General features: G+C 39.4%; 1 protein-coding gene and 1 long non-coding RNA gene across 7 annotated transcripts; both read right to left on the bottom strand.

The window, feature by feature from the left end:
- Positions 1-4,951: 4,951 nt before the first annotated feature.
- LOC127979212 (cytosolic 5'-nucleotidase 3) lies at positions 4,952-80,532 on the bottom strand. 5 transcript variants are annotated; one of them, XM_052584533.1, is made up of 10 exons: positions 80,365-80,506; positions 69,744-69,837; positions 68,054-68,140; positions 37,212-37,281; positions 34,724-34,770; positions 34,230-34,315; positions 11,218-11,307; positions 10,977-11,139; positions 5,241-5,441; positions 4,952-5,164 (listed from the first exon to the last, which is right to left on the bottom strand). In XM_052584533.1, exons 3-10 carry the CDS (start codon positions 68,081-68,083, stop codon positions 5,057-5,059), a joined length of 795 nt encoding a protein of 264 aa, XP_052440493.1. In that variant the 5' UTR covers positions 68,084-68,140; positions 69,744-69,837; positions 80,365-80,506; the 3' UTR covers positions 4,952-5,056. The 5 variants fall into 5 exon arrangements, with proteins under 5 accessions (XP_052440493.1, XP_052440492.1, XP_052440491.1 ...); XM_052584532.1 differs by lacking the exon at positions 80,365-80,506 and adding an exon at positions 72,236-72,251; XM_052584531.1 differs by lacking the exon at positions 69,744-69,837 and having other exon boundaries at positions 80,365-80,532.
- On the bottom strand, positions 52,488-58,785 carry LOC127979242 (uncharacterized). Of its 2 annotated transcripts, none has more exons than XR_008158758.1 (5): positions 57,032-58,785; positions 56,426-56,616; positions 56,114-56,221; positions 55,803-56,010; positions 52,488-53,551 (listed from the first exon to the last, which is right to left on the bottom strand). It is a non-coding gene; the product is annotated as an uncharacterized LOC127979242 (long non-coding RNA). The 2 variants fall into 2 exon arrangements; XR_008158757.1 differs by having other exon boundaries at positions 52,488-53,263.
- Positions 80,533-120,824: the final 40,292 nt, after the last annotated feature.

The raw sequence follows: 120,824 nt of genomic DNA, 5'->3' as shown, positions 1-120,824 counted from the left end.
TCCTGTGCTTATTTATTTTTCATTGGCTCAAGAAAAAAAATATAGATGTGAATTATTACCCTAATTAAAAAAAAAAAAGATTATTGGATGAATGAAACACTTTGCATCTTTGTTTTATTCGCACCAACATACACCGTAAACCCGAACAGTGAAATTAATCAAGTGAAATTAGCTAATTGCACTCAAATAATAATGAAAGTTCATTAGACTTAATTTAAGTTCTGTAAACTAAAAACTTGTTGTTGTAGTAAGGTGAACTTGAAATGATTGCATTTTCTAGTTCCCAGCATGCTTTGCATCAGAAAACAAGGAAAATAAGTGTAGAAATTAAGTGTTATTTTGTTTTTACACAAGATTAACACAGAAGGACATAAATTAGTACTTAAATGTTGTGTTATGTTAGAATTTACAAAGGTTTCTGTTATGTTGGTTTTGTAGTCTTAATGTTGTGGTGAAGAGTAGAGCCTGTGGTTAGGTTGAGGATGGACAACAAAAGTCTAAATTTGAGTGTATATTCCACATGATTTGAGTTGAAAAAATTTTGAGTTCATTACTCTCTAATTATAAATTGAGAAATATCAATATTTATAAGATTTATTTAAGGCAACTAAAGGTAATTTTTAATTTTATGTAAACTTAAACTATTTAAAAACATCACTTAAAGGGGGGGTGAAATGCTATTTCATGCATACTGAGTTTTTTACACTGTTAAAGAGTTGGATTCCCATGCTAAACATGGACAAAGTTTCAAAAATTAAGTTGTACGTTTGACGTTTGTACGTTTCCGATATGTCACAAGTTTCGGAAAGTTTTTTTTGAGTATGGGTCTGTGTGACGTTAGATGGAGCGGAATTTCCTTATATGGGTCTTAAGGGCACTTCTCCCGGAAGAGCGCGCGCTCCCGTATAGCAGACCAGAGACATTCACTGACCAGAGCGTGAGACCGAAATGTCACAAAAGAAGTGTGTTTTTGGTTGCCAGGGCAAGACAACCCTGCACTGATTACCAAAAAAAAAAAAACAGCATTAAGGGACCAGTGGATGGAGTTTATTTTTACAGAGCATCAGCGGAGTTGTGCAAGTGTTTTTGTTTGTTCCCTGCATTTCGAAGATGCTTGTTTTACAAACAAGGCCCAGTTTGACGCGGATTTGCACATCGTTTATTTCTTAATGATAATGCAGTCCCAACGAAAAAGGGTCACGATCGGCGTGTAAGCACATCAAGTAAACAACATGTGATGTTGTCATCAAACTGCACTTTACACATGTACACCTTAAAAAAAAAAAAAAAGACGACATAAAGTGGAACTTAGTCATTTTCCAAAACCGCTAAGCAAATATATACAGTTTCAGTACATACCACATAGAGACGTCCTGCTGTAGTCGTTGCTGCTCTTGTTAAATTTCAGCCTCTGGAATTACAGTTTTCTTCAGTCGCTTACAAGCATTTGTCCAAGCAGTTGACACATTTTCAAAACTCTAAACACAATTGGCACAGCATCTGTCTATTGTGGCCATACCATTCACACATTTCATGTCGTTTTCACACAATATGGAGTCATTGAACACATTTCCACAATGCTTACATTTTCTGAACAGACAAGCTATACCTCCCAACAAAATTATGGTTCGTTTTTGTAGTATTTACAAATGTTAACACACAACATCCCACAATAGCAAAAACAATGTTCCAAACCTTAGATACAGTATAAAAACCTCTGCTTCTGCAATGATATCAGTTCAAAAACAATATGTCTTAGCTGATTTATGTTGTGTAAATTGGGCCAACCACAGCTGATTCCAATCTGGCTTAGACTCAATGGCAGGGGTTATTTTTTTCTATTACATTGACACTTATACAATAAAAGGAGGACTGATATTTTTGGAAACAGAAACAGAAAGAAACAAACACTGTTATGTATGGACGAGGAAGAGTAAGAGCAAGGGGCCCAGGGAGAAGAGCAGGCCCAGTGAGATATGCAGTGAGAGGAGCAGTGAGAGGAGCAGGAGCAGTGAGAGGAGCAGGAGCAGTGAGAGGAGAAGGAGCAGTGAGATGAGCAGTGAGAGGAGCAGTGAGAGGAGCAGGAGCAGTGAGAGGTATCTGGGCTTTTTGCTGTTGTTGTTTTTTGTTCAGAATGCTCTTATGTGTTTCATTGATATTTTGTTCACTGTAAGCAATACTGTCGAACCTGTTCTGTTCTGTCATACCGTGTTTTTACTGTACCTCCTGCAGTAAACAGTAAAGGAAAAAAATAGCTTTTTACTGGAATGCTTTTGAATGTGAACAATACTGTACATTTAGACATACAGTTCCTAACCAAGAAATTTAGTGTAAAACAGGGAATTGCATGTTTTGCATGCAAATACCTGTAAAACTGTGACTGAAACGTCTATGCAGTTTTAGTAGTGTCAACAATAGCCAGTATTTTGAAACCTGGTGTACTTTGATTGACTGCATGTACCTTGTGAAGTGAAAACAAGTGTTATTCTTTGACAGAACAATTTAATTTTGAGTCAGATTTCCAGTGTTTTGGTAAAGTCGGTGTGTGCAGAGAAAGATGTGTTCTATTTTGAAATGAAGATTTAGTATATATTTAACAAAATGTGTTTTTGAGAAGAAAATTATCCATTTGGCCAATTGTGTTTTGTAGGTGTGAGTCTGTGTTAAGAGTTTAGAAAAAGTATCTGAAGTATGGTTAAGCGCTTATTAGCGATTGAAAAAAACTGTAATATACGCTGAATCTGACTGTAAGCCATGGTTTGTTTGGGATGATGGTTTTTCCCTCACGGTAATGTCACAGCTTCCAAACGCTTTCAACGCAAAAGCCTACTGGCGCTCGTGATTCTTTAGCTCCGCCCACACGTCACGCCTCCAGCCGGTCGTGTTTTTCCGGGAAAAATCGGTTCAGACTATCTTTCTCTTATAAATATAATAAAACTAAAGACTTTTTGGAGTTACGAAGGATGCAGTACTAATCTATAGGTACTCAAGATTAACAGGATATTGAGTGAAAACGAGCATTTCACCCCCCCTTTAAATGTTTTTGTGTAATCTGTTACAAAATATTTTTTGAGTTCTGTGAACTTATTAGGGTTTACAGTGTACGTCTGTATTAAAAGATAGGCTATGATGGTTACGGTTAGGGCTGTCACTTTTGTGAAAAAATCATTTTCAATTTTTAAGACATAAGTGTTCATTGAATCGATTGTAAAATCGATTTTCTATGTCTAAAAAAAAGACATTTCCTTTTTCAATGTCAAATAATGGACGAACGTAAAGAGAGCGCTGGAAACGCGCAAGTCAGCAATATTTCTTATTTATTGGCATGAAGTTTCGTGCAAGATAACAAACAGCAAAAGGAGTGCAACATTCTTGAAAAAATATATATGCAGAGAGGGGACGGCTTCCATAACAAAAGAAAAGCATCACTGCAGGCTTCAACCCGGCTGCATTTATGATTTAGGCAATTAAAAAATCTCCAAGATGATTTTAAATAATGATTCAATCTATTTCAAACAACTGTTCAAAAAACGAAACTTTAAATTGACTTGTGAACAAGCCATGTCTGTTTTTTTATTGAATGTAACCGACCCTTAAGGAAATGCGCAAAAATAATGTATTGGACAGGAAAACAAGTCGATCAACATTTTCGGGGTCCAGAGCAGAACGTTTTTAATTCACTATATGTCCAGCTGTGGAGAAGACGCGCTCCGACTGCACTGATGTCCCAGGGACACTCTTACAGCTGCGCAAGGTGGGGGTATTACTGCCAATTTTCCATCACAAAAGCCGGTCGCTGTCAGCTTGCAATGGTCCTTATCATAACTCAGAATCTCTTGGAACTAGATGCGTGAATGAGGCGAATTCGCATCTACCGCACCGCGAGATCTCCAGGCCCACGTAAACGCGTCTTTACATTGTCTTAACATTGAAATAATTCGCGCCAGACGCTCTATTTGCATTTGGTGTGAACACAGAGAGGTGGCTTTCGACGTCACTGGGTCTTATAGGCGCGTAAAATTGCTGGTATTTTCTGTCTTGCTTTCGCAACGCATACTGCACTTTCGGAATTCTTTATTTTCTTTTTATGCTTATTTGTGAGTTTTGTTACATCTATTTTTTTTATTGTTTAATTATTTTAAAATTAATAGTGTACACATTTGGTTAAAATGTATTCCCTGTTTTCATTTTCGAAACTTTTTTTGGTTGGTCCGATGGATTGTGCAATCGATTTTCGAACTAAAAGTGTTACTAGTTACAGTTATTGTTTTCAATAGCCAAAAGCCAGTTTGGCCTATTAAATACCAAATAAACATCTTGTTTATGCATACTTTCCTTCTTTCTTGTTTGTTCCTTAAAAATAAAAATTGGAAATCGGTGTCGTCCAGTTTGCTTGTAAAAAAAAAATCGATATCGGACATGAAAAATCATGATTGTGCATCCCTAATTACATTTTTCCTAAAGCAACTGATTTAGCTCACTTCATGCTCTTTCTCTGAAACCTGTAACATGCATTTACTGGAACTAGCTCTATATTAACTCTATAGCAAACTCTATACAAATAAGTTGGCTTTGAACAATGAGTTTAACATCTGGTCTAAGAAAACTTTTTTAATACATAATTTTGGACAAATATAATTTATAATTTGTACTTAAAACTGCAGTTTGTAACTTTTTTTGTGTGTTTAAAATTGACAAAATGTATATAATAAGAGAGTACACCATGAATCCATTTTCCAAACCATGTTTTTGGCTTGTCCTGGAACACTATGGTATGTCTAAAATAAGTTTTTATATTCAGTTTATTTAGACTGGTACGGGTAGGTACCGCTGCATGATACGCCATAAACAAAAACAAACAGAAGCAGCTCCGGTTATAATGTTCCTCCACAAGACACACAAAGTTCTGTTTATTAACCGCTAGAGCGACAAAAGTTACTGCAGCCTTAACTTTCTGGTTCTATTCTTTTATTTTCACATTTTTCTCATTATGTCATTAAATGATTTTAGGGTAGAGGCAGACGAGTTCCTTATCTTGGAGACCCTAGGTCTAAGTTCATTGTCCTGTAATGTATCGTAAGATGGCATTAGGAACATCCATGGTTTCATCTTTCTCCAAAACGATATCATAGGAGTTTAAGTATGACTCTCTCCTCTCATCCACCTAGGGTAAAAACAAACATTCATTAGTGCTTCTTTCCCTTTTTCCATGTGCTATCCTGCTTTTACTATGGGTTTACCTTATCATTGAGGTATCCAATCTTCAGGATGTTTTCTAAGTTCATGACTCCATCAGCCATGTTGAGATCCCCAAGAGAGTCTCCGAGCAGAAGGACATTACAGCGGCTCTGCAGTTCCTTGAAGTGTTCAGTATTGAGCAGAGCTCCTTCCCGTTTGTTGTAGATATGAATAAGCTCTCCTTTAAATGCCCGCAAAACACCCTGTTACAAGCACAAAATAAAGCTCAAGTATACCGACAGAACAGTGTACTTGCATATGTATTACATTTACATTTATCCAAATAGACTTACAAATGAGGATAACTGAATTAAATTCAATCAAAACCAACAAAAGAGCAATATGCAAGGGCTATGACAAGTATCAGTTAGCTTAAAGTAATACACATTTACATATAACATAATATATAAAAAATAAAGATAAAACAGAAAGAATAGAAAAAGAATACATCACATAACTCTGAAGTAATGAATTTAGGTAAAGGGGTGCAGAGCCAGTGGTGATTTTGTAGGCAAACATCAATGCCCTTAATTTTATGCGAGCAGCTATTGGTAGCCAGTGCAGTGCAGCCAGTTCTTAAAGGGTTACTCCACCCCAAAATGAAAATTGTGTCATTAATCGCCACTGTTGGGAACGTTACTTTAAAAAAGTAATTAGTTATAGTTACTCACTACTTGTTCCAAAAAGTAACTGAGTTAGTAACTGAATTACTCTACAATAAAAGTAACTCGTTACCAGGGAAAGTAACTATTTGCGTTACTTAAAAAAAATAATAATAATTGCTATATGTCAAAGAATTTGTATTTGTTTTTTTGCCGTTTTCACAAGTCAGTTGAAATGAGTAGAACAAACAGGTGTTCGTACATAACTTTCTATATTTATTGCATGTCAACAGACAGCAAGAGTTTTATCCTTCACTTCAAGTATTATCTTTGTAAGAAAAGTGTTTTTGGCCAGTAGCTTTATATATATATGCGTGTGTCACACATTACATGTAGGCTACACATTACACGTTCTTGCCTTTGACCACAATGAATTTGAAGTAGTGCTTATATCTCCACCTTGAAAATGACAACTTTTCATCGGATTGCTCCTGACTCGCTATCCCTGCTGCTGCTGCGAATCTCTGGTTAGCTGTTGCGTGCATGTGTGTGTGTGTGTGTGTTTGGCGCCGCTGGCGCGTGTTCCGGCATGTGTGTAAAAACACTGGCTCTGATTGCGACCATGGAACACATGCCTTAGCCAATCATAATAGTTTATCTCGTTATCAATTAACCCACCTCCTCACTCGCTGTGTGAGCCAGGGGTGCGTTCGGATTACATAGCTTATTAAATCAATGCATGATAACGCACCACATTTAACGTCCATTAATGTTAACGCCGTTGTAACGATGGGAAAAGTAATTAGTTAGATTACCCCGTTACTGAAAAAATAACGTTGTTACCTAACGCCGTTCTTTTAAACGGCGTTATTCCAAACAGTGTTAATCACTTACCCCCATGTAGTTCCAAACCCATGAAAGTTCAGTTCGTCTTTGGAACACAATTTAAGATATTTTGGATGAAAACCTGGAGGCTTGAGACTGTCCCATAGACTGCCAAAAAAATAACAGTGTCAAGGTCCACAAAAGGTATGAAAAGTTGTCTTCAGAATACTCCAACGCCACAACAATGCAGACGCAGCACGGTGATATGAAGTGATGCAGAGGAGACCGTTAACAAAGGAATTATTGAATAAAGTTGTTATTTTTGTATTCTTTGCTTACAAAAAGTGTTCCTGTTGCTTCATATAACCCAGATTGCACGTCTGATGGCAGATTGAGTATTTGGACCACAACTTTTCATACCTTTTATGACAGGCCACTAGTCAACGGTGACTAGCCCTGACTCTGGAGGGTCATCGGTGAATAGCCCTGACTCTGGAAGTTCAATGGTGACTAACCCTGACTCTGGAAGTTCAATGGTGACTAACCCTGACTCTGGAAAGTCCACGGGAACCTGACTCGACTCTGGAGGGCCCACGGGAACCTGACTCGACTCTGGAAAGTCAACGGGAACCGGACTCGACTCTGGAAAGTCAACGGGGACCTGACTCAATTCTGGAGGGTCAACAGGAGCCTGACTCGACTCTGGAGGGTCAACTGTGGCTGTCATTCTGTGCAGAGGCGCTGGACAAGCAGCCGTCTTGTGCCATGACTCTGGACCGGCGGCCATCTTGGGCAGTGGCGCCAAGATTCACCACCCAAGGACGACTTTCTGGAAAACAGCCAGGGAAGCCAGGACAATATATCACAGCCACCGGAAACACCAGAGACACAGCCCATCTCACCAGACACATTATCCCTCTCTCCAGCATCTCCACTTCTGTGCTTCTCACAGAAAATGCAGGAATTGGTATATGCTGGGACTAAACTCTCCCACTCTTTTGCTGCAAGCCCCCAGGTATCAACAAAAAAAAACGGCGGGCCCCCCAACCACCAAAGCCTGTGGGCCCTGCTCCTGTGAGATCTCACCGACCGCTGCCACAACGCCAGGGCCCAAACCCTCTATCTGCTGAAGGTGAACCAAAAACAACTGATAGCAGCTCTCAATGATGTGTCGGGTCCCCGCTATAATAGCAGCAACATTCACAAATGCCTACTGAACAAGCGGTAACCCAGTGTGCCTGTAGCTTTCTCTATTTCAGTTTTATCACGTGAAAGAAAGTCTAAGGCCTTCTCAAGCCGAAGGGCAAACTCATCTAATCTGCGGCCTATTATGCATCAAACTAAGATTGATGTAAAGACACAAAGCACTGCCATCAAGTTAGCACTTTTAAACATTCGCTCACTAAAAAATTAATCATTTCTAATCAATGACTTTATAACCACAAACAATCTGGATTTTATGTTTCTAAATGAAACATGGCTAGAAGACAGCTGCAGTCCTCAATGAAGCAGCGCCTCCTTACTTTAATTTCATGAGTGTCTGCAGGACTGTTAGGAGAGGTGGGGGTGTAGCTGCTCTATTTAAAGATGTCTATCAATGCAAGCAAGTGTCATTTGGTCAGTACTTGTCTTTTGAATATTTAGGGATTGTGCTGAAAGGTGCTCCACGCATTCTGTTTATTATTATTTACAGGCCTCCAAAATACTCTGCAGCCTTTGTTGAAGAGGTCACTGAAATGCTATCAGTGATTTTCTCAGAGTTTGACTGTTTTGTTATTGCAGGGGATTTCAATATTCATGTAGATAATGCAGAAAACAAAACTTCAAAAGAAATGATAACGGTTCTAAACACTTTTGACCTGATTCAGCATGTGCATGGACCCAGACACAAAGGTGGACACACTCTGGATCTAATCATCAGTAGGGGTCTAAACATTTCATCCATTGTTATTAAGGACATAGCACTACCCGATCACTTCTGTATTTTCCTTGATATATTGATCTCTGCTACCAGTGAGTCTAGATCTGTCTCTGTCAGAAGGAGATGCATTAACGAGAACACAAGTGTACTATTTATGGAGGCTATATCTTTAACACCAAGCATTTCTGCAGACTCTGTTGATATTCTCCTTGATTCCTTTAACCCAAAAGTTAAGAATGATCAAACATCATTAAATGTTTTAAATTCATTTTAAATAAGTTTTTTTTAAATCATTTAGTTTATGTCTTAGATTTATCTAATAAAACCTAATTCATATTGAAAAGAGAACTATCCTGTGTTTTGTGCTTACAAGTTAATGTCTTAAACTGCTGATCTTGTTACTGTGCTAATTGATAGTGTTTTCACTATACTTTTGGATATTAATATCCAGCGCAGATTTGATGTTAAACGTCTCGTTCACTGAATCGCAGGCGCGTCTCCGTGACCAGCCGTGAAACAGTGATTCTGTTCAAATTCCCTTTAAAATCTTAAATGATTCCTTTTGAGCTAAATTGACCTGTTTCCCTTACACTTCATTCCCTGATACAATGCGGTACCTACTCGCATCTCAGCTTGTCTAACAGACATTTCTTGCTGGATTCTTTGCTTTATTCAACATCAAGCAGATCAGGCCCTTTCTTTCAGAACATGTTGCACAACTCCTTGTTCAAGCTCTTGTTCTGTCCAGGCTGGTCTATTGCAATGCCCTCTTGGCAGGTCTTCCAGCCAATACTATCAAACCTTTACAATTAATCCAGAACACGGCAGCAAGATTAATTTTCAATGAACAGAAAATAATACACATCTCACCTCTTTTTATCAATTTGCACTGGCTACCAATAGCTGCTCGCATAAAATTCAAGGCATTGATGTTTGCCTACAAAACTACCACTGGCTCTGCACCCATTTACCTAAATGTGTTACTTCAGACTTATGTGCCTCTAGAAGCTTGTGTTCTGCAAGTGAACGTCGCTTGATTGTGCCATCCCAAAGAAGCACAAAGTCACTTTTACAGACTTTAAAAATTAAATGTCCCCTCCTGGTGGAATGACCTCCCCAACACCTAACACTAGCTTGCGCTATTCTTATTCTTTTCTCTCTGTTTTCTTTTTATTATGTTATTTAAAAGCCCTTGCTTCGTGTACTGTGTTTAAGCTAAGTGGGACTCATAGCCGGATGCTTTTGTCCATATTAGGAGTTTCCTGATATCAGCACGAGAGTGCGCTCCGGCTTCTAGTATGAATGAAACACACTGCATAAGAGTTTAGCGCTCTGTGATGTTCATCTCGCTGTATTCTGGGTCCGATTCAAATATCAGGTCATTGCGCAGACTATCCCGTCTCTTTGAGTTTGAATCTATATTTATTCACACCAGCTCTTGAAAACCAAGTGATGTCTTGCCGCACGCGTTGCTGTTTCTGTGTGGAGTCAAAAGGGTCTAATTCTGTGCCACTGCATAACTAAACGTGTTAAAAAATAATGAGAAATGTATATATATATATATATATATATATATATATATATATATATATATATATATATATATATATATCCCCGAGTCCTGATCGGGAGGTAACTTCCGATTCCGATCAAGTCTGAAACAACGCGATCGGGCCCGATTTCCGCAAAATAAAATGCATTCATCCATCATATAAAAAAGTCCTCATGGCTCCAGGGAGTAATTATAGACCTTCTGAGGTGAACCGATGCAAGAATAATATCAATATTGAAAACTTTATGAACCGTAATCTCTAGCTTCTGGTAACTGTCGTAACTTGTGTTCACAAGAGAGTTCACGCTGATGCACAGTGGAAAGAGCAGAACAAAACACCGGTCACGAATTAGAAGTACAAAACAAGGATTTGAGGATTTCGATAAGCCAAGAGGAAACTGGTTTTCCTTTGCTGTAGGCAAAACTTTGTTTTCGTGAGACTAGTATATTCTTACTTATCGTCCTTCGTTATCTGCTGGAATGAAACTCTCTCGAAAATGCTTGTACAACAGTTAGCGGAAGCTATATTATGTTTTATAAAGTTTTAAATATGCTCTGTGCATGTAACAAGTTATTGATGTTTTAGTATTTTTTTTTTACAAACATCAAACCCATTAATTAAGCTTTCATTGGTTCATTGTAAAACTATATTTTTTTAACTATTTGTGGTCTCACAAATTATTAGGTCTGCGCAACATATAAATGACTATTCAATATTAGTAATTAAACAGCCAAAATAGAAATTAAAAGGGAACAAGAAATGTATTGAAAAGCAATTGATCCATATTAATTAATTAATTTTGACAAACACATGAAGGATGTTTGTAAAGAAACTTACAGACTCGTCAAAGTCCATGTAATTGGAGAAGACCTTAACATTAGGGTGGAACACACCAGCTTGTCTGATCACTTCCTCTAACACATCCCCGACTCCAGCAGAAAAGATCAGCAGCGGAACGGACAACTGTTGGAGATGATCAAAGAACTGCTGGTATCCTTCCCTGAAAAACACATGATCCATGATTATTTGTGATATTATAACCCACTACAACACAAATTAGCTTTGTTAATCATCCTACCTCAGCATGGCTTCAGACTCTCTCACAGCTAGAGCCAAGTCATCCTTAATGATCTTCTGCTGCACAAGAAGCTCATGAGCTTTAGTCCACCTACACACACACACATACACACACGTTTGTGTTCATCCCATAGGTGTAATGGTTTTTATACTGTACAAACTGTATATTCTATGCCCTACACCAACCCTACACCTAACCCTAACCCTCACAGGAAACTTTGTGCATTTTTACTTTCTCAAAAAAAAAAAAAAAACTAATTCTGTATGATTTATAAGTGTTTTGAAAAATGGGGACATGGGTTATGTCCTCATAAGTCACCCACTCCTTATAATACCTGTGTCATACCCATGTCATTATACAGAGTTGAGTCCTGATATGTCACAAACACACACACACACACACACACACACACACACACACACACACACACACAACTCAGTACAATGAATGAATGACAACTTGCAATTAGTGTTTAAACAAACAGGCAAAATATACGGATGAAACTATAGTTTTACTGAAAAAGTAGAAAAAAAAAACAAAAAAAAAAACAATAAAACTAAAGGCTAATGTTTCTGGTCAAAATGTAAAGGATATTTTGACCTTATGGGCCTTTCTTGGCTATTTTGGATGACTACACACCTAACCTGTTTTGGCTTTGGGCTTTTTTTTTTTCATCAGCAGAATATCACAAAATTAAAAATAACTTTTTGGACTGTGACTTTATACTAATTTTCAGTTTAATTGTACGAGTGCAGTCGTTTTTCCCAATACAAATGTAAAAATATATTGCAGTAATAAGAAACATGTTGGCCTTATTATTTTTCATTTCATTATTGATGTCAGCGTTACTGACATGACAATCCCAATCAAAACCATAAATATACATTTTCACAGAATGTATTCATTACCAATATATTGAACCATCTCTTTGTTTTTCTTAATCCCAAACAGAGTCCAGACATCAGAAAAGTATCTGTCTATGACCGTGTTTTATAGGCTATTTAGATTTGGGAAATACACATGCATTATGGACTCGAGTTTTTGAGAGACAACATAATTTTGTAGACTTTCTGTCGGCATAGGAAAAAGGGTTTACAATGCATAAACCAGAAGCAACAATATCTTCAGAATGGAGAATGGTTGACCATTCTCAAAACATAAAATATCAATTTTATTTAAATTTTCATTTTTGTGTTTCAGAGGAAAAAAATAAATATTAAAGCATCTCTCTAGGCCCGTCGCGATAACAAACTTGCTTGACGATAAATTTCCAAGAAATGATCGCAATAAATTATAATATTGTCGTTCTAAGACCAGTTTCACTATATAATGTTTGAACATATAATGATAATGGCATAATAACACAGCTACACCTTTTCCAAGATCAATTAACTTTTATTTTATCTTATGGAAGATTCCGAGCAAGAAATACCAACATGTTGACTTTGTGTGGCTTAAAATTAATTAATTTTTGATGTTTGTCTGTTATGTGTATATGCCAGTTAGGGATGCTAATATTGACCGTTTAACCGTTAGCCATTCACATATCGCTTTATGTTTTGCTCAAGTTCGTTATTTCATAAGCAGTGTGTGTGTGTGTTTGTGTGTGTGTGTGTGAACTCACTGGGTGCGTTGACACATGCAACTACATGCCTACAGACATATTTAGCTGAGCAAGCCAAATGAAGCGAGCGAAAAGTAGGCCCAGTTCGACAGAAAGGGCGATGAAGTTACTTGCTTAATATTCTACGTGGTATAAAAATAAAGCAAACGATTAATTGATTTATCGACAGGCCTACATCTCTCCATTACGGACCATTCTGAAAGCAGGATTTATGCATATGTGTATAAAATGCTTTAAAAACTTTAAAAGAGATGTCTAGAGGGTATTTAATTGGTCTTCTCACAAAATAAGTTACTAGTAGTCATTCATTTGGTAACACACCTGTGAGTCAAAGCTTATGGCTATTTTGATGCATTTGTTTGATAACTTGTGCTTAATAGCTTGTTAACCTGTGCTCTTAGCAGTCAAAAGCTGCAAATGCACTTTGCAGATGTGGCGACAAAGTGGATTTGGTACCCATCCCTAACTATGACTGGACCTAACCAACACCAGCCAGCAATATTTGCAGCACTGGCTTCACAAACAGCGCAGCCAACGACAGTGTGTCCAAGGCTAAGACAACAACAAAGCTAAGACTGAACAAAATTATAAACACAACACTTTTGTTTTTGCCCTCATTTTTCATAAGCTGAACTCAAAGATCTAAGACTTTTTCCATTACACAAAAGGCCTATCTTTCTCAAATATTGTTCACAAATCTGTCTAAATCTGTATAAGTGAGCACTTCTTTTCCGAGATAATCCATCCACCTCATTGTGTGCATATCAATAATAACAAGATTATTACACAGGTGTGCCTTAGGCTGGCAACAGTTAAAGGCCACTCTAAAATGTACAGTTTTACTGCATTGGAGGGCCTATAGGGTCCGAAAACCAGTCAGTATCTGGTGTGCCTCATGTAGTGCAACACATCTCCTTCACATTGAGTTGATCAATGTATCCAATCAGCTCAAATGGGGAATATGATTAATCATAACTAGTTATAATTATAAATATTTAGATCCGCTCTAAGTATTTACTTGACATATCTGTGTCAACTGTCGGTCAATTCTAAGAACATTCATTTCCTGTTTTCTTACTGTACAATATTACTCAGAGCATGTTGCAAAAATATGCATGATTAGGGACTCCAGTTATGAGCAAACAATGAACAACTTCAAGTGTGATACAAGTAAGACTTTATTAACTACATAAACACTTAAACTAGTCTAACATATACATGCATACACACACACATACAGTGGGCATAGGAAAAAGGGTTAAAGCTTAAGCAATAAAGAGTAGGGAAATAAAAACATGAAGCTATTGTACAGTTTGATATTCAGAAGCTCTACAGCCTGAAGGAAACATCAGTTGCTTAGCTCAAACACACCTTTGTAAAAGGTGCAAATCATACTTAATGAATCAATTAATAAAACAAAGTTTGATACTTGCACGTTTCGCCTGTTTGAAAGAGAGTCCTGGTGCATGTTAGGGCTCCAGTAGGTTGGCTGAATTTAGGTAATGAGAAAGAACCATTCTAATGTTGCGTTCACACCAGACATGAATACAGACCTGCCAACATGTACGCATTTTTCGTACTCTGCACGCATTTTGACCCATAAGTACGCTTGTACGATTCGCTGCTCTCTAGGTACGCATTTTGTTGCGTCTCGCATTTCGCCGATTTCAGTTTCTATGCAATCTATGACGCTGATTCTGCCGCTGATCCACAGAGTGTAAGTGGAGTGAAAAGCTTTCTGCCAATCAGAGCGCTGAATGTTAACCCACCGCCCACCTGCCCCTCCTATCCACAAGCTTAGTTGGCAGTTAGAAAAGTGGTGGAATGGCTTGAAATCTAGAAGGCTTTAGACAGGCCAGGTGCTGATTAACGTAAGATAAAAGTAACAGTTAGGCTATGTTTAGCCTAAATGAAATTATGGACATTAAAAGTGACCTTGACATGACATCATAACACGCAGTCCAGCTGTGACGAGCTCAGTTCAGTTCACGCGTTCATGTAGGCTAACATGTAAGGGTGGCCCTGCCAATAACGCACCTAAAAGCTGCCACAAAGAACCAGCAAAAGTAATGATTATGAATATTTCATATTTTATGAATATAAATATTAATAAACAAGTGTTTTCTGTATCAATGTCGTGTCAACTGCAAAGATAAAGTTGACGATGCTGTCTCGGGATCTTCGCAGTAGTGAACGCGCCAGAGAAATGCACATTTCATACGGATTAACGTTACATAAGCAGAGAGCAGTCGGTTTTCTTTCGTTTTGAAGTGTTCTGTTCAACCTTCTTAAGTCGGTTAACACGTATACGCGGAGTCATTTTCTCCTGATAACACCGAAAAGAACTTAAATAACGCTTTCAGTTTTGATCGTACAGATAAGAGCAAAATCGAATCTGTAAAGGGTCTACTTTTATTTGTATACAGATATAATAACAACAAAACTTTGTGCACATAAAATAAAGATAACAAACAAGGTGTGCTGTCTGCAGCCTTTGTCTGCTGTGATATTCATTTACAAACGCGTCATTAAAATGAACTGTAACTCCGTGAATACTCAACGAAGAGACATGAAAGATATATCTATAGAAAGATTGACATGTCTACTTTTAAACTAAACAAGCCGCTGAAAACAAATATTCTGTGATAAAGTAATCCATATGAAAACAACGCGATGTCTTGTCCGTTTTTCACATCTCCCTTCATTATCTTCTAATTCGACCACGCCCCCGCGCTGAACGCTCTATTCAGATTCTAATGTTAAATAAAGTTTTTATTTTTATTTTACTGTTTGCTTCGCGATGAGAGGAACAAGATATAAGTCACCCCAATATACTTGTACTAGTTTTCATATAACGTATAAACATTTTACTAGTTAGACTTTTTTCAAACTATAATGTTTCAATAATAATATGCAATACTATACCATTCAAAAGCTTGATGTAAATAATATAAACGTAACAAATAAATGTAACTGTAACAAATGTAACAAACAATGCTGTTCTTTCAATTAATTCCCCCGAAAAAACCTGAAAAAAAAAAAATATTCTCAGCTCTTTTCAACATTAATAATAATCTATTAATATGAGCACAGAGGTGTTTAGTTCTCTGGTGACAAGAAAAGTCATGATTGCCTCTAAAGGCAGCATTTGTTACAAAGAGACTTTCACTGATGCACTACTTAAGCCAAATCTGCAACCTTTAACAAGTTAAACAATGAAAAAGTTTAAACACTTTGCATGGAAAATTATACAAAAAAATGTTGTTTGTTTTTAGGAAACTGATTTTGATATTGATAACTGCTGGTTTTGCACATTTATTTAATGTTTTGATTTATTTATTTAGAAAGAATGTCCTCAGTTTACTTTTATTTCTGACAAGATTTTCAGGTAGAAGAAGTTTCGATGGGCTATGCCTCCAGTACAAAATGTTCGGAGTGATTGCAGAAATTGTCTAACATTTATGATCTACTTGTATATGTTATGGAGTAACTAATAAATCTTAATTGGTGAAAGGATATTATGTGTATAATATGTATTATAGTGTTAGGTATCTCATAGGTTTCTCACAGATGTGTGTGCAACGGTGGAGCATACATTGGCGGTGGGCTGTAAGGTTCGCGTGTGTGTGTGTGTGTGTGGGGGGGGTGTAGTACTCATAAAATTTCTTCAAGGTTGGCAGGTATGTGAATAGTGTCTGGCGCGAGTGATTTCAAGGTTAAGTCAATGCAAAGACACGAATAGACAACCTGCGGCGTGATTCACGTGAATTGAGCGTTTCGAACGGTTTGACGCGCAAGTTGAAAAATATGAACTTTGGCGAAATTCTGCACCGCATTAAACAAATCAGGAGCTTGCTCTAGTAGTGACGTGATTACGGCATAAGGAGCGAAGGGAAAATCTGAAACAACAATGGAGGACAAACTTATCATCGATGTGCATACCCAGAGCTGTATGATACCCTAACCCTATACTTTTACAGAAACAGATATAAAATTATCCGAATAAAAACAGTGGTTGAAAATTCTGCGTGCGCTCAACTGACAAAAGCCACTCCATGACGCGAAATTGCGTCTGTTGTGAAGATAAATTTCCATGTGAATGAAGCGTATGAACTCAAAATGTTCAAGCGTCCAACTACACGCATCTGGTGTGAACACAGCATAAGTCAGAGGATCTTGATGAATGGAAAGTCAAGGCTGAAGGCCTGGCACGAACTTAGAGTGTCCTTAGAAGCGTTCTAGCTCACATCCTTATTTCTTTCCATCCTTATCAACCGGATCTAACAAAACCGTGGACTGGCTGAGCGATGTGTTGGGGCCCACTGGGCACACCTGTACCAGCTCAAACTATCCACACAAACACAGAAGACTTAGCAGAAGAAGAAGAACAAGAAATTGTGTGTGTAACCGTGCGTGACCCTTTTTAAGTCTGAGGCGGTTCACAGGATGGGCTTGTCCAATGAGAAAGGCTGAAATTCCAAGTGGTAGGTTGGAAATATTGGGGAGTTTTACAACCCTTTGTCTGAGAGCATGGCAGTTTGCAAATGTAACTGGATCAGAAGTTAATATAAAAACTAGTAAAGTCTCTTAGAACAGTAATATGTTGCATAGGCATTAACATATATGCACTCTCGTTTAGATCAACAGATGACTATTTCATAGAGAACAAACATGGTATAAGTGAAGTGATATTAACTAGTGATCCATCATAAGCATGTATAAAACAGTCAAATTCAACAGGCAATATACAAGAACAGTACTAATATACACAATGACCTGAAGGATATGTGACCCGTCACGGAAACCAGTGACACAAGTCGGCAGCACAACTTTCGAGCAAAATGAGAAAGAAGCGTTTTTTTTTCAAAATTGTTGATTTTCGTTTTTTTGCAGAATCTGTTAGTTGATATCACAAAGAAGCCTCTCCCTGTTTGAGATAGCAGTATTGGTATATGTGGCGAGTGGGGCGGGGCCGAGAGGCGTGGGAACGAGGAGTGAGGCCAGGTGTAGTGATTGGAGATGAGCTACACCTGCGCCCCACCGCCAGTATCGAGTCCCACGTAGGAGATGGAAGGATATAAAACTGGAGCGACTATAGTGAAGGACGAGAGAGGACCAGGCCTGGGACATTATTTCATGGTTTGGCTTTTATTTGTGTGCGTCAGTCGCCGTGAGGGGCTGACGCGCTGTTTTGTGTTTATTTTTGAATATTAAAATTATGTTTTGATTGTGCGGCGGTTCCCGCCTCCTTCTTCCCGATGAATATGGAGATTTGTATATCGTTACAGTGGTGCCGAAACCCGGGAGAAGGAGGGACGCACTGCTGAAGATCCCTCGCCGCTGTGGTGAATCCGCGGTGCCCTCGAGCAGGCGAGGTATGTGCCGCCATGGACGCTCGAGGCGGTGGGCTGGAGCGAGTTGCCGGGGACGGGCGAGCTCGCTGCCGACCACCCACGATATGGAGGGGTGGCTGCCGTCCGTGAGGGAGCGGAGGAGCCGGCGCCATTCGCCAGGGGGCCGGAGCCTGCTGCCTCCGTGACGGAATCCGGAGGGGCAGGGAACGGGGGACTCGTGCCGCTGCCCAAAATCGGAGGAGCCGTCGCCGTCCACCGGGCGGCGGAGTAGTGTCGTGCCGTCCGCCGAGGGCCGTCCAATGCCATCGCCGGGCACCGCGGAGGAGATCACCCAGCTGGTGGAGGGCCGAGCAGCAGTGCGTCTGGGAACCGGATTTTTTTTTTTTTCCTCTCTCCCCTCTCTCGTCCCTGTCGCTCCTCCTTCCATCTCCTTTTCTCTCGCCTCGTCTGTCCTACCCCCAGGTTCCCGCAGGTCCCCGTGAGCGGTCCCCCCCGGAGGGAAGGGGGGGTTTGGAGTAGAGCGCAGTCTCGAGGGTACCCCCCCGGCCTGCGAGGGGCGATGGGGGTATGTGGCGAGTGGGGCGGGGCCGAGAGGCGTGGGAACGAGGAGTGAGGCCAGGTGTAGTGATTGGAGATGAGCTACACCTGCGCCCCACCGCCAGTATCGAGTCCCACGTAGGAGATGGAAGGATATAAAACTGGAGTGACTATAGTGAAGGACGAGAGAGGACCAGGCCTGGGACATTATTTTATGGTTTGGCTTTTATTTGTGCGCGTCAGTCGCCGTGAGGGGATGACGCGCTGTTTTGTGTTTATTTTTGAATATTAAAATTATGTTTTGATTGTGCGCCGGTTCCCGCCTCCTTCTTCCCGATGAATATGGAGATTTGTATATCGTTACAGTATATTTAAAAGCTTACATTTTGAGGTTGAAATCAGGTTGTTTGTCAGAGATTCCAGCACGCAGTAGGGGCGTTTCATTGTCTGTCTGTATTTCCATACTGGATAAGCCGACCTCCGAGGGAAGCGTGGCTTAGTATGCAGCGCTCTGGCCGGCTGTAGCTGATATCAAAATTCAATGAAGATGTACGCCGCAAATATGAACGCAGACGAGCTCAACCGTGGCCATTACACCGAAAATGTTTTGAAGTACCTGAAGACAAGCCGGATGCTTATAAACAAATGCTCACTGATTCTGAAGACGATCTGAGCAACGATGAAAGCGGCATAATAAGACTGGAATATCCCTAATCTACAACTGAGCGAAGATGATGACGAGGAAGAATGTATTGGACTGGTGTCAGACGAGTTGGACCATAAGATATCAGAGGCTATATCGATAGTAACATTTGATGGGGATAAAGACAGAGAAATGGGGAAAATCCGTGACTTTGACTGTAAATGCTACACGAGGAGAAAGGTAGCCAGAAGCTTTCTCCAGACATTATGTACAACATACGGCTGGATTCTTCAGCTGCGGAAAAAGAGTGGCAGGACATGCAAATTATTGGACATTTAGAGGCAAACAGACGCACAGTGCAAACTTTGAAGATGGTTACTTATTTCATTGAAGGCAACGAGATCTGCAATAATACTTTGGGGTGATTTTCCATAAACATCAAAGTTTGTCATTTTGTGTTCATTCTAAGAACACATACACATTATCTCATGTTTAGTCCATGTTTAGACCTTACATTAGTTAAGGTCTAAACTAATGTAATGTGAAGATCGCAGTGTTGCGCGTGCAGCTGTGTCTCTACCGTCTGTGAGTGATTCACAGATGCACTGTGAAATGACTGGTTACATCAGCCTAAACTCTTTTCAATAAAATCCATGCAAAAGTTAAGATCATTTTAGAATACAATATAGGATGTACCGAATATTCTTCAGTTTTATGCAAAACAGAAATATGACGAATAGAATATCAGACCTCTGTCATATGTACACGATGTAACCTTGCTCTCACTCGAAATGTGTCCCCACATTAAGTCCTTGAATTTTAGTTTATCATAGTTGATCATAACTAGAGATGAAATGGCATGAAAATTTCATTTCATGATTATAGTGAACAAAATGATCACGGTTATCACAGAATCCTGTTCAGAAAGTCCTAATGCTACACAATGAAATCAATTCACCAAGTTTTATGTAGAAAACCAGCAAATAACAAATAAAATTAGCATCAAAATGTACTTTTTGTTTACGTAAACATTAAAATAATAACATGTAAAATGATGGCCAGATTTTAAAGGAGTGTCTTGCAACGTTATTTACAATGCACAAGTTCAAATAGAGTTTTGACAAAAAAGGTTTTATAAAAAGATAAAACTCACATATTTCAGCCTTTCTGTCATTTTTGAACAAGCTTACACACAATAAGCTTGAACATTACACATCGTGTTTTGTAGCTGAAAACCTTTAACAATGCGTGCAAACAAAAAAAAGTACAGATTAAAAGCAAAAAAAAAAAAAATTAACAAAGAAAAAACGTAAAGCAGCCTGCAGCAATTAGGCTATTGTAGAGAATGTAGCTTACACTTAACATTGAAACTGTCAGCAAATCTTTTTTGCTTTTTTTTATTGTTGTACATGTTCTTGTTAAGAAACACGGGCATGTAAACATGATCGGGGGAAAGTCGGCTCCATAGTCTGTTAACAATACAGACGCACAGACGTTGGCGGGACTCACAAATAATGGTGTGCTAAGCGAATACGTTTTGTGAAGCGCTTCGTGTTTTCTTTTCACCACTGAATGGGATCCTCATCTGGTGGAATACATGGCTCCAGCAAGAACTGTTCCCACTCGTCTCGGCTGGACTCTCTGTAATCATCGCTGAAGAACTGGCTCAGCCTTCTCCGACAAGTGGGCATTGCATCCTCTTCATCGTTGGTGGCAGCGGCTGCATCGGCACCACTCGCATCAAGGAAAATGCTCTGATAATGTTCAGAAAAGTTATTTTTTTCTTACTTTTCTCATATTTTCATCGAGAAACCAAAGATGTTTGTGCCGAGGGTCTAGGGCAGACGCGAGAAGAGGAGTTTTCACTGCATTCTCCAAGTTAGCGGTGTTTCATTGCTTGAGAGATGCCGCAACAATGTTCTTGAATGCGGTCACTTTCTGTGAATATCCATGGCATATTTGAAGTACTGTAGAAGACCGCAGTTCTTATTCATTCATTAATTATTTGTGCTTGCATACATCTTCAAATATGCCGTGGAGAATCACAGAAAGTGACCGAATTAGGTTTTATTGTGGGCTTTTTTTCTTTTTTTTTTATAGCAAGCAAAAATATGTTGAAATTCAAATATAATTTTTATTTATCGAATAATTAGAGCAGAACGAATATATACGAATGTTCGACTATCCGATTTGTGTTATTGATTTGTGTGTGCGTCTCTGCACAAAAATTGTTCTGTATATGTTAATTAAATTCTGTTTGACTGTTGCTATTTTTTGCTAATAAAAGTTGTTAATATTGCTGTGCATGTAATTTTGTTATTGTTTCAGTATAAGTGTCTCAGCCTTACGTCATAATTTTTTTATTATTCACGGTAATACCGTATACAGAGGTAAAATAGGGAGGAGGTTTGATGGTATCAAAATTTGGATACCGCCCAAGCCTATAGTGAGGTATATTATTCACAAGTGGAAAACATTAAAAAAGATACCAATCCTCCCAGAAGTGGACATTCCAGTGAATTCACCCCAAGATCAGACCGTGTAACACTCAGAAACGTGACAGTCAACTCAAGAACATCACCGCAGGCTCCACAGGCCTTAACATGTTAAATGCTAAAGTTCATGACAGTAAAACATGGGACAAGTATGGCATGTTTGGAAAGCTTGCCAGAAGAAAGCTTCAAAAAATCATGGCAGCATTATTAGGTTTGCAAAGTTTTTGCTCCAATTAGTTTGTACACAAGGTGTCAACACTGGCCTGGGCCGTTGTTTCACAGATGAAAAAGAAAAGAAAAACACTCACTGAAAAGCGCTCATGTGAGGGGATTATGAGGTATCTGCAACTCTAATTTAAAGGAGTAAAATGACTGTGCTACCTGTCATATCTGCTAGCGAGAAATAGCATAAAGACTGGACAAAGTTGATTGTGAAATGGCCACTTCAGCAGACAAAAACGCACTCAATTATGTGAAAATGTGCGGTTATTGTGAGTAACCTCGTAAACACGGTCTTAAATGAGTCCTTAATGATGGGAAAATGTTGGGAGAAAAACGAATGTGTGAGTCAGATCTTCCCATAGGTGTAATTTGTGGGTGGGACATGTCCCCACCACTTTTTCTCAGGGTCGATATTGTCGCTACCACTTTTTGAAAGTAATTGAAAAATTTCTAGCGGAAGGTATGTATTAAAGGGAAAACAAGATCAACAAATCATTCTTCAAAGCTGCCATTTCTGTTGCAAAAATGACATGAATATTGATAGTTTGCATGCTACTGTAATGTAAAAGACAGCTTGTTAAACCTGAGAAGATGAATATGTTGGTATTATTGTGAAAAAAACAACAACAACTTGCAAGCACTTTGAGTGGCAGGTTTACTTTTTTTTTTAAGCTTATCTTTGCTGTTTACCTCACATTATGCTATGGAGGCCCTCTTTAATGTATTTTTTATTTAAATCCTCAGTGTTTGCTATATAGCCTAATACAGCATGTAGTGTAGGCCTAATAATTTGCTATCGTTGACATGATTGCACAGATACTATTTAAAGTGAGCTGAGTATAAATGATGAACTGCCTTTAACTGTCATTTTGCATTATTGACACACTGTTTTCCTAATGAATGTTGTTCAGTTGCTTTAACACAATGTATTTTGTTTAAATCGCTATATAAATAAAGGTGACTTGACTTGGCTAAATTTTCACTGTGTGGTTTAAAGGCGCAATACGTAATTTTTCTGCTTTAAAAATAGCAGAAATCACTATATCTATGTTTATATATTTTTTAGTTGTGTACTTACATTATCCCGACAGTTTCCACGAACTTTCAAATCCGGAGAAAATTATAGTTTAATTAGAAGACACGGCACATTTCTTTATTTCCGTTTTGTCACCCGTCTATGGCGTCATATAAACTTTGACCCCTCTAGTTTATCTAACTTCCTGTGGAACCGCCAAATACAAAGGTGAACAGAAGCAAAGACGAGACAAAGAAGAAAAAGTAGTAGCTAGCCTTGATCGAGACGAAGATATTTATATTGTTTATATTCGTATTTAAACCTCAATCAATAACTTAGTTATGGATCATGTTTATGCTTTGCCTGCACGTTCTGTGAAGTGCAAACGTATGGGTGAAATAAATGACCCGAGAAGGTTTTGGGACAAGATAGAAAAACAAGACACGGGTAAATATTGGAGTTGCATTTCCAAGATAGAGTTTCGTGACAAGCTGAAACTATAGAGAGATGCCGAACTCGCTTGCATTCTGATAAACAGGTAACGTTATGCATCCATTCAGCTAACTCTATCTATCCGTATATTTTGTGAAACGATGATGTCTTCTGTAAAACGCAGACGGACTAGCTCTCATGTATAGTATAATATAAATCTACATTTGTTCTATATCTAGCTGGATAAAGTATACAGTTCACTATCTTGTTCGTTATCATAGTATAAACGTAATTATAATTATTAACGAAAGGCGACCGTGTTTTTTTAACATATATTACTACTAGCTAGATGGAATATTAATTTAAAAAGGGGTCTGTCACGGCTGTATACTTGTCATTTTTGCCGTGTCTGGGTGTGTTTTGCTCCTCTTACAGGTGTGCTGCGGAGCTGAGGCAATCAGGTGTATTGGGTGCACCGGTGCAAAGGTGTACCTGTCATTAAAAGCTTCCTGTTTGGCGTCCTCAGCGAGTGTTCCATTCTGTCACCTTGATCCCTGGCCAGGACCGAGATGTTGATCGGCGTTGCGGCGTATTGTGTGAACTTGAGAGATAGTCTTTACTATGAAGAATGTGAGAATAAAAGATATTGTAACTGCCGTAAACGTGTTATCCTCCTTCATTGTTGCTCCCTAATAAGGGCGTAACAATTGGGGGCTAGTCCGACTTAAATTTGTGTTTGGATTCGTGCGAACGAATTTAGAAAGAAAATGTGTTTTTGAAGGAGGGTAAAAGGTAGGATATTGGAATTGAATATATTTGTATATTATCCGCCGATTTTTGAACTAAAAAGTTGGAACGCTCCATTAATTAGTTAGGCTCTATAACATGAGATGTTGGGTGTAGGCTATTTAAAGAACAAACCTTCCAGGTAGGTTTAGTGCGTGTCTTTGTGCACGTAGTTTTTTTTATTTTAGTTTGTTATTTTTGGTTGGCTCGGGGCTTAGAGCAGTTGTCTCGGGGGCACAGCCGAGGTTTGGAGGGTGACTTGGTAATTGGTCGTCTTTCCAAACTTGCGGGATTTAGTGCATAAGTACCCGGTCTTGGGCCAACTGAAAATTAGGGTTTATTTAGTTTAAATGGATGGTTTAGTTTCTTTAAAGGGGGGGTGAAATGCTCGTTTTCACTCAATATCCTGTTAATCTTGAGTACCTATAGAGTAGTACTGCATCCTTCATAACTTCAAAAAGTCTTTATTTTTATTATATTTATAAGAGAAAGATAGTCTGTACCGATTTTTCCCGGAAAAACACGAGCGCCTAGAGGCGTGACGTGTGGGCGGAGCTAAAGAATCACGAGCGCCAGTAGGCTTTTGAGTTGAGAGCGTGTGGAAGCTGTGACACATATCCATGTCGTCTTTTTTTTTTTTTTTTTTTTTTAAGCTGTACATGTGGAAATTTACTTGATGTGCTTACGCGCTGATAGCTAAGTTAACAACACAGAGATATTTGAAGCAGTTTTACTGACCGCATGTGGTTCCAACACACGATCGTGACCCTTTTTAGTTGGGACTGCATTATCCTTAAGAAATAAACGATGTGCAATCCGAAATGCAGGGAACAAACAAAAACACTTGCACAACTCCGTTGATGCTCTGTAAAAATAAACTCCATCCACTGGTCCCTTAATGCTGTTTCTCTTTTGGTAATCTGTGCAGGGTTGTCTTGCCCTGGCAACCAAAAACACACTTCTTTTGTGACTTTTCGCAACGCACTCGCTCTGATCAGGCTGTGCTCAGCCTCTCAGTGCTCTGCTATACGGGAGCGCGCGCTCCTCCGGCAGAAGTGCCTCAGGACCCATATAAGGAAATTCCGCTCCATCTAACGTCACACAGAGCCATACTCGAAAAAAACTTTCCGCAACTTGTGACAAACCGGAAGAGGTTTTTTTTGGAACAAAAATACTCCTTCAAACGTACAACTGAATTTTTGAAACTTTGTCCATGTTTAGCATGGGAATCCAACTCTTTAACAGTGTAAAAAACTCAGTATGCATGAAATAGCATTTCACCCCCCCCCCCCCCTTTAAAAAAACTTTGATTGCCATTAACAAAAAAAAAAAAATATATATATATATATAATATTTTATATATAATATAACGTGCAAAGAAATATGGATAAGACCAAGGAAGGACTTTTAGACGGAAAGTTTCAGTATAAAACTCTGCCGGATTACTCTTCAGTCTGCCACAAGAAACATTACTCTTCATTTAGTCTGCCACAAGAAACAGCAACATTAAAATCATGAACTCAAATGTCATTGTTTAAAAAAAACAAAAAAACAATGACTGTAACAGTGCGTAAATCAGACCTTTCTGTAACGCTAACGTTAATAAGCTTAAACGAAAATAACGAAATAATTGTGTAGCGGAGTATTTTTTGTACACAGTGCCGCGAACTGTCAATCACCCCTGTACGCGTGCATCACTGTCCTCCTCAGCTGCAGCAACTTGTGCTCTCTCTCTTCATCAAGCTTTAAAACAAAAAGGGGACAAAAAGATCATATTGTCTTTGTGCATAGGCTTTAGATTAATTAGATAAATGAATATCTAAATTTGTGCCTTGCCGTCTACGGTATTTTTTTAGAACTTAGAAAAAAGATGCTGCAGCCAATGAACAGCCAGCGGGGGCTGCAGGACGACTCAACCTCCGCAGACAGTTTTTAATGTTTATCAGACAATAAATACTCAAGATTTTGCTTTAGTATAACTCACAACGAGTTTCACACACCTTCTCCGGCCACGTTGAGTTGTTGACACTTAACAGTGGGAAAAGCGACACATGCGCTATTCACTTGTATAACTTAAGGGTGAATGGGTAATGTAGTTTCTGCTCTGGGTGGGATGAATTAGGAAGCTTGCATTTTGAAGGGCGCTCTGAAAATCGGCAGTGCAGGTAAAAGATTAAAACCTCTATTAAAACAGATGTCCAAATGAGCGTACCGGTACGCTACAAACACGTTCTGGGCGCATGGAGAGGTGGCTGTACGCTCAAGAGCTATATTTGGAAGTGGCGGTACTGAGTACCTGTGCGTACTGGCCCACTTAAAGCTATTTTATCGAACAGAATGTGTTACTGAGAAAGTGGTCCCCGCATGCTGTGGATGGTATGGGAGATTCTGTCATTCAGGTCGTGATACCAGTAAAGTTTCGTTCGTTAGTGTTAAAGATGGCTCATGATCAGCTCGCCGGTCATGCCGGTGTTCAGAAGACCGAATTCTTCATTACTTCTACTGGCCTCGTATTAAAAAAGACGTTGCAAGTTTTTTTAAGACCTGCCATACGTGCCAGCTTACCGGCAAACTGAACCAGTCATTAAAACCAGCTCCTCTGCGTCCAATTCCAGCTGTATGTCAACCATCTGAACATCTCATTATTGATTGCGTCAGTCCTCTTCCTCGTTTGAAGGCTGGAAGTGAGTACCTGTTGACAGTGATGTGTCAAGTTACGCGTTATCCAGCTGCATACCCATTGCGCTCGATTAATACAAAATCTATTGTGAAAGCGCTTACTCAGTTTGTGTCTATTTTTGGGTTACCGAAAATCATCCAATCGGACCAAGGAAGTAACTTTACTTCGAAATTGTTTGCGGAGGTGCTTTTCGAGCTGGGTATTAAACATAATTTGTCAACAGCGTATCACGCCCAAAGTCAAGGGGCACTCAAACGTTTTCATTCTACATTAAAATCATTACTGAGAGCTTACTGTCTGGAAATGCAGCGGGACTGGGAAAAGGGTCTTCCGTGGGTGATGTTAGCAGCCAGGGAGGTTATGCATCAGAGCATTGGGTTTAGCCCAAACGAGCTGGTCTTTGCGCACAAAGTCCGGGGATTGTTAGCTGTCTTACGTGATCAATGGGTTGATCCAGAACCACCGAAAAAATGTTCAGAGTACGTGCTGGGCTTTCGACGTCGGCTTTCATTAGCTGGGGAGTTAGCAGGGAAATGTTTAAATAAAACTCAAGGGAAAATGAAAAAGTTGTTTGACCATTACACTGAACATAGGAAGTTTAGTGTTGGAGATCAGGTCATCGCGCTTCTGCCTGTAGTAGATTCCCCGTTTCAAGCCAAATATACTGGGCCGTATGAGATAATACATTGCGGGGCTATGGATAATTACTTTTAAGATTCAGGTAGATGCCAGTAAAAAGGGAGCAGGGGCAGTGTTAATTCAAGAGGATGATGCAGGTATTGAGCGGCCGGTTTGTTTTTTCTCTTGAAAGTTCAATAGTCATCAAATGAACTACTCCACAATTGAAAAGGAGGCACTTGCGTTAATTTTAGCACTCCAACATTTCAAAGTGTTGGTGGGAACAGTTCAGTGGTAATAGTTTATAGTGACCATAACCCGCTTACATTTTTACATTCTCTTAAAAATCAAAATCAACGGCTGATGCGTTGGTGCTTGTTTCTTCAGCCCTTTCATTTGGATGTTAGGCATTTGAAGGGCTCAGAAAATATAGTGGCCGATGCACTGTCTAGGGCACCAGTGTAAAACTCATTGTAAGCTGTGCCTTGAAGAGTTAACAGGTTTTTTTTTTTTTATTTATTCTATCTACGTGGGGGAATGTTGTTGATATTGTGAGTATAGGCCTACTAAAGTGTGTTGGTGCGGTTACGAATGCTTACTGTTGGCGGAAACTTAATAGTTTCCTTTTCTTAAGGGGGGGGGGGGGGGTGTCACGGCTGTATACTTGTCATTTTTGCCGTGTCTGGGTGTGTTTTGCTCCTCTTACAGGTGTGCTGCGGAGCTGAGGCAATCAGGTGTATTGGGTGCACCGGTGCACAGGTGTGCCTGTCATTAAAAGCTTCCTGTTTGGCGTCCTCAGCGAGCGTTCCATTCTGTCACCTTGATCCCTGGCCAGGACCGAGATGTTGATCGCCATTGCGGCGTATTGTGTGAACTTGAGAGATAGTCTTTACTATGAAGAATGTGAGAATAAAAGATATTGTAACCGCCATAAATGTGTTATCCTCCTTCATTGTTGCTCCCTAATAAGGGCGTAACAGGTCTCATAATCATATATCTCTCCGTTCGAAAAGACATGATTGTCAAAATATTGTCTTATGATTGTCTTACGATTACTCGATGGGAACGATTACTCGATGGCGCCGCACAGGGCTGCTTCAGTGCTTGGCTCTCCAGTGTTGGTGCTGTTTTTGTTCTTTTTACCTGTTTTTTTGTTTAACAAACACAATCAGCTTCACCAGGGATGAACTGCTGAACATTCGGCAGAACACACCACAAGATCTTTTACCGGATTTAAATTATTCAGACGTTTTACTGAACGTTGTTATCGGAGGAGCGGCGGCGCTGATCAAACGCTTCAGGACGCGCAGACGGGGGAAGCGAGCGGGAGCGCTCGTCAGACTCAGGAAGAGCGGATTTCGAACGCCGTTGCCTAGCATCCATCTCACAAATCTCCGCTCTCTACCCAACAAAACAGACGAACTCCTTCTGCTCTCTCGGACAAATAAGGATTTCTCTCTCTCTGCTCCTCTGTGTTTCATGGAAACCTGGCTGAATGACACCATACCGGACAGCACGCTCCATCTGCCGGGCTTTCAGCTGTTCAGAGCGGATCGCGAATCAGAATCAACGGGGAAATCGCGCGGCGGCGGGACTTGCTTTTACATCAATGAACGGCGGTGTACAGATGTAACCGTGTTAAATGTGCCATCTGTAATGTTTGGCAAAAAAAATCAAGTCATACTCCACATTCCATAACAGATGGGGGCAGTATGCCTCAATAAAGTGAATTGGTCTACTCTAGAGTAACAAACGAGAAACGGCATAGTCTCTATGCTCCGCCCCTACTTTCACAACAACACTACAGCCATAGCTGGAGCCTAACTGTGCGTTCACACCGCCGGCGTCTAGAGCGTCAAAAATCGCTCTTGCCGCTCTGCTCACGACGCTGCAGAAAGATTTGTGAGCAGTCAGACGCTCTAACGTAGATCGAATGCTTATTTTGTATTTAAAGCGGCCACAAAGCATACAAGCTTGTTGATCTCTTGCAGACTAACCACAAGGAGTTATAACCTCATTAAATATTGTTGTGGACGAAATATTAGGATCCTTTACTTAAAATGAACAATCTCAGACACCTTGGTCCACGTATCACTTTTAATTAATTTTTTTATGTCCCTGTAGGCAAACAGGGACACATCACAGATTAATACAAACGCTAAACAGCAATTATCAACCTGTCCTTTATTCTGCTTGAGAACTAATGTTCCAACTCTCAAGCATTCACCGTGAGACACACGCAGTTGACTCTTTTCACACGCTTTCACGCCACACATCAATTTGTTCACGCACAGAAAAAACACAAAGCAAAGAGGACACGGAGACCAACAGACTAGACAGAGCAGGTTAGTTATGATACATAGGGCTGTGCAAAAAATCGAATGCGATTTTCATGCACCTCTCATCAGTAAAGACGCTCCTGTAATTAGAAGTATATCTCCAGCATTTGCATTCAGATCAGGGTTGCCAGGTTTTCACAACAAATCCTGCCCAGTTGCTTCTTAAAACTAGTCCAAAACTAGCCCAATCGCGTTTCCGGGAGGTTCCCCGATAAAAATTGCTTCCCGGGGTTAAAATATAAATTTTTGGGAAGGGTTTCCCTGGTAAAATTAGCATTTTAGGGGCTAAATATCACGTTATTGGTATTGGGATTGCTTCAAACCGCGGACATGAAAAACAACCGCAGACTTGGCAACACTGGTTCAGGTGGAGCGGCAGTAACTGCACAGAGCCTGAGTCTACCGACAACTAACACAAAATCGCTTTCAAAATCGACAAAGAATCGCCTGCGATTTTAACATCGATGTTGTGTAGATTGTCAGTGAATTACGGCTCTGTGTAGTAAATGCCAACCAGTGTTGCCAAGTCTGTGGTGGTTGTTTTTCATGTCCGCTGGTCACAGCGACCCCAATACAAATAAGGTGATATTAGCCCCTAAAATGCGAATTATACCAAGGCAACCCTGCAAAAAAAAACTATATTTTAACCCCGGGAAGCAATGTTTTATCGGGGAACCTTCTGGAAGCGAGATTGGGCTAGTTTTGAGAAGCAACTGGGCAGAATTTGTTGTGAAAACCTGGCAATCCTGATCTGAACACACGTACTGGAGATATACTCCTAATTACAGGAGCGTCTTTACTGATGAGATGTACATGAGTAAAGACATGCACAGCCCTATATAATAAAATGGGTAACGTTAAGTTATAGCTAGCTAATTATCAAACGCAGCTACGGTTAGCCATCGCTAACATTAGCACGTTTATCGAACAGCCTTCGATACATTTCTATGTTATAACTTCCCGAAAACAAATACACAAACATATAAAACAAACTTCTAGCGAAATACTAACAGCATCTAACTTGCAAATTCGGAGTCAAACCTCATTTCTTTCAGGTCCATCAGTTGTTTCCAGCGATTAAAAGCAGTGCCGATGTTTACTCTGGTATTCTTATCGGATTTGATTTGTGATTCTGAGCGCGGTTGTTTCCCTGTAGCGGGTGTTGGTCTTTTTCCAAGGGCTTCAGCTATCCTTCCTCTCTCTTCTCTGAACTGAAAGTAGTGGGCTGTACTTTCCACACGATTGACATCAGGTCCAGGTACGCCCTGCGAGTTATTCGTGTATTCGTTGCAGGTTGGCTGGTGGTTATGTTGTCCGCATACCGCCTCCCACGGCCGAAACTGGTATTACAACACCTGCCGGGCCGGGGCTAGTAATGCTAATGCTAATTAAGGTTGATATCTCTGCAGCACTATAACTTGACATTTTTTTAATGACATCATCGCCTTTATTTCTTCTCATTCTTTTGATGCGTGTAGGTCATGTAATGGATATTTTTACCTCAATTTCTGCATATGGCACCTTTAAAGAAGATGTGTTGTCCTGATCTAGAAATGCAGTTTGTCAACTGCAAGCCATTCTATTCGCCGCAGGAGTTTCACTCGTTCATTCTGGTTAGTGTTTACATCCATCCGCAAGCGCACGTGAGCTCAGCTTTACAGAAACTCGCTGATCAGATCACAGAGACAGAACAACAACACCCGGGGGACTTTAAAGGGGGGGTGAAATGCACGTTTTCACTCAATATCCTGTTAATCTTGAGTTCCTATAGAGTAGTACTGCATCCTTCATAACTCCAAAAAGTCTTTAGTTTAATTATATTCATAAGAAAAAGATAGTCTGTACCGATTTTTCCCGGAAAAACACGACCGGCTGGAGGCGTGACGTGTGGGCGGAGCTAAAGAATCACGAGCACCAGTAGGCTTTTGCGTTGAGAGCATTTGGAAGCTGTGACATTACCTTGAGGAAAAAACCATCATCCAAAACAAACCATGGCTAACAGTCAGATTTGGCCGTTTATTTATGATCCAGAATCAGATCCCGAGGCTGAAACCGAACGAGAGCAGCAGCAGCAACGACTCGCTCCGAGCGGGGCTCGAACCCGGGTCTCCGGCATGGAAGGCGGACGCACTAACAAGGGGCAGAGATATTTTAAGCAGTTTTACTCACCGCCTGCGGTTCCAACACACGATCGTGACCCTTTTTCGTTGGGATTGCATCATCCTTAAGAAATAAACGATACGCAAATCCGTCGTCAAACTGGGCCCTATTTGTAAAACAAGCATCTTCGAAATGCAGGGAACAAACACTTGCGCAACTCCATTGATGCTCTGTAAAAATAAACTCCATCCACTGGTCCCTTAATGCAGTTTTTTCTTTGGTAATCTGTGCAGGGTTGTCTTGCCCTGGCAACCAAAAACACACTTCTTTTGTGACATTTCGCGACGCCTTCGCTCTGATCAGTGATTGTCTGTGCTCAGCCTCTCAGTGCTCTGCTATACGGGAGCGCGCGCTCTTTCGGCAGACCTGCCCTTAGGACCCATATAACGAAATTCCGCTCCATCTAACGTCACACAGAGCCATACTCGAAAAAAACTTTCCGAAACTTGTGACAAACCGGAAGGAGTATTTTTGGAACAGAAATACTCCTTCAAACGTACAACTTAATTTTTTAAACTTTGTCCATGTTTAGCATGGGAATCCAACTCTTTAACAGTGTAAAAAACTCAGTATGCATGAAATAGCATTTCACCCCCCCTTTAACAAAGCCAATCTCTCCCGTGAACTGCCAAAATACAGACAGCATGTTACATGTCCCACCAGAGACAGTAATATACTGGATCACTGTTACACCACAATAAAGGATGCATATCACTCTGTTCCACGAGCAGCTTTGGGAAGTTCTGATCACTGTCTGGTTCATCTTATACCATCCTAAAAGCAAAAACTTAAATCTGCTAAACCTGTAGTAAGGACTGTGAAGAGATGGACCAGCGAAACAGAGCAGGATTTACAATCTTGTTTTGACCTCACTGATTGGAGAGTTTTTGAAGCTGCTACCACCGATCTGGACGAACTCACAGAGAGCGTAACATCCTATATTAGTTTCTGTGAGGATATATGCATTCCTACCAGGACTTATTTAACATTCAACAATGATAAGCCATGGTTTACAGTAAAACTCAGACATCTTCGTCAGGCCAAAGAGGATGCCTACAGAAATGGGGACAGGGTCTTGTACAATCAGGCCAGGAACACAATGAACAAAGAGATCAGTGTGGCTAAAAAGACCAGTTTACTTCCAACGACTCAACTTCAGTGTGGAGAGGTCTAAGAGCCATCACGAACTACAAGACACCATCCCCTTGCACTGAGGCTAATCAACGACTTGCTAACGACCTGAATGAGTTTTATTACAGATTTGAAACCCCCATCTTTTCACAGATCTTCAACAGATCCCTGGAGTTGTGTGAAGTACCTTCCCTGCTTCAAACGCTCCACCATCATCCCCATCCCAAAGAAACCCAAGATAGCAGAACTTAACGACTACAGACCTGTGGCTCTAACGTCTGTCGTCATGAATTCGTTTGAAAAACTGGTTCTGGCTTATCTGAAGGACATCACTGGACCCTTACTGGACCCCCTGCAGTTTGCTTACCGAGCAAACAGGTCCGTGGATAATGCAATCAACATGGGATTGCACTTCATCCTGCAACATCTGGACAAAACAGGGACTTATGTGAGGATCCTATTTGTGGACTTTAGTTCGGCATTCAACACCATCATCCCAACAGCCCTTCAGACCAAACTGACCCAGCTCTCTGTTCCTAGCTCTATCTGTCAGTGGATCACCAGCTTTCTGACAGATAGGCAACAGTTAGTGACCCCTGGTGGCCAAAAATCCCATACTGTACGTTTAAATCATGTTGTTTTTGGTTCTCTCTAGTGTTTTTATAGGTAACTAGCATTATTTATTTTTTTATGGCTAACATGATACACTACAGTAAGTGGTCTGTATCTTCCAACATCCCTTCTGATGTTTATTCATGTTGATTTCAGCTCTGATCATCAACTATTTAAAAAAATTGGTCAATGGTGCAAATAACTCCTTTTATCAGCTTATATCGATTATTAGCATATATTGTGGTGCATTCCTACATACACTTTGAACCCATATAACAAATAATGGTCAGACTTGGACCCTGATAGGAATCACATTCTATTTGTAATTGAGAGATAAGCTGTGCAATGAGAAGATGTTTCTCACCATTCAACCATGAGAGGTAACTTCTCTTCTACTGAGCGTGTGGAATCGATCTCTATAGGGTAGTAAGTGTCCAGGAGATTCTTCAGCTGCAGAAAAACAATCCTCAAACATTTCAAGACTGTCCTAGTCATTAAAAAGAAATCTATACAGTTCTAAGGTACGTTTGGTCCATAAAATCTGCACACAGAATAAATGATCAAAACCAGCATTTAAGACGATTAGGGACTGCATGAAACTTCTGCTTCAGAAAAGAAATGAACAGAAATAAAACAGAAGTATGATCTGAAGTTTTCACAAAAACCCTGGAACTGATGAATAAACAGGGATATTTTGGTACAGGTAAATAACACACACATTGTTCATTTACTTAAGGTGGTTGTAAATCTGTGAACACCAAACACATAACAGTGTGACCTTAATAGTTACAGAAACTACAGAGTCAAAACTAAATTTATGTTTAAAATATTCATTAGGGACAACATTTGCCTTCTCACCTTGGCTTTGCAGTCTTCACTGATCAGTTTGCTATGTTCCAGAATATCTGAAAGCATACAATTTAGTACTCATTTTAATAAAACAAGAACTCCACACAAGATAAACTCTTTCATTCATTAATTTCCTGCTTTCAAGTGCTAAAACTTATAGCTTTCAGTGTTCAACAGCACTCTTTTCAGGTTAGATTTACACATTTATGTTGAAAGCTTGTTAAACAACCTTAATCTGGCATTCAGTGCTTAATTTTAGTCATAAGGACCTGCAAAAGTACACATTTCAAAATCAGCTAAACAAAAACATCTGACCAAAGACACCTGTCTGAATGTCTATTAGGCCTGTGCGAAAAATCGATTGAATGAGTTAATAAAACATATTTTTTAAATCGCCTGTAACAAAAAAAGTTAATCGAGTTTTTGTGTAATGGTGCATTTTTGGCTCCCCGGAGCTTCCGTAGCGCTAGTTTCACATGGCAGTATGGCAAGCGACAACAACAACATCATAGCACGCACGAAACAGCAAGCGACAACATGGCTACCAGTGAGAGTGGGAAGTTTGTTCCCAAGTAGTGTTGTCACGATACCAAAATTATTGTTTCAATACCGATACCTAGTCAAGAATTGCGATTTCGATACTTTTTCGATACTTTTCCTGAAAAGGGAAAATACACTCTCAAATATCATTGCTGTGCTTTATTTTAAAACCGGGACAAAATTCTAATCATATAACACACTAATAAATGAACATATGAACAACAGATATTTTAAACATTTGAACAAAATATGAAATATCAAAATATTAAAAATAAATTAGAACAATGACATTCAAGGTAAAGAAAGAATAAATTTAGCAGCATTATCTCAGTTATTAGAAACATAAGAGTAATACATTTATCTTGATTCTGAACTTTGAATAAAAATATAAACAGCGATTATATTAAACAATGTTTCTGAACTCAGAAGATTAAATGTCAAAAGATTAAAAAAAAAAAACAATTTAAGCAATGGCATTCAAGTAAAAAAAAAAGCAAATACAATTTAGCAGCAGTATCTCAGATATTGTAACTTATTCTGTCAGTTGTGCAACCTTTTCTTTCAGATGCGAAAACTCAGCCAGTGAGCTTTAATGAGCATCATCTTTAGTGAGCATCATCTTTTCTACCAGTCGTGGACCGGCGGCCACAGTATCACTTGTGCTCGCACATACAGCCTAGTGATGTCCCTAGTGGGTCCCGCTTTTATGAAATAATTTGGCCCTTCCAAGCCTGCAAATAAAGTAACATTTCTTTACCCACCCCGACCCGCGTGTCGGGGACATCACGGAAAATACGTTGCTACTTAGACCTTTGTATTGTAACCTTATCAAAGGACCTAATAAAATATGAAAATATATATTCCAAATATTTAATATAGGCTATATGAAATTGCACTAGTGATGGTTCGTCCGTGAGCTAATCTTTTAGGTGAACGATTCGTTCTCGTTCAGGTAATCCACTGACTCATGTTTCTCGTTCACTGAAGTTCCTCCTGCCACAGCAGCGCGCGAGCAGAGAAGCGCGAGTGCGGCGCTATTAGCAGCGCAAGCGCAGTTCGTGAACAGCTCTGTGAACTGTTTCATCCTGTCAAAGAGTTACTCAAGATGTGACAGAGCATGTGATTTGTTGAATGTAGTGAACGAGATCAATAGATCTTCTCATTCGTGAATGAGTACTTTTGAAGTATCGGTGCACCGTGCAACAATATTCCCAAGAAAGGGACTCTTTATGTTGTTAATTAAAATTCTATGCAAAGTGCAATTAAAGACAGAGTATTTTTTTCGGTTTTTGGTTTGAAAAATGTAATTCTGCTATTCTGAGTAAGATGCAGTGCATGTTCATGGCATGTATGTCTGTACGTTGTTGCATTGTTTGGGCTAGATACAATGAAAAATGTCACTGTCTAGTTTTCCTCAGATTTGAATGTATTGTTAATCCTTTAGAAAATGGTGCTACTCTCAAGGTGAATGTTTGTCTCCTTTTAGTCTAGACTACAAAGTGTGACTTAAAACACAGCTGGGACTTTGATTCCAAGAGGGTGTTCATTTATTTATTATTCATCCCAGAAATGGAGATTACATTTGTCTTGCTTTTAATTAAATAAAAGCAAAATTTGCTTTAAGTTGTCTGCCGTTTGTACTTATTGCTTTCCTTAAGTAAGGGGGAAAATCGAAAAAAAAAATCGAAAATCGAATTAAAAAATAAATAATTTCTGAGATTTTATTTTTAAGCCATATCGTCCCAGCCCTAATGGATGTAAAGATGAATGAATGAATTTAAAGATGCAGCATTATACAGATGGTGTAATAAGCTAGACAGCTAAACACCCAGCATGCTGTCAAAAAACATAAAAACAAAACAAAACAAAAACACTTAACCTCACTAACTGGCTAATTGATTGATGGACAACTAGCTCAGCAAAACTAGAGGCGAATATTAGTGATTGTTGTACTTACTATAGGATGTAGGACAGCGTTTGCCATTGAAGGAGAACCTTGTGAGAGTCATATCAAAATCTGAGATTACCTACAACATAAACAACAAACATCCATCAAATACCCAAGTCATTATACGAGAACATCCAAGTCTTGTATTCAAAAAAGTGTTGATACAATCCAACAATATACATTTAGCATTCACAACATTTCCAACAAGTCTGCTATGTTCTGCAATTTAGAAAATCTAACTCCAACACTAATGCTTAAGTCTCTGAAAGTGGTTTGTGTTAGTGAGATTTATGTTGCACGTGGTTTAGTGAGCAGTTTAGTGCTGGTGATGTCTTCCACTGGTTGTGCTAGGTAAAAGCACAATGGGAAGGGAGCCAGAACAGCAAGAAGTCTGCAGGAGGAGACCAAGCACAATGGGATACTGATCTCCTGATGACTACATATCTGACTATGTGAGACTTTTAGTTTAAAGGGGTCATGAACTGAGAAACTAAAAATTCCCTTGATCTTTTGACATAAGAAGTTACTGTGCTCTTTAACAGAGCAATCCAATGTAGGCCCAAAACGAAAAGTGAACATCAGGGATTGAAAACGAAAAAAAAATAATCTCTAGATTTTGGCCAAATGTAAGCTACTTAAAAAAAAAAAAAACATATCAACACTTTAAAGACAAAGTATTTTTAAGATATTTAAAAATGTTTGCTGCATTTAAAAAAAAAAAAAAAAAAAAAAACATTATAAGATTGCGTTTTGAGAGTAAAGAAAAAAAATTGTGGCTCACATCGCATTTTATTAGCCCTATTACTTCCAAAATGATAAAGGCAAAAATGCCTGTAGTCTAAAGCAAAATGTTTAAAAACATTATAAAAAGTTATTAGTTTAGGCTATAAAAACGTCAATCCAAAAAAAAAAAATATATATAATTTAAGCTGAAGCTGATGCCTCTCTCTTTCGGCACAAATCCAGATGTTTCCATGTTACCGATGTATCTGGATGCTAAAATGTTATTTAATATAAAGAATATAGAATAATAGAAAATGTATAATAAGTAACACTGTTTATGCGTCCGAAAGTTGGACTCCAAATTTCCTTCTAATAATTATTTTGAGGGTAATATGAAAACTGTTCAGCTTCCAGGAAATTTGAGAAGCTCCGCTAGGCTATTTAAGTTCCCCTCACTCCACAACAAAATATTTTCAATTAACGGTATTTAGAAAAGAACAAGAATTAAAAATATAAGAAGCTATAGCAATATTAACGTCAAACTAAAACAAATTAATTTAGGCTAAAACTAAACTGAAACCTCTCATTCAACCTCAAGTCTCTCATTCGACACAAAATCAAAGTTTCCGTATTCGCGATGTATTTGAATGACAAATGATTATACAAAATAGCCTGTTTATTATAGCCTAATGTTTGTAAACATTTAGTGTCTGCATTAGCCTGTCTTTTTCAGAATGAAATAATTATTTTTCTCTAAAAAACGTAGGCAATACAAGTTTCTCCCTCTCTCTCTCTATATATATATGTATATATGCAGCAAACCTTTTTAAACATTTTTTTTATATATATTTTATTTAAAGCTTTTCACATTTTTACAGAACAACCCCCCACCCCATGCCAGCGAATAAGTAAAAAAAAAAAACAATAATGATAAATACCTATATATACATATGTATAAGTGCATATATACACAGAAACATACAATATCCGTACATACTACAAATACACATTATAAATATCTGCATACACATACATTAAAGTCAAATACTTAATAAAATGCCAATACCATTGATTACCCAATTATAGAAAAAAGTGAGTTATTGCACCCTGCAAGACGCTATATGATCTACAGTACCACACCCATTAGAGCTCAAGTCCAAAATGTTAAATTCAATCATCCCCTTCCAGAAATTCCATAAAGGACTTCCAGATCTGTAAGAATTTGTTCGGTTTATCAGCAATTTCATATCTGATCTTTTCCATATGTAGCACTCTGTTAAACTCTGCCAGCCACATCTCAAATTTAGGTCCAGACTCTTTATTCCACATCAACAAAATTGCCTTCTTCGCTATTGTCATCCCATATTGTATCGACTGGATTTGATTAAGACTAAAGGTCTCTAAAGAAGGGGCCCAGCCTAATATTGCAACAAGAGGATCATGAGGAAAATCCTTCTTAAGTACCTTTGAATAAAAACAGAAGACCTCAGACCAGAATTTACATATTTTTGGGCAGAACCAGAATAAGTGAGCCAGTGTGCCCTCATTGGACTTACATTTAATACACAAAGGTGAGACAGAGGGATATATAGAATGTAACTTTGTACGAGAATAGTGCAATCTATGCACAGCTTTGTAGTTGAAAATTAGAACTGATGGAGCAAGACTTAATACCCCGGAGGGCATCAGTCTTCTGAAATATCTATACCCAAATCTTTTTCCCAGGACATCTTTAAATGTTTTGTAGGAGGAACTCTGGAGTCATTTAAGCATTCAACAAAATTAGAAACAAGACCTTTCATGTTAAGTTCAGAGGTCATACAATAGTAAAGATGTTCAGGGGGTTTATAGGTTTCAAAATGAGGTATATTACTTTTAACATAGTTTCGTACTTGTAAATACCTGAAAAAATGAGAAGGGGGTAGTCCAAACTTTTGTCTAAGCTGGTCAAAAGAAGCAAATACATTGTTAATGTATAAACCACCTATGGATACAATTCCGTTTTCTCTCCATGATAAAAAAGTTTTGTCTATCTGCGAAGGAGGTAATGCATGGTTATAGGCTATTGGGGTAAGAGAACACGTTTGAGGAAGTTTGAAGACCTTTCTAATCTTATACCAAATCTTAAGAGAGTTTACTACAATGGGGTTACATTTTTTAAATGTTCTGATAGGTATATTTTCTGCAAACAGTAAAGCTGGAAGGGAGGAATCCTGAATATCCCGCTCAATAACGAGCCATGCAGGAATAGTGGAATTCAATGTCTCGGGATATGCACTACGCCAAAATTGGGACATTCTGAAACAAATAGAGAAACCTGGGTAAGGTAACCATTTTGATTGCGTTGACACGACCAATCATTGTTAAAGGAAGTACTCGCCAGGTCTCCACATCACTCTTCAAATTGTCTATCATAACCTTGTGATTTGTTTCATATAAACTTTTGAAGTGCCTAGGGACAGTGATAACAAGATATTTTAATTTGCTTACAGATCTAAAGGGAAGATTATTAGCATAAACTGGATCCATAGTATCATATAATGGCATAAACTCACTTTTCTGCCAGTTAACAGTGTATCCAGAAAGGGTACCAAACTTCCTGATCAGGTCAAACAAGAAAGGTAGAGATCTCTCTGGCTCAGAAAGAAAAAGAAGTACATCGTCCGCATATAATGAAATCTGATGTTTTATACCCCCCATCGTGACAGGGGATATATGCAGATGATTTCTTATACTTATTGCTAAAGGTTCCATCGCGATAGCAAAAAGTAAAGGGCTCAGTGGGCAGCCCTGACGGGTACCACGATGAAGGGGGAAAGGGCATGATCTGTTGTTGTTTGTGAGAACAGAGGCAGAAGGGCAAAGGTACAGCATCTCCACCCACAAAGAAAAATTTTGTCCCAGTCCAAATTCCTCAATGGTGCTTATTAAGTAGGACCATTCCACGCTGTCAAATGCTTTATAAGCATCCAGGGCTAGAATGGCTTTTTTATCATGTTTTCCTTTACTTTTATACACAATGTTCATGAGTCTACGTACATTATGAAAAGAAAATCTCCCGGGGATAAAGCCTGTTTGGTCTTCATGTATTATTGAACTTATACATTTACTTAACCGATTTGCCAGGATTTTAGTGAATATTTTAAGATCATTACAGAGAAGGGAAATGGGTCTATAAGAGGAAGGGTCTGTACTATCTTTATCCTTCTTTAAGATCAATGCAATGTTTGCTGAGTAAAGTGTTTCTGGTAATTTTTTGTTTTCAATGGAATTTTTAAACATCCTCAACATCAAGGGGCCAATTTGATTAGAAAAAGCTTTATAAAATTCTATACAGAAACCATCTGGGCCAGCTGCTTTACCATTGGGAAAACTTCTAATTGCTGTAGAGACTTCTTCCAATGTAATGTCTGAATTTAAGTTTTCTTTAGCATCCTCACTTAATTTAGGTAGTCCGAGGGAGCGAAGGAAATTTGTAATATCCAGTGAGTCAACACTACTTTGAGAGGAATACAATTCCTGATAGAATTCCCGGAATACATTATTTATTTCTGTTGGTTTACTGGTCAAGTTCCCGGATTTTAACTTGATGGTTTTTATGGCTCTGCTAGCTTGAATGCCCCGAAGTTGACGAGCTAACAAGCGATTGGGTTTGTCACTTAATTCAAATTGTTTCTGTTTTATCTTTAATAAAAGGGACCTAATTTGCTCAGATAAGAGTGTATTATATTCATATTTGAGCTTCATAATACTCGCCAAAGTTAAATTGGATGCTGTGAGTTTGAACTGATCCTCTAGCACTGGGAGTTCTTTCTCTATTTCTGAAAGCCTTTTGCCCTTCTGCCTTTTCCGCTCTGCTTGAAAAGCTATAACCTGACCTCTAATGACAGCCTTAAGAGCTTCCCATAATGTTGAATCAGACACATCCCCCTTATCATTCAGCGTAAGAAATTCAGCAATATGGGTAGCAAAAGTTTCTTTAAAATTATCCTCATTTAACAGAGTGGGATTTAAACGGCAAGAATAGGGGGAGGTTTCCATTCCAAAGTCTACTGCAATAGAAACCGGAGAGTGATCAGATATTAGAATATTATGATATTTAGAGGATAAGATCTTGGGGGTTAATTTGAAATCAGTTAAAAAAATAATCAATCCTTGTATACGAGTTATGGACATTGGAGAAAAAAGAATAGTCTTTGTCTGTAGGGTGATGAAGTCTCCAAATATCAAATATATTCAGAGAATGAATGAGATTATTAAGAACAGTAGCTGAGTTAGAAGGTTTGGGAGGGCTGGGGGAGTGCCTATCCATAAAAGGGTCCAGGATGCAATTAAAGTCCCCTCCAATAATAAGATGAGTGGAGTCAACGTCAGGTATAATATTAAAAAGAGATTGGAAAAAATGTGGGTCATCGAAATTAGGAGCGTACAAGTTCACAAATGTAACATGTTTCTCTAAAATAGTGCCAGTCACAATAAGATAACGACCATTGATATCCTGTTTAGTGGACAAATGGTTAAAAGGAATATTCTTGCGTATTAATATAGACACTCCACGGGCCTTCGAGGAGAAAGTAGAGTGGTACATCTGGCCTATCCATCTACATCTAAGTCTGTGAGCACAGGAATGCTTAATATGAGTCTCTTGTAGAAACAATATATCTGCGTGCAAACAATTCAAATGCGCGAAGACTTTAGATCTTTTAACAGTGTCATTTAAACCACGCACATTCCAGCTCAGAATATTCAAATGCTTCTTAAGGGAGGTCATCGAAATGCAGCGTGCAATAAAAAATAGGGTAAAATAAATGACAATTAAGTATATGCATAGGTATTGTTAGATGTACAAAACAGGAAAGAAATAAAATAAACATTTCCAAAACAAAAATAAACTGGCATACTTTTAACCCAATAAACTCACTTCTCGAACCCCAGAGAAAATCTAAATACCCCATTTAAATGTGGGACAGCTGAACGGAACACAAAGAGAAGGGGAAAAAGGTAAAGCAAGCAAGAAAGAAAACGAGATCGAAATCAACCATCAACCTAACTGTTCTTCAAAACAATACACAGCTCCGTCTCCACTCGTAATGGTCAGGGAAAAACTTCGCGTATAGATAAATGAATGAATATTCTGTATGCACATAAGCAAACACAAAAGCATACACATATGTTCAATCTTCAAACTTTACTGATCTGATTATTTTTAAGTCCTTAGTGACAAAATATAAGGATGGCTCGACAGATCCATCAAGGAATATCTAAATATATAAAAAGTCACGTTCAACGAGTCCAAGATTTCGCAGGCCACCAACAGCTTGGAATAGTGTCTTACCATGATGTGCATTACCACAGTATACTTCACGTTCCATCACTACGAGAGACTGTCAATGTATGATTCGGCCTCCTGCGGTGACGAAAATATTTTCTTCGTCTTCTCATGAGTGAAGATGAGTCGGGCAGGGTACAGCAGACCATATTTTATTCCTTTAGCTCTCAGTTTCTCCCGTGCTCCGTCAAACTGCTTCCGTTGGGAGGACACCTCTGCTGGAAAGTCCGGAAAGATGCTGATACGACCCCCGTCAAAAGAAAGCGGGCTTTGGTTACGGGCAAGCCGCAGTATTTAAGTCTTAACAGCATCATGATGAATTCTGGCAACCATAATTCGCGGCTTGTTGCTCACGACAGGGCCAATGCGGTGAGCTCGGTCAACATTTAAACCACGTGGAAAGTTAGCCTCGCCCAGTAGCGAAGGTAACAGGCCAGATACAAACTGTGTGGGGTTGCCCTTCTCGACGTTCTCGGGGAGACCTGCAATCTTGATATTTTGTCTGCGGGATCTGGCCTCTAAATCCGTTAGATTTAGATTTTAGATTTCAGAGATGTATTCTCCTGTGATAAATTGGAACAAAGCTGCTCCAAATGAGAGATGCGGCGCTCATAATCAGTACTAGCCTCCTCCAGGTCAACAATACGGGATGTGTTGGCTGCTAGTGCTCACTTCACTCCTGACAGGGAAGCCTCCAAGTCATTAAATCTGGTGTTCATAGAACAGTCCAACTTTCTAATGGCCGAAAGAATAGCCCTAGGTGAGGGCTCGTCTTCGCCCTCCAAAGGTTGAGAAACATCGGTGTCTGTGGTCACATTAATGGAGTTAATTTGACCGCAAGTGTTCGCATCGGCTAACTTCGGACTAGCTGGATTCCGCCGTGTCTGCCGCCGAGGACGGAGCCTTTTTGACAGTCTTTTTAGATTTGTTCATCATCTGCGTGTTGATTATGCTAAACTATCAAATTTAGGAGGAATAACAAAGTTTTAGATTATTTATTTCTTCAAGTGAGACGGAGCTGAGTGAAATTGCGTCCTACTCCATGTGCTGCTCTCTAGCGCCCCCCCTTTTTAAAAATTTTAAAGTATTTAAGAAGTGCCAGCTAAGTATGCTGGCACTTCAACATTCTTGCTTATAAAATTTAAAAGGCCATCTTAAACTCAAGTTCTTAAAATTACAAAAACGACAGGTATTTTAAGTTTCTGCGCTGCTCCCCCTCCATTTCCACCTGGTCTGTCTGTACATATTGCAATATATCCTAGTTCTGTAAAATGAAGACATGGTTTTGAAAGATTATTTGTTTTTAATTAACTTTGGTTGAATGTATTTGGAATCAACTGTAGGCAAATTTACTTTCTACTTATTTTATGTATTAGAGAAATCTAGTACATTGGCGAGCCACTCAAACTACTGCTCAGTAAAATACAGCAAAATCAAACAATTTGGCGAGCCAGCCAGGAGAGACTGACAAGAAGAGAACTCACCAATTGCAACAAGAAGTGAACAAAAGAGTTTTGGAGATTCTACAATTTTTGTGTTGAAGATCAACAGACCGCTTCTGTGGACATAAGTTATTTGAATCAACTTGATCCTGTCTCAAAGATTCTAATTTGGTGAGTGAAACTATCAGCTCTCTAAAAGAACTTAAAGAACACTTTTTTTCATAAGTAAGCAGATCATTTGATGTATGTAGTGTAACCATAATAACCAGTGTAGCACTGTTTAAGAAATGTTTGGCTTAGGCCTTTCTCTTGAGTCTGTAGGAACCTTTTAAATTATTTAGTAAATTCTCCTGAGACTGTAGGAGCTAAAGAAAAAGTGTTTATAGCTTGGTCCAGTCCTCGAGTCTATAATAATCATTCAAGAAAGAGGTTTAGTCCGTTCTCATGAGACTGTAGGAGCCATAGATGTGTAATTATAGGCTTAATCCTGTTCTCGAGTCTGTAGGAATTGTTTAAGAAACAATTAAGTCCGTTCATCAAGAGACTGTAGAAGCAGAGGTTTGGTCATTTCTCTTTATGTGTGTAGGAATTGTTTAAGAAACAATTTAGTCCAGTAATCAAGAGACTGTAGGAACAAGGGCTTTGTACTTTCTCCTTGTATCTGTAGGAATTGTTTAAGAAACAGTTTAGTCCAGTAATCAAGAGATTGTAGAAGCATAAGCTTGGTCCTTTCTCTTTATTCCTGTAGGAATTGTTTAGGAAACAATTTAGTCCGTTCATAAAGAGATTGTAGAAGCAGAGGCTGGGTCCGTTTGCTTTTTGTTTGTAGGAATTGTCCATTTCTCCAGAGACTGTAGGAGTCATAGATAGAATTGGGACTGATGTTGCTGCAAGAATTGGGAATTCTTGACTGGGTGCTAATTCAGTAGCCACTAATGTAGACTGAAATTAATTTTCAAACCGAGTTATAAGATGATGGCATAAAACCATGAAACTATAAGTTTGTTTGCCTTCCATTAAAATACAGAAAAAAATATAATGTAAATTGTCTAAGGGACAAATTTAAAAAAGTAATTCAGCCTTCTGAGCTAGAACTCAATTCAGACATTAAACAAGGAAAATTAGCCTGATTGTAAATGTTTTGTTTTAAATGGAAGATTGAAAACTAAGCTGAGCTTTTAAACTAATGATTTGTCTATGTAACTGAAAATGGTCAGTCTAACAGACTGCTGTGAATTTAAATCTGAATAAGTACCTTTAACAGTTTTAACATCTTTTGTTTTTTTTCACACATCTTAGGGCACTTTTCCTGTATTCGCCATGGCTGAGTCTGCACAAAACAATGGCAATAGTCATGCATTGAGGCCAACAACAGAAAGACATGGGACTGAACCTCCAAATGTTACCATTGATCAGATGTTGGAGAATCTGAATGCATATCTGGACAAAAGGCTGGGACTGAGGAAGTGCCATGATGACATCTGCCAGAAGTAGAGCATCAAGTACTCAGAGAGTGGACTATGGGCTTTGCCGGACATTAAAAGGGCTTATGGAAAGATGCAGCGCTTAAGGACAAACACCAACAGAGATGGCTTGTCTGTAATGTTGCTCAAACAAATTCGACAGCATCAACAGAGATGTGAAACTGACAAATTACAACATGAGAAAAAAGCAGAGAAAGCAAAGGTTCGAGCACTGGCTGAACAATTGCAGACTGTAAAGAAGGACGGTTACATCAGAATGACAAGTTGTTAACTCTGCTCTCCAAACGACTGGAATCAAAAGCTTCAAGCAGCTCTGATAACAGTGATGCAGATATTAACACACATAATGAAATTACAAAGGACAAACTGAAGGTTAGACTTGCTCCTGTAATTATTAAGAACAGAAGAATTGAAGTTGAAACTGAAAATGAAGAGGAATATGAGGAAAATGGTGAACGACAAACTCGCACAGTAAAAAAGGTAATAAAGAAATATGTTCCATACAGAACATACCAGCCAGCTACTCCAGAGCAAGTTGACAAATGGTCAAAAGAATTGGCAGATGTGTACAAGCAACCACGGAAAGTATGGCAATTTCTTCAACGCTTGCAGAAAATCTACAATTTACATCCACTGGACAGTGTGATGATAGTTAATGTGAACTTAAGAGACAATGACCAACAACAACTTACAGAAAGTGTTGAAAGAAGGACCGGTGAATCTCAAGAAAACATTGAAGCTGGATGGGAAGGGGTTCAAACCTTCTTATTTGAACTGAAACCTGCAGAGGTTAATTGGGCTAAAATTACCTCTTGTGTGCAGAAGACAGGAGAAAGTGTTGCAGAGTTTGAAGAACGTTTCAGACAAACTTGGATGGAACATGCTGGTTTGAACAACAACATTGAAGAACTCTGTGAAGACACTAGCATGCCTCTTAAAACCACATTTGTGAATGGACTGAAACCTGAGGTTTCTAAAACTCTTAAAATCAGGTATGATGACTGGGACAGCACTGGAACAACATTTATGCAGATTGTAGAATGGTCAGCAAAGATTGAAAGAACACAGGAAGTCGATCTCAGAGTTTTACAATCCAAAACCTTGTCATACAACTACAGGACAATGGGATTCGAAAAAAGTGAATATCAGAGACACTCAAGAGAGAAAACTCAGGAAAGATTTAGACATTGCAACAAGGAAGGACACTGGATTTGTGATTGTAAGCTGAGTTTGAGACATCAAAGTGATGATGACAACCTGTTGAAGAGGTTTCAGCAGTTGACAGCCAAACATAAACATACTCTGCTAAATGCTGTGGAGCTGCAGGGAAACTGAAGAACCTCTCTCTGTAGCACCAGCTAGTGACATCTTATCCAAAAGCTGACTGACTCCATGAAACCTCAACAACTGAAGCCAAAGAGGATGTCCTAGTAGACAGTGCTGCTAAACAAGCCGTAAAGGAGAGAGGTGAACATGCAGCGGCATTAAGACAACTTCATCAAGACTTACAAACTGTTGTACATCTGATCGTGGGTGTATCTCTCTATTAATTTTATTGGATCTTAGTAGTGCGTTTGACACAATTGACCACAGCATTCTTTTGCATAGACTTGAACACTTTGTTGGCATCAGTGGAAGTGCATTAGCATGGTTTAAATCGTACTTATTTGACCGCCATCAGTTCGTAGCAGTGAATGAAGATGTATCATATCGATCACAAGTGCAGTATGGAATACCTCAAGGCTCAGTACTAGGGTCGCTACTCTTCACGCTTTATATGTTACCCTTGGGAGAAATCATCAGGAAACATGGTGTTAGCTTTCACTGTTATGCTGATGATACTCAGCTCTATATTTCGGCCCGGTGAAACACACCAATTTGAAAAACTAATGGAATGCATAGCCGATATAAAAAATTGTATGACGAGTAATTTCTTACTGCTAAATTCAGAAAAAACAGAGGTGTTAATTATAGGACCTAAAAACTCTGCTTGTAATAACCTAGAACACTGTCTAAGACTTGATGGTTGCTCTGTCAATTCTTCGTCATCAGTTAGGAACCTAGGTGAGCTATTTGATTGCAATCTTTCCTTAGAAAGCCACGTTTCTAGCATTTGTAAAACTGCATTTTTCCATCTCAAAAATATATCTAAATTACGGCCTATGCTCTCAATGTCAAATGCAGAAATGTTAATCCATGCATTTATGACCTCAAGGTTAGATTATTGTAATGCTTTATTGGGTGGTTTTTCTGCACGCTTAGTAAACAAACTACAGCCAGTCCAAAATGCAGCAGCAAGAGTACTTACTAGAACCAGGAAGTATGACCATATTAGCCCGGTCCTGTCATCGCTGCACTGGCTCCCTATCAAACATCGTATAGATTTTAAAATATTGCTTCTTACTTATAAAGCCTTGAATGGTTTAGCATCTCAGTATTTGAATGAGCTGCTTTTACATTATACTTCTCTACGTCCGCTACGTTCTCAAAACTCAGGCAATTTGATAATACCTAGAATATCAAAATCAACTGCGGGCGGCAGATCCTTTTCCTATTTGGCGCCTAAACTCTGGAATAACCTACCTAACATTGTTCGGGAGGCAGACACACTCTTGCAGTTTAAATCTAGATTAAAGACCCATCTCTTTAACCTGGCTTACACATAACATACTAATATGCTTTTAATATTCAAATCCGTTAAAGGATTTTTAGGCTGCATTAATTAGTAAACCAGAACCGGAAACACTTCACATAACACCCTATGTACTTGCTACATCATTAGAAGAATGGCATCTACGCTAATATTTGTGTGTTTCTCTCTTGTTCCGAGGTCACCGTGGCCACCAGATCCAATCTGTGTCCAGATCAGAGGGTCACTGCAGTCGCCCGGATCCAGTACGTATCCAGACATGATGGTGGATCAGCACCTAGAAAGGACCTCTACTGCCCTGAAAGACAGCGGAGACCAGGACAACTAGAGCCCCAGATACAGATCTCCTGTAAAGACCTTGTCTCGGAGGACCACCAGGACAAGACCACAGGAAGCAGATGATTCTTCTGCACAATCTGACTTTGCTGCAGCCTGGAATTGAACTACTGGTTCCGTCTGGTCACAGGAGAACCGGCCCCCCAACTGAGCCTGGTTTCTCCCAAGGTTTTTTTCTCCATTCTGTCACCAATGGAGTTTTGGTTCCTTGCCGCTGTCACCTCTGGCTTGCTTAGTTGGGGTCACTTCATCTACAGCGATATCATTGACTTGATTGCAAATAAATGCACAGACACTATTTAAACTGAACACATATGACATAACTGAATTCAATGATGAACAGCCTTTAACTATCATTTTGCATTATTGAGACACTGTTTTCCAAATGAATGTTGTTCAGTGCTTTGACGCAATGTATTTTGTTTAAAGCACTATATAAATAAAGGTGATTGATTGATTGATTGTACATGGTAAACAGATTAAAATTGAATTGGCCAGGAAACAATCATCATTGTTAATGGAAGATGTAAAAAAACATGACGACAACCAATGCCTTAAGGAAAACCACGAGGAAAATGGACTATGCCCTTTTGAACATGTCACAGGCCGGCCCATGTCCACTGAAAATCTAACATCTGACAGCCTTGTCCAAACTGATGGAAGACTCAGTCTGGCAGTACACAATGCCAAGAATCAAGTTTTGGCACCTCCAAAAGGGAGCCATGTTATAGCGCCCAACAAATGGGTAAAGATTAAAAAAACTGATGTGTCGCAACAAGAATACAGATGGCAAAGACCAATAGAGGATCTTTTAGTAACTGACACAGCAGTTAAGAGCACAGGGAAACAATGAGTGGATTGATGTGAATTTGCCTAGAGATGAGGGATAGATGGCAGTAGTGTTTTTCAGAGTCCAGATATGGTGGGACTAGGGTTTTTAGGCTCTAGCTTGTCGTCTGAGGATGAAGACATGAACATTTTACCACTGATAAACACTGTAGTGTCCTGCCAACATTAAATAGGGACAGTTTTATTGGTAATTAGGCATATTTTGTTTAAACTATTTCTTTGGAAAGATTTGTTTCCCTTTTCTATGTGTGATTGTAGGTGTCCCAGCGTTTCAGAGGATGAGCAAAGACATCCAACGCTTGGACCAAACTGCACTGGCAACCTAGATAAACATGCCTTAACATCCACGGAACACAAAAACATCCGTCACTTCCACAAGATCGCAACATTAAAATAAAAAAGAACTTAGGCATTCAATATAATGCAAACCTCCCCATGAACTCTTATTCTGTCATCTTAAGTAAGTGAGCCTGTATGCAGCATTCTGTATTCATGATTACTGAAAAGTATTGCAAGAAGGAACCTGTATACAGCATGTGTACATGACGGTAACACTTTACAATAAGGTTCCATTAGTTAACATTAGTTAATGCATTAGTTAACATGAACTAACCATGAATGACACCTCTGTTCAGCATTAGTTAATATTTGTTAACGTTAACTCACACATGTACTAATGCATCAATTCACATTAACAGCACGGTTAGTTAACATTAGTTAATGCATTAGTTAACATGAACTAACCATGAATGACTTCTCTGTTCAGCATTAGTTAATATTTGTTAACGTTAACTCACACATGTACTAATGCATCAATTCACATTAACAGCACGGTTAGTTAACATTAGTTAATGCATTAGTTAACATGAACTAACCATGAATGACTTCTCTGTTCAGCATTAATTAATATTTGTTAACGTTAACTCACACATGTACTAATGCATCAATTCACATTAACAGCAAGGTTAGTTAACATTAGTTAATGCATTAGTTAACATGAACTAACCATAAATGACACCTCTGTTCCGCATTAGTTAATATTTGTTAACGTTAACTCACACATGTACTAATGCATCAATTCACATTAACAGCACGGTTAGTTAACATTAGTTAATGCATTAGTTAACATGAACTAACCATGAATGACACCTCTGTTCAGCATTAGTTAATATTTGTTAACGTTAACTCACACATGTAGCCTACTAATGCATTAATTCACATAAATAAGGCATTGATTTGTTGGTAAACATAATTCTACAGCGGAAAAATGTTGTTCATGTTTATACGCACTTTACTATCATTACTTGCATTCAAATAAGCATTTATTAATGGCTTGAGTGAACCTTATTGAAAAGTGTTCACTATTTCAACATTAACTGATGTGTTACTAACATTTGTAGACTCTTTATTGACATGACTTACCATTAATAAAGCATTTATTGATGGAATTTATGAACCTTATTGTAAAGTGTTCACTATTTCAACATTAACTGATGTGTTACTAACATTTGTAGACTCTTTATTGACATGACTTACCATTAATAAAGCATTTATTGATGGAATTTATGAACCTTATTGTAAAGTGTTCACTATTTCAACATTAACTGATGTGTTACTTACATTTGTAGACTCTTTATTGACATGACTTACCATTAATAAAGCATTTACTGATGGAATTTATGAACCTTATTGTAAAGTGTACACTATTTCAACATTAACTGATGTGTTACTAACATTTGTAGACTCTTTATTGACATGACTTACCATTAATAAAGCATTTATTGATGGAATTTATGAACCTTATTGTAAAGTGTTCACTATTTCAACATTAACTGATGTGTTACTAACATTTGTAGACTCTTTATTGACATGACTTACCATTAATAAAGCATTTATTGATGGAATTTATTAACCTTATTGTAAAGTGTTCACTATTTGAACATTAACTGATGTGTTACTAACATTTGTAGACTCTTTATTGACATGACTTACCATTAATAAAGCATTTACTGATGGAATTTATGAACCTTATTGTAAAGTGTACACTATTTCAACATTAACTGATGTGTTACTAACATTTGTAGACTCTTTATTGACATGACTTACCATAAATAAAGCATTTATTGATGGAATTTATGAACCTTATTGTAAAGTGTTCACTATTTCAACATTAACTGATGTGTTACTAACATTTTTAGACTCTTTATTGACATGACTTACCATAAATAAAGCATTTATTGATGGAATTTATGAACCTTATTGTAAAGTGTTCACTATTTCAACATTAACTTATGGATTACTAATATTTGTAGACTCATTATAAACATGACTTACCATTATTAAAGCATGTATTAATTGGAATTTATGAACCTTATTGTAACATGATGTACTAACATTTGTAGATTTGATACAAAGCAGTGATTATTGATTTTACTGGACCTTAAATGAGTGAAAGTCACACATCACTTGCATTTTCAAAACCTTTACTACATTACATAACAATGGTATCAATTAACAATGTATACATATTACAAATTAATAAAAAGACAATTGGAAATTCATTTGTACAACTGTAGTGTGTGAAGCAAGAAAAATCATCTGCAGCAGAATTACAAAATGTACAAAATAAGAAATATAGAAATATATATACTGTTTGTATCAATGAATGGGACTATGGAAGAGGTGTTTCAAAAGAGTAAAAATATGGATGATCTGGGAGTGAGCCAGCATGGTCAAGTTAGGCTGGAGAAATAATGGGCTTCGGGAGTTATCAGTTTTGTGTTTTAAAGGTGATATTTTCGATGAATATCCTTCAACAGTCTTCCAAGAGGACCATTTTTGTGCCGATTTCCAAGCCAGTAAGTCCACTCTATCAGTTTTAGATGTTGTTTTAGTAGGTCCTCTGTCCTATTTCCTCTAAGACGCCATATTTTTCCTTTGTAAGTTAACCATGCTCTTTCCAGATTTTGTGTATGGCTGCCTGTTATTGGATCTACAAAACACTGATTATGCTTCACAGGAAAATGGTTATAGCCAAGATCGGTTAGTACCCCTCTGTAAGCACGCCATTCATCACTAAGTATGGAACTTCCAGGATGCACATGTCGTACAATATGTGGGATAAGATGGTTCCGGGACCTTCGATGAACGAGTTTCAGAATAGGCTTGCTATTTCTTGGTGCAACCCCCAGCATCCCAAAGACCCACTTTCTTCTACGCCAAGTCTTTGCGAACCTTCCACGTCCATACTGAAATACAAGTATACAACTATACAATATTTAAAAATACAAAGCTTCCAAATGTATAGAATGCCTCATTTCCACTGAGCCGTACGGCACAGTACAGTTCAGTACGGTACTCACTTTTTGTAGTTTCGATTGTCAGAAGATGTGAATGATACCCTAATTCTGAACCGAACCATACCGTACCACTTTTTTGAGACCCTTTCATTAGGGTACCTAGCACAGTAGTCCGGTACTAAAGGGTGGAGTTAGCAGAACGTTGATTTGTTGACAGATAATCAACACTTGCACCTGCTATAAGAGGAATGATAACACAACAGGAGCCATTTTTAATACAGTTGAAACACAATACCATTTCTTCTTGTGACAAGCAGAAGGACAGCCGAGAAGCAAGAACAAGATCTGCTATACTGTATGCACTCCATTGTTATTTTCTGTGTTGTTTTCTACTTTACAAGAATTATATTGTTCGTTTCTTTCAGGCATACACCGCGCCAATCAAGTAAGGGTTGGCCCACTGTTGGCAGTGGAAATGCAAGCCGGATCAGGGTTTACCATGACGAATCGTACTGTACTATACTGTACCGCTCGGTGGAAACAAGACATACATCATTCAAAACAATGCAATCCTTCTATACATTCTAACACTCATCGGCCTAACAATCAATCTAACACTCTTTGAACTTAACACTTAAAACTCTTGGTAACACTTTACTTGAAGGGGTGTGCATAAGACTGACATGACACCATCATAATCATGACATAACACATGTCATGAATATGAAGGAGGTTTTATGTAGCCTGACTACGTCAGACTTCCTACTTCCGCTCAATTTCATTTCGCTTCTGTACTCAGTCTGATACAGCGTCAGAGCTTTCTGTTTGCCACCGGTCTGAAAACAGCCGGGCCAATCAACGAGCAGAGGGCAGGCTGAGAGCCGTGACGTAGATGCTAAGCGCCGAGTTTTAAATTGTAGGTTAGAGAAATCGAAAACCGAAACGACCGCGGAAATGGGAAACGAGACACGGGATGCAATTCGCTCTGTTATGGAGAACATTCAACTCTTTTTCAAACTGTAGCCAGAACAAGAAGAGTGTTTAACAACAGGTTTACAGTGGAGGTTCAATCATAGAATTGAGTTCGATGCATGATGTCTGTGCTTCGATGCGGCTGTACAGGCGCATAACATACGTCATAACTAAACGTATCTGATTGGCTTACGGGTAACCAATGATTTTAAACTTCAGACAAGCCCCCCCTAGCGAGAGAGAAAACACTTCTCTATTATGCCATTCCAGACTCTGTCTACGAAGCAAAGTGAAGTAGCAGAGTCTGGTATTTCCAGGCTTGGTTTTATGCATGTTTATGACAAATGTCATTAAGTGTCATTCGCTCAATTATGACATTTTTAATGCAAACATTACATTGTTTGAGATGTCTTTGTTATGACAACTTGACTTTACTAAGACAACACAACCTGTCATAAATGTGTCATAAACATGACATAGCAGATTCATTATCAAAGACTTAGCTTTATGGGTTAACATTTCATTAAACTGTCATGTGGTTGGTTTTGACATTGGCTGTCATGAAGCCATTATAACATTTTAATGACAAATTAAATTTGTACCACTGTAGTTGAGGTCAAGAAAAACATTCATGACACAGTTATAATGGCCTCATGACAGCCAATGTCAAAACCAATCACATGACAGTTTAATGTAATGTTAACCCATAAAGCTAGTGGTTTCTTAAAGGGATAGTTCGCCCAAAAATGAAAATTCTGTTCTCATTTACTCACCCTCTAGTTGTTTCAAACCTGTATGAGTTTCTTTTTTCTGCTGAACACAAAAGAAGATATTTTGAAAAATGTCGGTAACCAAACAGTTGATGGACCCCAGTGACTTCCATAGTATTTTTTTTTCCTACTATGGAAGTCAATGGGGTCCATCAACTGTTTGGTTACCGACATTTTTCAAAATATCTTCTTTTGTGTTCAGCAGAAAAAAAAAAAAAATCATACAGGTTTGAAACAACTTGAGGGTGAGTAAATGATGACAGAATTTTCATTTTTTGGCAAACTATTCCTTTAAGTTTGATAGTTAATCTGCTATGTCATGTTTATGACATATTTATGACAATTTATGTTGTCTTGGTAATGTCAAGTTGTAATGACAAAGACACTGACAGGTTATGATGTATTTGTTTATGTCAAGTTGTCATAACAAAGACATCTCAAACAATGTCATATTTGCATTAGAAATGTCATAATTGAGCGAATGACACTTAATGACAGTTGTCATAAACATGCATAAGACCTCCTTCACATTTATGACATCTGTCATGTCATGATTATGATGGTGTCATGTCAGTCTTATGCACACCCCTTCAAGTAAAGTGTTACCAAACTGGGTATTTTTTGTTTAGCCAAATTGCAAATGTTGCCAAATGTACAAAGTACATAATGTAAAACACAATTTCATTAACATAACTAAGGTTATTAATCTAAAATAAAGATACATTTTATGGGAATATTTAAATTACCTTTCGCTTGTGACGGAAGTTGCTCTCATCAATCATAACAAACTCCCTGGGTTGTCCTATCATTTGGCCCTTCCTTCTGGCATACAACTTCATGGATTCTTTACAAATAGCTCGAACTTTTTTGGCCATGCTGCTGAGTGTACGTGAGCTTCCAGCAATGCCATCTTCAATCATGTCGATTTGTCTCAACTGAAGGCCTTGAGCAAACCTTTGTTAAAAAAAAAATTTAGTGAAAAACTTTAGTGTTCATATTTCTGTTCAACTACTTTCAAAATTAGACTAAAACTTCAATTAAAATGTTTTAAACATACCGATATATGAACTTCATCCATGAGAATAAATTACACTTTGACTTGGCAAAAAGTGATCCATACCTCACTGACTTGAACCTTCCCTTATGTCTGTTTCGTGTACAGGACCTTTAAACATGTTATAAAAGATTCTAGTGAGTAAGACTCTGCGTCATATTTGTTTAAATAAATTTGTTCCTAAAACCATAGCTGACATTTAAAATTGTCCAGCTATGTCTGGACAATAACATTATGAATTATTAAAAAGATAATTTAATCAAGCAAGCTCTGGTCAAACAATTATTTTAAATTAATAATAATAATAATACTTACCAAACATAGTTGTCTGCTTTGTTGGGTTTATGAGTCAGCTTCATTTTATGTTGGCATAAATTGCACTTCATTTTAGCTTTAAGCAATTTTTTTTTTCTGGAGCCATTTAATCAACTTCAATTTCTTCCTCTTTGTTTGACGTCCTTCAATCATTGACAGCAATTTTCGATTTAATGATGGAGCCATGTCACCTTATAAATACATAAACAATCATTTAAAAGAGTATATTTAAAATAATAATAATAATAATTAATACCTTAATATTTAGTATTCATGCAACAGATGGTTTAGACATAGGCCTGCTCAACACACAAAACAAATGCATTGACTGAAAACAATGTAAATATTATCTGATTAACTATGGTAAGGTTTTATGCATTTTTGCATTTCATGAATAAAGATGAATATACAGTATATTATAATTCTAATATATAGAATTATTTATTTAATAAAATAGTTAAAGAATAAATATACCAGAAAAACAATTATAGTGTTGTGCTATATAGGCTTTCATGTTAGAGCTGAAGAAAGAAACATACATTTATGTAACATTTATCATTTACAATTCTTAGATTTACATAATTAAAAGCTGTAATCAAATCTTACATGATGTGTCACTGGATTGTACGTGATGTTCGCCGTTGCATCTGTTAATTTGCGAGGGAGTTGAGCGGGCTTTTCGGCTTTTCATCAGGAAGTAGCGTTCCTTCCGGAAGTACAAATCCCGAGAGATTTTTAGCAATACAATTTTAAATCAAAACAAGACAAACGTATTATTCACTTTCAAATTGTTAAATGCTGTTATTTTATCGAAGCCATCAGTCATTGTTATTTCAGCTTCGTTAAAAAGAAGCTTAATTTCTGCAGTTCATTTAAAGAAAAACTACCATACCCACAATCCTTCAGCACTTTGCGGCAAAAAAAAATATTTAAATAAATAGAGCGGCCAGCGGTTATCCAGCGGATACTGATAAACAGGTGTCGAATGCCAAAGCAAGTTTGATGATGGAAAGTGGACTGACGGATGACAATTTAAACCATCAGACCAGAGGGAGACAGAAGAAAAAACTGTCTCGGGATGAACGCACAGAAAAATCCGGTAAATGATGCACGTTTATCAACTAGCTAACTTTAGATAGCTACTATTTAAGTTTTACAAATGAAACCATCAAGAAAACGGTTGATCCAGGCTTGAATAGTAGAAATAACTGAGAAAACTAAACGATTTTTACTTACTAAGTAAACCATTAGAGTCCCTCCAACCCCCTCTCCCTCCCTCTGTGTGTGTAACGTTAACATAATCAGGATGATTTTGTTGTTAAATAGCCTATTATTATTATTTATTATTCATTATTTTTTTCTTTATAGATAAACCCACTGAAGCAGTGCCCACTGTGTCTATAGCTTTGGCTAAAGCCAAGGCAGAGACTGACACATGGAAGGTGAAATGTCAGTATCTGCAGGAGAAAATAGAAGATTTAACAAAAGATCGAGATTTCCTTAGACAACAGCTGTCAGAAGGTAAAGTTTTTGTGAAAGTTTTGTGTTGTTTTAGTATTAAAATCTCTCTTTAAATACATAAAATGTGGTAAATCTGGTAAACCCACGTATTAAACTGAACTAAGGTAGATGTAACAGGCAGTGGTGATGTTGATATGGACTTTTTTTTGTCATTTGGAGTGAAGTTAACATGTAACCTATAGTCACAAATGCAGGCATACAGAATATGACTTTTAACTGTTTTTTTTTTTCTTCCCCGATTAAAGCCATCAAAATGGACAACAACATTCCTGACAGAATTAAAGATAAGCCTGCAGACATCCCCAAAATAATGAAAATCGATTCAGAAAGTGACTCCACTGATTCTGACTCTTCTGAGTCTTCTGACTCAGAGTCATCTAGCTCAGACTCTTCGAGGGAGAAGAAGAAAAGAAAGAAGAAGGGAAAGAAAGCAAAGAAAAGAGTGAAAAAACAGAAAAAAAACAAGCAAATGAGAAAATTCTGTCAAAGGGGTAGGTTGTGCAAATTGAAATAATAGTTTTTTTTAATATACCAGGAATGGAAAACTTGTGTTTTGTAATCTGTGTTGTGTAGTTTACCATTAAACACATGAATGGAATGGGTTCTTAAAATGTGATTACTAGAAACATAACAATTGCCGAAATATTTTTTTTTTTTTTTTTTTTACTGTCTTAGTTACTGATCCATGGCAGGTGGTAAAGCGGTACAAATCAGTCCTGGAGTTTTTCAAAAGAGGGAGCAACATGGCAGAAGCTTTCCGGAAGTATGGTGTTGACCGGAACACAATCGTGCAGAGTGCAGCTATTGCTGAACTGGCGATTGCAGCACCAGAGAAATATGCAGAAATCCATGAAAAACAGGAAAAGGGAGAGAAATTATCAAACATAACCCAGAAATGTCAAGACGCAATCATGGCCGATGAGAACATTGCAAACATAATACAAACAATGAAAACGGATGGGAAGTTGCTTCCAATAAGAAAATAGTAAATTTTCATGTTATAAAAAAATCGCTAAAAAAAAATAATATTACAATAATATATTTTGCCTTGTATATGCCTGAATTGATAGGGCAGCACATTTTGTTTTGTCCTTAAAAATTTTGTTTTGTATGTTTTGTTCTGGCAAAGATTGCCAATGTTGACCAGTTCTGATAATGTAATAAAGAGGTCTTTTCTCAACATCCTGAAAATGTTAATAATGAATGGCTTTCACACATTTAAGGTCCGATAAATTAAATATTGACTGTTTACGTACCTACAAATATTACTAACACATCAGTTAATGCTGAAATAGTGTACACGATAAGGTTTATAAATACCATCAATAAATGCTTTATTAATGGTAAGTCATGTAAATAAAGAGTCTACAAATGTTAGTAACACATCAGTTAATGTTCAAATAGTGAACACTTTACAATAAGGTTAATAAATTCCATCAATAAATGCTTTATTAATGGTAAGTCGTGTCAATAAAGAGTCTACAAATGTTAGTAACACATCAGTTAATGTTGAAATAGTGAACACTTTACAATAAGGTTCATAAATTCCATCAATAAATGCTTTATTAATGGTAAGTCATGTCAATAAAGAGTCTACAAATGTTAGTAACCCATCCGTTAATGTTCAAATAGTGAACACTTTACAATAAGGTTCATAAATTCCATCAATAAATGCTTTATTAATGGTAAGTCATGTCAATAAAGAGTCTACAAATGTTAGTAACACATCAGTTAATGTTGAAATAGTGAACACTTTACAATAAGGTTCATAAATTCCATCAATAAATGCTTTATTAATGGTAAGTCATGTCAATAAAGAGTCTACAAATGTTAGTAACACATCAGTTAATGTTGAAATAGTGAACACTTTACAATAAGGTTCATAAATTCCATCAATAAATGCTTTATTAATGGTAAGTCATGTCAATAAAGAGTCTACAAATGTTAGTAACACATCAGTTAATGTTGAAATAGTGAACACTTTACAATAAGGTTCATAAATTCCATCAATAAATGCTTTATTAATGGTAAGTCATGTCAATAAAGAGTCTACAAATGTTAGTAACACATCAGTTAAGGTTCAAATAGTGAACACTTTTCAATAAGGTTCACTCAAGCCATTAATAAATGCTTATTTGAATGCAAGTAATGATAGTAAAGTGCGTATAAACATGAACAACATTTTTCCGCTGTAGAATTATGTTTACCAACAAATCAATGCCTTATTTATGTGAATTGATGCATTAGTAGGCTACATGTGTGAGTTAACGTTAACAAATATGAATTAATGCGGAACAGAGGTGTCATTCATGGTTAGTTCATGTTAACTAATGCATTAACTAATGTTAACTAACCGTGCTGTTAATGTGAATTGATGCATTAGAACATGTGTGAGTTAACGTTAACAAATATTAACTAATTCTGAACAGAGGTGTCGTTCATGGTTAGTTCATGTTAACTAATGCATTAACTAATGTTAACTAACCGTGCTGTTAATGTGAATTGATGCATTAGTACATGTGTGAGTTAACGTTAACAAATATTAACTAATGCTGAACAGAGGTGTCATTCATGGTTAGTTCATGTTAACTAATGCATTAACTAATGTTAACTAACCGTGCTGTTAATGTGAATTGATGCATTAGTACATGTGTGAGTTAACGTTAACAAATATTAATTAATGCTGAACAGAGGTGTCATTCATGGTTAGTTCATGTTAACTAATGCATTAACTAATGTTAACTAACCGTGCTGTTAATGTGAATTGATGCATTAGTACATGTGTGAGTTAACGTTAACAAATATTAATTAATGCTGAACAGAGGTGTCATTCATGGTTAGTTCATGTTAACTAATGCATTAACTAATGTTAACTAATGGAACCTTATTGTAAAGTGTTACCAATTAACTTTGGTTGAATGTATTTGGAATCAACTGTAGGCAACTCTACTTTGTTCACAATAGTGTGAAACAACTGGCCCATTTAATCAGCCTCTTAGGTCAACATCAGGTCAATGAATGGGCTCTCCATGGGAGAGATCCTTTCAAGTCATCAAAAGATTACACTATTATTGTCTCTCAATAGGGTGTTATTGTATTGTTTGTAGCACATTTGTTAACAGGTATAAAGGTCTGTTCTCACAGACAGTACTTTGGGTTAAGACTGTTTGAAGGATTACATATGGAGCCAAGAGAGTATCAATAAAGATAAATGCACACACTACATTCACATATGCACACATAGGATTCATACATGTACACACATAATTCATAAATGAATCATGTGTGTGCATTTATGAATCCTGTGTGTGCATATGTAAATGTAGTGTCTGCATTTATCTTTATTGAGATTCTTTTGGCTCCATATTACATGCTAACATCACTGCTGAAGAACTGCTACACTGCTACCTTTAATAAATTCTTCTCCCCACAAGAACTTTGGTCAAGCATACTTATTTTATGTATTAGAGAAATCTAGTACATTGGCGAGCCACCCAAACTACTGCTCAGTCAAATACAGCAAAATCTAACAGTTTCAAACCAAGACTCCTGTCCTGAACACATATATCTGGGCATCTTTCTTGTTTTAATATAAAGTTCTTAAACTCTTGTCTGTTTGCAATCAAACTTCTAGCATTCCACTGCAATATTTGTAAGATCATTATGAACCACCACATATTGTCTGGGTGTTTCCTGTCTGTACTTTCAGTTTTTCATTCATCATCTCCACAACGATTCCCTCTATTTCCAAAATACTTTTCTGCTGCTCTCACTATGATTTTAATTCTCTCTGTCTAACTTTCCATTTGTGCTGAGCTATTCAACTATAAATGTTACAAAAGACACCTCATCAATCTCCAGTAAATCCTACTCAGTCTCTTCTAAGCCTTTGTTCATTCTCTGAGGTTCAACTTTCTAATTTTCTTTTGTTTTTGTTTCCAGTACCACTTTCTTCAGGGCCTCAGCATATGTTTAACCCATCTTCCACTCTCATGTTTTGTACTTTCAAGATTTTTTGTCTCGCTTGACAACCTCTGTACCCTGCGCTGTGCTCTCCCCCACAGTTACAACATTTTTCCAAGATGGCGGCGCGTCCACACGCAGCGGCTTCTCTCTGTCCCGACAGAACGGTGTTTTCGTGTTTTTTGTCTTGTGAGTCGCAGTGTTTTTGCACGTTGTCGTCGCGTCTACCTGTCTGTAAGCGCAAATACAGACAGGTTAAACTCCGCGCAAGCGGAACAGCTGCGGGATCTCGATCTGCTACGGAGGCCTTCACCATCATCGACCCCCACTACTGCATCTCGCCCGCAGCGGAGGCACCACAAGCGGCGTGAGAGGAAGCAGAAGAAGGGGAAGCGCGGAGGTATCCGGGCTAGGCTAACGGCTAACCCACACAAGCCATCTGTCCCCACCATCGTACTGGCTAACGTACGCTCGTTGGACAATAAATTGGACTACATTCGTTTACTACGCTCAACTCAGAGGACTGTAAGAGACTGTTGTGTTTTTGTGTTCATGGAAACATGGCTCAGCAAAAGCGTTCCAGATGGCGCTATTCAGCTCGACCAGCTGACATGCTATCGAGCGGACAGAGCTCTCGTCGCGGGAGGAAAAACCGTGGCGGCGGGCTTTGTGTTTACATCAATGACGCGTGGTGCCGCGATACTGTTGTGATCAACAAACACTGCTCAACCCTGGTGGAGTTTATGATTATTAAGTGCCGGCCGTTCTATCTGTCGAGGGAATATACTGCTATACTGCTCATTTCAGTGTACATTCCCCCATTCAACATCACCAGCAACAGGAACGACGCACTTAATGAACTGTACCAACACATCAGTGAGCAGCAGACAGCACACCCGGATGCTTTTCTCATCATAGCTGGGGATTTCAACCATGCTGACCTTAAGAGTGTGTTTCCAAAAATACACCAGCACATCAACTTTCCAACACGAGGTAATAACATTTTGGACTTTGTTTACACCACACAGAGAGGAGCTTACAAAGCCCTCCCCCTCCCCCACCTCGGAGCCTCAGATCACATCACTGTTATGCTAATGCCTGCATACAGACCACTCATTAAAGTCGCCAAACCAGTTTACAAACAGATTAAAGTGTGGCCAGAAGGATCATCAGAGATTCTTCAGGACTGCTTCAACACAACTGACTGGGACATGTTTAAACAGGCTGCCACATGCAATAACACCACTGACCTCCAGGAGTACTCAGAGACTGTTACTGCCTACATCAATAAGTGTATTGATGATGTAACGATCACAAAAACTATCACTGTCCGGGCCAATCAGAAGCCATGGATGACGGGGGAGGTCTACAGACTCCTGAAGACACGGAATGCTGCCTTCAGAGCTGGAGATGAGGTGGGCCTGAGAACAGCTAGGGCCAACCTGTCCTGTGGCATCAGAGAGGCTAAGAGACAGCACTCCAGGAGGATAGCTCACCAATTCAGCAACAGCAGAGACACTTGGCGCCTGTGGCAGGGGATACAGACCATTACGGACTACAAGCCCCCACCACGGACCTGTGACAACAACATCTCTCTGCTGAACGAGCTGAACACCTTCTTCGCTCGCTTTGAGCAACAAAACAGCACCACTGCACAGAAGACTCCACCTCCTCCCGGCGACCAGGTGATGACTCTGACCCCAGACAGTGTGAGGAGATCCTTCAGCAGGATCAATGCCTGCAAAGCTCCGGGTCCTGACAACATCCCTGGGCGTGTACTGAAAGACTGTGCAGCAGAACTCACTGATGTCTTCACAGACATTTTTAACATCTCACTGAGTCAGGCTGTTGTTCCCACATGCTTTAAAACTACCACTATCATCCCAGTCCCGAAGAAGCCATCTCCATCCTGCTTCAATGACTACCGTCCTGTTGCACTTACCCCCATCCTCATGAAGTGCTTTGAACGGCTAGTCATGCACCACATCAAGTCTGCCCTCCCCCCCTCCCTGGACCCCTTCCAGTTTGCATATCGGTCCAACCGGTTGACCGATGATGCCATCTCCACTGCCGTCCACTCAGCACTCACCCATCTGGAAAAAAAGGACTCTTATGTCAGAAAGCTGTTCATAGACTTCAGTTCAGCATTCAACACAATCATCCCTCAACAGCTCATCTACAAGCTGAGTCAGCTGGGGCTCAACACTTCGCTGTGCAACTGGCCTGTTGGACTTTCTGACTGGAAGACCTCAGGCAGTACCGGTCGGCAGTAACACATCCAGCACCATCACGCTGAACACTGGGGCCCCCCAAGGATGTGTGCTGAGCCCCCTCCTCTTCACTCTGCTGACCCATGACTGCACACCGTCACACAGCTCCAACCTCTTCATTAAGTTTGCAGATGACACGACGGTGGTGGGTCTCATTAGCAACAAAGATGAGACAAACTACAGGAGTGAGGTGAGCCGCCTGGCTGGGTGGTGCAGTGACAACAATCTCTCTCTGAATGTGGAGAAGACGAAGGAGATTGTTGTAGACTTCAGAAGAGCACACACTCAGCACGTTCCTCTGACCATCAACGGTGCGACTGTGGAGAGAGTGAGCAGCACCAAGTTCCTGGGTGTGCACATCACAGAGGACCTCTCCTGGACTGAAAACACCGCAGCACTGGCCAAGAAATTACAACAGCGTCTCTACTTCCTCCGCAAACTGAGGAGAGCCAGAGCCCCACCCCCCATCATGTACACATTCTACAGAGGCACCATCGAGAGCATCCTGACGAGCTGCATCACTGTGTGGTACGGCGCCTGCAACGCGTCCTGCCGAAAGACTCTACAACGCATAGTGAGAGCAGCTGAGAAGATCATTGGTGTCTCTCTACCCTCCCTCCAGGACATTTATGGAACACGTCTCACCCGCAAAGCCCTCTGCATCACAGGTGATCCCACCCACCCATCACAGCTTCTTCAGTCTGCTGCCATCAGGGAGGAGACTGCGGAGTCTCCAGGCCAGGACCAGCAGACTGAAGGACAGCTTCATCCACCAGGCTGTCAGGAAGCTGAACTCCCTCCCGAACCTGCCCCCCTCCCCTCTTCTTCCCCAGGCACCACTGAACTATGAACCCCCCCCCCCACTAATTATATGATGACATGCACGAATCACTTGTGCAGCATTGGTCTGCTCACTCACCGCTCACTACGTCATTCGGCATGGAACTACCTCATCAGTCAGTTAAATAACTGCTCTTGGTCACTTGTCACTTGTCAGTTTAATCAGACTTAAGATATTTTTAATAAGTGATTTTTTTGCACTAAAAAATCTTTTAACTGCACTGTTGTTCACTTCATTGATTTGCACTATATCTGTCATTTACCTTGCACTGCTTTATTTAACTTTATTTTTAACTTTTATTTTTATTATATGTCTTTTTTTATAATTCCCTTATTGTATAATTGTATCTACATTTTATATTTGATCTAGTTATTGTTTTAGGCTTTAATGTTAATGTTATCTGTATGCACCGGGGTCTGAGAGTAACGCAATTTCGATTCTCTGTATGTATGTACTGTACATGTGGAAATTGACAATAAAGCAGACTTGAACTTGAAAAAAATTTGGGATTTACTCCTTGTTCACATTTACTGTAATCATGCTCTCCTCCACATCTGGCACATCTTTGCTTCCCTCTATATACTGCCGCAACATGACCAAATCTTTGACACTTAAAACATCTTAACGGGTGAGGTACCCCTTGAGGAACCATATGGGTCATGTATCCTAAATATACCCTTTCAGGTAATTTATCATCATCAAAATGCAGCATCACAGATAAACTATCCTTCCTTTTTTTGTCTTTGTCATACTGAAGTCTTCTTACTTCCTTCACTTCTGCTCCAGAGATATTCTTTTTGATTCTTTAAGTTGTCATGTTAATCGGGATTCCTGTTATTTCCCAGTAACATCTTCATTCCTAATGCCTTTTTTAAGGGGTTCGAACACGCAGTGCTAAAACCTTCTTGTAATTGTTAAGATTATTATTATTATTATTATTATTATTATTCTGCCGTAGAACTGAACGTGCAGCCCAAACCATAAGACCTAGAGAGCTGAAATTTGGCCAGATCATAGAGCTTCATTTGGGGAGAATGTATCAAAGTCTCAGCCCAATAGGCTCAACTCGTAAACCGTTTGTCATAGACTCAAAAACGTTACATCGTAGGCAATTTACAACCCACGAGACAAAGAGACGGTATGACTAATTCACACACACAATCACTCATATTATACTGTGCTAATTTATCTTTATATGATCTTTATTTATCTCTTACACCTAGCAATAATCTGTAAGAAATGTTACGAACATACTGTAGATAAAATAACTGCTGATAGTGAGCTATGATGTCAGATCGCTCTTTCCATAGGAAAAAATATCCCACCTTTAATAGTCAATCATATTTTCAGTACAAACCTTGTCAGTGAGCTATGAGCAGTGGCGAAGCCAGAGGGGTGTTCAGGGTGGAACTGGACACCCCTGAAATCTGATAGGCCATCCCTATAATTACTATGCTACCATTTCATTTTCTTTGTTTAATCAAGATTTTTTATTTGTTTATAAAAGTTACGAAATCAAGGGTGTGATGCGTCTGGTCTAGTGTTCCGCATTGCACTTCATCGCGTCTATTTCCAGCCTCTCGTGTATGGGTTCACAGGCGACACAGGTTCATTTTCACAAAAACATCGCAGAGCTGCGAGGACAAAGACAATGAGCTGACAGACACGAAACAGCAAGAAATGAAGTCTCAGCATTCAAAATCTTAATTCAGATTTTATTAAGAATTTCAAACGATATATAGTTTTGGAGCTTTTTAGCAGCGTAACCAGAATCATGCGTGCTCCTGCTTTGCCCCAAGTTCAAGCAAAGCAGGAGTGCATTTTTATTAGCATGAAATAAACACTGAAGGAACATCTGATCCATGCTGAAAGATATACTACAACTTACTGAATGTATAGTGTATCATGTAATCACTCAACGAGTGTTTCAACGGCGCAAAGACAGCAGCTAGAAGATATTAACAGCAGTAAATCCACTCACTAGTGTCCATAAACTAGTTAGAAAAATGGTGATGTCATCCACTGGTTGTGCTAGGTAAAAGCAAAATGGGAAGGGAGCCAGAACAGCAAGAAGTCTGTAGGAGGACACCAAGCACAATGGGATACATCTCCTGATGATTACATATCTGACTATGTGAGACTTTTAGTTTAAAGGGGTCATGAACTGAGAAACTAAAAATGTCATTGATCTTTTGACATATAAGGGGTTACTGTGCTCTTTAACAGAGCAATCCAATTGTAGGGCCGAAACAACTAGTCAACATTATCAACAAGATCAACAATAAAGAATTTCAACTATTGTTTTTTATACTTTAACTGAGATACTGTTTGCCTGTAAGCAATATAGTGTTCATAGTTTTTCCTTCAAGTACACTTTTATTCAACAAAGCATGGAAATGAATGTAGAAAGATTATATAAAAGAGTAAAGCCTTCCTGGCTTGCCTTCAAATTATATACTCATGTGTGATCACTGTTGTGTAAACTGTGTTTATGTATGCTTTTACATATTTTTGCAAAAGGAAGGAAAATGAAAATGAAACTTCCTTTAAATTAAAAGAACAGCTATGACTTAATATATTTATTGGAGAACCATTTCCAAAGTTATCTTTGCAGAGAAACACATTAAGACAACAGTCATTAATTTACTCCAATTTAAGGCTATAGTCTTCTACTAAAAATGATGCAATCTAATCCTGTTTACATGAAACTAGCAGCTCCAGAGCAGGTTTAAGCTTACGAACAGGAACTCCAGGAGGAGCCTCGAAGAATTAACCAATCTAAGGTCATGCTAAATCACCAACAATCAAATCCAGAGAGACAGAGAACGGGTCCCAGCCGTGATACTCACAGTTTGATATACACCACTGTATAATGAGTGTTGTAGGTCTGTGTTTTGCTGGTTGTTGTCTTCCCACTCTTTAACTCTCCCAATTTACTGCTACTTTACAAACTCATTTCTTGAGGATTTATTCAGATCTGAGGTGAAAGACAAGTGCTAAAACAGACTTGACATATTTAGGAGAAATAATTACCTGAAGTGTGTTAGGTCCAGCATTTCTCATGGATGTTAATATCTGCTCCACCCTCTCGCGGTCCCTCAAGTTTGATAACTCAGGAATCTGAGAGAAAATAAATAAATAAATAAATAAAAACAAAAATCACAGCCATCTATGAATGTTTTGCTCCAAGTAAGTTTTTTTGGAAGTACACAGTACAGAGTCAAGCCATTTTAATGAAAAGACATTTGCAGGTTTCGTTTTCTAAAATGGATTTTAGGTAAATATAATTTTGTTATCAGTGTTATATAATATCCTGTTGCTATTGCAGTATGAGAAGTTTTCCAAGAGGGTCTGGCTGCAGACTTGCACTTGCATTCTCAGACTTGCACTTCCGCTAGTGACATCACTTGCAGTCTTTATTTTTTTATTTTATTGAATAATTGTTTTACTTTTTGTTTGAATTTCCCAACATTTTATAACAGTAGCCAGGTGGCGAAGACGAGAAAAAATAAACTAAATTACAATGTCACTTGCACTCTCTGCTACCTGTGACACTTGCAATCAACACAAATCGAGCTTGTTGCCAATGGAGACAAGAAGCTGTGGTGGTGAATAAACGCAAGGCGCAAAGTTTCGCGTTAAGCATTTTTCCACATAGAATACATCTTCTACAACTCGTTTATATCACTGTCTTTGTCCATTAAGCAACATCATGTGTTTTATTTATAATGATTTTCTATAGGAGGAAAATATTTAATGTACAATTTAACGCACTGCGTTCTGAACTCATCTGCTTGCCTGTACAGAGCTGATCCTTTTAAATTCACTTAAGTTAATGCATTTCATAATGCACGTTCATATTTGCTGGTCTGTATTTACGTTGAGTCAACAAGACATATAGGCTAGGCCTACTGAATTGTCTTTATCATCTTAGTCTGTTATTAGGCCACATTAAGCGTTTGCATTGTGTTCATACCCATCTGCTTGCCTTGTAGTACATTAAATAACTATATATCGAATTTGTTCTTTTAATTGAACTTAACGTATCCTAATACATTATGCCATATTAAGTGTTTGTTTTTTTCTACAGGAAAACGCTTAGAAAGACTTTGTGCATTGCGTTCATATTCCGCTGTTCTGTGGCCACGGATTTGCCGGTCTTGTCTTTTTCTTGCAGGACCCTGTACGTTATAGTACTAATTTAGTTTTAATCATTTAATCACCACCACAGCGTCTTGTCTCCATTGGCAACATCCCCGATTTGTGTTGATTGCAAGTGACGTCACAGGTAGCGGAGAGTGCAAGCAGCGATTGCAAGTGACATTGTAATTTAGTTTCTTTTTTCTTGTCTCCACATCTTGGCTACTGTTTTAAAATGTTGAGAGATTCAAACAAAAAGTTCGGATCGGATGTGTATTATTATATCGAGCTACCATGTTCGCGCAGCTGAATTGTGGCACGAACATTCATATAAACAGTAGCTGTGAAGATCACACGCACAAAGGAATGCAGTATGTAATTCACACACGCAATCACTCGTATTATACTGTGCTAATTTATCTTTATCTGATCTTTATTTATCTCTTACACCAAGCAATAATCTGTAAGAAATGTTACGAACATACTGTAAAACAACTGCTGATAGTGAGCTATGATTTTTATTAACATTAAGTAAACACTTAAGGAACATCTTATCCATGCTGAAAGATACACTACAACTTACTGAATGTATAGTGTATCAGGTAATCACTCAACCGCGGAAAGACAGCAGCTAGAAGATATTAACAGCAGAAAATCCACTCGCTAGTGTCCATAAACTAGTGAGAAAAATGTAATGCAAAAATTACATTTATATATTTACTCATAATTGCTTTATTATAATTAATAAAAATGTATAGATATAACGTTATTACAAAAGTTGTCTAAAATAATCTACATAATCTATACAAAAAAATTGTTAGGGTTCCCTGTAAAGTCTAGTATGGAACAATTTAGAAAAACTAGTGTACGTTACCAGTCAAAAATTCTATTACACACACACACACACACACACACACACACACACACATATATATATATATATATAAAATAACTGCTTTCTATTTGAATATATTTTAAAATGTAATTTATTCCTGCGATTTCAAAACTGAATTTATAGCATCATTACTCCAATCACATGATCCTCCAGTAAACATGCTAATATTCAGATGTACTGCTCAAAGTAATTCTTATTATCATGTTGAAACAGCTGAGTATAATTTTTTTCAGGTTCCTTTGATGAATATTAAGTTCAGAAGAGCAGCATTTATCTGAAATAGAAATCTTTTGTAACATTATAAATGTCTTTATCATCAATTTTGATCAATTTAAAACATCTTTGTTAGATAAAATTATTAATTTATATAATCCCCATTGTTTATATCAGGTTGGAGTTATACACTGATTTTCTGTCATGGACCTCCTGAATTAGCCTTGAATGTATAAACACCCAATGTTTAAAATGTAGCTCCGCCACTGACTAGGAGGGAAAAAAAGAAAAAAAAAGAAAGAAAAATGGGAACAAAATAATCGTTCATTAATCATAATCGAGGTAAAATGTTCAATTAATCTAGGTATTGATTTTAGGCCATAATTGTCCAGCCCTAACCAAAAGCCTATAAAACCTAAACAAAAACTCAAAACTGTATGAAACTTTGTGAGAACATTTGTCAGATGACCCTTAAAAGATGTCTATCAGATGTCTATAAGATTTTTATGATTCGGAATGTATGCTAAAGTGGCATCTGAAAAAATGTGTGTAGACAGCAGATGTTTTCCAGATCAAGAGATCTTTAACAGACATCTTGCAGACGTAACTTACGTGACTTATCTACTTAAAAAGAGAAGACTGTCTGTGTGTGTGTGCGCGCGTTGAGCATGCTTGTTGATTATTAATATCAGTTTAACCATTTAATTTCTGTGTGTGTGACCACAGTGTGTTTTTTTTCAATCTTTTCTATCTCCTTTTCTTTACTAAAATAGATAGTATAGTTTAGTGTTAAAGGGGGGTGAAATGCTCGTTTTCACTCAATATCCTGTTAATCTTGAGTACCTATAGAGTAGTACTGCATAACTCCAAAAAATCTTTAGTTTTATTATATTCATAAGAGAAAGATAGTCTGTACCGATTTCTCCCGGAAAAACACGACCGGCTGGAGGCGTGACGTGTGGGCGGAGCTAAGGAATCACGAGCGCTAGTAGGCTTTTGCGTTGAGAGCATGTGGAAGCTGTGACATTACCGTGAGGGAAAAACCATCATCCAAAACAAACCATGGCTTACAGTCAGATTCAGCCGTTTATTTATGATCCAGAATCAGATCCCGAGGCTGAAACTGAACGAGAGCAGCAGCAGCAACGACTCGCTCCAAGCGGGGCTCGAACCCGAGTCTCCGGCATGGGAGGGGACGCACTAACAAGGAGGCAGAGATATTTTAAGCAGTTTTACTCACCGCCTGCGGTTCCAACACACGATCGTGACCCTTTTTCGTTGGGATTGCATAATCCTTAAGAAATAAACGATAGGCAAATCCGTCGTCAAACTGGGCCTTGTTTGTAAAACAAGCATCTTCGAAATGCAGGGAACAAACAAAAACACTTGCACAACTCCGTTGATGCTCTGTAAAAATAAACTCCATCCACTGGTCCCTTAATGCTGTTTCTCTTTTGGTAATCTGTGCAGGGTTGTTTTGCCCTGGCAACCAAAAACACACTCCTTTTGGTGACATTTCGCGACGCTCTCGCTCTGATCAGTGAAGTCTGTTATGCTCTCAGTGCTCTGCTATACGGGAGCGCGCGCTCTTCCGGCAGACGTGCCCTTAGGACCCATATAAGGAAATTCCGCTCCATCTAACGTCACACAGAGCCATACTCGAAAAAAACTTTCCGAAACTTGTGACAAACCAGAAGGAGTATTTTGGGAACAAAAAAACTCCTTCAAACGTACAACTTAATTTTTGAAACTTTGTCCATGTTTAACATGGGAATCCAACTCTTTAACAGTGTAAAAAACTCAATATGCATGAAATAGCATTTCACCCCCCCTTTAACAACACAGAGATATTTGAAGCAGTTTTACTCGTGCAGTTTGATGACAACATTGCATGTTGTTTACTTGATGTGCTTACGTGCCGATAGCTAAGTTAACAACACAGAGATATTTGAAGCAGTTTTACTCACCGCATGCGGTTCCAACACACGTCGCCCGGCATGGCGCAGCCAGGGCCCCACCCTGGAGCCAGGCCCGGGGTTGGGGCTCGTATGAGAGCGCCTGGTGGCCGGGCCTTCCCCCATGGGGTCCGGCCGGGCTCAGCCCGAAGGAGTGACGTGGGGCCGCCCTCCTGTGGGCTCACCAACTGCAGGAGGGAGCGTAAGGGGCCGGTGCATAGTGGATCGGGTGACAGTCGTAGGCGAGACCCTCGACGACCCGATCTCTGGACACGGAATCTGGCTTTAGGGATGTGGAATGTCACCTCGTTGGCAGGGAAGGAGCCTGAGCTTGTGCGGGAGGTCAAGAGGTACCGACTAGAGATAGTCGGGCTCACCTCAACGCACAGCTTGGGCTCTCGAACCACACTTCTTGAGAGAGGCTGGACTCTCTACCACTCTGGAGTTGCCCATGGTTGCCAACGGCAGTGCGGACTACCCGGCTCTCTTGGAGTCTCTGGGAGGGGTACTGGAAAGTGCTCCGACTGGAGACTCCGTTGTTCTACTGGGGGACTTCAACGCTCACGTGGGCAGTGACAGTGATACCTGGAGGGGCGTGATTGGGAGGAACAGCCCCCCTGACCTGAACCCGAATGGTGTTTTGTTATTGGATTTCTCTGCTAACTAGGTTTGTCCATAACGAACACCATGTTCAAGCATAAGGGTGTCCATCAGTGCACGTGGCACCAGGACACCCTAGGCCGTAGGTCGATGATCGACTTTGTGGTCGTGTCATCAGACCTTCGGCCATATGTCTTGGACACTCGGGTGAAGAGAGGGGCGGAGCTGTCAACTGATCACCACCTGGTGGTGAGTTGGATCCGATGGCGGGGGAGGAAGCTGGACAGACTCGGCAGACCCAAACGTACTGTGAGGGTCTGTTGGGAACGTTTGACCGAGCCCCCTGTCAGAGAGATCTTCAACTCCCACCTCCGGCAGAGCTTCAACCGGATCCCGAGGGAGTCTGGAGATATTGAGTCCGAGTGGACCATGTTCTCCACCTCCATTGTCGCTGCGGCTGCTCGGAGCTGTGGCCGTAAGGTCTCCGGTGCCTGTCGAGGCGGCAATCCCCGAACCCGGTGGTGGACACCGGAAGTAAGGGATGCTGTCAAGCTGAAGAAGGAGTCCTATCGGCCTGGATGGCTTGTGGGACTCCGGAGGCAGCTGACAGGTACCGGCAGGCCAAGTGGACTGCAGCCCGGGTAGTCGTTGAGGCAAAAAAAATCAGGCCTGGGAGGAGTTCGGTGAGGCCATGGAGAAAGACTATTGGTTGGCCTCGAAGAGATTCTGCCGAACTGTTCGACGCCTCAGGAAGGGGAAGCAGTGCCCTACCAACACTGTCAACACTGCACTTGTTAACCTCAACTGGGGATATCGTCGGGTGGTGGAAGGAATACTTCGAGGATCTCCTCAATCCCACCGACTTGTGTTCCGTTGGCTGGGGACTCGGAGGAGCACTCATCCATCACCCGGGCTGAAGTCATTGAGGTAGTTAAAAAGCTCCTCGGTGGCAAGGCACCGGGGATGGATGAGATCCGGCCCGAGTACCTCAAGTCTCTGGATGTTGTGGGGCTGTCTTGGCTGACACGCCTCTACAACATCGCATGGCGGTTGGGGACAGTACCTCTGGACTGGCAGACCGGGGTGGTGGTCCCTCTTTTCAAGAAGGGGGACCGGAGAGTGTGTTCCAACTATAGGGGGGATCACACTTTTCAGCCTCCCTGGGAAAGTCTATGCCAGGGTACTGGAGAGGAGAATTCAGCCGATAGTGGAACCTCGGATTCAGGAGGAACAGTGTGGTTTTCGTCCCGGTCGTGGAACACTGGACCAGCTCCATACCCTTTCAAGGGTGCTGGAGGGTTCATGGGAGTTTGCCCAACCAGTCCACATGTGTTTTGTGGATTTGGAGAAGGCATTCGACCGTGTTCCTCGCTACATCCTGTGGAGGGTGCTCCGGGAGTATGGGGTCGGCAGCTCCCTACTTAGGGCTGTTCGGTCCCTGTACGACCGGAGCAAGAGCTTGGTTCGCATTGCCGGCAGTAAGTCAGACCTGTTCCCGGTGCATGTTGGACTCCGGGTGTTCCAGGCACGTCTCACCGGGAGGAGGCCCCAGGGAAGACCTAGGACACGCTGGAGGGACTATGTCTCCCGGCTGGCCTGGGAACGCCTCGGGGTCCCCCCGGAAGAGCTGGAAGAAGTGGCTAGGGAGAGGGAAGTCTGGGCGTCTCTGCTTAGACTGTTGCCCCCGTGACCCGGCCCCGGATAAGCGGAAGATGATGGATGGATGGATGCCCAGATAGGCGTGAGAAAGATGAGGTTAGACCACAGACATCTGTAGTAGCATTGGTGGAAAACGAGGGGTCCAGGGCCAATGTGAATGTTCCAGAGGGTGCTGAAAAAGAGCCAGATGTGGCTGTTGATAAGAGGGTGGCTGAGACTAGCCTTTCTGGGGCTGAAGAACCAATGGAAGAAATAGCTATACTGTTGGAGGGTGAAATGTAGAATAGTAGTAGGCCTACTGAATGTGATATAAAATCATCTGAAGTGGTTTCTGATGTATCTCTCACAGAAACAGTGGATTCACATCTTTTAAGGTGCCGATAAAAAGAAAGATGAAAGGTGATGGTAACTTAAAGATGGTGAAAAATGCAGATACAAATGAGTTGTTAAATGGAGAGGAAGATGAAAGTGAGGAGGATTCATCCGATTCTAGTAGAGTTTATTCTCAGTCGGATTATCATATTTGGGGTTATGATGTTCAAAACATTGAACATTTTCTGAGAATTACAAAAAATAAACGGAATGTAAATGTTGAAGATCATTTCCCGAATGCTCAGTTATTTGTGGAAAGATCGCGGAGTTTAATGAGTGAAGGTGGTTTTACTGATAGAGAGGTGTACCGACTGAAGAAATTTGTGAGGAAAACTAGCATGGAAATAGGAAGCAATGATGGGGTTTAAAATGTTGAATTCCATGGTCCCTGCTGTAATGCTTGTATGGGGCTTTTTGTTGTTGTCTATATTATCAAACATGAGTAACATCAATATAGCATCCCTGAATGTGAATGGTGCAAGGGATAGCAAAAAAAGGGCAAAGATTTATGAGTTTGTTAAGCAAAAACATTTTGATGTTGTGTTACTTCAAGAGACCCATAGCGATGTACAAAATGAAGTAAATTGGGCCATGGAATGGAATGGGCTTTCTGTTTTGAGCCATAATAATTCACTTATGGCTGGAGTTGATATTCTTTTCTCCAAAAATGTTACCCCTTTTTCCTATGAAGTAGATGAGATTATAAAGGGAAGAATTTTAAAAATTAGAGCTGTTGTAGAGAACCAAGTTTTTGTTTTTATGTGTGTATATGCTCCAACTGCAACTACAGACAGAATATTTTTTTAGACTCTCTATGCTTAGCTTTACAAAAGTGTACTAATGATGATATTTTAATTATTGGTGGTGATTTTCATTGTACGAAAATAAACATTGATAGGATTCACTTTGAACCACACATGTTGTCACACATAAGGCTTATAAAACTTATTAACACACATGAACTTAATGATATATGGAGGGCTTTTCATAGGGATTGTGGACAATATACATGGTAACATGTTCGAGATAAGATTGTGTCTTCAGCAAGGTTAGACAGATTATATTGTTATAGTCATCAGAGTAATGTTTTTAGAAGTTGCTGTATGTTGCCAGTTTCTTTCTCTGCCCACTGTATAGTTCAATGTTCTGTTTTTTTTTTTTAGTTTTTGAGTTGAGTTTAAGTGTTTAAGGATATTTTAAAAAATTTTGGAAGGATTTTAGAGGCTCAAAATCAGCTTTTAGCTCATTACAGCAGTGGTGGGACTATGGAAAAGCCCAAATGAAACAGTTAAGTCAGCAGTACACAAAACATGTTACAGCAAATATAGACAGGTTCATGAAAGTATTAGAGATGGAAATTGTACAATTGCAAGAGCAGTTACAATCTATTGGACCATTATCAGGGGTATTTCAGAGAAAAAAAAATCAAAGTTAGATGATTTATTGGAGATGAAAGCAAAAGGGGCTTTGATTAGGTCACGTTTTCAAAACGTGGACCAAATGGATTTACCAAAGGTTTTTTTTTGTCCTGGGATAATGTTGAATGAGGTTAATGAAATTCGAAAAATAATTTCTAGTTTTTATAAAGACTTATATAAAAGTGAGCTAAAAGAAGAACAAAACAGAAGTAATTTTTTTTAAAGCTACTGCAAGTTTCTATAGAGTCTACTGGGGATCTTAGTGGTGAGCTACGTCAGGAAGAGCTGGAAAAAGAACTTCAGAGTATGGCACTTGGGAAGACCCCAGGTATAGATGGTCTGCCGGTTGAGTTTTTTAAAGCCTTCTGGTCTGTGGTGGGAGATGACTTGCTTGAGGTTTTTAATGACAGTTTTAAAAATCGCCATTTGCCTCTTAGCTGTCCTAACCCTTCTACAAAGGTTAATATTTATGGTTAATATTTTAAATGATTTAAAAATATATATCTTCAGCTAAGGTAAATTGGGCCAAAAGTGAAGCAATTTTGGTCGGCCATTGGTTACAGAGTGCACCAAAGCTCCAAAATGACTTAAAGTGGTCCACAGGAGGTTTTAAATATCTGGGTGTATTTCTGGGAGATGATTCTATGGTAAAAAAAAAAAAAAAAAAAAACTGGGATGATGCCTTTGAAAAAATAAAAGGAAGATTGAGTAAATGGAAGTGGTTGATTCCAAAGATGTCGTATAGGGGATGCAGTGCACTTTAATTATTAACAACCTTGTATCTTCTACTTTGTGGCATCGTTTAGCATGTGTGGACCCTTTTCTGTGTTTACTCTCTGATATTCAGAAAGTTTTGATAGATTTTTTTGGGGAAAAGTTACACTGGGTATCTTAAAGTGTAATTTTTTAACTAAGGATGAAGGAGGGCAGGGTCTTATAAATGTGCAAAGTAGAGTTGCAGCTTTTCAAATGCGTTTTGTACACAGAGTTTTGTATGGAGCATTCAATTCAAATTGGAAGGTTGTGGCTTGTGAGATTTTGAAGAACCTGGGAGGACTAGGTCTTGATAAGTCTCCGTTTTTGATAGAACTCCCAAATATTATATATATACACACTGAAGGCACCAATTTTTTATCAGAACATTTTTAAAGTTTGGAATTTGTTTGATGTTAATATCGGACCAAATTCAAGTTTGTTTTGGTTACTTCAAGAACCACTGATTTATGGAACTCGTTTTGAAAATGTAGTAAACAGTTCTTATTCAACTGCAAATACTGGACTATTAACCCTCTGGAGTGTAAGGGTATTTTAGGGGCCTGGAGAAGTTCTGTCATGCCCTGATATTTTTTTTCAGTTTCTTATAAATATCTAAATGGGTAAAGTCTAATCTCACTGTAATCAGCACAAACTGGGCTATAATAATATGTGTAATGCATGCATGTACATGATTGTATTTTTAAAGCAGGTTTTACGACAGTGGGACATTTAGTAAATAATGCAAGACCGGACTTGGACAACATTGAGAAGACAGAGGCAAAGTTGGGAATTAAATCTTTTAGGCTGGTTCATCAACTTTTAATGAAGTGGAGGTCAGTTCTTGTGGAAGAGTAGTTGAAAACCATCAAAGATTTTTGTAGAGGGGTCATAACACCAAACGAGGATGACCCTTTCTTTACTTTAATTCTGTCACCTAAAATGGATGAGTGTGAAGGTCCTTTTTTGGAAAAGAAAGATGTATTTTTCAATGCTGATTCATTTAATGTGAAAGATGTGTATTCAAATTGTGTTAAAGTTTTTAACAGAAATGATTTACATAACAGAAGTGATACACCATGGTGTAATGTTATTGGGCTTAGTAGAGTTTTTAGACCACAATGGAGAGCACTATATAAGCCACCGTTACCTAAGAGAGCGGGTGATATGCAATGGAGAATCTTACATGGGGTTGTAGCTATGAATGCTTTTATTTCTGTAATAAATCCAGAGATAAGTGCTGATTGTCCATTTTTCTCTCAGAGAGAGACTGTTTTTCATGCTTTTATGTTTTTTTTTTTTTTGAAAGATTGAGACCTTTATTTTCTGTTGTAGAGTCTTTTTTTAAGGAATTTAATGAAAATTTCTCTATGCAAATGTTTATTTGTGGGTTTTAAATATGTTAAAAGAAAAGCTTCGGTGTGTCAGTTGTTGAATTTTGTTTTGGGCCAATCAAAGATGGCTATTTATGCGAGTACGAAGATAAGATCGAAAACATTTCTGGGCAAGATGTACTGAGGGTTTTTTTCCAATGTAATCAAGTCAAGGATAATTACAGATTTCAATTTTTTCAAGTCTATAAATGATTTGCCATGGTGTAGTGGAGATGTTTTATGTTCTGTGCATGAAGGGACATTAATTTTTGCTATTTTCTTGCAGTAAAGGAGTATTTTATAGTGATATTCATTAATAGAAGAGTGGTTTTATTATGTATATGTTTTGTTTTCTAAATGTAGAATGATGTTATAAAATAATGTTTTATTCTTGATTGTAATAAATAATTCAATTCTCTCTGTGTGTGTGTGTGTGTGTGTGTGAGAGAGAGAGAGCATGCTTGATGATTGATTATCAATAGAGCTCGGGCGTAGACGTCATGGAATGGTGCATTGTGGGTAACGGCGGCCATTTTAGAGGCATCGCAAAGCAGGTTTGTAATAAGATAATAGCCAGTCTCCAGAAAAAGTTATAGAACGTGACAAAAAAAGTTGCCTATACCTATACGGACAAACTTAATAATGAAGCCAAACAACGCTACTTAAAAAAAAAAGAGGTTGTAGGCGGAATCGATCCCTATGAACACATGAAAGTTTACCAAGCCTCCGTTTCCCTGATAATTTCTCCTACCGGGTCTGTGGAGTGAGCGCTTACACCTCCGATCAATTTAAAAATGTCACTTTCACTTTTTAAAAAGTCACTGGAGGCTCACCTGCAGATCATAAATGGATCTGCAAATTAAACGTGGAGAAAACAATCTTTTTCACTAAGGAAATGTTAACATTAACCAAGCATCAGTGGTGACACACACACACACACACACTTATCAGATTCTGCGAGCTATGAAGCTTGTCTATGCGGGTTTGTTACACTTCAGGAGTAATTACTCACCTATCATACTTGCAAAAATCCACTGTTTTCCTCCGGTAGTTCTGTAATCCGGTATAATATTGACGAACATTCACCTCAGACACAACCCACCATTCACCAAAACAAGACGCTTAACTTCCTATTTTGAAGTTCGTTCCAGTTTTTTTTTTTTTTTTAAACAAGTTGTTCAAATTTGTTAAATACAGTCAGCACAAAAATATCAAAAAGCAAATTAAGTTCAGGATTGGGTCAAAAGAAAATGTTTAAACAAAAAATACAGACACTAAACTGACTCCCTTACTGGCCAAAAACTAGAGAAAACGTAATGTGTTTGTGTCTGAGTTTGTGTGTGTGTATGTGTGAGAGAGAGAGAGACCATACACAACATGTCTCACCATAACTATGTATTATAATATTATCGAAGGTGATGGTTTCCCTCCGTACAGTGGCGACCCAAGCCATCTGACGCCTCTTGGTGATTTCAGACACCTTGTGTTTTTTTTCCAAGTAGGAAAATGTTGAAAACTAATATGATTCACGAGGCGTTTGCCCTGTCGATCATGAAACCGATTACAGCAGTTCACAATACAGCAATACTGAACCATTTTCCAAAAAATAATCAAAATTAATGACCAAATGACCAACGTTACCTAATGCCTACTATACAGTACATCTACTTCTGTACCGCGATTCCCACAATGCATTGCGACGTGACGCAACGATCCCGACCTCTATAACAGTTTAACCATTTCATGTATCTCTCTGTGTGTGCGCATTTTAGACGTGTTCCACTGTCAGCCATACATCCAGTTTGAACCCCCGTAATCGCTGCTTGCAGTTATAATTGTTGCTTGTTACCTTTACAAAATAATAACAATTTACCACACCTTAACATTTTTGCATTATCTCCTCATTAATCGCTTTATCTTATTTCAGCGGATTTATTGCAGATTCAGATTCACATTGTATCATTACCTCGCATTTCTTTCTTCTCTTTAATTGATGTCTTCCCTTTTCACTATCAGAATCCGAATTCTGACCCCGGTTTGACTTTCTTTTTCGATTTTTAACGACCTTCCGTTCATTACCTCCCTTCTCTGCGCCTGACACTTCTCCCTCCTCCATTTCTGTTCTTCTTCTTCTTCTTGTAGAATTCCGGCAGTGTAGACGCTGCTCAGCGTATTACTGCCCTCCACAGGTCAAAGTTTTACCTATACTCTTACATACAGTCATGTATCATTTTAGAACTGAAGAACTGCCTTGGAGATCAATTTATGCTCATTGCTGTGACCAGACAAAGATAAAAGAGAAAAAGCCTCAACTCCAAGTCATGCTTGTTTAAAGAATACTATATTTATTTTTGCATTCTAGGAAAACATGCCCGTACCATCTCAAGACTCCCACATTCACACAATCCAGAAACATGCTTTCCTACAATCCACAAAGAATAATTTAATGCACAATGCCCCAACCTCAATCTACAAATTTTAACTGAATCCCTGTGGAGCAAAATTATACATGAACATCTTTTCTTTGCTATAGGTTGGAAAAGTAGTGTCTACCCCTAATTTCATTTTCCCACCCTCTCTGCCATTCATTTATTAAGCCCTCTTTAATTTGTTCCCTCAGTCCCACTCTTCCTAATAATACATGAATATCTACTTCTCTTTCTAAGCTCTCCTTTGCAATTTTATCTACTCGCTCATTCCCCCTCACCCCAGCTTGTCCGGGAACCCAGCAAAACCTGATGTTGCAGACAAATCTAATTCTAAATAACACAAACTAATTCCAAATTCTCCCATTTCAATGAGCAGGCCAGGTACTGGGGTGGATCTGAAAGCCCCACAACAAAGCCTCAAAGCTCTCGCCTGCACCACATCCAACCTAGCCAGATCAGTTTTGGAAGCAGATCCATACACAAAGCACCCATAATCTAGGGCAGATCTGATCATGGCCTGAAAAATTAACAACGTTGTCTTCCTATTAGTCCCCCACTCACACCCAGCCAGACTTCTCATCACATTCAAAACTTTTTCACACTTCAACACAATTTAACCTACATGCATGGCCCAAGTCATACGCTCTCAAACCACATACCCAAAAATTTTAAAACCTTTGTCTTCTCCAATGGAGACCCATACATATATAACCTTATATTAGGTAACTTTCTTTTAAAACCAAATATCATATATTTTGTCTTCGAAGAAGAGATTTTGAAGCTCCATGTATTTCCCCATTCCTCTACAGATACCAACACTCTTTGTATCTGTTTTAAAACAAACTCTACATTACGCCCTCTTTTCCATATAGCCCCGTCATCTGCAAATAAAGATAACCCGAATCCTCTCTCTATTTTATCAAAGAAATATGGACTTATTACACTTCCCTGTGGGGTTCCATTCTCTATGTCCACAGTTTGAACTAACAATACCAACCTTTACCAATACTTGTTCTTTTCATTAAAAAATCCTTTATCCAATTAAACAGTTGTCCTCTAACTCCCATGTTAAAAATTTTAATCATCAAACCCTCCTTCCACAAAGAATCATAAGCTTTCTCAATATCTAGAAATACACTCATTACCACTTCCTTATTACTAAATGCCCTTTTAATATCTTGATCTAAAACTGCACACTGTAAACCCAGATAAGTTATACTTACTCAAAATATTTGAGGCAACTGATTGCCGCTATTTTTTTTTAAGTTTGCAAACTTAAATATCATCAGTAAGCATATAGCTAGTTATTTTGAGTAACTGTAAATTATAAATAAACATTCATTTAAATCAAAATATATATTTAGTGTTTTGATCATCTTTATTTTAGTTCAACTCAAAGTTTTGAGAAGTGACAACTTCAGTTACTTCACTTAATTAAAATATCCCTCATATATATAAATCAAAATGTTTTATTTATCTAAACTTAGTTTAAGTGTTATTAAATTAAATTATATAATTTATGTAACTTAAATTGTAGTAGTTATGTTACTTAAATATTTTGTGGCAACTGATTGCCTTGTTTATTTTTAAGTTTCCTGTACTCAAATATCTACATTTTACAACTTAACAGTACAAATTACAAATCTGAAATCATTAAACGAAGTAGAAACATTTATTATAAAACATGAGAACATATATGGTCCCAATCTGTCTAGTGTTAAAAGTACACCATTCGTAGTGTTGAATTTTTAGTGTTAACATAGCACCTCATAGTGTAGAAAATTACACTCCAAGTGTTGTTTAAATGTTACACTCTGGTGTTGTTTTAAGTGTAATTAATAAAGTACTCTTTTTAGTGCAAACAAAAAAATGCTATTGTATGGTGTTCATGTATAAGATTAGACATAAAATCAAGAGCCTTCAGACAGATGTATACACTTAAACTTTTATTTAACAAATGGGCAAAGTGGCAACTTTAAAGCATATATCAGATGTGTAGAGGTTAATTAATCAATCACATTAATTAAGTGTTGCACAGAAACATAAAATAGCTAATAAAACAAAATCATCAAATTTACCTAGACATGAACAAATATGAAGTGTAGATTTGAGTTGTGAAGCATCCATGAATGATGTTCCTCGTTGTCCCATCAGCGAGCAGGTATGAATGTTTGCTCTCTTCTCTGCAATCAAGCTTTTCTTGTTAGTGCCTGCAGATTAGAGAGAAAAGTAACACTCAAGGTCAGCTCTCCAACTGATTTTATTTATATTAAATGTGTTTTTCATATATCACCCATCTGGCAATATTTTGAGGCAGACAATAGGTAGTGACAGAAATGTCCAAATGTACCTTTTTGAAGATGTTTTTCAGCTTGACAGGATGACATTTTTCCAGGTCCCTTGCAGCCTTGTGATGATGGTGGAATCAATGAATGAATTAATGAATTAAAAAAAAAAATATTAAAAATAAAAATCTATTTTTTTAGATTTAAATAGTTTTGAACAGAAGTTACTACAAAAAGAGGCAATATCCTTGGAATTATCTGTTAGTATGCCATTGATTTGTAGAGAACTAATAGAAAGATTCCTAGCGTTTTTCCATTCTAAAAAAAATAAGTAGATCTCTGTTCACCTTGTTCTAGCCATTTTCTCCTTGAACGAACTTAAGAGCCTGCAGCTTTATATTTATAAATATTGTCTAATTTAGATTGGAGCTCTTTAAGTTCTGTTAGATCAGTTTCTGTTAAGCTTAATTGAATTTTGTTTTGAAATGTTATGATCTTTGATATGACATTCTCCTCTTCATCCCTTCTCTGTTTTGCCAAAAAGCTGCTAAAATGTCTAATACACATTCCTACTTCATATTTTAATAAATCCCAATTTAAGCTAAAACATTTTTCAGAAGAAGCGTTCACCCAGTAATATCGAATCAGAAAGGAAATTATTTTTTATAAAATATTTCATACTTAAGTAGAGATTAATTCATTTTCCAATAAGAGGTTCTAGAATTTATATTTGAATGTCTCTGTGGATAGAGGAGTAGAAAGAAGAATAGGGAAGAATACTAACCAAAATATTATAATCTTCGAAAGAGTATGGTACAAGCCAATAATCTAAACGAGAAATTCTTGAGTGACTCTTGTTACCTCATGTATAAGATTTAGTATTTGGAAACTTCTCCCTCCAAATATCAACTAAATCCAACTTCTCCATGAACTTCTCCATTCAATTCTAAATTAGGAGAAGTAGACTGCCTAGGAGGAAATCTATCAAGATTATTAGCAGGAGTGATATTAAAATCTCCACCAATACAAATTACAGCATCAGGAAATTTATTAAACCATAATAAAATTTTGTCTCCTATCTCATCAAGTAACAAGTCATTTTCTCTAGAGGTATTATACCCATAAATGTTTACCAATAAAACAAATATATTAATAATACAAATAACCAGAATAAGAAAGTGTCCCATAGGACACAACTCTGTAACACTGAACCTGCGAAATGGTTTTTCATTATATTAACACCGGCAGAATGTTCTGAACCATGAGCCATCCAAACCTCATTGCCCCATTGATTTTTCCAAAAATAAATGTCATTGGAAACAGAGTGAGACTCCTGGAAAAAAAAGTCAGTTTTAAAGGACTTAGCATACAAAAACAAGACCTTGCACTTTACATTGTCACGCAACCCCCTGGCATTGAGGGAAACAACTGAAATAGACATTTAAAAGAACAGAACAAGAGATAATAGAACAAAAATACCAGTAGCAGAACCCTCAAGGGGGAAAATAAGTGCATCTATAGCTGACTAACAGTGCCAGGTAAAACCAATCTTCGGCATGAACTTAGTCAATCAAGTTAGTGAGCTTAAAATTAATTATAGCACCCACTAAAAATAAATACCTTCTCAGTAACAGCGTGTAAACATAGATTCCAGCGATGGGAATATCTTTCCAAGTCAATGAGACGTTGTTCACAGAATCCCATCTTCTTCTCTTCAGTGTTCAATCAACGTTCTGAACATTCTCAACGTGACTGACTTTGCCTTTGATGTCATTTAGCTCAGCACATACGAAGTCCACAGTTTTTTTAAACCTTCAATTTTAAGAGCATTTTCACTCACTATTTTCTCTAGGACGTCAGAGCGAGTATTAATCTAAAGTTGGAAAGCGTCGAAACAACAGAAGAGATGTCATCATCTGCTTTGCCCTTCTTGGAGGGAGGTTTAGCTGGGCTATCAGAAAGTGGTTTTCTGGCCCCAGCCAGCGTTTCTTCCACAGACACATAGTTGTGAAAGTCCATCTTGTCAGATTGCCGTGAAACGCGACATATCTTTCCTCTTGTCAGCGGTCGACTTCATATTCCAAACATTAGAGAAAGCAGAAATATAGATATACATAATTTTGCATAAAAGTAACTTAAAGGAGTGATATTTATGCCTTTATAAAAATTTGTCAGCAGAGCACGGCGAAAGTTAAGTTAGCAGTCATTAAGAAAAACTTGACGATAGCGCGTTTGTGTCTCGACGCAGATGACGACATGACGCATGATATTCAGCTCTGAGAACAATCAAGTAAGCAACGTACAGATTACAGTTCACACGTAAACCAATGGTGAATAGACGTTTTTAAACCTGCTCTTATTTCAATTTTGCTTTAGATAACGTCAGTCTAATGACTGGTAAATGTTCCTCGTTATATCAGCTCTGTCTGCAGAAAGACTCCACATCTGCAGTGGCGAGACAAGACACTTTAACACAGAGTTATGAGTCACAAAAACGAAGTTGTTAGCGTGCAATGTTTAACCGTCCTACTATTACCGTTTCAAAGCATGGAAACAGCGAAATGCCGCACTCAGTGTTTTCAAAAACAACTACATTTACCATTTGATGAATGCTCTCATTTTAGTAGAAAACCTACAGAGTGTAAGTGAGCAGCTTCAGTCTTCATCGCCAGACTCCAGTAACGTTAAACCCAGGCCTCGGCGGGAACATAGGCGAGAGGATGTGTCAACGAACTAAAATGAAACAAGCTAAAAGCATATAACATTATAACATAAAATGTATGCACATTCCAAAATTATTTTACACGTAATCACCTTTTTTTCCAGGAAATCGAAGCGGCATGAGAAACGTTCACTCTTCTGTAACTTACATCTCTTCACCTCACGAACACAAACTTAACACTAAACCTGACAAAACACTTGCAGTTAGTAATGTCTAAATGTGTTCACCACCGATCATACTTTGAGTAAAATTATCAACAAAAATGTGTACTTTTATCAAGAGAAAAGCAATCCAACTTGAAGAAAAAATGGCGCTCGAAGAAAAAATGGCGTCGTCGCTTCTCGAGTCAGCAGCATAGCAGTCACTGAGGGGCGGAGTCCAGACAATTGTGCTTTTTTTTAAATTACACAATATAAACAACACTGAACACGAGTATGTCACACCTGGACTCATTTAGTGTGTTTTTGCCCATGACCCAGTTTCTGTCTTTCCGTGTTTGGTTTGATTAGTTCCCAGGTGTGTCTATTCTCTTCCTCATGTGTTCCATGTCCCTGTTAATTTAGTCATGCCATCCACCTGTGTTTCCCCAATTATCCTTTTGTACATAAGCCTTGTCCTTTCAGTTCTGTTTGGTCGGGTCTCCTCACTTGTGACTAAATCACTGACTTACGTGTGTCTATCGCTGTGCTCCACGAATGGTATATATTAAAAGCCTTATTCCGTTTATCCTCGACTCCGTATTCCTTCAGGCAGCGTAAACCGTGACAGAAGACCCGACCTAAAAAAGAAAGTTTAAAACTGCGTGTTTTTCCCTCCGTTTGCTTTCGTTTTTTCACAGTCTTTTCTTAGTTTCTATGGATCCCCTCTATCGTCCCGAATTCCTCATCCTCCTGCTGAAGCAGGAAGGACGTTCTCTCGAGGACCATACCAGACAGTTTCTTCTATTAGCTAATGCCACCAGCTACCCGGACGACGCGCTCTGCACCTTCTACAACACCAGCCTGAACTCCAAGTGCAGAGCGTTGTCGCCCGAAGATGGTCCTCGGGAGGATTTCGCCGCATTTGTGGAGTGGACTCTGGCGAGAAATGGCTCATCTTTCACCATCTGCCCCATAGAGGACCTCGCCAGCCCCACTCCCGACCCAGAGACCAGCCAGCCACCATCACGCAGCACGGAGCCAGAGCCCACCGCAGCCGCAAAGCCCGAGCTATCCACTGACAGGGAACAGGATCTCGAGATCGCGACTGACCAGGTGTGTGAGCCGGCAACACCGTGCATCGTGGGAGTCCTCGTGGAGATCGAGGGCGTGGAGGAAAGCCCTGCCCACACTCCTGCGACTGAGGGTGAGCTGTATGCAGTCTCTGAAGGTCATATGGAGCAAGTTCTGGATCTAATGGACTGGTCTATGGAGGTAATCCCTAATTTTCCTGTTTCCCCGCTGGTTCCGTCCAGCCCTGATTCCCCTGTATACCCTCTCAGCCTCCCACTCCTACCTCCTCCAGTCATTTCCTCTGCTCCATTTCCGCTGGTTCCGCCCAGCCCTGAGTTTTCTGTTTCTCCGCTGGTTCTGCCCAGCCCTGAGTTTTCTGTTTCTCCGCTGGTTCCGCCCAGCCCTGAGTTTTCTGTTTCTCCGCTGGTTCCGCCCAGCCCTGAGTTTTCTGTTTCTCCGCTGGTTCCGCCCAGCCCTGAGTTTTCTGTTTCTCCGCTGGTTCCGCCCAGCCCTGAATCTTCTGTGTGTCCGCTGGTTCCGCCCAGCCCTGAATCTTCTGTGTGTCCGCTGGTTCCGCCCAGCCCTGAATCTTCTGTGTGTCCGCTGGTTCCGCCCAGCCCTGAATCTTCTGTGTGTCCGCTGGTTCCGCCCAGCTCTGAATCTTCTGTATCTCCTGTGTTCCCTCCCAGCCTCCCTCTCCCACCTCCTCCAAGACCTGCTGGTCCCTCTGCTCCACTTTCGCTGGTTCTGTCCAGCCCTGATCCTCCTGTCCTTCCCATCCTTCTCCTCTCTCCTCCTCCTAGACCAGCCAGTTCCTCGTCATCCCTGCTGGTGCCAGTCAGTCCTGCAGCTCACCCTCAGTCCGCGCCATCGGGGCGCGATGGTTCGCCGCTGGACTGCCAGTCTCCAGCTCCGCCTTGGCGCGTTAAGGCCCTGTCTCCACCTCCAGCCTCCGAGCCCTGGACTCCTCCTCGGTCCTTCGACCCAGCGGCTCCGCCTTGGCTCTTAGCTCCCTCGTCTCCACCGTGGCCTGTCATCCCACCTGCTCCACCGGGCTCCCTCGTCCCTCCGGCTCCACCTTGGTCAGTCGTCGACCATCCGCCGCCTCGGGACTCCACTCCTCCGGTTCCACCTCGTCTTTCCATCCCTCCGGCTCTGTCAGGCTCCTCCTTCCCTCCGGTTCCACCTCCATCCTCGGTCGCTCCGGCTCCACAGCGGTCTGCCAGGACCCCGCCTCCGCCTTGGTCGCCTGAGCCTTCTGCTCCACCTAGGCCCTCCGGAACCTCGACGTCCCCCTGGCTCTGCGGCTGTGCTGCTCCATCTTGGGCTCCTCACCCACCGGTGCAGTCTCCGCCTGTCGGCCCCCTGGTGTCGTCGACCCCTCCTTCACCATGGCTCCTCCCGCCGTCGACTCCACCTTGGATCTCCGTCCTGGCTGGTCTCTGGTGGACCATCTGGCTCCTCCTGCTCCTGTCTCCTCCCTGGCTCCTTCCTCCGTGGTCCCGGTCTGCTGGCCCCCTCCTGGGAGTCCGTCCTCCACCGGAACCTCCTCCCAAGTTCCCACCCACGCCTCCCTCGGTTGTTTCTACGGTGCGAGGACGCACCTGCCGGGAGGGGGGAGTACTGTCACACCTGGACTCATTTAGTGTGTTTTTGCCCGTGACCCAGTTTCTGTCTTTCCGTGTTTGGTTTGATTAGTTCCCAGGTGTGTCTATTCTCTTCCTCATGTGTTCCATGTCCCTGTTAATTTAGTCATGCCATCCACCTGTGTTTCCCCAATTATCCTTTTGTACATAAGCCTTGTCCTTTCAGTTCTGTTTGGTCGGGTCTCCTCACTTGTGACTAAATCACTGACTTACGTGTGTCTATCGCTGTGCTCCACGAATGGTATATATTAAAAGCCTTATTCAGTTTATCCTCGACTCCGTATTCCTTCAGGCAGCGTAAACCGTGACAGAGTACTGTTTAACACTGTGGATTGTTAATTCAACTCTTTGGGAATTAATAACTTTTAACACTGCAAATGTTACACTGCTGTTTTTACTATAAAGCTTTCTTGATCTGCTGTCTCCATTTTTTTTAATTTTTTTAATTTTTTTTGAACTGTAACAGAACAAATTGTTATTTTTGTTTTTGTGTTTTCGAATCCAAGTGAGAGTGTATCTGTTTGAAACACGTCTGAGTGCATGTTCAACGATGACGTCACTTGTTGGTAAAAAGCGCCACTGGAGGGCGTATGTTTGATATTAAAATATTTAATTATGGGTAAATCTGTTTTTCAAGTTCTCTAAACTCACAAATTGTCTTATAGTTTCTAAAAAATATACTAATCTGTTAGTAACCATCCTCTCCATAATCTTACAGGTCACTGCTGTGAGTGCTATAGGACGGTATGAATTAGGGTCAGATGCCTCTTTCACTGGTTTCAAGACAGGGACCACAACTGCATGTTTCCACTCCTTTGGTAAATGACCCTCTGCCCACACAACATTAAATAAAGCTAGTTCAAGTAAAAAATCATCCAGATATTTGAATAGCTCATAAGACAGCCTATCTCTCCCTGGGCCTGTATTTGCCCCAGATATAATTGCATCCTTAAACTATTTCAAAGAAAAGAACAGATTAATAAGATTTTCATTTTCTAAACTCCTCTCCAGTTTCCACTGATTAACTTCCATCAATTCAGCCCTCTTCCTACACCTCTCAACCCCCATTCTCTTTGATCTATGCACAGCTTGAAAACTCTCAACAAACATGTCTGCTTTTTCCTTATTGCAAACTGCTACCACCTCTCCCTTCTATAACACTGGTATCAGTCTTCTACTCCAAACCCCCACAGCCAAACATTCAATATTAGAAATTATGTCAGCCTTTCTACAGGTCCTTCTCAAAAAATTAGCATATTGTGATAAAGTTCATTATTTTCCATAATGTAATGATAAAAATTAAACTTTCATATATTTTAGATTCATTGCACACCAACTGAAATATTTCAGGTCTTTTATTGTTTTAATACTGATGATTTTGGCATACAGCTCATGAAAACCCAAAATGCCTGTCTAAAAAAATTAGCATATTTCATCCGACCAATAAAAGAAAAGTGTTTTTAATACAAAAAAAGTCAACTTTCAAATAATTATGTTCAGTTATGCACTCAATATTTGGTTGGGAATCCTTTTGCAGAAATGACTGCTTCAATGCGGCGTGGCATGGAGGCAATCAGCCTGTGGCACTGCTGAGGAGTTATGGAGGCCCAGGATGCTTCGATAGCGGCCTTAAGCTCATCCAGAGTGTTGGGTCTTGTGTCTCTCAACTTTCTCTTCACAATATCCCACAGATTCTCTATGGGGTTCAGGTCAGGAGAGTTGGCAGGCCAATTGAGCACAGTAATACCATGGTCAGTAAAACATTTACCAGTGGTTTTGGCACTGTGAGCAGGTGCCAGGTTGTGCTGAAAAATGAAATCTTCATCTACATAAAGCTTTTCAGCAGATGGAAGCATGAAGTGCTCCAAAATCTCCTGATAGCTAGCTACATTGACCCTGCCCTTAATAAAACACAGCAGACCAACACCAGCAGCTGACATGGCACCCCAGACCATCACTGACTGTGGGTACTTGATACTGGACTTCAGGTATTTTGGCATTTCCTTCTCCCCAGTCTTCCTCCAGACTCTGGCACCTTGATTTCCGAATGACATGCAAAATTTGTCCAAAAGTTCAGTGCTGCTTCTCTGTAGCCCAGGTCAGGCACTACTGCCGCTATTTCTGGTTCAAAAGTGGCTTGACCTGGGGATTGCGGCACCTGTAGCCCATTTCCTGCACACGCCTGTGCACGGTGGCTCTGGATGTTTCTACTCCAGACTCAGTCCACTGCTTCCGCAGGTCCCCCAAGGTCTGGAATCTGTCCTTCTCCACAATCTTCCTCAGGGTCCGGTCACCTCTTCTCGTTGTGCAGCGTTTTTTGCCACACTTTTTCCTTCCCACAGACTTCCCACTGAGGTGCCTTGATACAGCACTCTGGGAACAGCCTATTTGTTCAGAAATTTCTTTCTGTGTCTTAACCTCTTGCTTGAGGGTGTCAATGATGGCCTTCTGGTCAGCAGTCTTACCCATGATTGTGGTATTGAGTAATGAACCAGGCTGGGAGTTTTTAAAAGCCTCAGGAATCTTTTGCAGGTGTTTAGAGTTTATTAGTTGATTCAGATGATTAGGTTAATAGCTTGTTTAGAGAACCTTTTCATGATATGTTTTTTGAGATGGGAATTTTGGGTTATCATGAGCTTTATGCCAAAATCATCAGTATTAAAACAATAAAAGACCTGAAATATTTCAGTTGGTGTGAAATGAATCTAAAATATATGAAAGTTTAATTTTTATCATTACATTATGGAAAATAATGAACTTTATGACAATATGCTATTTTTTTGAGAAGGACCTGTATATTGCAACCCATTCTTAACAAAGGTTGCACAACCCCCGCCTGATCTATCTATCCTGTCTAATCTCAGCTGCCTCAGAAGCCTGTCCGAAATCAGTTTCATGAGGTGCCTTCATGCAAAAACGCTGCCTGCAAAGTCATTGCCTGATTAGACAGCAAGGCAGCAAGTCACCTGCCTAAGTTTTCGGATGCAGCCTCAGACTTGCATTCTCAGACTTGCACTCTCAGACACTTGTGCTTCCACTAGCGACGTCACTTGCAGTCGTTATTTTTTATTTTATTTTATAATTTTTTTTTTTCTATTTATTTGTACCTTTTTGTTTGAATCTCTCAACATTTTACAGCAGTAGCCAGGTGGTGAAGACAAGAAAAAAGAAACTAAATTACAATGTCACTTGCAATCGCTGCACTCTCCACTACCTGTGACATCACTTGCAATCAACACAAATCGTGCATGTTGCCAATGGAAACAGGACACTGTGGTGGTGATTAAATGATTAAAACTAAATTAATAAGGCCTACTAGTATAATGTACAGGGTCCTGCAAGAAAAAGACAAGACCGGCAAATCCGTGGCCACAGAACAGCAGAATATGAACGCAATGCACAAAGTCTTTCGTTAAGCGTTTTCCTCCTGTAGAAAAATCAAACACTTAATATGGTATAATGTATTAGAATACGTTAAGTTCAATTAAAAGACCAAATTCGATATATAGTTATTATTTAATGTACTACAAGGCAAGCAGATGGCTATGAATACAATGTGAATCCTTAATGTGGCCTAATAACTAAGATGATAAAGACAATTCAGCTGGCCTAGCCTATATGTCTTGTTGACTCAAAGTACAGTATATACAGACCAGCAAATATGAACAGGCATTATGAAATGCATTAAGTGATTTTAAAAGGATCAACTCCGTACAAGCAAGCAGAAAAGTACAGAACGCAGTGCGTTAAATTGTACATTAAACGTTTTCCTCCTATAGAAAATCATTATAAATAAAACACATAATGTAGCTTAATGGACAAAGACATTGATACAAATGAGTTGTAGACAGTTCTATATGGAAAAATGCTTAACGCGAAACTTTGTGCGTTGCGTTTATTCACCACCACAGTTTCTTGTCTCCATTGGCAACAAGCTCGATTTGTGTCTATTGCAAGTGTCGCAGGTAGCGGAGAGTGCAAGTAGCAATTGCAAGTGACATTGTAATTTAGTTTATTTTTTCTCGTCTTTGCCACCTGGCTACTGTTATAAAATGTTGGGAAATTTAAACAAAAAGTAAAATAAAAAAAAATTCTAAAAAATTAAAAATAAAGACTGCACGTGATGTCACTGCAGTTTATACACTGACTATCCATCATGTATTGATGCAACTTTTCTGGCAACTGTTTTATTCTCAGATACCTTTCAGCTGCACCCAACACTAACCTAATGACATCTGTCCGATTAGCTGCTTTCTTAGTTCCTACCAACACATCAGAAACAAAAGACAAAAATGACTCCTTACTAAAAATTAACTTGTCAGATGAAGATACAGATGGTAGATTTAACATAGGAACCTGGCTTCATAGCACCTCTCTTTCACCAGGACTTTCATTTCCACTTTCTCTAGCCACTTTGAAACGCCTCTGCATACGTTACCTTGTTCTGATCCCTCACAACCTGCACCCGCCTAGCTTGAACAAAGTGCACACAACCGTGAAACCCTGCTGCATGAACCCAATCACAGTTAGGGCACTTATTTTTATTTATTTTTTTATTTATTTTTCCTTTATTTTACCAGGTGATGAGACAGTGAGACAAATCTCTTTTACAAGGGAGCCCTGGAGCAACAGTACACAAGTTACACAGAATCACAAAAACAGACACAGCAATCAAAACTGATTTACAGTACATGTAAAAAAATTAAAATAACATAAAAGGCTTATTGAAAGCATGTGCATTGTTCAAATTTCTATTTTCTAAAGTAATTGTTTAAAATGTTTAAGTGGGATAAGAACAGAAAGCTTCAAAACTTTTTGGAGTAAATTCCAACTCCAAGGAGCAGCATAACTAAAAGCAGTCTTGCCAAATTCTGTGTCATGATTCTGCCTTCATGTCCTGACTTTCCTCTAGTCTTGAGGCAGGATCATGACAGACCCGTGTTTTGTGTATAAGCACATGGCCTTGTCTTGGGCCATGTGCTTGTGTTGTCTCGTTCCCTTGCACCGCCCCCCTTGTTATCCTAGTTGTCGTGATTGCCTTATCTGTGCCACCTGTTGTGTCTCGATTAGTTTTCCTATTTATATCCTCTATTGTGCTCTGTCTTTTGTCGGTTCGTTTCTATATGCTTCTACATGGCTCCTGTGATTGTTTCGACACGTTAGCTTGTGAGACATTGTATCATTGTTACCCCTAGAAGAAGTCGTTGTGTTACCCGTGAGTGTTTTGTTTGTTAGTGTTTAGAGTTTGTTTATCGTGTCAACCCAGTCCTGTTAAGTTATTTAGTCTCTGCCCTATTCGTTGTTTTCCCCCTCGTGGGTTTTGTTTTCCCCTTTTTGTCTTGAATAAACCGTTGTGTTGTACTTCCTGTCTGCGTATGAGTTCCTCCCTTACCCTCCACATAAAATTCTGTTGTTACACGTGGGATATTTAGAGCCAGAATATTAGCGGAGCGAAGATTATAAAGCTGATGATTCCTGGTCAACAAACTAGTAAGATAGCTGGGTAAATTACCATTTATTGCTTTAAAAATAAAAATGTGCCAGTGGAACCATCTACGCAGACCTAAAGAGCTAAAACCAGTTTCCTCATAAAGACAACAGTGATGAGTACGTGACTTGGCATTAGTAATGAAACGTAATGCACCATGGTAGACAGAGTCAAGTGTGTGCAGCGTGGTAGAGGCAGCATGCATATAAATAACATCCCCATAGCCCAAGACTGGTAGGAAAGTGGCACTTATCAATTTCTTCCTAGCTTGGATAGTAAAACAGGATTTATTCCTAAAGTAAAAACCGAGCTTCACTCTCGGTTTTCTCAATTTTTCAATATGAACCTTGAAGGTTAGCTTTTCATCAATCCACAGACCAAGATATTTATAAGATGAAACATTTTCCACGCACTTCCCATCTAGTGTGGAAATGGCTAGAGCTGTTGATGCGGGTACAGTGCGAGACGAATTAGAAGACTGTTGTAGTGATTGATAAGCTTGAGCTAAAGTGGGGGCAGAACAATATAGTACTGTATCGTCTGCATAGAGATGTATTTTGCATTTATCTTCTACAGAGGCAATGTAAATGGTGAATAAGAGCGGACCCAGGATAGACCCTTGAGGGACACCTCGACAGACCCCCAGTGGGGCAGAACTATGCCCATCGACAACTACAGTCTGTGTTCTGTTCTCAAGATAGTTTCTGAACCAGTCAACTGCCTTAGTGCCCAAGCCAATGCCCCGGAGCCTCTTAAAGAGGATACAATGATCTACTGTGTCAAAGGCCTTTGACAAATCAATAAACAGCACAGCACAGCTCATCCTATGGTCAAGGTCACAGATGATGTCATTAAGCACCTTGGTAGCTGCAGTAATGGTGCTATGCTTGGCCCTAAAGCCTGACTGTTCCGGGCAGAGTATGTGAGGATTTTGCAGGAAGCCCTTAAGTTGGGTATTTACTAAAGACTCTAGGACCTTTGCAAGCACAGACAATTTAGATATTGGGCGGAACTTAAAAAAGTTCACCTCAGTCCTAGGATCCTTTCTGAATTCTACCGCTGTACCATTGAGAGCATACTCACAAACTGCATCTCAGTGTGGTACAGCAATTGCTCCGCATCTGACCACAAAGCACTCCAGCGGGTGGTGAAAACTGCTCAACGGATCACCGGCACCCAGTTAACATCCATCGAGAACATTTACCAGAAGCGCTGTCTGGGCAGGGCAAGAAACATCATCAAGGATGTCTCTCACCCAAACCATGGACTTTTCACCCTCCTTCCATCCGGCAGGCGTTACAGAAGCCTACGCTCTCGAACAAGTAGGCTCAGGAAGAGCTTCTTTCCTGAGGCTGTGACACTCCTGAACGCCACACCACCAATCTAACCTGCACCTGCTCTTTTACTGCACTGGTCACAGTACGTTACATACATGTATTGCACTACTCATATTTTGCACAGACTGCACATGGTTAAATCCATTACACTATAAACTGTCTAAAGCTGTTACTGTACAAGCACAGTAAACTATTCTACAAAAAATATAATTGCACTACTGTTATTTTGCATATAATTGTTAAACAATACTTTTGCACACTCATTCAACTGTATTTATTATTACTGTTCTCAAGTTCCTGCTATTCATAATGTATATATAATCATTCTTTGCTCTGTTCATAATGTACATACAATCCCTACATTACATTAATATTTATATTCTGTATATACTCTGATCAATATTGTATATAGCAACTCCACTGTACATTCTGTATATCATAAGCTTTACTTACTCTGCACTTTTATGTATATATATATAACACTATATTCTTGCACTTCTGGTTAGATGCTAACTGCATTTCATTAGCTCTGTACTTGTACTCTGCATAATGACAATAAAGTTGAATCTAATCTAATCTAATCTAATCTAATTATTGAGAATGGAGGGGTCCCCCCCTTTCAGCAGGGGCAGCACATGGGCAGATTTCCAAACATCTGGTAAGTTATTTGAAGACAAAGACAGGTTAAAAATGTATGTAATAGGTTCCACTATGATATGTGCTGATAATTTCAGTAAACCAGGATCTAGGCCATCAGTACCAGCTGATTTCCTATTATCAATTTCCTTAAGAGCCTTAAGCACTGCAGATGAGGGAATGAATTCAAAATCAAATCCCTCACTGACCAGAGAAGCAGGAGAATTGTGTTGGAGGGGTGAGGACACATGGCTATGTGAAACCTCTTTTGGGTATGTTTCTTTAAAAATGTCACCTGCCTTGATGAAATGGTCATTGAAAGCATTAACAATATCATTCTTGTTTGAGATCTGTTCAATGTCTTTAACTATATACTTGGGGAGAGCAGAGTAACTGGGAGGTAGTTTCAGAGATGTTATTGTCTTCCAAAATTTAGATGGATTATTTAGGTTTGAGGACATTGGTTTGAGGTAATAGTCAGATTTGCACTTTCTTACAAAGTAATTGCACTTGTTCCTAAGATACCTAAAATTAGTCCAGTCAGTTTGGAGGTTTGTGTTCTTTGCTAAAGCCCAGGCTGCATTTCTCTCATGGATCAGAGAAGACAGTTCATTGGAGAACCAGGGGTTATCACGGCCTTTAATTCTATAGCATGTTAGAGGGGCATGTTTATCAGTAATCGAGAGAAAAAGTGAGTGAAAGTAGTTCCATGCCACATTAATATCCGGTATAAGGCTGATTCTAGAAAAATCGCAGCTGTTTAATTCATATAAAAAGGCTTGTTCTACAAATCTTTTAAAATTTATTTTAATGAGGATGTGGGGCTTACATTTAGGGAGCTTGGTGTCCCTAACACATGCTATAGTGCAATGGTCACTAATGTCGTTAGACAATACCCCTATCTCTTTATATTTTTGTGGAGTATTGGTGAGTATTAGATCTATTAGGGTTAACTTATCTGGAAATTTTATATTAGGACGGGTAGGGAAGCTGAGTAAGATTTAGCTCATTACAAATATTTTTCAGGCAGTCAGAATTAGTAGAGAGCCAGTCGAAATTCAGATCTGCCATAAGCACAATTTCCCGATCCTGTAATTCGACTAATACATCAGCTAAAGAATTTAAGGCCTCCTTAGCAGCAGAAGGAGACAAAAACTGAAATATTTTAGGACGGGAGATACATTTACTTACTCTGCAATTAAACTTGTTTTTAATGTAAATGGCAACACCACCGCCCTTACTTTGTCGATCACTGCGAAACAAATCATAACCAGTAATATGAATAGAGGAATCAGAAACCGATTTCTTCAGCCAAGTCTCAGATAAAACCATAACATCGGGGTCTGAGGTAGACACCCAGACCCTGACAAGGTCCAGACTTCTAACATTCATATGGAGGAAGCCAAGACCATTTCGTACTTTAAAATCAGATGGGGTAGGTAAATTAATACATGGGGGTGTAGGCCCAGGATTTGGCTTAATGTTACCTGACATTAAAAGATGATATTTTAATCTAACAGCCTTGGAACTGTGAAAATCATGATTATGCGATTGGCCAGTTAATATTAAAACATCAAATATGTCAATGACAGTTTTACTAGGAACACATAATGATAAGTTAAAAGGAAATAAAATGACTGGCTGGTAGAATGCAGTGCACGAAAAATCATAAGTGCAATATAGGAGAGTTCAGAATAAAAGCCATTTATGTTGTCAGGGACTTGGTCAAATGGAACAATATATGTGGTAATATTAAAAGTCATTAATAGGAGAACAATGCGAAGCAGGAGGTACATGCCATGCATTGTTGGTCTTTAGCGATGTGCCCAAAGTAATCCAAGGAAACAGGAAACAGCTGATTGAGTTTGCACTTTTCAAGCAGGTTTGGGTGCGAAGTTAAACCACCCCGGGCAGATGAGCAGTCCAAACTTAGCATTGAGTGCGAGGTGGAAAATGCTCACGTGTCAGCTAAGCTGAATACAGGAGAGAAAGCTGTATCAGCGACTGACACCATTTCCCATTCGTTTTCACGTCAAAAATGGTTAAAAAACATAACTTTCCTTAATAAGAAGAGTTTGGGTGCGTTGATACTGGGTGGCGAGGCGCGTGCATGCCCAGACGGGGGTCTGTGAACGGGATGGGACAGACCTCACCGAAGGAGAGCATCTCTCAGAAGACTCCTTCGTGAGAGCTTTCCAATATGCGCACCACTGAATGACGTCTGTACTTCCCGGTCAGAGAGCACCTGTCCATCAAACGCTCAGTATCCAATCAGAGTAAATCAATGCAGGACCTGCAGGAAGTCAATCAAGATCTCCACTATGAGAACTTCCATTCAGAGAGACTAAAGCGAATGTAACCGGTGGCTCACGACACCAGTTTTAAAATCACTTTTCTCTGCGTTGTGAAAGCAGACACGGGACAACAGGCGGCGGTTTCGCTGGGTTTTACTCTGAGATCTGATGTAAAACAAAATAAAAACAGCCTCTGAGTACAATCACCCTTATCTTGCTCTCTTCCATGCAATTACAATGCCAAGAGGAAAGAGAATACAGAGAAAACATACCTGATGTAAAACAAAATAAAAACAGCCTCTGAGTACAATCACCCTTATCTTGCTCTATAAAACAAATGTGACGTAGATTTAATTACCATGTGCTTTTCATCTCCACATTAGGCCAAAGACACAAATATAACTTAAATTGGGCAAAATGACAAAAATAACCACACAGGTAAGTAAAATAACATAATACACATAATTTGCAATGAAGATATAGAAATAAAAGCAACAATTAAAATAAAGATTAATAAGGATTAGCAGGAGCCAAAAATAACCCACCTCTTCCATGCAATTACAATGCCAAGAGGAAGAGGAGGGGACATAACAGGAAATTATGTAGGCTCATGATGACATCACCACAATAAAGGGGAAGCATACTCAACACACCTAGGCAATCATATCAGGTTCATGTGTAAAACAATTTTGTGAGAATTATAACGATCAATACATATGTTTTAACAAAACACTTTCTGTACCGGTTACACTCACCCCCCAGAATTCACACAAAATTCTTAAGAGTATAACAAATAAAACACTGGTCACTTGAATTACATGGTCTACACTTTAAAGACAGTGAAGACTCCACCTAGAAAGTTACCCAAACAAGGGATACAAATATGGAGAAAGTTGGCCAAACTTCTACACATTTTGCAGGCACACACAAAGTGCCCATTACACTTTGATAAACTCATACCAAGTACATAAACAGGATTAATATACACAAAATAGAGAAGATTACACTTTGGTTGAGATGTATTACCAGAGATTGTGTAATACTATACACAACCCTATGCATGAATAACAGGAGACACAGACTCCACACCAAGTAAGGTTTCGAGTTGAATCATTGACTCAATCAGCCTACGAACAGGTCTAAGTACTCTACCAAACCTGGTAGTATAACGATCGTCAGAGTCATGGTCAACCAAAGGATCACATGAACTGTCAGGAACAGGAACAGTAGAAAAGGCACCAGATACAGTGTCAAGGTCAACAGAAAACTCATTCTGTGCTTCAGAGACAGTTTGAGAAGAATGGGATGAGACCAAGAAGCAGTACGATCAGGGTCACAAACAGCAATGTGAGAAATGACAGACATGGACTCAGCATGTGACAAATCATCAGTGACAGGTAAGGTAGACTCAACCACATCACATACAGATTGAGAAGGTGTGGAACAAGGACCACCACTAGCACTTTCACAAACAGAAACCTCAGTTGAAGGCAAAGGAAGAAAGTTAACTGGCAACAATAGATTCCGATGTACCACTTTCTCATGACCAGATTTGTCACGGATCTTGTAAATGTGCAGTGAAGGTTTGGAGTCAACAACGGAATACATGGTGGGCTCCCATTTGTCGGCAAGCTTCCGTTTACCTCTACAACCTCTGTTGGCAATGAGAACATGATCACCAACTGACAGAGGCAATCCTTTGACTCTCTTATTGTACTGATCAGACTGATGTTTTTGTTCAGCAGTAGAGTTCTTTTGAGCCAGCGCCATAGCAGACTGTAGATCACTGACAAGAGATTGAACATAGTCATTGTAATCACAGATCAACTCATCACGAAGCACGCTTTGAAACATAAGGTCAACAGGCAATCTCGGCACCCTCCCGAACATCAGGTAAAAAGGGGCAAACCCAGTTGTTTCATGGGCAGTGCAGTTATACATGAATGTCATCGTTTGTACCAACTGTGGCCACTTTTGCTTGGATCTGGGTGGAAGCGATCTCAGCATGTTCCCCAATGTTCTGTTGAACCTTTCAGTCCCACCATTCCCCATTGGGTGGTACGGTGAAGTCCGTGACTTGTCAACGCCAGCAATATCAAGAAGCTCTGCTATCAGCTCACTTCCAAAATTTGCTCCCTGGTCCGAATGGATACGCTGGGGAAATCCATAGATACAAAAGAAGCCATCCCAGAGTTTCTTAGCAACACTTTTAGCACATTGGTTTTGGCAAGGAAAAGCATGAGCTAACTTGGTGAAATGATCTGTAATTACCAAGACATCCACAGATTTATTATGCCTATCTTCAGCAGACCAGAAATCAATACAGACGAGCTCCAATGGGGCAGTGGTCTTGATGCTCTCCAAAGGCGCTCTTGCTGCTGGCTCCGGAGTTTTACTCAGGACACAACGGGCACAAGTCTTGACATAATCACGCACATCACGTTCCATCCCAGGCCAATAGAACCTCTGGCGGGCTAAAGACAGGGTACGAGGCTGACCTTGGTGACCGGCCAGATCATGAACACCAGAGAGTGCTTGCTGTTTCATAGAGGCAGGCAGGACGAATTGAAACTTTTTATGTTTAGAGAGTGGATCTTTGACAGCTCTATACAGGATGCCATGAAGCAAACAGAGTTTTTCCCACTGCCTCAAAATCCTCAAAACTGTCAAATCCTCATTCGCACGCTCACGCCTGGTAGGCCTGCGCTTCCTGCTGACATAGAAAGCCACCCTCGAAATAACTGCATCTTTGTGCTGCTGACACTGCAGTTCAGACAATGAAAAGGCATGGATTACGTCTTGACAGTCGGGAATCAAAGAAGTCAAATGACTACCCACGGATGTTGCTCTGGATGCAGCTCCTGAATCCCAATCATCACAGAGAGACAAGATTGATGAAACATCCTCAGAAGTCATGAAAAAGTTTATCTCAGAGCTTAGATTGAGTTCAGTTTCAAGTGACTGTGGCTGGCACGTGAGATGGAATGTCCTCTGCACAGAATCATCTCCCACACTGTGTACATACTTCAGTAGTTCAGAGTAAGGCTCGGACAGAAGTCGCTGGCTCACTGGGTTGACGAATGGGTCACGACTGAGCGCATCCGCCACAACATTCAATCGTCCAGGAACGTACTTGATTTTAAAGTTGTACGGGGCAAGTTTTGAAACCCAGCGCTGCTCACAAGCATCCAATTTAGGTTTTGTCAAGATGTACGTGAGCGGATTATTGTCCGTCCACACGGTAAACTCATGACCTCTTAGCCAGTGACTGAACTTGTCGCACACTGCCCACTTGAGGGCCAAGAATTCTAGTCTGTGAGCAGGGTAATTGGCTTGGCTGCGGCTCAAAGACTTGCTGGCGAAGGCTATGGGACGTGCTTTGTCCTCACCACTGGGAACTTGAGAAAGTACTGCCCCTAAGCCGTCCAACGATGCATCAGTGCAAAGAATAAATGGACGCTCAAAATCAGGGTGTGCCAGGACCACGCTCTCGACAAGGGCTCTCTTTAACTCTTCAAAGGCGACATCACAATCAGGAGTCCAGTCCTGGGGAGACAACTCCCGATAAGTGCCAGATCGATTACGGCTATTTGTGCCTTTCATCAAACGTTTTTGACCGGCCGTCAAATTGAACAATGGCTTTGCGACACGTGTACAGCCAGGGATGAAGCTCTGGTAGTATAGAACCATGCCCAGAAATGATCTTAGTTTCTTAGGCGAAGGTGTGACATTATCTTCCTTCATCAGGTCATTCTTTTGAAAGGCTGAAATGACTGCTACTTTGTCTTCGTCCACGGAAACTCCAGATCCGCTGATCACATGGCCCAGAAATTTGATGGAGCGCCTGAGAAAGCGACACTTTTTCGGAGCCAACTTCAAATTACTAGCTCTCAACCGTGAAAACACTACTTCCAAGCGTTTCAAAGCCTCCTCTTCAGAGCGGGCGAAAACCAGTAAATCATCTAGATAGCAAAGAAGGCTGGAAAAATTTAGATCTCCAAACACACTGAGCATCATGCGCATAAAGGATGCTGGGCTGTTACACAGGCCTTGGGGAAGACGGTTGTATTCGTACAAGCCCATTGGTGTTGTAAATGCGGTGTAATGACGATCAGAAACATGGAGCGGGACGTTGTAAAATCCTGACGTCAAATCAACAGAGCTGAAGAAAAGATTGCCTCCTAGAGCAGCCAGGCAGTCTGCCTGATGAGGCAAAGGATGAGCATCCTTAATGGTCTTTGCATTAAGCCAGCGAAAGTCCGTACAGACTCTGAGAGATCCATCCTTCTTCCATACTCGCTGACGGATTTGCTAATGATGCCTTTCACTTCCATTTCAGAAAGTACCTCTCTCAACTTCTGGCAGTGGGCAGGAGGGGTTCGGCGATATGGCAGACGAAACGGACGCTCATCGCTCAGATGAATTCGGTGTACAAAGTCTTTCACCTCTCCACAATCGAGTCTGTCTCTGGAGAAAACATCACGATAGGACACGATAAGACTCGTCAACTCCTCCTTCCATGACTTGAGGACCTCACACCCTTCGATATCAATGCCTTCCAAACCATACTCATGCAGTAACTGCACAGGATCAACAGTTGGAATAGACTTGGGGAAAGCTGCATCAGGAACTTGAGGTCTGCACACATCTTGTGAAACTGTAACATCCTCCACTGCCAAACAAGGAGACATATCAGCCAGTTTAGCATTACGTTGAAGAGTTATTGGAGACTCGGTGGGATTTAAGATCTTCATCGGCACCCATCGATCACCCCACATAGGAGTCACCACACGTCCAACAAGAACATGACGTGGCGCTGAACGTGACGTAGTGGGCTCGACGATGACGGAGCTTCCTGGGGAGACATTAGTGTTAGCAGGTAGTTTTCCCCAGACAAGGTGCTCACACCTGGGAAGCAAGGTAACGGCCTGACGAAGTCTAACTGTGCCGAGCTTAGCGGGCTGTTGGGGACCAGACCAACGAGAAACACCGCTCAAGAGCTCAAGAAATTCTTCACACTCAGGGTTGCTGTTTTGGCAGGAAATCAGTTCCCAGTATCTCTTTTCGGCTTTCATCTTCTGGAGCACACATTTGATTACATTACTGCCAATAATGAACTCATCCTTCTGTCCAGGCACTACTAAGGTTGGTACGATAAACTTGAACCCGTAGACTTCCATTTCCAGGTCATATGTGCACTTAGGCTGAGTAGTCAGACCACCACAGCCCACCAGTACCACATTACCAGGAATCACTGAGGGTTGAGGGAGAACTCCATCGGCACGCAACTTGGATTCACTTTCCACACTCAGTGTGCAAGCCATGCTGCCAGAATCTAGCATACCGTTCAGCACGGACTGGCCACCGACAGTCACAGGGGCATAAAAGAGTTCACTAGCTCCATCAATTTTCTGAGATCCCACATACAGCACTGTTTTGTCGGGTGGCAACAATTTGCAACTATTTACAAAAATCTCATGTGGGTCTGACTCATCTTTTGGGGGAAATACGCCACTGCCCATGTTATCCCCCTCCACACATGGGCTATTTAGTTTAACTGAATGGCTGAAGGCGGCAGCTCAAGGCCTGTCGTCCTAGGACAATTGCTCTTAAAGTGTCCAGATTTGAAGCAGTTACGACAAAGCCTCTGGCGCATACAATGAGTATGTGTACTGTGCTCTTTAGATTGACATACTCTACATGCTGAGCTCAGACTGGGCTTGGGGTCTGAAGTTCTGACAGGACCATTTGGGATGGACGAGGACAGTGAAGCACTGCAGAGAGATAAAACTTTGTCCATCATGCCAACCAACTGCTGCATACTAGCATCAGGAGTAAAAGGAGCAGCGTTGGGGTTCAACTGACCAGTTAAACTTGGTATCTGGCTTGAGAGTTCAGGCTGTTTGGGAGAACTTGACACAGAATCGTCACAGACAGTTACAGTGTTCTGATGGCAAGCAGATACAGGCAATGAGCGTGAAGTTCTAGCAAAAGCTCTCTTCAGAGTCCTGCGATGACTATCCAGTCGCTCTTGAACTTCAGCAGCACTCCACTGTTCAGCAGGCTTGAACTGAAAAGACAAAGCAAGGCCAGGATCTGGACAGTGTGAGATAAACATCATAACAGCTTCAGTAGCAGGGTCCTCAACACACTTGTTCCGTCTACGCAAACACTCATCAGCCACATCAATCGCCTTATTGAGCCGTATCCAATAGTCCATCGGGCTCTCATCCTCCCTAGGCAGGGTGTTATAGAAGTCAGACATAGGCATATTTGAATACATCAACTCACTGAAATTGCGCTTCAGTATATCGAACACGGCGGTGGGGAGCACTTCAGCAGTCAGCCCAGGGAAGCTGCGCAAGGACACTTTGACTACATCTCTCGCTTTTCCAGCTAACCTGCTCAAAATGAGATCAGAGGCAGTTTCGTCAGTGCATTTCTTTCTGTTCAAATAACTGTACATCAAATCTTCCCATTCATGAACAGTAAATGAATCACTTTGATCACCTCTAAAGAACGGTGGAGGCACAACATCATGTTGGACAATGACTTTCAAATTAGAAGTATCAAAACATTCACCTGAATGCTGTACATTTGACTTAGATTGCACTGGGCTGGGCTGTTGCGTTAAGTTGAGACTGGCTGAAATGCTTTCCCCCTTTTTTTCTGTGCCAAATCAGAAATAATACTCCCCAAAGACTCAGAGGTAACTGCACGATCAGTGTCAGGGCGTGCAAAAGGGGTAGAGCAAGCAGCTGGGCTCCCTGAGGTACCAATAGCTGAATCAGATGCATGTACATGGTCAATATCTGCAGTAACGAATGTCCTCCCTCTCCCAAAACACTGAGGTGAAACTCCATACATATTGTCAGGACGATTAAGTACAGCCCCACTACCCCTGCCTACTGGTAGCATGGCACTAGGTCTTTGTGCAGGGCTAAAATTATCCTGACTGACAGTGTCCTCAAACATGACTCAGTTCGAATAGGAAAAAAAAAAAAAAAAAAAAAAAAAAAAAAAAAAAAATGCAATAACGGTTTCAAAAAAATGAGAAAAAAAAAAAAAACACTGAGATTACTTAACTAATATGCAGATAAGTGTAGTTTGCAGAAATACTCATTTAGACCCTCTCAAAACAGTCCAATTCTAGTTTCAGGGAGAAAAAAATAATAATAATTATGTGACGACGATCACAAAACACTGTCCTTCAGCTTGCAGCAACGCAAAGAACAGTTCAGTACAGCGTTGCACGAGGAGAAATAAAATAAAATGTGATCACAAAAATATCCCGTCAGTGATGAGCGTGCAGCAATGCAAAAGAGGAGAAAAAGAGAGAGCGTCAACACGTCAAAACGCTTACGGCGATCGTCATTAATAAAAGTCAAAACAGTTTTTCATCATACTTCATAAAAGGGCAACCGTTCAACCTTTACCGTCTGCGATATGAGCAACAGAAGATAGAACCCTGATGACGGGATCGGACGAGATGAACGGAGCTGCGACCTCCGCGAACGGCGAAACACTCTCACTCACATCCAGCGATCTTTCATTGCACACCGTAGTCTGTTGAAGCAGCAACTCCGGCGATCGGTAATCAGCCGATCATGCGAAATCCGAAGGGTCACAGCACCACGTGTAACCGGTGGCTCACGACACCAGTTTTAAAATCACTTTTCTCTGCGTTGTGAAAGCAGACACGGGACAACAGGCGGCGGTTTCGCTGGGTTTTACTCTGAGATCTGATGTAAAACAAAATAAAAACAGCCTCTGAGTACAATCACCCTTATCTTGCTCTCTTCCATGCAATTACAATGCCAAGAGGAAAGAGAATACAGAGAAAACATACCTGATGTAAAACAAAATAAAAACAGCCTCTGAGTACAATCACCCTTATCTTGCTCTATAAAACAAATGTGACGTAGATTTAATTACCATGTGCTTTTCATCTCCACATTAGGCCAAAGACACAAATATAACTTAAATTGGGCAAAATGACAAAAATAACCACACAGGTAAGTAAAATAACATAATACACATAATTTGCAATGAAGATATAGAAATAAAAGCAACAATTAAAATAAAGATTAATAAGGATTAGCAGGAGCCAAAAATAACCCACCTCTTCCATGCAATTACAATGCCAAGAGGAAGAGGAGGGGACATTACAGGAAATTATGTAGGCTCATGATGACATCACCACAATAAAGGGGAAGCATACTCAACACACCTAGGCAATCATATCAGGTTCATGTGTAAAACAATTTTGTGAGAATTATAACGATCAATACATATGTTTTAACAAAACACTTTCTGTTCCGGTTACACGAACTGGCAGGTAAGACAAATCAACGAGTACAGTCTCGGATCATCAGCCTGTGCATGAACTGATCTGTGAGGGAATGTTTGCTATATATCTGTGCTGAAACTCTGTGTTCCCGCAGGACGGCTGAGGAAGATGTGATGGACAAAGACCAGATCCTCCTGGAGAAGGAAGCTGAGGTTGGTCACTTACATATATGCAGTTGAATTTGTGTTTATGACAGCGAATAGGAGACTTAGGAGTCTCTGACTTACAATTTTGTATTATATGATCTCCACAACACTTTGCACACTTTCTTTTTCCCCCGACATGACCCAGCAACATGCCCAAACTTCTGACAATAATAGCAGCACAATGTTGGTTTAATGTACTCCCGTACATAATATGCCATACTCCCTAGAAACACTCTCTGTGGCAGTACACCATCTTTAAAAGTTAACAGGATGGACGGATCCCCAGCTCCATCTCTACGCTTAAATTTTACCACATCCGTTACTTGGGCTCCCTTAACATTTTCTAAGATTTCCTTTTCAGATAAGCCAGCAAACATTCCATATACTAATCCTTTGACACCCTGCTTGCTTCCTCTTGGGACCAAAGTCTCCACCTTAACCACCAATTTCCACATACTTCTAGTATCATCATACTGTTTCCTATTTTTGCAACAAATTCTTAACATTCCATTATATAATATCTTAGCCTGAAAATCCTTTCCTATTTGACTCTCCAAAGCATTAGTAACCTTTAAAGGATTAATTGCTCTGAATCCTGCATCTCCTTGGTTAGCTCCCTTGACTTTAAACAGCACAACTAACTCTTCAGAACCTCCCGTTCTCCTAACTTTATTTCCTTTATCTCCTGACATTTCAGGTCTTTCACTTGATGCCTCCCTCTTAGAACCCCCCTTCTCCTTAACCACCATCATCACCATCGTCCCATCTACTCCCTGATGCCATAAGCCTCCGCTATCTCCTCCTTTTACCAACACTAATCTAATATTATTATTACTTCAACTACTAAAAATAAAAACATGAAAAAAAGAAGAGAGAGAAAAAAAAAAGAAAAAAAAAACCCAAGGCCTGTTTATCTTCATCTTGTTTAAACTCCTTAAAAAAGCAGACACAGCGTGTTCCACATGTCTTTCTCCACACATCACCTGAAGACCACACCTGCTCGAGCCTTCTCCATTTCTGTTTATATACGGCACAGACTAAATACATGGGGTTTCAGGTCTGACGACATCACGCTGGCGTGGTTTGATCGCAAGGTCAAGGAGCATGCACAGTTCACACGCTCCATGCCGACGAACGTATGACAGCGGTACGACCACTGATAGATAATATATATATATATATATATATATATATATATATATATATATATATATATACATATATACATATCAGTGGTCATATATATATATATATATATATATATATATATATATATATATATATACATACATATCAGTGGTCATATATATATATATATATATATATATATATATATATATATATATATATATATATATAGATCAGTCGGTACTGTCATGATTCTGCCCTCGTGTCCTTGATTTTTCCCTGGTCTTGAGGCAGGATCATGACAGACCCGTGTTTTGTGTACAAGCACATGGCCTTGCCTTTGGGCCATGTGCTTGTGTTGTCTCGTTCCCTTGCCCCGCCCCTCTTGTTATCCTAGTTGTCGTGATTACCTTACCTGTGCCACCTGTTGTGTCTTGATTAGTTCTCCTATTTAGATCCCCTAGTGTGCTCTGTCTTTTGTCGGTGCATTGTTTCCTCATATGTGGTTCTACTTGTCAGCCTTGTGAGATATTGCATCCTTGTAACCCCTTTAAGAAGTCTTTGTATTACCATGAGTGTTTGTAGTTAGTGTTTAGAGTCTTTGTTCATCTTGTCTACCCAGTCTTGTTTAGTTATTTAGTCTCTGCCCTTGTTATTGTTTTCCCCCTCGTGGGTTTTGTTTTTCCCTTTTTGTATTTAATAAACCGTTGTGTCGTACTTCCTGTCTGCTACTGAGTTCATCCCTACCCTCCACATAACAGGTACGACCTGTTTTTATACAGTCTGTATGTCTATTCATTTTCGCGCATTCAAACAAGAATGATTATCACGTCTTAATTTAAACAGTGGGGAAGAGGAAGAAGAAGAAGAAGAAAAACTTGTGTGTCACATTGATAAATAAATTGTGAATATATTTCATATCACTGTTGGTCTCTCTCATACACATACTTACATGAATATATTTATATGATACTTTTATACATTTACAATTTGTATATAATTGTATAACATGTTATAACTGTATATATTTCTTAAAATGTACATATACAGTTGTGTGTGTGTGTGTGTATATATATATATATATATATAATTATTTTTCAGGATTAATAGATGAATAGAAAGTTCAAAAGAACAGCATTTATTTGAAATAGAAAGCGGTTACACTTTATTTCGATAGTCCACTTTAGACATTCTACTGACTATAAGTAACTTTGTAACTACATGTCAACTACATATCAACCAAATCTCAGAAATTTGCAACTACATGTCTACTAACTCTCAGAGTAGACTGTTAGGGGTAGGTTTAGGGTTAGTGTTAGGGGTAGGTTTAGGCTTAGTATAAGTTGACAATAAATTCACAAAGAAAGTGTTAGAAGATATTAAGCAGACAGTCTGCTAATACTCTACTAACTACTAGTTGACATGTAGTTGCAAAGTTACTTACTGCTAGTAGAATGTCTAAAGTGGACTATCAAAATAAAGTGTTACCTAGAAAGCTTCTTTAAAATTATAAATTACAGTTCGAAGGTTTGGGGTCAGTACATTTTTTTTTTTTTTAATTTCATTAAGTTGATCAAAACTGACAGTAAGAATATGTTACAAAATATTTAAATTTCAAATAAATGTTCTTCTTTTGAACTTTCTACTCATCAATTTTTGTTTTCGAGAGAGAGAGAGACAGATAGACAGAGACAGAGAGAGAGAGAGAGAGAGAGGATTAAACAACGTTTATTAAATTATCATTTATATCTCTCACATATTCACAATAATACAAAGAAATTAAATTAAATAAAACACATAAAACATTAAATATTCAAAACTTACTGACCCTCAAAGACCTCACATAAAATATCTTTACAACACCAAATATCACAAAAAAAAAAATTCATTTTTGACCAGTTTGTAGTACGCAAATTCAATCTTGATTCTTCCACCCACTAGTTATCTAAACATCATTTCCACATCAGTATTCCCAAGTTGTGTTCCTTTATTTTTCCTTGTTTTCCAGATTGCTAGTTTAGATATTCCCAACAATTTAGTAAACATGTCACAACACCACCAATAAATATTTGATCTGAAAATTATTCATTAAAATCTTTGAACAAATCTCTAAGAAAATAATATATATATATTTAAATATATAATATATTTATATATATATATATATATATATATATATATATATATATTCATATATTCATATATATATATATATATATATATATATATATATATATATATATATATATATATATATATATTTTTTTTTTTTTTTTTTTTTTATATATATATATATATTTACATTTTAAAAATAAATGCTCTAAATCTTCTTGGTTTCCACAAAATCTACACTCCCCGCCCACTGCTGGATTCAAGTGTGCCACATGTCTGTCTGTAGCTATCGCCCCGTGAATAAGCCTCCACTGTAGATCTGCAGTGCTCTTCTCTATAGGAGGCTCTCCACCTGTCCCTCAAGAGGAAGTCTGGTCCCAACAAACCTGGCCACTGTAATAATAAAACTTCCTAATCATCGGGAAGAAGGAGGTGGGAACTGGCGGACAATCAAATGAAACTTTAATAATTGAAATAAACACAAAACAGCGCATCAGCCCCTCACAGACGACTGATGAGCACAAATAAAAAGCAAACACAACTAAAAGGCCTGGTCCTCTCCCGTCCGTCACTGTCGTCGCTCCGGTTTTATATCCCTCCATCACCTCCGTGGGACTCAAGACCGGTGGGTCGAGCAGGGGTCGCTCATTTCCCAATCACTCCACCGGGCTCATTCCGGTTGCCAGGTCCCTCGGCCCCGCCCCACTCGTCACATACCCCCATTGCCCCTCGCAGGCCGGGGGGTACTCCCAAGACTGCGCTCTACTCCCCTCCCCCCTCCCTCCGGGGGGGACCGCTCACGGGGACCTGCGGGAACCTGGGGGTAGGACAGACGAGGCAAGAGAAAAGGAGATGGAAGGAGGAGCGACAGAGACGAGAGAAAATAAATAAATAAAATTCTGGTTCCCCGACGCACTGCCGCTTGGTCCTCCACCAGCTGGGTGATCTCCTCCACTGTGCCTGGCGGTGGCGAAACTCCTCCACCGCCCGGTGGACGGCAACGGCTCCTCCGGTATTGGGCAGTCGGCAGGAGTCCCCCGTTCCCTGCTCCTCCACATCGCGGGCGGCCGGCAGCGAGCTCGCCCGTCCCCGGCAACTCGCTCCAGCCCACCGCCTCGAGCGTCCATGGCGGCACACTTCCTCGGCAAGCTCGATGGCACCGCAGATTCACCACAGCAGCAAGGGATCTTCAACAACGCGTACCTCCTTCTCCCGGGTTTCGGCACCACTGTAATAATACAACTTCCTAATCATCGGGAAGAAGGAGGTGGGAACCGGCGGACAATCAAATTAAACTTTAATTACCAAAATAAACACAAAACTCCGGTTTTAAATCCCCCCATCTCCTCCGTGGGACTCGAGACCGGTGGGTTGAGTAGGTGTCGCTCATTTCCCAATCACTCCACCGGCCTCATTCACGTCCCTCGGCCCCGCCCCACTCGTCACAGCCACTTTTATTCTCGAGAAAGACTTGATGTGTTACTTTTACTGAAGAAAAGTAAATCGCTTTCTTTGACGTAAATTTAAAACAGTCCAGCTGTGGTGTATCAAAAGACAAAATTTAGTCCATATTTACAGCCATAGTTTCCTCAAGTATGTGTGGAGACACTTTGATTTTTGGAAATTCTTCTTTTATATCTCTTAAGTCCATTTTACGATGTCCTTTAATGTACTGTCACAAGACGATCAGATTTCAATCCTCATAAATGCATGGATTAACATTTCTGCATTTGACATTGAGATCATAGGCCGTAATTTAGATATATTTTTGAGATGGAAAAATGCAGTTTTACAAATGATAGAAATGTGGCTTTCTAAAGGAAAGATTGCGATCAAATAGCATACCTAGGTTCCTAACTGATGACAAAGAATTGACAGAGCAAACATCAAGTCTTAGACAGTGTTCTAGGTTATTAAAAACAGAGTTTTTAGGTCCTATAATTAACGCATCTGTTTTTTCAGAATTTAGCAGTAAGAAGTTACTGAAATTACTCGTCATCCAGTTTTTTATATCGACTATGCATTCCAGTAGTTTTTCAAATTGGTGTGTTTCACCGGGCCGCGAAGAAATATAGAGCTGAGTATCATCAGCATAACAGTGAAAGCTAACACCATGTTTCCTGATGATATCTACCAAGGGTAACATATAAAGCATGAAGAGTAGCGGCCCTAGTACTGAGCCTTGAGGTACTCTATACTGCACCGATCGATATGATACATCTTCATTCACTGCTACGAACTTATGGCGGTCATATAAGTACGATTTAAACCATGCTAATGCACTTCCACTGATGCCAACACAGTGTTCAAGTCTATGCAAAAGAATGTTGTGGTCAATTTTGTCAAACGCAGCACTAAGATCCAATAAAACTAATAGAGAGATACACCCACGATCAGATGATAAGAGCAGATCATTTGTAACTCTAAGGAGAGCAGTCTCAGTACCATGATACGGTCTAAATCCTGAATGGAAATCCTCACATATACCATTTTTCTCTAAGAAGGAATATAATTGTGAGGATACCACCTTTTCTAGTATCTTGGACAGAAAAGGGAGATTCGAGATTGGTCTATAATTAATTAGTTATTTGGGGTCAAGTTGTGGTTTTTTGATGAGAGGCTTAATAACAGCCAGTTTGAAGGTTTCGGGGACATATCCTAATAACAATGAGGAATTAATAATGGTCAGAAGAGGATTATGACTTCTGGAAGCACCTCTTTCAAGAGCTTAGATGGTATAGGTCTAACATACATGTTGTTGGTTTAGATGATTTAACAAGTTTATAAAATTCTTCCTCTCCTATAGTAGAGAATGAGTGGAACTGTTCCTCAGGGGGTCTATAGTACAATGTCTGATGTTATACTGTAGCTGATGGCTGAATGGTTGCAATTTTATCTCTAATAGTATCGATTTTAGAAGTAAAGTAGTTCATGAAGTCATTACTGCTGTGGTGTTGGGAAATGTCAACACTTGTTGAGGCTTTATTTTTCGTTAATTTAGCCACTGTATTGAATAAATACCTGGGGTTATGTTTTTTTTTCCTCTAAAAGAGAAGAAAAGTAATCGGATCTAGCAGTTTTTAATGCTTTTCTGTAGGATAGGTTACTTTCCCGCCAAGCAATACAAAATACCTCTAGTTTTGTTTTCCTCCAGCTGCGCTACATTTTTCGGGCTGCTCTTTTTAGGGTGTGATTATTCTCATTATACCATGGTGTCAAACTGTTTTCCTTAAACTTCCTTAAGTGTAAAGGAGCAACTTTATTTAAAGTGCTAGAAAAGAGAGAGTCCATAGTTTCTGTTACATCATCAAGTTGCTCTAAGGTTTTGTATTTTGAAGGAATTTGGATAAATCAGGAAAATAACTTAAAAAGTAATATTTTGTGGTAGAAGTGATGGTTCTTCCATACTTGTAACAAGAAGTAGAATTTAAAATTTTGGCTAAAATTTATCCATATTGCTTCTGTTTTTTATCTGTTGAACCTCAATTAAATTGTTAATCTTAACTTGGTTTGGACGTTTTATGTATTTTCTAGTTAGGGGAACAGACACATATATAGTCTCTATAGTGTGATATCTAGGTGAAAAAGTCTCTATGTGCTGAGAATTAACTAACCTCTGTGACGGGAGGCAGCTAGCAGACAGTCGGTTTAGCCAGTCTGTCTGCTTCCTGACCTGGGCCCCAGTTAGTCAAGTATAAACACTAAGACTATTTGCCATATTTCTAGAGAGAACAGTGGCGCCACCCTAGGAGGGATGAAGACCATCTCTTTTCAACAGGTCAGGTCTGCCCCAAAAGCTCGTCCAATTGTCTATGAAACCTATATTATTCTGTGGGCACCACTTAGACATCCAGCCATTGAGTGCTGACAATCTGTTATGCAACCCGTCACCACGGTAAGCAGGGAGGGGACCAGAGCATATTACAGTGTCTGACATCGTGCTTGCAAGTTCACACACCTCTTTAAAGCTGCAGTAGGGAACTTTTGACGCTCTAGCAGTTAATAAACAGAACTGCTTGCGTCTTGTGGAAGAACATTGTAGCCGGAGCTACTTCTCTCTGTTTATGTCTATAAAGAATCACAAAGGTACTGGGTTACTCCGCCGCGGTACCCCCGAAGCAATCTAAAATAGTCAGAATATAAACACTTATTATAGGTGTACAAGCTAAAAACACGGTTTGGAAAATGGATTCATGGTGTACTCGCTTATTATGTTCATTTTTCTACATTTTGAACACAAACAAAGTTACGGACCGCAGCTCTGATTGGTTGTTTTTTACCGGGAGTGCATGACTTTCTGCAAATAGTAATAGGACCACTGGGAGGAGCCAGAGGAGCTTGATTTTTTTCACAGATTATCTGTCTCATATTCTACTGTCAGGACATAATGACAGATTTAATAAATATGTAAAAAATATTTTTTTACAAAAGTTCCCTACAGCACCTTTAATGTTATTTTTAGTGATCTCCGACTGGCGAAGTCGAACATCATTTGCGCCAGCATGAATAACAATCTTACTGTATTTACATTTAGCATTAGCCAGCACTTTTAAATTTGCCAAGATGTCAGGCGCTCTGGTTCCCGGTAAACATTTGACTATGGTGGCTGGTGTCTCTATATTCACATTCCGTACAATAGAATCACCAATACCTAGAGCACTTTCATCAGGTTTCTCAGTGGGTGCATCACTGAGTGGGGAGAACCTGTTTAATGTTTTGATCGGAACAGAAGAGCGGTGTTTTGACCCATGACTACGCTGCCTCACCGTCACCCAGTTGCCCTGCTGTAGGGGCACTGTTTCTGGAACCGAACAATGTACAGGATTCCCTGAGCTAGACACATCCAAAGCCGTATCTAGATCCCTAACATTCTTACTGTCCTCAATTAAAGTTTGGATGCGTGTCTCTAATTCTGAAATCTTCTCTGTCAGCCTAACTATTTCCCTGCATTTATCACATGTGAATCCCTCATCAGCAACAGAGATAGATAAACTGTACATCTGGCAAGAGGTGCAAATAACGATAGCAGGAGAAGCCATTACTCACTGTGCTTGATGAAATATTCTTACTGCGGTTGTTTGATAAACTTGTGAAAAACTGGAGCGAGAGAGAGAGGAGAGGAGAAAAGTAAACATTAATGACTATTATAAACAAATTATATTTCCATTATAAACAAATTTTTATCCAACCCGAGCCCACTTGCGTTCTTCAAAATTAATCTTGCAGTATGGGCCCAAGTCAAGTCTTTGTGATATAAAAGTCTTTGTACTGTTTGTATCCTGTAAGAAATCAACCGACTTCTCACATCCACAAGCCCTTGACCTCCTTCACGGACAGGTAAATAAAGTGCTGCAGCATGGATCCAGTGTGATCCCTCACTTTTCCCCCAATTCACTTTGGCTGAGGATTTTGTTTCATATGTCCCAATATACATATGCTGACAGGGATACTTTAAATGTACTCTTTACACAACTGATAGCAGCTCTCAGTGATATGTGTTGGGTCCCCGCTATAATAGCAGCAACATTGACAAATGCCTACTGAACAAGCGGGAACCCAGTGTGCCTGTAGCTTTCTCTATTTCAGTTTTATCACGTGAAAGAAAGTCTAAGGCCTTCTCAAGCCGAAGGGCAAACTCATCTAATCTGCGGCCTATTATGCATCAAACTAAGATTGATGTAAAGACACAAAGCACTGCCATCAAGCTATCACTTTTAAACATTCGCTCACTAAAAAATAAATCATTTCTAATCAATGACTTTATAACTACAAACAATCTGGATTTTATGTTTCTAAATGAAACATGGCTAGAAGACAGCTGCAGTGCAACAATCCTAAATGAAGCAGCCCCTCCTAACTTCACTTACATGAGTGTTTGCAGGACTGTTAGGAGAGGTGGGGGTGTAGCTGCTCTATTTAAAGATGTCTATCAATGCAAGCAAGTGTCTTTTGGTCAGTACTTGTCTTTCGAATATCTAGGGATTGTGCTGAAAGGTGCTCCACGCATTCTGTTTATTATTATTTACAGGCCTCCAAAATACTCTCCAGCCTTTGTTGAAGAGGTCACAGAAATGTTATCAATAATTTCCTCAGAGTTTGACTGTTTTGCAATTGCAGGGGATTTTAATATTCACATAGATAATGCAGAAAACAAAACTACAAAAAGAAATGATAACGGTTCTAAACACCTTTGACCTGATTCAGCATGTGCATGGACCCACACACAAATGTGGACACACTCTGGATCTAATCATCAGTAGGGGTCTAAACATTTCATCCATTGTTATAAGGACGTAGCACTATCTGATCACTTCTGTATTTTCTTTGATATACTGATCTCTGCTACCACTGAATCTAGATCTGTCTCTGTCAGAAGGAGATGCATAAATGAGAACACAAGTGTACTATTTATGGAGGCTATATCTTTAACACCAAGCATTTCTGCAGACTCTGTTGATATTCTCCTTGATTCCTTCAACTCAAAAGTTAAGAATGTTATTGATGATATTGCACCAATAATAGTCAGTAAGAAAACAAACAGACAGAAATCAGTTTGGAGAAGATCAATAGCAGATCTGACTATGAAAAGACAATGCAGAAAAGCCGAGTGGATATGGAGGAAGACGAAACTTGAAATTCACTATAGCATCTATAAAGACATCCTTCATGCTTTTAATGTGAAACTAGCCACAGCTAGACAGAACTTCTTCTCAAACCTTATAAACAGTAACTTAAATAACACTTGTACTCTTTTTGTCACTGTTGAGAGACTGATACTATCAGATATGCTATCAGACAGCAAATGCAATGAGTTTGCTTCTTTTCTGAGAAGATCATAAATATCAGGAAGGTGATTAGCAAATCCTCAAGTAATACAGAGTTCAGACAGATTCGGCCAAAATATCAAAAAGATACTATGTCTATTTTTGAAAAAATTGATAGCAAAATTCTGGAAGACATAGTGCAGCAACTAAAATCATAAACCTGTTGTCTTGACACACTTCCCACATCTTTTTTCATTTTTCTTTTTGCTTAAAAGCAGATCTTTTAGAAGTGGTGAATGCCTCACTTCTTTCTGGGACATTTCCAAACTCCCTAAAAACTGCAGTTGTAAAGCCCCTCCTGAAAAAGACCAATCTTGATAACACAATTTTGAGCAATTTTAGACAAATATCTAATCTTCCTTTTATAGGCAAAATTATAGAAAAGGTAGTTTTAATCAGCTGAACAAATACTTAAACTCAAATGGATGTCTGGAGAATTTTCAATCTGGTTTCCGGCCACATCACAGCACAGAGACAGCACTCATTAAGATAATAAATGATATTCGCTTAAATTTTGACTCTGGCAAAATATGGGTGCTGGTATTGCTAGATCTCAGTGCTGCGTTTGACACTGTCGATCATAACATACTACTAGAGAGACTGGAAAACTGGGTCGGGCTTTCTGGGATGGATCTCAAATGGTTCAGATCATACTTAGAAGGGAGAGACTATTATGTGAGTCTAGGAGAGCATAAGTCTAAGTGGACGTCCATGACATGCGGAGTCCCACAAGGGTCAATTCTTGCACAGCTCTTGTTTAGCCTGTATATGCTTCCACTAAGTCAAATAATGAGAAAGAACCAAATTGCCTATCACAGCTATGCTGATGATACCCAGATTTACCTAGCCTTATCTCCAAATGACTACAGCCCCATTGACTCCCTCTGCCAATGCATTGATGAAATTAATAATTGGATGTGCCAGAACTTTCTTCAGTTAAACAAGGAAAAAACTGAAGTCATTGCATTTGGAAACAAAGATGAAGTGTTCAAGGTGAATGCATACCTTGACTCTAGGGGTCAAACAACTAAAAATCAAGTCAGGAATCTTGGTGTGATTCTGGAGACAGACCTTAGTTTTAGTAGTCATGTCAAAGCAGTAACTAAATCAGCATACTATCATTTAAAAAACATCGCAAGAATTAGATGTTTTGTTTCCAGTCAAGAATTGGAGAAACTTGTTCATGCCTTTATCACCAGCAGGGTGGACTATGGTAATGGGCTCCTCACCGTTCTTCCCAAAAAGAGCATTAGACAGCTGCAGCTCATCCAGAACACTGCTGTCAGGATTCTGACTAGAACCAGAAAATCTGAGCATATCACACCAGTCCTCAGGTCCTTACACTGGCTTCCAGTTACATTTAGGATTGATTTTAAAGTACTTTTACTCGTATATAAGTCACTAAATTACCTAGGACCGAAATATATTGCACATATGTTCACTGAATATAAACCTAACAGAGCACTCAGATCATTAGGATCAAGTCAGTTAGAAATACCAAGGGTTCACACAAAACAAAGGGAGTCTGCCTTTAGTTACTATGCTGCCCGCAGTTGGAATCAGCTTCCAGAAGAGATCAGATGTGCTAAAACACTTGTCACATTTAAATCTAGACTCAAAACGCATCTTTTTAGCTGTGCATTTGTTGAATGAGCACTGTGCAATGTCCGAACTGATTGCACTATATTTTCACTGTTTTATGTTTTATTATTGTTTTATTATTATGTAAAATCATTTTCTAACTGTTTTTAAATGTTTTAATCATTTTAAAAGTTTTAAAATTAATTGTTTTATTTTTGTTATTATTTTTCTTCATGATTATTTTACTTTCTTTATGTAAAGCACTTTGAATTACCATTGTGTACGAAATGTGCTATATAAATAAACTTGCCTTGCCTTTAAATCTGGAAGTGAAATACCAATTAGTTCTTTCCTTAATCTGCACAAAAATAGTTCGATTACTAGACTATATAACTGTCCAGAAAGTGGACAGCCTTGTTTGATACCCCATGGTCCTCATGATAGGTGCACTCAATCCACCTCCAGCTTTAACCATAACAAATGCATTGGAATACAAAAATTTTATATAAGATATAAATTTATCCCCAAAACCAAATTCTTTTAATACATTAAAAATATATTTATTTATTTTATTATTATTTTTTTTTTTTTTTGGCCAGATACCATAACTTATAACTTATTTTAGAAGGCTGTAGGGTGTTAGTTAGAGTTATTTTACTTTGAATTAAAAATGTAAGCTGTTGGTAGTGGAGAAATTGGTCTCTCCCAATCCCGAATTTCTGGACAATTGAGGGGAATGACATAAATTTATGATTTTCAAATACGTGGTGAAGGTGGGTGATACCATTTTGTTGCCATTTGGGGAAGTGGATTGGTTTATTGTAAAGACGGAGGTCAGGGTTGTGCCAGATTGGGGTAAACCTACATGGAGCTTGGGGTGATTTGGTGATTTTATTAGTTTTCCACCAGGCTGACAGAGTTGTTGCTATTGTAATGTTATGATAGAAGTCTAGTTTTTTGATTGACTGTGGTAGAAAGGGGAGGTCTGCGATTGAGTTGGGGGAGCACAAGTATTGCTCAAGATCAAGCCATGGATCGGAATGTGTCTGTTGTTGAGTCCATTTATATAAGTATTGTAATTGGTTTGCCAGGTAATAGTGCATGAAATTTGGTGCTTCAAGTCCGCCTAAGTGTTTTGCGTTTTGAAGTGTTGTAAGTGCTATCCTTGGTTTTTTATTTTTCCAGTAGAAGTGAGTGGTGAGGGAATTTAATTTTTTGAACCAATAGTCTGTCTGGGTAATTGGGATCATTGAAAATAGGTAATTCTTCATTTTGATTGTTGCTATATGGCCTATGAGTGTGAGTGGGAGCTTGTTCCATCGTTTATAATCATCTTCTATTTTCTTGAGGAGTGAGGCATAGTTGAGGTTGTATAGCTCTGACAGCCTGGGGGAAATTGATATGCCTAAATACTTGATGTTACCCGTGTTGAGGGGAAGGGAGGGGTCCTGCGACTCACACACACAATCTGGGCTGTTGAGTAAGTAATGCTGTGAGGTGTTAGTGCACCTGACTCTTTTTTTATTATTATTATTATTGTCAAACTTATTACATACATTACATTATAAAGATCAGGGTAAGATGATTGGTTGTTTCTAACAATGAACAATCATAATGCCATAAAACAGTAAATAAAACTTTCATGTGTTCATCATAGTATGTGATAATATACACAGAAAAAAGATTTTTTTAATGTGGATTTTGTACATAAAATAAATGACAAAATATTCAAGAGATAACGATTTGTGGTTTTCATAATAATAATAATAATAATAATAAAAAATGCAATAAGGATAAAACCTGATCACATTAGTGGAGTTAAAAAAAAAAAAGCTTCAACAGTGTTGGCTACACTAGAATCACAAAATAAAAAAGGCCATTTCTTCAACAAGACTACAACATGGGCAATTTTCTTAATTATCAAGATACTTGCAAATATATTAATCAAACCTTTCACTCATGTCTTTTAAGTTTTTGCACTTGTTTTAATTTTGTAGGTCGCATGATCAACATAGCGGATGATGATATCCAAATAGCATTCATGCTTCATACATAGGACCTTTCCCAAATGGCACTCTCCAGACTTGTGGACTTCCTCAGAGTCTACACTTTGGTGACGTCATGTAGTGCAGACCTATAGGGCCATTGGCGCGAGGAAATAATGGTCTGGTTGTTATTTGACATGAGTTGCAGGTTCAGGGAATATGCTGCCTATTGTTGTTGTTGTTCTTTCCATT

This window comes from Carassius gibelio, chromosome B19 (assembly GCF_023724105.1).
Source record: "Carassius gibelio isolate Cgi1373 ecotype wild population from Czech Republic chromosome B19, carGib1.2-hapl.c, whole genome shotgun sequence".
NCBI lineage: Eukaryota > Metazoa > Chordata > Actinopteri > Cypriniformes > Cyprinidae > Carassius > Carassius gibelio.
The sequence above is the reverse complement of the archived record's forward strand: the minus strand, read 5'-3'. Positions and strand labels throughout refer to the sequence as shown.

Excerpts from the sequence above, each read along its gene's own strand:
- LOC127979212 (XM_052584531.1), bottom strand. The coding sequence starts at position 80,514 with ATGGAGGAGGGAGAAGTGTCAGGCGCAGAGAAGGGAGGTAATGAACGG. Across the intron at positions 37,282-68,053 it reads CTGGACCTAACACACTTCAG|GTAATCTCAGATTTTGATAT; the intron begins GTAATTATTTCT and ends TTTATGTTGTAG. Across the intron at positions 34,316-34,723 it reads GTGAAGACTGCAAAGCCAAG|CTGAAGAATCTCCTGGACAC; the intron begins GTGAGAAGGCAA and ends GTTTTTCTGCAG.